The 143,424-nt window shown below is 46.6% G+C and overlaps 2 protein-coding genes, 1 long non-coding RNA gene and 1 pseudogene across 11 annotated transcripts; 2 read left to right on the plus strand and 2 right to left on the minus strand.

The window, feature by feature from the left end:
• The first annotated feature begins 20,425 nt into the window (after positions 1–20,425).
• ARID5A (AT-rich interaction domain 5A) lies at positions 20,426–35,729 on the plus strand. 3 transcript variants are annotated; one of them, XM_012786909.2, is made up of 7 exons: positions 20,426–20,515; positions 30,892–31,007; positions 32,473–32,611; positions 32,918–32,970; positions 33,374–33,471; positions 33,742–33,901; positions 34,186–35,729. In XM_012786909.2, exons 1-7 carry the CDS (start codon positions 20,512–20,514, stop codon positions 35,404–35,406), a joined length of 1,791 nt encoding a protein of 596 aa, XP_012642363.2. In that variant the 5' UTR covers positions 20,426–20,511; the 3' UTR covers positions 35,407–35,729. The 3 variants fall into 3 exon arrangements, with proteins under 3 accessions (XP_012642363.2, XP_075857113.1, XP_075857114.1); XM_076000998.1 differs by lacking the exons at positions 30,892–31,007; positions 32,473–32,611 and having other exon boundaries at positions 20,432–20,515; XM_076000999.1 differs by lacking the exons at positions 20,426–20,515; positions 32,473–32,611.
• A 5,366-nt stretch (positions 35,730–41,095) lies between these two features.
• On the plus strand, positions 41,096–48,144 carry LOC142870065 (uncharacterized). The gene is made up of 2 exons (XR_012918608.1): positions 41,096–41,186; positions 42,044–48,144. It is a non-coding gene; the product is annotated as an uncharacterized LOC142870065 (long non-coding RNA).
• A 10,347-nt stretch (positions 48,145–58,491) lies between these two features.
• Positions 58,492–102,567, minus strand: KANSL3 (KAT8 regulatory NSL complex subunit 3). 7 transcript variants are annotated; one of them, XM_012786925.3, is made up of 22 exons: positions 102,491–102,567; positions 101,174–101,438; positions 98,309–98,479; positions 85,695–85,785; positions 85,382–85,567; positions 80,363–80,494; positions 79,714–79,830; positions 79,394–79,495; positions 79,214–79,285; positions 77,963–78,037; positions 77,624–77,781; positions 75,183–75,246; positions 74,539–74,739; positions 74,182–74,338; positions 72,625–72,702; positions 70,989–71,180; positions 70,445–70,529; positions 70,088–70,218; positions 68,966–69,075; positions 68,324–68,546; positions 67,854–67,987; positions 58,492–60,986 (listed from the first exon to the last, which is right to left on the minus strand). In XM_012786925.3, the coding sequence occupies exons 2-22, from the start codon at positions 101,386–101,388 to the stop codon at positions 60,966–60,968; spliced, it is 2,715 nt and encodes a 904-aa protein (XP_012642379.1). In that variant the 5' UTR covers positions 101,389–101,438; positions 102,491–102,567; the 3' UTR covers positions 58,492–60,965. The 7 variants fall into 7 exon arrangements, with proteins under 7 accessions (XP_012642379.1, XP_012642380.1, XP_075857111.1 ...); XM_012786926.3 differs by lacking the exon at positions 72,625–72,702; XM_012786920.2 differs by lacking the exon at positions 58,492–60,986 and having other exon boundaries at positions 65,589–67,987.
• Positions 102,568–136,440: 33,873 nt separating this feature from the next.
• Positions 136,441–136,529, minus strand: LOC142870316 (uncharacterized; annotated as a pseudogene).
• Positions 136,530–143,424: the final 6,895 nt, after the last annotated feature.

The following is a 143,424-nucleotide window of genomic DNA, read 5'->3' on the forward strand; positions in this document are numbered from 1 at the left end:
AAAATTAGTGTTCTATTATTAAGGAAGAAGGAGAAACTGAATGTGGTCCTTCCGTGTGGGGAGGGGGCAGCAGGGCAACAAAGGCCGGAAGGTTGGACTCTATTCTGTAGAAAACAGGGAGTTGCTGAAGGATTCTGGGCAGTAGCCGAGGGTCAAGCGACCTGGACCCTCTGCTTCGGGGAAAGAGCCATCGGGTAGAGAGTGGAAGCATGCATGGAGAGGAGGAGCAGCGTTAGGAGGTGATGAGAACACGAGGTTGGGGAGGGAACCATAGGAGAGCTGCAGCTAAGCCTGGTGACAGTGGGAGGTGATCACAGGTCCCGGCAGGGGGACACAGACCTGCTGAAGGTAGGCATACAGTGAGTGCTGGGTATTTGTGTCGGATGGCTCGAAGGCAGCTGAGAATCCACGTGGAAGCTTAGACACGAAGACAGGGGTGAGGACATAGATCCAGGAGTGACCAGTCACCCAGGGGTGAGTGAGATCAGCCAGGCAGCGTGTCCAGTTTTTCAGCAATAGAAATCCAAGAACTCTCCAGAGCTACTAGGGAGGACAATGGAGTGATTAAGTGTACAGGTTTTGGGGCCAGACAGAGCTGGGTTTTAATCTGAACTTCACCAATTAATAGCCATAGCCTTTGGGCTGGCTGATGGCACTTTCTGTACCTTGGCTTTCTCACCTGCAAAATGGGAATAGAGAAGCCTACCTTGAGGTCTGGAAGGAGGATCGAATGAGTAATGAGTGTTTAGCACATTTCCACACTGGGAACTGCAATCTGCAGGAAATACCAGCTCTCACCATTGAGGGGGCAGCCCTCCCCTTACCCAATGGGACATCGGTGTTCCCTACTGTCCTCCTACTAGAGCCTTCGTGGCTCCCTCTGGAGTGACTCACGGCATTGTGCCTCTCCGGGCCCTGAGCCAGCAAGGCCTGGGCAGGCCCTGGCTCCTCCGAACCGCCTGGCAGGGCCATCCGCACCCCAAGCCAGGCAGATCAGAGGGGAGTTCCACTCCTGCCAGGGGAGGAAGGGGCTGCAGCAGGGCATGCCGTGCCAGCTCCCTTAAAGGGCAAATCACAGAAGGTCACACATCATCCAAACTTCGGCTCGCATCCCATTGGCCAAAACTTAGTCGCGTAGCCACACCTAGCTGCAGGGAACAGAGAAATGTAGCCTTTATTCTGAGCGGTGATGTGCCCCGCTAGACATTGGAGTGTTCCAGTATTACTAGAGAGAGGAGAGAATGGATGCTGTGGGGTGCAGGGAAAGAGAGGGCTATGGCAGCCCAGGGGCATAAGGGACAGGGAGGTTTTGAGCACCAGAGCACACAGGCACATGGGGGCTCCCGTGGGCACAGTGTGCGCCCCCTGGCACGGAGCCCGAGTGAACTCTGTTGCAGGGGCATTGAGGGAGGGTGGGCACAGGAGCTGTTATTGCTGAGAACTAGCTCTGCCGGCCCGGAGGAACAATTGCCAACCTTCCCAGCAGAATGTTTCAAGATCCCTGGAGGTCCTTCTGGCCCCTGACCAAGTCCAAAATATCGGAGAGTAAGGAAGTATCTTCCTTCCGCCCCTTTGAGTTCTTGCTCATTGTTGAGGTTCATTGTGGCCCTTGTCTCTACTGCCTGGGCCTTGGGAAAGCAGTGATCATTTCCCTGGCCCCCACCTTGGCAGAGCTTCCACCATGGCAGAGCTAGGACACCAAATGTCCCCTGCCAGTGTGGGTTCCAGCCCAACCTGTCTCCTGAGTGGCCTCTCCTGTCTCCCCCTGAGTGGTGACAATGATCCCCCACACTGGAGTGTCTGCCCACGCCGGGTGGCACCTGTTGACTGCCACTGCCTCTGCCTGCTCCTCCTTGTGTGTGAGGATATGTGAGGGAGGGCAGGAAGACGGGGTCCTCAAGTTCTGTCTTAGTGAGTCTAAGTTGTCCTTGGGATGGATGTCGCCGTGGGTCTTCCCCAGCTAGACTCGAGCATGTGCTGCAGGCGCCACACGTGTGTGCACAAATAAACTGCCCTGTGCGTTTCACCCTTTCCGTGTGTGAGTGGACACGTGCCTACATCTTGGCGTGTGCCTTCACGGGGGACTTCAGTAACTCATTCATTCGGTCAGACAGTCTGTGAGTCGCTGAGTGCGGAGCCTGTCCGCGAACTCCTCAAGTCCTCCAGCCCTGTGGAGCTCGCTGTTATTCGAGCTGAAGTAAAAAGACCCGTACCCTCTTTTCCAGTTCAGAGGGAAATCCACAGCCTCCTCTCAAAGGCTACAGGGACCCCAAGAGTGGATGGGGCAGCAAGCCGGCCCCCACATTTCTCCCGTTCCTCCTTGCCCTGTTCTTCCTTCTGCCGAATTCTCCCTCTCCCCGGCTGCTTCCCTGTGGACGGTTTCCTCCCTGCAGCCCAGCGCACCCCAGGCAGCCTCTTTGCCCTTGACGTTGCTCAAGGACCACCGACTCAAACATTTGTAAACAGCAACTTCTACTGAACTTGGGGTCATGTGGTGTGAGAGGAGGGAGGGAGGGTTTACGGCACAGCTCAGCACAGAGAACAAAGTTAAATCTCAGCCGACCACCATTTTCAAGGGCCCTGTGACATTTCTGCCAGCAGGACGCCTCACCGTTCACTCTGTGCAAGCCACAGCCTTCCTCCACCCCATAGACCCTTGCTCTTGCCCTCTCTCGGCTGGCTCCAATCACCTCACCCCCAAATCCCCATTTGTTTTCACACAGAGCGGTTCTGCACCCCTCTGGGCCAATACTATCCCCAAGCCTGATTTCACGGGCCCCCAGACCTGGCTGAGGTGCTCTGCTGAACATCCGGCCGCTGCTTTCAGACCCTGGCAGCACCGTGGACTAAACTAACACCAGTGCCACCTCCACGGCAAACACCGAGAGATTCAGAACAAAATATAACTGAAAAGGCATTAAAACCACAGTGGAACTTGGAAAGGGCTGGAGGAATACCAAGATGCCAGTGCACAGAGGAAACTTAGAGCCAGAGTTGGGCTTTGGCCCAGTGAGGAGCTGAACTTGGAGTCCAGACGACAGGAGCTGAGGATTCAGTACCCACCCAGGATCAAGAGGTGTGGCCTTAAGAAGAGATGGAACTGAGACCCCTGTACAAAGCTAGAATCCCAGAAAGGCTGCCCTTTAGGAATCTACCCACCGAACAAAGGAAGTAACCATCTTTTTTTTTTTTTTTTTTTTTTTTGAGACAGAGTCTTGCTCTGTTGCCCAGGCTAGAGTGCAGTGGTATCATCATAGCTCACTGCAACCTCAAACTCCTGGGCTCAGGCAATCCTCCTGCCTCAGCCTCCCAAGTAGCTGGGATTACAGGCACGTGCCACCATGCTCGGCTAATTTGTCCATTTTTCGAAGAGACAAGGTCTCACTTTGTTGTCCAGGCTGGTCTGGAATTCCTGTCCTCAAGCCATCCTCCTACCTTGGCCTCCCAAAATGCTAGGATTACAGGCATGGGCCACTGTGTCTAGCTTGGAAAATCTGATCAATGTAACAGACACTAGCAAAAGGAGGAAAGAAGCAAAGCAAACACATGGTAAATATAAGATAAATAAAATAGCAGAATTAAATCCAAATATATCAATAATAATAAATGGACTACATTTTTCATTTAAATACCAGAGATTCTCAGATTATATTTTAAAAACTCTAGCCATGTGCTATTTTTTTTTCTTTTTGAGGCAGGATCTTACTCTATTGCCCGGACTAGAGTGCAGTGGCATCATCATGGCTCACTGCAACCTCCAATTCCTGGGTTCAAATGATCCACTTGCCTCAGCCTCCCCAGTAGCTGGGACTACAGGTGTGCACCACCATGCACGGCTAATTTTTCTACTTTTTGTAGAGATGGGGTCTTGCTCTTGCACAGGCTGGTCTCGAACACCTGGCCTCAAGCAATCCGCCTGCTTTGGCCTCCCAGAGTGCCAGGATTACAGGCGTGAGCCACCATGCCCAGCTCTAGCCATATGCTATTTATAAGAGATACACCTAAAATATAATACAGAAATACTGGAAGTATTTTACTAAGCAGATACTAACCCAAATAAAGATGGTGTGGCAATATTAATATAAGACTTCAAGGCAAAAGTCATTACTAGGGAAAAAAATCTCATTGTATAATGATAAAAGGAATAGCTCACCAATAGGCTAATACGATCTTGTGCCTGACTGCACCTAATAACTTCAAAAAATATAAAGTAAATATTTACAGAATTACAAGGAAAAATTGACAAAGTCACAATCGTAGTAGGAGATTTTAGGGCTATTGACTCCAGGCATCCATGTTAGAATCACAGACTTTTTTATGGGTTTTTTTTTGAGATGGGGCCTTGCTGTTGCCCAGGCTAGTTTTGAATTCCTGGGCTCAAGTGATCCTCCTGCCTCAGCCTCCTGAGTAACTGGGATTACAGGTGGGCCACCACACCCAGCTCACAGACACTTTAAGATTACAATTTTCCTTCAATAGGAACTAATTCTAGACATAATTTCTTTACTTGCCAGTCTGTGTAAACTGAAGAAGTTCACCCTCACACTGGTTGAATAATTGCACACCTGTTAGGCAGCATAAATATGCATAGCCAGATGTTTTTTGCCAAAATAGTCATTTCTTTCTGCCACAAATGCATGAGCCTCAAAGGGTGGCGGCTGTCCTAAATGGATTTCCTTTAAACCTACAGGAGCACCTACTTTACATTAAGTGTAGCTGTGCTCCTTAATATACGGGTTGCGATAATCTGAGTTTTTTCAATTAAATCATATTTTCCAAATACTTACAGATGCTTAGATGTGTACTCTATGTTCACATATTATAAATTAGCAAGGGAGGGTGCTTTAAAAAAAAAAAACTTCAAAGTTACCTCATTCAACCTCTGGTTTACAGGTAAAGAAACAGATCCAGAGAGGGTAATGAGCTTGCCAGAGCTCTAAAGCTAGTGTGTGACTGAGAGGCAACAGCACCAGCCCTCTGATTCCACCTCCACCTCTCCCCATCTTCCAAGAACGAAGAAGAAAGGAAATGACAAAGAGGAAGGGGCGGGGCCTATATCAGGAAAGTAAAATTCCCAGAAATCCCCAGCTGACTTCTACTTACATCTCATTGGCCAGTACTGGATCCCAGCCCTGGCTGCAATGGATGCTGGGAAATGTAATTTTTTTTTGCCACCACCAACCCCATCAAAATCAGGGTCTGCCACCTCCTTCATTAACAATAAACTAACCTACATTTGTTAATTGGCTACCATTTTAAGGCACCTGGCTCAAGTCATCACTTCTAGATACATCTAGATAAGGAATATTTTCCCCCATCATACTGTCCTTACTGCATTGTGTCATAGTTATTCAAAACTTTCTCCAGTAACTGCATTATAAGCTTTTTCAAGTCAGGAATTATTGTGGCAAGGATGAAAACAAACTGGTGTAAGAAAGTGCTTGTGAAATTTTCTGTGCCATACATATACAAAGTGGTATTTTATTACTAAGAATGCTTTTTGCACAATGTCCCTTCACCCCAATTGCTATGGTTTGAATCTATCTCCCCGAAAATTCATGTGTTGGAAACTTAATCCTTGTTGTGACAGTAGTAAGAGGTGGGACCTTTAAGAGGTGATTAGGCCACGAGGGATCTGCCCTCACGAATGGCTTAATGCTGTTATCATGGGAGTGGGTTAGTTATCGTGGGTGTGAGCTCCCGATAAAAATGATAAGTTTGGCTTGACTTCCTCTCTCTGTCTCATGTGCTCACTTTCACCTTCTGCCTTTTACCATGGAATGACCCTCCCCAGATGCTAGCACCATGCTCTTGGACTTTCCAGCATCCAGAAGAGTGAGCCAAATACATTTCTAGTTTATATTAACAGAAATATTAATATTAATAGTCTGTGGTATTCTGTTATAGCAGCAGAAAATGGACTAAGATACCAGTGGAACTGTCTTTGCACCTAGTATGTCAGTGCATTATATTCTATTGGTCCATACACCATGTGTGCATCCCACTCCCCCTCTCCCATGGTCCAGCTTCTGCTGGGTATGCAAGATCTCACGCTCAGTGTTGACACTCTTGGTGTCTGGGGATGCCATCTTGAGGTGGAAAAAAGTAAGTCTACGGGGAGTGGGACCACATAACAAGCACTTCCTGAGCCTACTGTAGGCCCCATATGGGCCAGCCTGGCAGGCCTCTGTATGAAGGCTGGGGTCCTGGGGTGGGCTGTCGGGAGACAGGGAGAAAGTGAAGAGGCAAAGATAGACTGATTTGGAGAAGGACTGAATACAGATGAGGACTAGAGAAACCTTTGTCCCCTATCCCAGAAACCAAAGTCTTCAGTGCTCAGCCTAGGTGTGTGCCCCTCTCGACAGCCCTAGAAGAGGGCTGTTGTAAGGAGGCAGGTTGTAAGCCTGGTGACTGCACTAGGCTGATTTTTCCTACACTAATCTCACTGTATCTTCACATTAACACCAAGAGATAAGTATTCTCATTTTACAGATAAGGACAGTGAGGCTTAAAGAGCTAAGTGGATGCCCAAGGCAACCCAGGAAGGGGCAGAGCTGGGAGTTGATCTGACTCTGAACCCTGTGCCCTTTTACGGAAGATGGGGACTGTGTCTCCAACTCAGGGCACTAGCAGGCACCCAGGCCTCATCCCTGAGAAGGCAGTGCTGCACCAGTGGGGGTCAGGCCAGAAGGCAGTGGCCCTGCAGAGTGGGGTGCCTGGTTACCACTCTCCCCATCTATGGCTGCATCCTCCCATCCACAGCCAGCAGAAGCAGCTGCACAGAGCTCAGGGGCCCATGGGCTCCCCACTTCAGCCCCTCAACTCCTTAATCCGGATCAGTCTGGCGGCTCATGAGAAAAACTTTCCTAGAATGTACATGGCCAAGACCAAGAACCTGACCCCTCCCATCCCTCTCAATCTCCCTATAGTTGCTAAGGATCCAGAGCCTGCCCAGCTTTCTTCCTGGCCCAGGGTGCCCTTCCAGCCTTCTCAGTGGCTGGGGTGCCCCCTCCCTTGTCTCTTTCGCAGCTTTGCCCTCTGGCAAGGTGTTGTCCTGGGCTGTGTGCATGAGGCTTGGGGCAGAGTGGGATGGAACTCCAGGAAGGCTGAGCCCACACCCTGCTCTTCATCCACTGACCCTTCCCCGGAGCAGGCGCAGCACACTCAAAGAGAATGGATGAGTTCCAGACCAAAGGTCCTCGGTTCACTGCATGCAGCCCTAGTGACTGCACCTGCTTCTATCAGCAAATCATAAGAAAACATCTCCTTGGCAGGACTTAATTGGGACAGAAACTGCAGACTGATGCTAGTTCTGCCCAATCTTGACATGCACAGAATGAGCAATGGCATCCAAACCATAATCCTAAATCCCTGCAAAGATCCTCACTCCACTCTTCAGTTCCTTTGGCTAGCTAATAACAGTCATAACAACGGCGACAATGGCTCCAGCTCTAAAGCACGCACTATAAGCTGTGCACTGCTTCTATTTGTAGCTCCTTTCATAACCTAGAGAGGTATTGCTATGCACATTTTACAGATAAGGAAACTGAGGTTACTGAGGTTAGGTAACTTGACCAAGGTCACATATTTAGAAAGTGGTGGAACTTTTCAAAATACTAAGTTGGGGAAATGCTCATCATTTGTAGAAAAATTTTCAAGAAGGCATAAGAACACAGATTTCCAGTTAACCCTCAGTTACCCAGAAAAGTGAATTCCCCAGAACACCCTGCACATCACGTACGCCTGTGTGCATGCATGCACTTGAGTATTCTGATTAGCAGAGCTCTCGATAAACAGGCTAGACCACAGGGGGGAAAAGTACAGAAACCAGCAACCATATTCTCCGAACTCATCGCGTGCTTGGAGATCCCCAGCTAAGAGGTTAGCAAAACATACCTCGATCAAAGCCACCAGCCAGGGTATGAAGCATCTGCCACCACTAGGGGCACAAGCATCCATTTGGGTCCCCTTCACAACCCCTCACTCTGAGCCAGGGTTGACAGGCCACCTCCCTCTACTGACTGCAGTGCTGAAGGAAAAGTACAATACCTACTGGCATGTACAAAACAGTGCTCGGCCACCACCCTGCAGGGTGGCCTTGAGCAGGCCACTGTCCCTGTCTGGACTTTGGTTTTCCCATCTGTAAAATCAGGGGAGAGCAAACTGTAAGGGGCCCAGAGGGAAAGCTCATGGATTCAGTGGCAGACTCCAGGACAACTGCCCCTGAGGTGGCTCTTCCCTCCAGAGAGATCTTGGACTGTGGGGATCCCAGGCAGGAGCATTCATGGGAAGCGGGAAGCGATCCCCTGAGAACTTCTCCCTCCACGAGACTTCCTTTGGCTGGGCAGACAGCCTGGCATCATCAGCCACTTCGTTCCCCTGTTTCCCTCTAATGGGGTTAGAGTTAATCTGAAAGACTGACTGCTAAGCAAGAAGGAAGGGTGCTCTGCCACACGGAGGTGCACCCAGACAGCTCATGGGACACCTGTGTGTGCACAAGCCGGAGTGTGCACGAGTACCCTGCCACACCACCAGCATGGCGCTCTAAGGGGGAGCTGAGAGACCCCTAAGCACTAACCCTTCTGGGCCAGGTCTAGGGCTGCCCTTGCCATCCCTCAGTGACAGACCCATGTCTGAGAACCAGGCCAGAGAGGCTTCCCAGAATGTACCCAGTATGGCAGGACCACCTCTGCTCCCTGTCCCGCCTCCAACTTCTCACTTGGCATCTTAAAATGGACTCACTCTCAGCTTTCTCTGGGAATCCAGGGGCTCCCTTCACCCCTTGAGATTGCCAGTCAACTCTGCCTCCTCTAAGCCACTTACTATAATATTGACATACTTTGGTATCAGTATTAGTGGCTGCTCCGAGCCCCAAAGCGGCTCCCACCACAGGCTACCTTGATGCCATCCCTCTCCCCAGACTCCCCAGAAATATAACAACTAATGGGGGAAGATGCTAGGTCTTCTGATAGGGCAGGGGCCATGCTGACCCAGCCCTGCAGGTCCTGCCCCATGTCACTGCCCTGTGGCCTGGGGTGGGGGGCAGGGGGATTTGCAGGCATCCGTGTCCCCCTCACATGCTCAGCTGAACCTGCATGCCCCTGACCTTGGCCGTGTTTGGTGCTTGTCCTTGTGTGTGGTGGGCATCAGTCAGGCCCTCTATGCAGCACTATGTCACAGCTGTCTCACTGTCTGTAAGACTTTTCCCTGTGACAGCAGCTGTGTGCCTGGCCCTGCCTGGGAGTTCATGATGGTCCCGCTTACGGGGCGAATTTTGTGCTGAGACAGCACGCTGGGCTGAGGCGGGAGGAGCACAGCAGGCCAGGCCAGGTGTTCTGGGCAGCCCAGGGAACCGAGCCATCAGCATCTCCTTCCCACACCTGTCCTGAGGTCAGGACGAACTTGAGTCCAGCAGGGTCCCTGAGCCGAGAGTTTCTGTGCCTGCAAAGCTTGGGCCACCCGTCCAGACTCGGGGGTGACCTGTAGCTGAGCTGGGATCTAGAGGGACCCGAATCCACACAGATGACCTCAGACTGGACCATACAGGTGACCTCTGACTGGAGAGGGGAGACCCCTGGATGCCCCTTGGCCCACTCCACCCTGGCAGTTCAACCTGAAAAAAATGATTAACTACTTCATACAGACCACCGTTTCTCTCTGGGTGAATGTCAGTTCAGTAAAACCCTGTTGACGTGGGCCTCGCTGTGACCACTAGGAAGGTGGCCAGAGAGCAGCCTGCAAAGCCAAGGGGCCTGAAGGGAAATTGTGTATGTGGAGGGGTCAGCGTGGGGGTGTTAAACCTACTGGAGTTAACCTACTCATATTAGTTTCTCGTTGGTCTCTACGATGGCAAGCCAGGCACTTCCTAGAGCAGGTTGAGACCCTAACGGGCATCAGTATTAGACTTGCAGAAAAGCTTCCCACTCAGGGAGGTGGGCAGGAACTTAGGCGCTGCTGGGGAGGGAACAGTAGAGGGGCCCGACAGGGGCCCCAGGGGCCTGATGAGTGGCCTGAGAAGGGTGGGGCACAGCAGGGCCGGCTGGGACAGGTAGAGGGAGGCCTCCTTCACCTGGACTAGCGGCCTCCTTCGGGGCCTGGGAGGGGGCAGGGACGACCCGGGCAGCCAGCGGAGCCGGTGGGGCTGCAGGAACAGCCTCCCCTCAGCCGCCCTGCCCTGCCAGCGCCGCAGCCCTTCCAGGCCCTTTTGGGGAAGGGGGTGGTGTGGGGCTCCGGGCTTCCAGCGGGGCGAGGGGCCAGCGATGCTGCGGCCCTGGAGCTCCTTGCCTGGCAGTAATTTGGGCCCCAGACAAATATTGGCTGCCTTGGCTAACCGAATTATTCTTTCGGTTTGAGCCAGCTCCCCTTTTTGACTCAGATCCGGCTGGGCCAGGAAAGCGCTTTCCGAAACCCCCGCCTGGTCCTCCCGGGGGCCGCGGCCGGGGATCTGCTCTGGTGGGTGCGCTAACGGCCCCCTCTCCCACGTCCCGCTTCGCCCCTCCCCGCCTCGCCACAACCCCCCTCAGTCCAGGGTGTCAGGACCCGGATCCACCCGAGCCCCGCACCCCGCCTCGCCCCACCCCATCCCCCACCTTCTTGAACCACCGCACCCCACCCCTCCACCCCCGCGCCCGGGAGCCGGTGCCGGCCAGGCGACTTTTCCGCAGGGCGCCCGCAGGGGTCGTTGAGGACAGGATGGGGGGCTTGGTCGACCCAGCACGTGCTTAAGTCACCAAAATAGAAAAAGAAAAATGCTTGGAAAGAATTTGATATTTCCCAGCGAGCATCGAAATCGCCGTTACGGGAAAAGGCAGAGTCTAAAGGCAGAGTCTTTCGGGACTTCCTCACGCTAATTTAACCGTCCAAAGTTGTTTTTATTTCCAATTATGTGTGTGTGGGGGGGGTGGGCTTCAGGATCTTTTTAAGGGTTTAGTGACCCCCAACGACCCCCCTTAGTGCCTCGCCAGGACACCCTGATATCTTGGAGGCCCCATTTCAAATCCCTGGGGTCCCAGGCCTGCCCAGCTGTTATTTTGCAGAATGTGTCTCACAGAATGTCACTAGCAGTTCTGCTTATTTCTCTTGCCACTGACTCACAAGGGGAGGTGGGGATTTTTGAGCTGTTTCAACACTTACCCAGAATATTAGAAGTTTCATGCAGCCCTTGTTTATTTTAAAAAAAAATTAAAAAGCCCCAAAGCCAACAAAACATGACACATGCATACAGAAGGAGGGATGGTGGAGTTGGCAGGGGCTGTCCAGGACCAAAGAGCAGATCCGCTGTGTTGGAGCCGGATCTGGAACTCAGGTTTCCTGGTCTCCTCCCCACTCCCCTAGCCCTGGCCCACCCCATGCCTTCTGTTTTGCCCAGGGCTGTGGAAAAAAGCTCATATTTAAGGAGCGCTCCTCCCACTGGGCACAGTTCTAAGCACTTAATAAGAAATGGCTCCTCTGATGCCAGTAACTGCACTAGGAGGGCTGAGAGCTGTTTTTATGCCATTCCCACCTTACAGATGAGGACACTGAGCATGGGACTCCGAGCTCCCTAGAATACTGAGGTCTGCCTGCCCTGAGTGGAGTCCAAGCCCAGGTCCTGCTCACCGCTCCCACCTAGCATCCAGCAGCAGCAAGGATGCCCAGCAGAGGGGTTCTGGTCGGGTGTGATGACTCGCGCCTATAATCCCAGCACTTTGGGAGGCTGAGCTGGGAGAATTGCTTGAGGCCAGGAGTTTTAGACCAGCCTGGGCAACACAGTGAGACCCTGTCTCTACATACATACATACATACATAAATAAATGGAAGAAAGACAGAAAGGGGTTCTGACCTGAGCTGCCAGCCTGGGGCCAGAGGGCTGGCATGACCACCAGGCCTGCAGAGTCACCGAACCCTGGGACTCCAAGGAGAAGGGAATGTGTGTGGAGCTCCAAGCCTAAATATTGCAGCATGTCTGCCTTTAACAATCAAGAAGTGCTGCTCATGGGAAAGGGCTGGAGGGGGCGTAGGGAGAGAAGGGGACAGTAGGGGGGTGTGAAAGTGGATATCCTGCCTCTTTTTCCTCCTTCCTCTCCTTACGTGCCCTTCATTCTCTGGCTATGGGTCTTCAGTGAGCACCTACTATGCGCCTGCTCTCTGTGGCCTCTTACTTCCTCTTGTTTCTTCCCAAATCCTTTATTTACCAACTCTAAGATCTTTTGAGGCTATTGCGGGGCCTTGGACAAGTCCCTTCCCACTCAGAACCCGGGCTGCCTCTTCTGGAAAAGCAGTGCCTGGGCGCCGCAGCCCCGCCAGCAGCATGGTGTGGCAGATAGTAAGGGCCACTCCTCACCAGGGAATAGAGGCTCAGTAGCTGCAGGCCAGCCACACGGGGCATGGGACCAACCACAGCAGCACCAGTGTGGCAAATGCCACAGCAGAGGCATGTGCTGGGAGCTCTGGGGGATGTGGGTATCTGCTTCTGGTAGAGTCTTGAAGGATGAGCAGAAGTTCACTAGGTGGATGCAGCAGGAGCCACTGAGCTGGGAAGAGCACTCCAGGCACAGAGGGAACAGCACGTGCACACTCAGCGTCAGCAACAGAGCATGAGGCATGGGGAGGACAGCTCTCCCTGTGTGGCTGTATTGCCAGATTTGCCAGGGAGGGTGCATGCTAAGCTACCACCTTGCCCAGAGCTGTCCTCACCCCAGGCCCAATGCCCAGAGAAGCCCCCTCCATGCAGCCCTCTGCCTTAGCTGTGGCTGGTACCACCCAGGCAGGCCTGGAAGAGCCTGCTGAGGCCAAAGCAGGAGAGAAGGCAGGTTTTTTGCTTGTTTGTTTGTTTGTTTGAGACAGAGTCTCACTCTTGTTGCTGAGACTGGAATGCCATGGTGTCAGCTTTGCTCACAGCCACCTCAAACTCCTGGGCTCAAGCAATCCTCCTGCCTCAGCCTCCCGAGTAGCTGGGACTACAGGCATGTGCCACCATGCCCGGCTAATTTTTTCTATATATGTTTAGTTGGCCAATTAATTTCTTTCTATTTATAGTAGAGATGGGGTCTCGCTCTTGCTCAGGCTGGTCTCTGAACTCCTGAGCTCAAACAATCCACCCACCTCGGCCCCCCAGAGTGCTAGGATTACAGCGGGTGAGCCACCGCGCAGCCGAGAAGGCAGTTTTGACAGAGCAAAGTCCCCTAGGCCAGCCCCATGGCTGAAGACACCATGGCACAAGTGGGCAGCTGGGAAGAGGGTGGCAGGAAGGACTACCATCTGTCCCCTGCAGGGTGTCCAAGGTAGGTCAGGATAGTGGCCCAGATGTGGGGAAGAACACCGCAGGGGCTTGCAGGCTGTCTGGTGAGTCACACTGTGTGCATATGTGTGAGCTGTGGGCCCCTCTGCACGCCAGGCCCACACAGATGCACAGGTGTGTGTACGCAGGTTGCACGCTCGCTCCTGGGCACGAAGCAGCAGAAAGGCTGCATGGTGGGTGTTGGGAGAATGCGAGCTCTCGGTTGGCAGAGTGGGAAGGAAGGTGGGCTTGAGGTGTAAACAGGACCATTTAGACCTGGGTTCGCCTTAGGTTCTCCCTGCCAGGTGCTGAGGAAAGCAAACATCGTTGAGATGTTAGGAAGGAGGGCAGGTCCCACTGGTGGCAGCTGCTGGGTGGAAAATACCAAGATGATCAAAGCAGAGGCCTGGCCTTCAGGTCTGGGATGTGGTATGGGGAGCCGTGGGAAGAGTATGACACTTCTAAGGGATCCTGAGTTCTTGGAGACAACGGACCCCAGACTACTGCAAGCGTGAAAGCTTTAGTTTTCATATCTGCCGAGTCCCATGAGTTCATGTGGAGAGCAGAAATTAGAGCAGTCCCTCCCCCAAAGGTCCAGGCTTCCAGTATTGAAGGGGTTAGTGGGGCCCATCAGGGCGGGGATGAGTCACTTACTACCCCACCCCTGCATTCTGGCATCCTAGCCAGCCCCTAGGACCCACTGGGAATTGTGGCACCTGGAAGCTACTACCTGAAAACATGGAAACCTGATCAGGAGGAGAGACTGAGGGCCCAGCCCCAGGTCACCAAGGCTGGAGGGGGCAGGGGCTGAAGATAACTCAGCCTGAGCCTCCCTTTGGGTGGACACAGGACAGGGCCACGCAGAGGGACCAGCAGTGTGGCCAGGACTTGGAGTCCCGGTGTAGGAAAAAAGCCTTTGTGTTAAGAGATGGCTGGGTCTGTTCGGAGGGGGGTTAAGTATTTACTTCTTTCCTTATTTCTTCTGCAGACTTGGAAGCACATAGACTCTACCCCGTCGAAGTCCTGATACCACTGCTAAAGGGGGCTGTTCTCACATAGGATGAACACAGAACAACCCTCTGTTAAAGGCTTATGCTAGCCATTGCCATTCCCATTTCACACAGGGGAAAACTGAGGATTAGAGATGGTGAATAACTTGTCCAAGGTCACCCCTTGCACATGAGGGTACCAGGATTGGAAAGCAGTCCCGCCTGGGTCCAGAGCCAGGGAGGTTCTGCTTAGTGGACTGGCTGAGAACCTGCTGGGAAGCCGTTCGCCTCTCCAAGCCTGTCGCTGCAAGGGTTAACACGTGTAAGGAGCTTAGAGCTGGGCTTGGCCTGCCTCAAGTGTTCAGTGGCCGCCACCATAAACTCCCGAGTTATTCTATACTGCCTTGGGACTGGCTGGGGAGCCCGTGGGAAGTCTCTGGGCCTGTGTTCTGCTCACAGCTGGGACCCAATCAATACACGTTGTTGGCCCTGGAGGGGTCTAGGAGGGGGGCAGCTTCTTGAGCAGCTTGCACTCTCCAGTTCGTCACAATTCTGCCCTCAGGATGGCGAAAGCAGCACTGGCGGTCACTTCCCTCCCAAAAGTCTAGCGGTCTCCCCAGCCCTGTGTTCCCCTAATACAGCGTAACTAAAGAGAAAAGGGGGAAATGGAAAGTAAGGCCTCCCCCTACCCTGACTTTCCTGGAAGTCTAGAGGGAAGCTGGCACCTGCCCGGAGGTTGAGGACGCCCCTTTCCCTTCCCCGTGTCCCCAGGCCGGTCCCCAGCCTTCCATTCCGACGACGGTGGACCTGAAGCTGACAAGGTATCAACTCTGGAATCTGGGAGGGAGGGGGGACCCTGAAACCCCAACGAAAAGAAAACTTCAGCTGCTCCCTTGAGGGACAACGACTTTCCCGAGAGAAGGCAGTCCCAAGCTTCCCCTGGGCCCTTAACAACCAGGTAAACTGAGGCCTGGCGGGCGGCTCCCCACCCGAGCCCCGGGCCCGCGGGCGGGGCAGCGCCGAGCAGCAGAGCGCGCCAGCCGCGCCCCCCTCCTGGCCGCGCTCCAGCCCGGCCCCTGGAGCCGCCTCTCCCCCTCTGATGTAAGCTGATATTTTAATTCTCTTACAAGGAATGGTGTTTAGAGAAATGACTTAACCGGATTACTCATCGTCTATAATGACTTGGCCGGACTCCGAGGCTATTCCTAGACGTGACGCTTGAGGCTTTGATTCTTTCTCTCTTTCCTTTTGCTCCTTTTTTTTTTCTTAATACCAAGAAATTACAGCCTGCTTACGCGGCGGCCCAGCCCCTACACGCCCCCGTGGCACGGCACCCCGGGAGATGTAGTTCTCCCTGGGCCCTGGCGCGCCCCCCCTCTCGTAGCGCCCCCGCCCGCGCGGGTCCCGCCTCATCTCCGTCCAGTGCGGGAGTGAGGCGGGGTCCGGCGGGGCGGAGATCTTTTAACCTCTACGGGTCTCAGTTTACTCATCTGTCAAATGGGAGGGACAGTCCTACAACATAGGGTTAAAGGGTCAGCTGAGGCCAGGCACGGTGGCTCACGCCTGTAATCCTAGCTCTCTGAGAGGCCGAGGCGGGCGAATGGCTCAAGGTCAGGAGTTCAAAACCAGCCTGAGCAAGAGCGAGACCCCATCTCTACTATAAATAGAAAAAAATTAATTGGCCAACTGATATATAGAGAAAAAATTAGCTGGGCATGGTGGTGCATGCCTGTAGTCCCAGCTACTCGGGAGGCTGAGGCAATAGGATCGCTTGAGCCCAGGAGTTTGAGGTTGCTGTGAGCTAGGCTGACACCACGGCACTCACTCTAGCCTGGACAACAAAGCGAGACTCTGTCTCAAAAAAAAAAAAAAAAGGGTCAGCTGAGATCTTATTTTAAGTGTTATTAAAAAGCCACCCCTACAAGTACATGAATGGGCCAAGAAAAAAAAAATAGAAAAAAATAAAATGAAAAAAAAAAAAGCCACCCAGGCCCCACGTTTTCAAAATTCCTTGTTCAGTGCATTTTGCACTGACCTCCAGTCTAGACTTACAGCAAGCTGTAGTTATCCTGATCCTTGGCACCCAGACAGCCCTTCCTTGCTCCTTACTGTTTGTGGGTGAGCCCATGAACTTGTCTAGCACTCTCTGGTCCTCAGCTGTAAAAGGGGATAAATATAGTGCCCACTTCAACGGCTGGATGATACTAAATGAAACAATCCGTGTGCGATGCTCGGCACAGTGTCTGACGGGGCACACTGGTCAGAGGTGTTTTCACTCCTCCCAGCACCAGGTCTTGGCTGAAGGAGTGAGGGGCTGACCCTCAGAAGCCTTTGAGGCTGGCAGGGGCTGCATCTTCTGCTCCATAAGGTTAGGGACTTTGTTCTGGTCATGGCCGTGTCCCAGTGTCTAGCTCAGTGCTGGCAGGCACATGGTCAGACCACGTAACACATGTTGGAAGAATGGATGAATGAATAAAGGAAGCGTTATCCCCACTTTCCAGATGAGGCACCTGAGGCTCTGGGAGGTTAAGTGACTTGTCCAAGGCCACAGAGCTGGGCTGAGTCTGAGTAGGGATGAAAACTCAAGCTTCCTCTCCTTGGCCTCTGCCCACTTGCTCCCAGGGAAATTTGACTTTCACACTTCAGGCTCAGTAAGTTAAGAATCTTGGGTTTCCTCTCTGCTGGGACCTGGTGGGGAGGGTTACGGTAGGGAGGTGCGCCCAGCCCAGGCCTAGCCCAACAACGGAAGTTGTTCCGGATTCAGCTAGATGTTGGAGGGAACCGACAGCCAGGTGCAGATGTGGCTCCCAGTGTGGACAAAGCTCGGGAAGCTAGCTTTCACATGCCCTGGGGATAGTGACCAAAGCTCTTTCAGGCAAGAGCTGACCCTTGGGGATCTGGACTCTGATCACTATCCCTTCACCCCCAGCAGTTCCCCAAAGGCCAAAAGCTATTCTTGTCTTTGTCTAAAAGAGGCATTTGAAACCATGAGCCAATTTTTTCCATTCCTGAGCTTGGGTATCATCTATTTTGGGCATTTGTTGTTTTCCATGAGTTGCAAATGCCACTGTGAAGCCGGCCTTTCCTGGACAGCTAGCTGGGGGGGAGGAGGGGAGCAAGGCGGGGCCAACGTTAAAAATACTTCCCGCTTCATTTCTCCTTTGAAAACAAAGCCCTGGGGGCCTTTGGCAACTGTTGAGCCTGGGAACTGGGCTTCCCAGGGCAGAAAGCTGGCTGTGCAGTTCTGTTTCCTGAAGGCACTGGATGGGCTTGCAGTTCCCAGAAGAAACAGTGGCACTGACTTTGCTGTGTGACTTTGAGCAATTTGCTTAACCTCTCTGAGCCTCGTGGCCTCCTCTCTAAAATGAGGCCAAATAAACAGATGATCTCGAATGATCCCTATAGCTCTGAGAGCTCCTGGATGGGAAACACCCCAGGGCCATATTTTCTTTCTAAAACTGGGGCAGACAAGAGGTTGCAAAGATATGGAGGTGGGAGTTAGAAGGCAGCTTTTGCCTCAGTCTTTGGGAATACTTTGTAAGCTCCTGAGTCCCGAAAATATTCTAAGAGGGACTAGAATCTAGAATGTTCTCATCAGGATTCATGTCATCACAAAAGATTAAGTACCAGCAAGAGGGGATTAATTGCACTGTAGTAGTTCCACAGGAAGGCACACTGCCCAGCAGTTACAATAGGGAAGCCAATCTGTGTTCTAACAAGGAAAGATCTCCAAGATCTATTGTTGACCAAAAAAGCAAGTTTTGGAATGGAACAATCAGAATTGTATTATTTATTTAAATACACACGTAAAACAAAGCTGCATATTGTTCTACACCCTGGATACATATATTTATAAAAATCCATAGGAGCAGTTCTGGAAGACTTTACCCAATCTGAGAATAGTCCTTACCTCTGGGACAGAAAGGAAACTGGATTCGGGTAGTAGGGGTAGTAGCATCAGAGCACTGATTTATTTGTAACATTTTTACAGGAAGACTGTGTTTACTTATTAGTGAAGGTTTGTTTTTCTGATTGAGACACACAGAGAGACACCAAGACAGTGAGGGGCTGGGTGACCCCTCTCAGGCACCCTGCGCTGGGATCCTGTGGTCAGAAGGGGCAGGAGCAGAGTGGCTGTGGTGGAACAGAAGGTGTGTGAGGCAGAGGCTTGAGCGATGGAAGTGTTTATGCTTTTAGGGAAGCAAATGGAGATGTCTTTCTTGCACAGGATTTATTGGCCATTATAAATTACTTTCTATTGCAAATGGTTGCCTCAGGAGGCAATTAAATTTAGATCATATTGTTCCCAGGTTGGCACAGGCAGGTGCTGACTTGCTGAAGCTTCGAACAACAGCCACTGTCTGTCTGTAAGAGTGTGCCCACTGCCTGGATGGCAGGATAACCCTATCCTGTGGTGGGATGAGCTGCCGCTTTGTTGATGAGTTTCGCATCAGTGGTGTATCAATCCAGGAAGGAGGGGTTGGCCTAGATTTTCACTCTGAGGGCAGGATCCAGGTATCTGCTCCATCCCCGACCTTGGGCATAGTGCCTGGTCCAATCAGTGCATACAACATGAACGAAGGTGTGAGCTTTCCTAATGGCATTCCATCATAGTGTCTCCCACCACAGCCTTGGCTCTCCTGGAGGGGACAGTGGCTCCTGGAGGGGACACTAGGAAGTGGGATGTGTTGTTTTGAACCACTGTTTTGGTTGTTTGGGGCAGTTACTGCATATTGATGATGATGTGTGTATTACCAACGCTACAGGTGCTGGCTCTTACAAACCAACCCATTATGAGGTAGACAGGGATTCATCCTGCAGAGCTCAGTGTTTGCCTTGGGCTCAACTTGTACAGATCTTCCATCCCAAGGTCATAGGGTAAGGGCCAGGGTTTCAAGTTCACCAAACTGCAGCCCTGGTCCATCTGTTTAGTGTGAAGAGGAACACCAATGTGGTGGGTGGGCAGCAATGGGTGCAGACTAGGGAGCAGGGGAGCTGGGTATGAGGGCTCCTCTTCTGGATCCCCAATTCCTGGGTTTAGTTCTGGCTCCACCACGACCAGCTCTCAGACCTGTTTTACCCATAAAATTAAGACAATGATGATGTGAAATGAATGCATAGAGTTGTTATGATTATTTACATTAATGAACAAGACTAGGTATGGTAGTTCATGCCTATAAATCCTAGTACTTTGGGAGGCCAAGGTGGGAGAATCACTTGAGCCCAGGAGTTTAAGACCAGGCTGAGAAACATAGTGAGACTGCATTTCTATAAGAAATAGGAAAATTAGCTGGGTAGGGTGATGCATGCCTGTAGTCCCAGCAACATGAGAGGCTGAGCAGGAGGGTTGTTTGAATCCAGGTGTCTGAGTCCAGTGAGCTATGATGATGCCATTGCACTGCAGCCCAGGTGACAGAGCAAGGCCCTGTGTCAAAAAGACAAAAAAATTAACAAGACTTTCGGTGTACCTACTGTGTGCTAAGAACAAGGTTCAAGTCCTAGCTAGGCATTTGCTGAGGCTAAAACCCCAAGCCTTGCTTTCCCCCTCAATGGCTGCACATGGAGGTCCAAGTTACTGCTCTGGCTGGCTCCGCACCTCCTCCTGCCGCCACTCACCTGAAACCTCACCCTCACCTTCCTCAGCTGGGGGTCATGCCCCCTCTTTGAACTGCTCAACTTGTAGCTGTCTCTGTCTGCCTGTATGTAGGGGCAGGCCTGGGATACCAGGCATTTCTGGGACCCCACAGAGCCTAGGCCAAGGACTTGCTGGTTTGGTTCTTGTTTAGATAACACTCTCTCCTTCCATATGGGGCTGGGTGGGAGCTGGGAAACGCCCAGGGCCACTTTCAAGTCAAAGTCAGAAGCACTTTGCTCACCCCATCCAGCCCTCAGTGTCCTGCTGAGAGCAAAGATTTTTTCGAGGCTCTAGTTTCGCCTCTAGGGAAACTGAGGCACAAGACAGCAATGGGTGTCCTGCTTCAGCCCCTCTAGGTGAGGAACTTATTCCAGGTGTCCGGGTCTCTAAGCCAGGGAAAGGGGTGCGCACTACAACTCCCAGTGATCTCCGGGCTCAGGGGGCGGCTCCAGCCCCTGGCGAAAGAACCAGGCCCACCAATGGGAGCCCAGAGCGGAGTGGGGCGGGGCCGAGCTGCGGGGAGGCGGCCGGCGAGCGCAGCCCGGAGCCAGTAGCGCCGAGAGCGCTGTGTGCGGAGAGTTGCGTGGGCCGACGGGCTCCGGGTGGGCGCCGCGGGACCTCGCCGGGCCATGGGTAAGCGCTCTGCGGCCCGGCCCGGAACGGGGCTCGGCGGCCCCGCTGGGAGGGCTCCGGTGTCGGCGCCGGTCTCTTCCAGCCCTCGCGGCCGCCGGTGCGGCTTTGGGGGGCGGAGGGCGGACTGGGGTGGGCTCGGGGCGAAGGCGCGGGGGAGCGAGCCCGGCCCGAGGTGCCAGCAGCGCCCGGCGCCCGGGGCGGGAGGGCTGAGGCTGGGTGTCTGCGCGCGCTCTTCGCAAAAGGGAAAGATAAAAAGTTTTGGCGGCCAGGGGCTTCCCGGGCATTTATCTCGAAACTCTTTTCGCTGTCTCTCGCCTGAAATTTACCAAGCCCTGTACCGTTCTGTCATCCCACTTCCTGCTGCGGTTTCAATCTCGAGCTGGTCTCAGCTAATTTGTTGTGACAGCTGTCAGCAGCAGTCTCTCCCCCTCCCGGCGCCCTCCCCGCCCCCGTGACAGCCGCGGGTTCTAGGAAGCCGCCGGCGCCGCCGAGAAGAGGCGCCGGGCCGCGCGGGCGCGTTCCACCGCGGCCGCCCTTTCCTGAAACGGACGCGCGGGTTTTGAAGAACTTGCTCAATGCGCTTTGAAGAATCCACGGTTCCTCTTTCAGCCGAGGGCTGTGCCGAGCGTTCGGCGGCTACCAGCTTCTCGCCCGTGCTTTTCTTTTCCCTTTTCTCGTTCCTTCTCTGGTCTCTCCCTTGTTGTCTCCTGCCCACCCTCCCCAGCCCCCGGCAGGAAAGAGGTGGCTTCTCTCTTTACTCTCCTCTTCTTTCTTGTGCCTGTCCTCTGCTTTTCCCCCACCCGGGTGTCCAGCAGGGACAGGGTGGCGGCCGGGGAGCGCGCAGGCTGCGAGTGTGCGAGGAGGCGGCGTTCGCCTTCGCGCTCTGCCCGAGCTGCGGGCGCAACCCCGGCGCCGCGTGTCGGCCCCTCCGCAGTGCCCTGGGGTCGCCGCCGGCTGGGGCCGCGCCACTCTCCACGCCCCGCGGTGCGGTGGGCTTGCCGGGCGCTGCACCCCCGAAGGCTCGGCGGGTCCCGCGGCACTGCGCTGGCCCGGCCCAGCGTCCCTTTGTTTGGGGAGTCTCGGGCCGGCGGGAAGGGGTCCTGCCGGGGCCTAGGGGAGGATAACAGGTGCTTCTTGCCCCCACCAGAGCCTCTCTGTTGGGAGCCGACGCAGCGTCGGGGTCTGAGGCTACAGACGACGCTAAGATAAAGAGGGGGTGGGAGATGGTGGCTCCCAGCCACCAGAGCGGACTTCCAGAGTCCATCCTGAGCCCGGGACCCACCTGGGGCCTGAAACTTGGCATGGCGGCGGTAGAAGGAACCTCGGACAATCTGCCTCTATTGTTGGGTGACATCTTGGACAAGTCTCTTAATATCTCTGAGCCTTGTTCCTCTAGAGGTGGAATGGGAATATAGGAAACAATCACGGAGGGCATTACTGTTATCATCAAATATTACCCAGAGTTGGTAGGGAGTGATGGGCAGGGGGAGGGAGGCTTCAACCCCATCCTGGCATAGGATCATTTAGGGCATCCCAGAGCTGGGTAAAGAGGGACAGAGAGCCCCAGGGTGGCTTGGGAGTTGGTAGTCTCACGTTTGGTGCCCCCTGAAGCCCCCTCCTTTCTGGACCCTTGCAAGGCCCTCATCTTGGCCACAGTTGCCCCAAGACTCAACTCAGCTGATGTGCTGAGGCTGGGCTGTGGTGTGAACTGCACTCTGGACCCAGTGGGAAGAGGGTCCCATGTCCAGCTCCTCTGTCCTCATCGCTGGCTCCAGCGCAGCCCTTGGCAGGTCCCTCCTGCCCAAACAACCCACTGGAGCAAGCTCCATGCAGAGACTCCACCAGGCAGCCAGCTCTGGGCCACGGAGTAGACTGGCTTCTTCAAAGGCTGTCTTTGTTTCTGCTCCAGCTCAAGCTCTGAGAAACTTAAGCCAACAACCTCAGGCGAGGGGGTGGGGCAGTGTCTGCTGGTTGTTATTGAGGCTGCTGTTACCATTATTGTGGTAATTGACGCAGTGTTCCCAGTCAGTAACTTTTCATGAAAGGAAGTGTCACTTCCTTCCCATCCCCGGGAGGGTGAGTGGGGCGGGCCAGAGAAGGGGGGTGTGTGAACCCCAGCAAGCTGGTAAACTCGAGGGCTGTGTGGCCTTGGATTAGTCACAGCCCTTCTCTGAGCATCAGGGGTGTATAAGATCAAGTGTGCTCATCCTGCATCCACTGAACTGATGTTTCCAGAGCACCTGCTGGTGGGGGAGCGAGGTACCCTGTGGAGTGAGCAGAACAGGCAGGCTTGGGATCTCAACAAGCTCAGCTATGGTTTGTTGGGGAAGCCTCATTTTTGGCTTTCTTCTGCTTAGAACATTGCACCCGTGGAGTCTAGAACACTCCTCTGATAGACGGGGAAACTGGTGCAGAAGCAGCGACTGACCTGGTAAAAGATGCACCTATGGGGTGCCAGAGCCCCCTGCCCTATCTCTGCTCCCGCCCCACTCTCATCCGATGTCAGCCCACTGTCTGGCAGGGCAGGTTCCCAGGGGCCCCCTGCCTTCCCACCACCCAAGGCAGGGTGAGACATCTGCAGTTTGTCTTCAGTGACTCTCCTCCGCTGGGCTCCTCACACACAGCGCCTTCACCTTCCCCCTTTGCACTACTCCCCCCTCCCCCCACCTCTGCAGGTAGGCTGTGCCCTGGCTACTCTCTCAGGTCACAGGTGGCAGTTTCTTAAAGAAATTCGAAAGGAGTCAACAGTTTTGATACCTCCTTAGAGTTATAATTTAGGAATTATAATCTCAAGATTATGGAGATACTACTCCTTATTCAAAGATGATGGGCCCTCAAGGCCAGGGAAGTTGATTACTGGTGAGGGCTATAGAAGCCCTGCCTCCCACCCTACCCCCCAGCTGCCCACCTCTGTAAGGGTGCAGCGTTTTGATGGGCCCCTCCCATCTCGGGGCATGGCTGCCTTAGCAGTCAATGCAGACCAGCTCATGTTAGCAGAATAACAGGGGTGATGTGCTGGGAGCCTGCAGATTCACTCAGGGAAAGCAAACAAGTTTGCACCCTTTGAGCACAGATAAGGAACTTGGGGTGTTCCTATTCCCACTTAAAAAACAAAACGAAACCTCTAAGCTGGGTGCAGTGGTGTGAGCCTGTGGTCCCATCTATTTGGGAGGCTGAGGTGGGAGGATGGCTTGAGCCCAGGAGTTTGAGTCAAGCCTGGGTAACATAGCAAGACCTCTTCTCTAAACAAACAAGCAAACAAACGAAAAACACAAAGAATAAAACTCTAGATCTCAGGGTTAAGGGTTTTAGAGCAGTCAGACTGCTGTGGTTCTGAATCTTATCTCTGCCACTAGTAAGCTGTGTGACCTCAGGTGAGTTACTGAACCTCTCTGAGCCTCAGGTATTACATCTGTTAAAAGGGAGAATAATACCCTTGGGTGACTGGGAAGGTTTTAATAAGGCAGTATACAAGATGCCTCATCCTAGGCCGGCCAGAGCACCGATTGGAGTTGGTGAAGAGAACCGCGTAGAGAGGGAAGTAGGGAATGACTTGAGAACGGGTAGACCTGCTGGAACATCCTCTGTTGGAATGAGGGACTGAAACTAACCTCTTTACTGCTGTAGTTTTAGGATCTGGGAGTTGAGCTTGACTCAACAAGCATGGAGTTGAGCAGATATCAGACTCATACATACGCAGGAAGGGCCTTCAGGAAGCTTCTGGCCCTGAACCCTGCCATACCCACTTGTGCCTAGTAAGACACTGGTCACTAAGGGCCCAGGCTCATCTTCTGGTATAGACATCTAGCCTCCCTTGGTTGTCTTCCCAGCAGTGAAATGAGTAAATCAGAGGGGGCTCATGAAGTCTTACTGTTATTAGGGCTTCTCTGACACTATTATCTGGCTGCACAAAACTCGAGAAACAGACGAGAAATAACCTCAACAGGAAAGGCACGGAGCTTTAAGAAGGAACTTCTGAGGACTGCGTAGGGGAACCTGAGTCATAGGAGGCACGTGGTCCTGAAAGAAAGATGCAATATCATAAAGGTGTTATTTCTCCTCAAAGTAGTTTCTAAACCTAAGTGCAATCAAAACCCTAGAGGTTTTTTTGTTTTGTTTTGTTTTTTAAGAGAATGTGACAAAAATATCCTAAAGTTCAGATGGAATATTTTTAAAAGAAGGGTACTATTGGGTGGCTTGCCCCCTGGATAGTAACTTGTTTTACAGAGCTACAAAAATTAAAACAGTGTGCACAGGTCCCAGCATCCCACAGTGGATGAAACAGAATAGAAAGTCCAGAAATAGTCCCAGATGTGTTCCTTGTAAGCACTGGGATTGTGGGGAAAGTAACGTTTCAAGTCATTGGGGGATGGAGTTGCTCAGTCAATACGGGGACCACCTAACCAATGGTGGAGAAAGGTGGATAAGATCCCTATCTCATACCTTATACCAGAATAGATTCCAGATGTGTAAAAAGTAAACAGTGGAACAGTCATCACCATTATCATCATTATTGTTTCCTGGATGGAAAAAGTCATGTCTGAATGACATTCTTGTGGAGAGCAGTTTTCTTTCTTTCATTGGATCCACCTCCCTGATTACACATGGGACGTCCAGGGCGCTGTGCAGGGAGGGACCTACACATGCAAGCTTGGAGCAAGACAGGAGCTCAGTGCTGCCGCTGCAGCAGTCACGCAGAGGCGAGCGGGGTTCTCCTGCCTCTGAGCTGGGGGAGCCAGTAGACACCTCTCGCTTGATAAACCCCTTCCCTGCACTGCACTGGGAGGGGGCCTGCCCTGCTGTGCATTGGGAGGTGCCAGAGCTGGGAGCTGGCAGACAGGAGGATGTACCCACTGCCTATGGTAGCGGGTTTCAAACTTACTTTTCGTAGCAGAACCTTTTTTATAAGTGAAGATTTACTAGAACCCTGATCTATAAATGGTTGTGGGAAGGGAGTGATTAGGGCAGCCAGGGACAGGACAGAAGGCCCCAGAGAAAGAGGGGAGGACTCTCCCTCTCACCCAGCTAAGGCTGCAGAAGCAGGAGCCCAAGGGCCTGCAGCCCAGAAGGCCCCACCAGGACAGAGAGCTAGCCCTGGCTGGGTGAGGATGAAGGCCAAGTTCATTTGGGGACTCAGCTGGACACAGAGATAGAGTGAGTCCCTTTGTGGCTTAAGGTGACAGCTCTAATCCCTTTCCCATCTGGGGTTAAACAGCTTGGATTGTTGACCTCCTTTCCTGGTAACCCAAGTGCCTGGCTCCAGGAGATTTTCCTGAGTGTGGCCCAGGCAGAGCTCACAAACTCAGAACCAAGCAGAAGGAAATAGGGATCCTCTGGACCCATGGTTCTCTGCCTGGCTGCCCTCTGGCCACCCCCTGGGGAGCTTTAAACTCTGATGTCCCATGCAGGACCTTAAATCAGACTCTGGGTGGGGCCCAGGCATCAGTGTCTTTAAAATGCTTCTCCAGGTGATGCTAATGGGCCTTGCTCCAATCACCTTGCTTTTCTGAAGCCCAAGGGGAGGGACTTGCCCAGGTCACATAGCAAGTTTGCAGGAGGGCTCCAGTGAGAAGCCCTGGTCACACTCAGACAAATGCAGAGTCTATGCCAAGGTCCTGAGCAGCAGGAGTTAAGGGAGGGAAGGAAGAAGACTAGCTGACTTCTTTGGACTCTTCACGGAGGCTTTGCAAATGTGGATAATAAGCACAGCAGCCGCTGGTCAGGCAGACTGTTTTGAATCCTGGTTGCCCAGGGAAGCAAGCAACTTTCTGGCTTCAGTTTCCTCCCCTTTAAAACGGGATTCCTTGGCCAGTCATGGTGGATCACACCTGTAATCCTAGCACTCTGGGAGGCCGAGGCTGGTGGATTGCTCGAGGTCAGGAGTTCGAAACCAGCCTGAGCAAGAGGGAGACCCCGTCTCTACTATAAATTGAAAGAAATTAATTGGCCAACTAATATATATAGAAAAAAAAATTAGCCAGGCATGGTGGTGCGTGCCTATAGTCCCAGCTACTTGGGAAGCTGAGGCAGCAGGATTGCTTGAGCCCAGGAGTTTGAGGTTGCTGTGAGCTAGGCTGATGCCACGGCACTCACTCTAGCCTGGGCAACAAAGCGAGACTCTGTCTCAAAACACACACACACAAAAAAAAAAAAAACACCCAAAAAACAAACAAAAAAACCCAGGATCCCTCCTGGGACTAAATGAGAGGACATATAGGCATATCTCACTTTATTGTGCTTTGCTTTTTTGCACATTGAAGGTTTGTGTTGAGCGAGTCTGCGCCATTTTCCCAACAGCCCGTGCTCATTTCATGTCTGTGTCATATTTTGGTAATTCTTGAAATATTTCACATTTTTCCGTTATTATTATATCTGTTATGGTGATCTGTGATCAGTGACCTTTGATGATACTAATGTAATTGGTTTGGGGTGCCACGGAGCACACCCACATAAGCCGGCAGCTCGATTGATCGACATCCTGTGTGCTCACGGCTCCGCTGGCCGGCCGTTCCCGTCTCTCAGGCCTCCTGTTCCCTGACACACAGCAGTACTGAATCAGGCCATTTAATAGCCCTACAGTGGCCTCTAAAGGTTTAGTGAAAGGTAGAGTCGCACATCTCTCACTTTAAACCAAAAGTGAAAAGTGACAAAGCGTAGTGGAAGGAATGTTGAAAGCCAAGATGGGCTGAAAGCTGGGCCTCTTGGCCAGTTTGCCAAGTTGTGAATGCATAAAAAAGCACTTTAAGGAAATAAGAAAGTGCTACTTTAGTGAACACATGAGTGAAAAGAAAGCTAGATAGCCTTATTGCTGATAATGGAGAACGTTGTAGTGGTCTGGTTAGATCAAACCCGCCACAACATTCCCTTAAGCCAAAACCTAATCCAGAGCAAGTTGCTAACTGTCTTCAGTTCTGTGAAGGCTGAGAGAGGCGAGGAAGCTACAGAAGAAAGGTTGGAAGCTAGCAGACGTTGGTTATGAGGTTTAAGGAAGGAAAGAACTTTATACCTCTGTACTTTAATGTAAAAGTATGAGGCGACGGCTGGGGGCAGTGACTTGCGCCTATGATTCTAGCCCTCTTGGAGGCTGAGGCAGGAGGATCGTTTGAGCCCAGGAGTTTGAGGTTGCAGTGAGCTATGGTGATGCCACTGTACTGTACCCAGGTGACAGAGTGAGACTCTGTCTCAAAAAACAAACAAACAAAAAACCAAGGTGAAGCAACAAGTGCTGACATAGAAGCTGCAGCAAGTTATCCAGGAAATTTAGCAAAGATCAGTGATGAATGTGGCTACACTGAACAACAGATTTTCAATGTAGACAAAGCAGCTTTATATTGGAAGAAGATGCCATCTAGGACATCTTCTAGATGCCATCTAGTTAAAGAGAAGTCAATGCTCGGCTTCAAAGATAGGCTGACTCTCTTGTTAGGGGCCAGTGCAGCTGGTGACTTTAAGTTGAAGCCAGTGCTCATTTACCATACCAGAAATCCTAGATCCCTTAAGAATTATGGGATGGGGCCGGGCGCGGTGGCTCACGCCTGTAATCCTAGCTCTCTGGGAGGCCGAGGCGGGCGGATTGCTCAAGGTCAGGAGTTCAAAACCAGCCTGAGCAAGGGCGAGACCCCGTCTCTACTATAAATAGAAAGAAACTAATTGGCCAACTGATATATATATAAAAAAAAAAAATTAGCCGGGCATGGTGGCACATGCCTGTAGTCCCAGCTACTCGGGAGGCTGAGACAGAATGATCGCTCGAGCCCAGGAGTTTGAGGTTGCTGTGAGCTAGGCTGACGCCACGGCACTCACACTAGCCTGGGCAACAAAGCGAGACTCTGTCTCAAAAAAAAAAAAAAAAAAAGAATTATGGGATAATAGAATAATTCTATTCTACTTGTGCTCTATAAATGGAAAAACAAAGCCTGGATGGCAGCACTTCTGCTTATAGCGTGGTTTACTGAATATTTTAAGCCCACTTTTGAGACCTAATCAGAAAAAATTCATTTCAAAACATTACTTCTTGTTGACAACGTACCTGGCCACCCAAGAGCTCTGGTGGAGATGTACAAAGAGATTGATGTTGTTTTCATGCCTCCTAACACAGCATCCATTCTGAAGCCTGTGGATCAAGGAGTAATTTCTACTTTCAAGCCTTACTATTTAAGAAATATATTTTGTAAGGCTATAGTTGCCATAGATAGTGATTCCTCTAATGGAGCTGAGCAAAGTCAGCTGAAAACCTTCAGGAAAGGATTCATCATTCTAGATGTCATTAAGAACATTCGTGATTCATGGGAGGAGGTCTAAATATCAATATTAAAAGGAGTTTGGGAGAAGTTGATTCTAATCCTCATGAGTGACTTTGAGGGGTGCCAGATTTCAGTGGAGGAAGGCACTGCAGATGAGGTAGAATCAGCAAGAGAACTGGAATTAGAAGTGGAGCCTGAATTGCTGTCATCTCATGAGAAAACTTGAAAGGATGAGGAGTCACTTCTTACGCATGAGCAAACAAAAGTGGTTTCTTGAGATGGAATCTACTCCTGGTGAAGATGTTGGAATGACAACAAAGGGTTAAGAATATTACATAAACTTAGTTGATAAAGCAGCAGCGGGGTTTGAGAGGATTGGCTCCAATTTTGGAAGAAGTTGTACTGTGGGTAAAAGGCTATCAAACAGCATCCTGTGTTTCAGAGAAATTTTTCGTGAAAGGAAGAGTCGATCAATGCAGCAAACTTCATTTTTGTCTTATTTTTTAAGAAATTGTCACAGCCACCCCAACCTTCAGCAGTCCCTACCTGGATGAGTCAGCAGCCATCAACATGGACATTAGACCCTCCATCAGCAATAAGATTACAACTTGAAGGCTCAGATGATTGTTAGCATTTTTTAGCAATAAAGTATTTTTAAATTAAGATATTAATGCTGTTCATGTAGACATGCTGTTGTACACTTAATAGACCACAGTACAGTGTAAACATAGCTTTTACGTGCACTGGGAAGCCAAAAAATTTGTGAGACTAGCTTTATTGTGATATTTGCTTTATCTTGGTTGTCTGGAACTGAGCCCACAGTATCTCCAAGGTATGTGAAAGAGCCAGGGACCCAGAGCCGAGGACACACACAACACGAGAGAGTAGTTGCAGGCTTAGCAGCACTTACCTGAACAACCATCAAAGGAGAGACCATTCAGTGGCCAAAGATCTAACACTACATGCCTCTGGGTCATGTTGAGGTGGGTTTGTTCCCAAGGACATTCTCTTTCTGTCCCGGGTAGAGGGGAAATCTCACAGGTTCCCAGCAATAACAGTTTCCTGAGCTGGAGTGAACCAGGAGTATGATGCAGTCCATATTAGATTAAGAAGAAAACATAAAAGAAAGGAAAGTTGTCAAAAGAGGTGGGTTCCCGGTGTGGGATCCGCTGCCAACCTGCCACGTGGCCTGAGGCAGTTTCCAACGGTTGTGTTTTTGGCAATGGCAGAGGTGTTGCGTTTTTGCAGACATCAGCACATGGTGGCCTTTAGTAAAATAGAGCCCATGGTTCCTCCTGCCTCCATGTAGGTCTGTCATGAGCCTCACTCATCTCATTCTAGCTTACTGGCACCTACTGTGGGTACCGGGAGGCCTCACTGATCTATCAGAGGGCCAGATGGGCGACAGGCCATTGAGTCAGATAGCTGTGAATAGCCAAGGGTGGCGAGAATGGCAGAGGCCACCCAGAGGAAGGGACTTATCAGCAGAGACCTGAAAGGTGACTAGGACCCTTGCAGGTGAGCAGAGCCTGTGGCCTAATTAGGGGCAGTCAGAATTCTGTAGCTGCTCAGGGAAAAGTCAGACGTGTCACAAACAGGCACTTATTGTCTTCTCGGTCATTCCTGGAGAAAATCCTGTCCAAGCACCGCAGCGGTGCTTTGGGGGACCACAGACGGGAGCCTCAGCCACTGCCCGGTGAGGCTGAGCTGCTGTGAGACTTTGCCTGACGTGGGGCGGGCTCTGGAGAGGGGTTGGCCCCTGGAGATGGGGTTGCCCCGAGCACCACAGCCCAACCCTGCCGCCTGTGACCTGCCCCAAGGCGGTTTAGGGTTTCCTTCAAAGACACGGGGAGATGGCTGGAGTAGAGGAGAGAAGACAGGCTGGTGTGGAGCAGGCGGGGTTGGGTTGGGGTGAGGAGAGAGGACGGTCAGCAGGGGCGGCCATGGGACCCCCTGTGTGTGTGTGTTGGGGGGGACAGCCTGCGTGCAGACAGGGACACACCTCTTCCTCCTGGCCAATTCCAGTTGAGGGGGGGCACCTCTCCTTGGTCACCTGTTCCTCCCTACCTGTATCTCATGTGCTCTTTCTCCCTCCCCTCCCCCTCTCTCCTCTTTCTTCCCTTTCTCCTTCAGCACCCCCTGTCAAAGGGAAAAGGAAACAGGCAGAGGACGGTGACCCCCTAGACCCACCCTTGTCCCCTAAACCCGATGGTGAGCAGAGCAGGAGCCAGAGCCCCATCCAGCTGGAGGTGAGTTGGTGACTCCCTCGGGGGCTCTTCCCTGCCACCCTCACCTGTGCTCAGACTCCAGGTGAACCTGGAGACTCCCCAAACTCTCAGGAGGGAAACCGTCCCTATAACCCACCCTGCCAGGCAGGTGGGGGGACTCACCCGTCACCTACGGTTTTTGTAGCAGAGCCCTTTTTTCAGACAAACATGACCTGGCCCCCTGATCCATAAAACAGACAAAAGCATCATTCTATGATGTAAAATTACATGTACATCTGTCCCTCCACATTTATAATGTGGACACACAGAGTTGCTCGGTGAGCTCAACAAGGCTATTTTGATGAACACAGAATCTGAAACGGGGGCTGCAGGCGCCATTTTTGGAGCACAGTCAGGCTCAGCTTCCATTCATTTTGGCCATTTGCTTTGGTGGCGCAGTCTGGAGAAAACACCCTGATTCACGTAGAAAAGTGGTCGCAAATGGTAACAGTCTTTGACAACTTGCCTGGAACTCAGAGGAAAGGACTAGAAGGGCAGACTCTGAGAGCAGCCATGAGAGCCTGCCTTCTGAGGTCCACACACAGCAGCCCCCGGGTCTCTGGCATGTTACGACTTCATGGGTAACATGGGTTTGTGTGTCGTTTATTATCAGAGGGCTTTAGTACCTTAAAAACAGTGAAATAAACTTGAGTCAAATATTTTTGGAACACATGGCTCTCTGCACTGTTCTAGGCCCAGATGGTCCATGTCCTTCTGGGAGCTGGGCATTCTCCAAGCAGGAGCCTACCTTGGGCCAGGACATGGGCCTTGGGCCCTCAGCCCAGCCCAACCATACTCCCCTGTCCCGAGCCACCTGCCTGATGAAGCTTCAGCAGGAATTGCCCCTCTGGGACCGGCAACCAAAAGTCCTGCGTACCTGACAGCAATGTGCCAGCAGACACCCGGAGTTTCTGCTCCCTAAATTTAGTACGGCAGGCTGGTGGATCAGAGAGGCAGCCGCCAGGGCAGAGGCTCAGTGGACGCAGGCCAGGCGGTGTGGCCCTGCAGCGCTAGACACCTTCGTTCCTTCAGCTTTCATCCCAGGGGTCCTGGGGACACACAGCCTGCCCTGCAGAGAAGTACACGGTGTGGCAGAGGAGCTAAGACACAGGTGTAACAAAATTAAGAGCAAGATGAAGAAGTGATCCTGGCCTGGCGAAGGCTGGGGACTGTTCCTGTGGCCGTCTCTGGTGCCGGCTGCTCTGGGCTGCCAGGCCTCTGGGGAGGTCCTGGACTCCTGCCCTGTCTGGGCTTGGGCATCAAGAACTGACACCTGTGCCCTGTGGGACCCAGGAAGTCACTCCAGCCCAGAGCAGTGGGCTCGGTGCTCTTGGGGAGCCTGGGGTTGGAGCAGGCACCTTTTTCCTCCCCACAGCCGGTGGTTTCTGCTTGTCTCCAGCCACCCACCGACTGGGGCCCATCCCAATGCCTCCCGTTCTTTCCCCAGGACTCCCCCGAGGCAGGCGGGGAGCGGGAGGAGGAGCAGGAGCGGGAGGAGGAGCAGGCCTTCCTGGTCAGCCTCTACAAGTTCATGAAGGAGCGACACACGCCCATCGAGAGGGTGCCCCATCTCGGCTTCAAGCAGAGTGCGTCCCTGGGGTGCAGGCAGGGAGGGGGGCCCAACAGGGGACCCCACCAGGCAGGGCATTGGGCAGGCACCTCCCCTCTGGGCTACCCTGGATGCTGCCAGCCTAGCAGGGTTGCAAATAGGATGCCCCCCCCCCATGCTGGGGGACGGGTGGACCTGGATTCCATCCTCACCAGCCACTGGGCCACCGGTGCACCAGGCCTGGCCTGCCCATCAGTTGCAGTGGCCCTGTGTGGGTGTGTGCTGTCTGTGCCTGCCGGCCAGAGCCATAGACTGACAGCAGGCCTGCCCCTCTCTCCTCCAGTTAACCTGTGGAAGATCTACAAGGCGGTGGAGAAGCTGGGGGCCTATGAGCTGGTAAGGAAGGCCCCCCTCCCTGCAGCACACTAGGGCCAGCCCACCGAGCCATCCTTGCTTCCAGACAGAAGGGAGAGGCAGATCCCCCATCCTGCCCCTGCCTGCTACAGGGAGCAGGAGGGGCCTGCCTCGCTGGTGCTGTGCTGCTCAAAGCAAGTTTTCCTCCCTTCCCATCTGTTCTGCCCGCCCCATGCTCGGAAAGCTGCTTGGGCTAGCAGTTGGGTGGCCCCGGGGAGAGGAGAACTGGCTGGCTGCCCGGCAGCCCCCTCCAACCTCCCGGCCCAGAGAGGCAGTTGCAAAACCGGGATTCTTGCCTGGTCCCTTCGAGCGGGACCCAGAGCTGTGAGGACCTCGGCCGACAGTGAGCGCCCGCCTGCCGTGCCCTCACGTGGTGCCCTTGCAGGTGACCGGTCGCCGTCTCTGGAAGAACGTGTATGACGAGCTCGGGGGCAGCCCAGGCAGCACCAGCGCGGCCACCTGCACGCGCCGCCACTACGAGAGGTACAGTGGGGTGGCCACTGCAGGCCCAGGGTGCAGGACACCTGGGCCCTCCGTTTGGGCCTTGGCCCAATGTGGGGATGCAGAGGACAGGGCAGAATGTGTCTCCCCCAGCCTGGGGCAGCGGGGCTGTGCTGTGCTCCATCCCCATCACGGCTTGGGGCTGCTGGGTGGGCTGTATGTAGCCGGGGAGAGAGGGGGACCCAGGGGGACATAGAGGCAGTGGGGGTAGGCCTGGCCTCCTAGTGACCTGCCTGCCCTGCTCCTCCCCAGGCTGGTCCTCCCATATGTGCGGCACCTGAAGGGGGAGGATGACAAGCCGCTGCCGCCCTCCAAGCCCAGGAAACAATACAAGATGGCCAAGGAGCAGCGGGCAGATGACGGGGCCACTGAGAGGCCGAAGAAGGCCAAGGAGGAGCGGCAGGTGGACCAGGTGAGCGCCTGCCCTCGATATGGCTGCAGGGGCTCCAGGTTCTCTGCAAACGGTTATGCGAGTGGGGTCTGAGCTCTAGCGCACACCCCATCCACTAGGCCCTCTGTCCTGATGCCAGACAGTGTCCACTCAGAGGACAGGGCACCTTCTGAAGATTATGCACAGGAGCACTACAAGGGCTAGCAGGGGCCCTGGGCACTCCCAAGACCCTGCTGTCTCCAGGTGCCCCGGTCAGGATGCATGGCTTACACCCAGCCCTGAGGCATGGCCTTTTCTCATTCTAGATGATGCCAGGAAAGACCAAAACAGATGTCATGGACCCAGCACTGCTTCCCAGCCAGGAGTCCCCCAGGGAGAGCTCAGATCAGCTGGGCCCAGCCTCTGGGCCGTCTCTGTCCTTCGTGAGTGCCAGCAGCTGCCCTGAGGCCTATAAGCGGCTCCTGTCCAGCTTCTACTGTAAAGGGACACATGGCATCATGTCACCACTGGCCAAAAAGAAGCTCCTGGCCCAGGTGAGCAAGGCAGAGGCCTTGCAGTGCCAGGAGGGCTGTCGCCACGGGGCGGGTGGCCCCAACAGGGAGCCCCAGGCATCACCAGCTGTTCATCCCCCAGAGAGTCCCCACAGCCCAGGAGGGCTGGCTGAGAATTCCAGGCACCGGCTGACCCCTCAAGAGGGGTTGCAGGCCCCTGGCAGCAGCCTCAGGGAGGAGGCTCAGGTGGGCCCCTGCCCCTCAGCCCCCATCTTCACGGGCTGTTTCCACACCTATCCCACTGAGGTGCTGAAGCCCATCAGCCAGCACCCCCGGGACTTCTTCTCCAGCTTTAAAGATGGGGTGTTCTCGGGGCCTCCCAGCAAAGAGGAGGGACTGTCTATCAAAGAGCCCCCGCTGGTGTGGGGCGGGGATGCCAACCGCCCCTCAGCATTCCACAAAGGCGGCTCCAGGAAGGGCAGCCTCTACCCCAAGCCCAAAGCCTGCTGGGTGTCCCCCATGGCCAAAGTCCCGGCCGAGAGCCCCGTGCCCTCGCCCGCCTTCCCCAGCAGCACGGGCCTCAGCAGCAAGCGCAGCTTGGAGGAAGAGGGCTTTGCCCATGGTGGCAAAAAACTGCGGGCAGTGTCTCCCTTTCTTAAGGAGGTGGATGCCAAGGAGTGTGGGGCCAAACCTGCAGGGCCTGGCCTGGCGGTCTCCTGCTTGCTGGGCCCAGCACCCCCGGGGGCCTACAGGGGCACCATGCTGCGCTGCCCACTGAACTTTGCCAGCACCCCGGACCCCCTAAAGGGCCAGGCCACGCTCCCTTTCAGCCCCCTGGTCATCCCAGCCTTCCCGGCCCACTTCCTGGCCACTACGGGCCCCTCCCCCATGGCCACGGGGCTGATGCACTTGCCCCCTGCATCCTTCGACAGTGCCCTCCGCCACAGACTTTGCCCGGCTGCGTCTGCCTGGCACGCACCACCGGTCACAACCTACGCAGCGCCCCACTTCTTCCATCTCAACACCAAGCTGTAGGCAGATGGCGCAGCGCTGTGCCGCGCTGTGGAGGGTCTGCCATGGCCTGGGATGAGCAGGTGCTGCCAGGGCTCTGGGCAGCAGCCCACTAACTGGGACACCTGGGCTGTGTCCCAGCTGGGCAGCCAGGCATAAACAGAGGAAGGCAGTGGGAACACTGGGTTTGTCTCAAGGAAGCAGCCCAAACTGCTTGGGAAAAGACAGTGCAGGGTGGCAGTGCCCAGCCAGAGTCCCCAGAGCAGAGGCCACGAGCTGGGCAGGGCCACTCAAGGCATCCAGGCCGCCCATGGAAAATCCAATAAAAAGACACTGATGTGAATCTACCACTGGAGGTGTGCATGGCGTGGACCTTTGCAAGGACAGGCGAGATGGAGGCAAGCTCGTGGGTGGGGCTACAAGTGGAGGAGTGCAGGAGATGGACCTGGAGCCACCAACGCACCGAAGAGTGGGTACAGAACAAACCTCGGCCTCCTGCTCACATGTTGGCAGCTCTTGACGCCTGTTCTGTGGCTTCAACCTGCGTTCCTACTTGTGCCTCCAGGCACTGCCTGTTGCCTTCCTCCTTGTACACACGGGGGGGGGGGGGGGGCAAGGCTTAGGGAGGGTAGGCAACTTCCCCAGGTTCCCTCAGCAGGCGAGGAGCAGGGCAGTGTGACTCATGTCCTGAACTGAGCTGCAGGACCCCAGCTTGTCAACGTGAGCCCTGTGGCTGTTACTTGTGCTCCAGGGGGTCAAGGGTGCAACCAGGAAGCCTGAGTTGGGTCTACCCTGGTGGTGGATGCCGACTTGTGGGTGGGAATAGCTGGGGGAAAGGGCAGTGAAGGGTCCATCTCAGCCTGGGCATCTGCATTGGAAGAAACTCCAGCAGGTCCGGTTGTGGCTGCTCCAGGAGGCACACACAGAAACCCCGCAGCCTAATGCCTCCTTCCTGAGGGCTGTGGATGGGAGCAGGGGCCTTCCAGAATGTCCCTCTTCCTCCACAGGCAGCCTGTTCTCAGAGTAACTTCACACCCATCCCTGGGAAAGCAGGGCCACCACTGGCCAAGCGGATGCTGGATGCCGGGGCTGCGGGCAGCCTTTGACCATGCCACTGCAACCAGCCCTGCCCTCTGGGGCCATGGCTGCAGGGATGCTCTTGATCTTAGGTCACGGCAGGAGTAATCTAGTGGGACCTCCTTAGTTCATGGATGGGGAAGCCAATGCCAGGGGTGGGAGGGGTCTTGCTTGCCCAGGGCCACCTAGGATACAGAACCCAGGTCAGAGAACATGCAACATGCCTGGCACCAGGGAGTGGGTGGCCAGGGCAGGAAGGCCACCCTGTCCAGCCTCTGCCTCCCCAGGAGCTGCCTGTGGAGGGAGGGGTCAGGCACAGGTGCCCTCCAAGTGAGACCACTGATGGGGTGGCCAGGAGTTGGTGATCCCCACTGTCCAGATGAGCACTCTCAGCTCTGCAGGGGTGTCTCCAATACCCTGCCTCCCTTCTGCGAGACACCAAGATGCCAGCTTGGGAATCTGTGTGACCAGCCCTGAGCTCCTGATTCCCACATGCGGCCCATCTCTCTGAGCCTCTGGAGGCCCTGTAGTTGACGAAGAATGGAGAGGGGGCCAAGTTCTGCCCACTCTCCAGGCAAATGCCCTGGGTGCTGGGCTGCAGGTTAGTGAGTCACATAGCCTGGATAGAGGAGAGGTGAGAGCTACCTGTTGTGTGCAGGGACCTACCTGAGACGGGGCAGAGCCGCTGGTCCTCTTGATCTGCAAAGTAACATTGGCCTGGCCCTAGCACAAAGTTGGGCGGGCGCCTGGCTCTAGGACTTGGGTGCAAAAGGCTTTAGCGCTGTGGTGGTGGCGCCCTCTGGAGGCTCATCTGGAGAATGCACCTTCCCTGTGGGTGTCTGCGTCCTGGGCAGGTGGACTCCCGGGGCAAGAGGCCGCAGAAGATGCCAGAGCTGAATGCAGGTCACGCTTCCTGGAAAACCTCGCCCCGCAGCTCCCATGTGCCAGCTTTACATGATTCTCTCTTTCATCCGCATGATTCCCGGGGAAGGCCCTGTCCCCATTTACAGCACAGAACAGAGGAGTCCAGCAAATGCTTCTGTTTCCTCAGTGAGCAGAAAGTGAGGATGGGGACCAGGGTTGGAGGTCTGGGATGAGGAGAGGAGGGGAACAAGTGAGCTCACAAGAGTGGAGCAAGGCCACAGCGGGGCAGTGCCCTGGGGGCCATGGAAAGCCAGAGGCTGCACTCCAGGTCAGCGGCCCTGGTGTCATGAGCCCAGGCAGCCAGCTGGGTGCGGACCCGAGTGGGAGCTGGGCCGAGAGTCTGGTGCAGCAGAGAGGCACAGCGATCTGAGGTGGGTGCAGGGAGCCATGGCAACATAGGGCTGTGGAATCAAAGCTGGGGGGCAGAGGAGTCAAGGACAGGCAGTGGGGACCAAGGGACTGCTGGGGAGATCAGAGAGCTGGCTGAAGTTGTCGCAGGTATTGGGCACATTCACAGGACTGAGTGGAGGAGAGGGGTCCAGGACGTGGTGAGCCAGGGGATCGCCACACATGAGGACAGCAGTCATGCAGGGCAAGTGGGTGGGCCAGGGCCAGGGTGGCAGGGAGGAGGGGTGCGGGGTAGAGGGGCACGGGGTGCACAGCAAGGACATGATGCAGGGGCAGCAACAGGCTCTGGCAGCAAGGGGGGCCCCACCTGCCTCCCTCGGGGCAGTGGAGAAGTGGCCACACTGGAGGGGGCTGCAGGGACACAGTCTGGGATGGGCACAGCCAAGGGCTGGCAGGGGAAGTGCCAGAGGGGCAGCCAGGAGCCTAGACAGGTGAGAGATTCCTGTGGCTCAGCAAAGACATACACTCAAAACCAGAGGCTACCAACAGTGGCCTGAGATGTTTAAATGTTTTTTAATGTAGTTGCTGGCATTTAAAAATCAGGTTTCACATTTAAAAATTTGAACATCAGGCTTCTCTTTAAAAACCAGAATTTCTGGTCACCTGGGATCACTTCCTGGAGCTGAGCAGTGGCTGCTGCCCTTGAACAGGGTGACCTGCAAGTTCACCGCAGTCTCCCCAGCCCTCCTCCCCAAGCCTGTGGGACCTGGCCATCCACTGCCTTGCCATTGCTCAGATTCTAGGCTGCGGTTTCCAGGTTCTGAGGCTCCTTCCCATCTTGGGGCTTCTTGGCTTCGTGCCTGGTATTCCCACCACCGGCAGGGTCTTACCACCCGGCCCTTGAGGGGGCAGCGGGTATAGAGGAAAGATCAAGAAGCCGGAAGCCAGAACACAGGCCCTGAGCCTGGCTGCCCCATGGGGTCACTGTGTCAGAGATGGTTCTCAGGACTTTCACTTGTAAGCAACAGAAACAAACCCGGCCCAGGCAGGGGAGCCTGAGCGACTCAGAACTGCAAGGAGAGCTGAACACCCAGACCATGGGGCTGGGGGGACAGAAGTGGCTCTCTGGGGCACTGCCATTGGTGAGCCGGAGCTGGCTCCTCCGGGCCCAGAGAGTGGACTGTAGGCATCTCTTCCCAGCTCCATATTCAATGACGCCTGCCAGGAGCTTGAAGCCAAGGCAGGACTATTTACGCCCTCTCAGAAATCAGCAAGGACTGTAAACCACGGCTACTCCCACCTCAAGCCGGTGATTAATCACCTGCCACACACACCGCCAACTGCCTTCTGGCCGTGAGTCCAGCTTAAGGATGCACTTTGAGGAGAGAAGCTGATCCAAGGCCTGTGCTCACCTGTGTTCCCAAGGCCTGTTACCTAGAGGAAGTGTGTCTGCCAGGTGACCAAAACAGCAGCTGCCACACTGATGACAACAGGCACATACACTTCTCTGGGCTTCTGTTTCCTCATCGTGTGTGATATGGAAGTTGAGTCACTTCTACCTCAAGAGTCACAGGCATTTAGTGAAAGTGCTCTGTAAACTGAAGTTCTGATGCACGCGAGTTATCACCTACTTCCTGTCTGGAGTTCTGCTCAACCAGCCTGACCACCTCTGCCCTGCCTTTGCCTTACTGCCGTTAAAACCCCTGCCCTCCTGCCTGGCTCTGACTCAGAGTCATTCTGACTTTTGGATCCTATCTGCATCTGGGTCAAGAATGGCAAGCCAGTTCCCCACAGGTAGCAACTCTGACCAACTGATAGTGGTTGTCTGCAGCTTTGGGTTGACTCAGTGTGAAAGTGATGCAGTTGATTAGTAATGTCTGCCAAGGCCCGGGGAAGGGAAGTGGAGGCTCGCCTGCCACATAGTTTTTGTCTCCGTCTGTATGCATGATGATCTAACCATGTCTGATGATGGTCTGTCTACCGTGGGGCTGACCTCACTGCCACATCTCAGCCGCAGCTCCTGCACAGAGCTGTCGGGCTGCCCTCCAGCATGAGCAAGGGTGTGGAGGAGCAGGGCTTGGGCTAGGGAGTCAAATCCTAGAAGCCTGGGTTGGACATCGCTTGCCTGAGAGCTACAGAGTGGGTGCCTGGGGAGTAATCAGGGAGGCAGCCTCTTGGGAGAATCAAGTACGCTGTCCAATAAAAAAGAAAAGTAAAAGGTCTTTCCACAGTGGCTGGAAAAGAGGGATAGTCTAGGGTCCAAACCAACAGAAGGGAGTGGAAGTAGAACAAGTCTGGTGTCATTTCAAGGGTGACTGCTGTTTCCGAGATGCAGCCCGAATTGCTGGTGGCCTAAAGAGGAGCAGTTCTTTGCACCAGTGACCTTGGCCAATTCTCCACTTGACTTTGGAGAAGGGTAGAACCCACCCTTGATTCCTCCTTCAGAAACAAGGGCCATGGCCCATCCATTCCCCACCTATACACACACACACACACCCCATTGAGACCAGGCAGGGAAAGTTAACGAGGTTTTATCAAAGTTTCTGGGAAGCAGAAAGGATGCACAACACAGACATGATCCACAGTGCTTCTCGAAGCTGCCTCTCAACCCCACCAACCCAGCAGATGCGGTTCCTTGGCACGGCCCAGACCTCCAGCCACCACCGGCAGCTCCGGGTGGCCCCACACCTTGCAGTTTGAGCCCAACTCAACTCACTGCCTCGGGGAAACGGGAAGGATTCACAGAGGAAGACCAAGCTTCGGAAGACAGGCCAGATTTGTGCACGAGACCTAGGAACAGAGACTGGGGACAAGTCTCCTTGTATGGGGGGTGGGGGTGGTAGTTAGAATGAATTGGCTCCCCTGTCTCTGCCCTGTGTCACTAGGCTCATAGAGTGTCACTACACCCTTGGCTACAGCATCCCCCGGGCAGTGTGACAGACCAGACCATGTCAACTAACATCCATTCCTCACTTTGTCCTTGCTAACAGGATCCTGGCTTGGCTCAGAGTGTCATCCTAGGTAAGAGGACATGACTGGTGGTGGTCAGTTATAACAATTCTCTTCCCCAACTCCCCGGCCTCCTTGGCAGCCAGAAGCCACATGACCCAGTTCTAGCCATTGACAACTATCGTGGACTGAATTGTGTCCCCCACAACTTATTCATATGTTGAAGCCCTAACCTCCAATATGACCATATTTGGGGATAGGGCCTTTAACAAAGTAATTAAGATTAAATGAAGTCTCAACAGTCCTTTATGTTTCAGGGAATAAGAGAAAAATAAAACAAAAAAATACACAAAAATGAAAGAAAAGAAAAAGAAAAAATAATTATTTTTGTTTTTTTAGAGACAAGGTCTTGTTCTGTCACCAAGGCTGGAGTGTAGTGGTGTCATCATAGCTCACTGCAACCTCAAACTCCTGAGATCAGTGACCCTCCCAGTTCAGCCTCCCAAGTAGCTGGGACTACAGGTGCATGCCACCAGATTAGCAAGGGAGACACCAGAGGAAGTGGCCAGGTGGTTTTAATGGTTTATAGAGGTCACATCCCTGTTAGGTGGATGACAACAGAGCATCAACAGACTATAATAGAGTTTGCTATTCTTTTCTGTTTGTCTGTTTTGAGCTCAAACCAATATAGAATTTGTACCCACTGGGAAGAGAAAAGCTCACTGATATGAAATGTTCAAAACCTGTGAGTTTTGTTTCTCTATGTTTATTTTATATTCTTAGAGATGGAGTCTTGCTATATTGCCCAGGCTGAAGTGAAATGGCGATTCACAGGTGCACACTTGGATAGTTTCCAAGACCCTTAGGTAACTTAAAACCTTGGACTCATTCTAAGTTCAGTTAATTAATGGATATTCATTCAATTCCCAAATCACTTGTAAGTCGGATAAAATACTAAAACATTAATTACAAGCAAGTATTATGTATTTTTGCCTCTTTATATGATACGGAAAGGCCATATGTATCTTTGGGTCTATTACTGAACATATTCATTTCTGCCACTTTGAGAGGTTGTACTATAAGGGATGTATATGGATATAGAAAGGAATTTAATTTGGGTGGTCAAAGCTAAGATTTGATGGGTTTATTTAAAAGATTTTCAGGGCCGGGCATGGTGGCTCATGCCTATAATCCTAGCACTCTGGGAGGCCGAGGTGGGCGGATTGCTCCAGGTCAGGAGTTCAAAACCAGCCTGAGCAAGAGTGAGACCCCGTCTCTACTATAAATAGACACAAATTAATTGGCCAACTAATATATATAGAAAAAATTAGCCAGGCATGGTGGTGCATGCCTGTAGTCCCAGCTATTCGGGAGGCTGAGGCAGGAGGACTGCTACAACCCAGGAGTTTGAGGTTGCTGTGAGCTAGGCTGATGCCACGGCACTCACTCTAGCCTGGGCAACGAAGTGAGACTCTGTCTCAAAAATAAATAAATAAGTAAATAAAAGATGTAATAACTACTTTTCTTGGAAAATAGAGTTAATCAGTGTATTTATAGCTATTTTGTCTAAAAATTTTTTGATTGATTTTATCTTATTTTGCATGCCCCAGAAACAACCAAATGTTCTTGTAAGTTGCATTATCTTTGTAATAAACTCTCATCAGATCTTTCACTTTTGATAATTATAAGCAGTAATGTTAACCACAGCCATTTTAAGTTTTTTGTCATCTACAGACAGTGTTTTGTTTTACTCTGATGCTTCTCTGAAAGTACTTGAAATCAGCTATGGGCCATAGTGCATCATCTTCAATAAGGACGGGCTCTATCTCAGAGCCCTGTGGAAAAGGACCATGCAGGGTATCTTTGGGTTCTGATGGCATTGCTTAAACAAATAGGAGACCACATGACTGAACTGAGTCAGGATTTCCAGAACTTTGAGAAACAGATGGATTCATGAGACTGCTAACCCAAGATTGAGCAGAACAAGGATCAATGATGTAGGACTGAATGAAATGATGGAGGATGGTTGTGGGTTTTGCTTGGAATCTTGCTGATGGTTTATTTCTCTGTTTTCTGGATACATAACAAGCCCCTGCTTTTGTTTTTAATATGGGGAAGATGTAAACATTTTTCTAGTCCAAGGGAAGAGACAACCAATAAAGGGGGGTAAAGTGGAGAAGTATAGGTAAGAGAACAGAATGGGATCATTTAACACTCAACAAATTTTGGGGCTGGGCGCGGTGGCTCACGCCTGTAATCCTAGCACTCTGGGAGGCCGAGGCAAGTGGATTGCTCGAGGTCAGGAGTTCGAAACCAGCCTGAGCAAGAGCGAGACCCCATCTCTACTATAAATAGAAAGAAATTAATTGGCCAACTAATATATATAGAAAAAAAATAAGCCGGGCATGGTTTATTTCCCAGCCTACTGTAGTCCCGGCTACTCGGGAGGCTGAGGCAGGAGGATCGTTTGAGCCCAGGAGTTTGAGGTTGCTGTGAGCTAGGCTGATGCCACAGCACTCACTCTAGCCTGGGCAACAAAGTGAGACTCTTATCTCAAAAACAAAAAAACAAAAAAAACAAATTTTGGGTGCCATGCCAGCTACCAAGATCAATAAGAATGTAAATAATACATAATCCCTTCCCTTAAAGAGCCTACAGCCAAGGGAGGCAATGTGACATGAACGTGAACAACTACAATAAAAGCCATATGTGCATTAACTATATTGCCATCTTCCAAACTGAAAAAGCAGCACTGTGGAGTTTCAGTTTGGGCGAGGGGGACAACATAAAGAATAGGAAAGGGAAGCAGATAGACTGGCACAGAAGAAATTTAAGATGGTTAAGAACTCAGTAAACAAATGCATGAAAGCAGAAAGCCATGGGAGGCACTCAGGAAAGAATCAGTAGTACAGTTTAGTAGGAATACAGGGTAGGCATAGGGGTTCAGGCCCAGTCATGAAAGGCCAAGCCTAGACTTGATCTTGTAACCATTGGTGGAAAAAATAAGAGTCAATCAAGATTCTGGGGTAAATTGCACAGTTGGAGCCACACAATGGGACTACTAAACTAACTGCTAGGTGGAAGATGGACTGTAGGCTCCTTGGCATCGAAAATTTTCCTTTAAAAAGTGCCATTTGCTGGGCGCGGTGGCTCACGCCTGTAATCCTAGCACTCTGGGAGGCCGAGGCGGGCGGATTGCTCAAGGTCAGGAGTTTGAAACCACCCTGAGCAAGAGCGAGACCCCGTCTCTACTATAAATAGAAACAAATTAATTGGCCAACTAATATATATAGAAAAAATTAGCCGGGCATGGTGGCGCATGCCTGTAGTCCCAGCTACTCGGGAGGCTGAGGCAGGAGGATTGCTGGAGCCCAGGAGTTTGAGGTTGCTGTGAGCCAGGCTGACGCCACGGCACTCACTCTAGCCTGGGCAACAGAGTGAGATTCTGTCTCAAAAAAAAAAAAGTGCCATTTGCTACAATCTCTATGGAAAACTGTTTTTCAGTATCCACTGAAGTTGGACATAAGCACATCCTGTGATCCAGCAATTCCATTCCTCCAAAAGAAATGTGTGCATGTAGTCACCACAAGGCATGTATGTATTAGTAGTATTTATAATAATTCCCAACTGGAAACTATCCCATGGTGATATATTCATACAATGAAATACTATACAGCATTAAGAATGATGTGCTGTTTTTTTTTTGTTTTTTTTTTGAGACAGAGTCTCACTTTGTTGCCCAGGCTAGAGTGAGTGAGTGCCATGGCGTCAGCCTAGCTCACAGCAACCTCAATCTCCTGGGCTCAAGCAATCCTGCTGCCCCAGCCTCCCCAGTAGCTGGGACTACACGCATGTGCCACCATGACCGGCTAATTTTTTCTATATATATATTCGTTGGCCAATTAATTTGTTTCTATTTATAGTAGAGATGGGGTCTCGCTCTTGCTCAGACTGGTTTTGAACTCCCGACCTCGAGCAATCCGCCCGCCCTGGCCTCCCAGAGTGTTAGGATTACAGGCGTGAGCCACGGCGCCCGGCCAAGAATGATGTGCTGTTATATGCAACATGGGTGAACCTCACATACATAATGTTGAAAGAAGCCAGATACACAAAAAAGTACATGATTCCATCTCATCACCCAGATAGGAAAGGCAATAAAATTAAAAAAAAAAAATTTTTAAGTACATGATTCCATCTTTATAAAGTTTTAAAGCAGGCAAAAACTATCTATGGTGATAGAATTCATGAAAGAGGTTGCCCTGGGGCAGAAGCAAGGTAGTGTGGTAGTGTTCTAATTTCTTAATCTGTATGTTGGTTAAACAGGTGTGTGCTGGAGCCAGGTGTGGTGGTTCACACTTACAGTCTCAGCTACTCAGGAGGCTGAGGCAAGAGGGTTTGAACTCAGGAGTTCGAGGCTGCAGTGAACTGTGATCACACCACTGCACTCCAGCCTGGGAAACAGAGCAAGACCCTGTCTCAAAAAAAAAAAAAAAGTACATGTTGTGAAAACTTATCATACTGTACACTTTCTATTGGTGTACTTTTTTGCACATACATTACATTTGAATAAAAAGTTTGTACTGCATTTTAAAAAGTGCATTGTGTGGAATCCCTGCATGCTGGAGACATAATTGATCCCCAAATTCTATGCTTCCTGTGCCTAAAGTGGGCTTCACAGGAAGTAGAAAACTTTTGTCTCTGCCCTCCAGTGTCCAGCATTCCAGCCCATGAGACAAACAGCACTCCGAGAGTGAGATGCAGTAGCTAGAACTCAGAACCAGCTCTGCCACCTGCTGCTAGGCCAGGGCAGCGAGACACAATGTGCCTTCTAAGAAGACACCTGAGTCTTTCTCAGCCCTCAACCACCAGCTATGTGGCCCTGGCAAACTGCCCTGTTCTCTCTAAGTCACAAGTCCCTCCTCTTGGAACTGACGAGGGTACCTGGCACTAGAAGAGTCTCAAAGCCCACTGTTTTGGTTTTCCCCTTTTTAGAATCACCTAAGGCTCTTATTAAAATGTAGATTCCAGGCCCCTTGCCAGACCTGAATCACAAACTATGATGGTAGGACTTGGTCATATTTTAAATCTAAGATAACTCTCTGTGAGCCAGGTGTGTGGAAAACATGGCAAGGTGTCATCTCTAAGGACCTTCTCAGCTTTTATTTACTTGGCATTTTGCCCCCTTGTTCTTAGGGCCCAGGGGCCTGGATCAGAAAGGTTGAGAGAAAACAGCCCCAGTTCAATGCAAGTTACCCTGGCATCCAGTATTTCTTTCTTAAGAATCTGGTAGACTTTTAAGAATATTGGTAAATTTAATCCATTTATATTTACTATAATTACTGTTGGCATAGGACTCATTCCACATTTATTATTTAGGAGATTTTTTTCATTTCTTCTTTCTTGCTTTCCAATAGACTTATCAAGTCTTCTTTTGCTGGTTTAAAAGGTGTACATTGTATTTTTGTTCTTAAGGTGTTTACCATTACCTTACTATCCATTCTTAAGTTCACACACCCATATCAGCTTCTTAAATTTACCAACATCTTCCCACAAGTGCTTCAGTATGCTGTTTCTTTTTATCTTTTGCTCCCTGCCCCACCCCTAATCATATTATCTATAAATTCTAGTTCTAGATGAATACAGATATTTTCTTTGAGCTTGACTTGTTTTTTTTTAAAGAGAACTTTATAAAAACATTTAATCATCTCCACTTCCTGTATCTCAAGAGCTACTTCATCTCGATTTATTTCTGAGTACTCCTAAATACTTCCCTCAATATGAATCTTTTAACATATCATGAAAAACTTTTCAAACAGAAAAACTGAAAGACTTGTACAGTGAACATCCATATCCTATCACCTAGATTCAAGGTTGGCTAAGAATCTCAAATCTACAAATTTTGCCTTTCACCAACTATGAAAACATTTCAGCCATTATTTCTTCACATATTGGGGTGGGGTTTCATTCTCTTTCCTCTTTCCTCTTGAACTCCAAAATGTCTGTGTATGTTAGATCTTTTGATATTGCCCCACAGGTCCCTAAGGCCCTATCCATTATTTTCAATCTTATTTTTCTCTCTCTTCTTCAAATTGGATAATTTCTGTTTCTGTCTTAAATCAAGAACTCTTTTATAATTTCCAATCTGCTATTAAGCCCATCCATTGAATTTATTTTTTGGCTTTCTTTGCAGCTAGACCTGTTCTATATATTGATTTTTTTTATTTCAAGTATTTTTCAGTTTTAGAATTTTCATTTGCTTTTTTCTAGTTTTGATTTCTGTATTTATCTTTTTCTTTGTTATGAGCACTTTACTTGACACCCTGTTGCATAGTTGTAATCGTTGCTTTTGTTAATTCCAGTATCTCCATCATCTCAGGGTCAGTCTCCATTTATGGCCTTTTCCTTTTTTAAATTTGTTTTTTATTTGTTAGAGATGGAAGTCACCTTCTGTTGCCCAGGCTGGAGTGCAGAGGCCTGATCATGGTTCACTGTAACCTCAAACTCTTGGGCTCAAGTGATCGTCCTGCCTCAGTTTCCCAAGTAGCTGGGACTACAGGTGTACACCACCATGCCCAGCTAATTAAAAAATTGTTTTTGTAGAGATAAGGTCTCACTATGTTGCCTAGGCTGGTCTGAACTCCTAGCCTCAAGTGATCCTCCCACCTCGGCCTCCCAAAGTGCTGGATTACAGGTGTGAACCACTGTGCCTAGACTGATAGATTGTCTTTTCTCAAATGTGGGTAATATTTTCCTTGTTCTTTATTGAATAATTTTGTTTTTGTTTTGAGACAGAGTCTTGCTCTGCCACCCAGGCTGGAGTGCAGTAGCCGGATCACTGTAACCTCAAACTCCTGGGCTCAAGCAATCCTCCTGCCTCAACTACCCCCATAGCTAAGACTACAGGCGCAAGCCACCATGCCCAGCTAATTTTTTATTTTTTAAATTTTTGTAGAAACAGGGTCTCACTATGTTGCTCAAGCTAGTCTCAAACTCCTGACCTCAAGTGATCCTCACCCTCAGCCTTCCAAAGTGCTAGAATTACTCGTAAGAGCTACTGTGCCCAATATTTATTGAATTATTTTGGATTCTAGACAAATGATATGTTACAGATATTAGATTCTATAATGTTGTTGAAAAAATACTGATTTTTCATGCTAGCAAGTAGATAACTTGACTAGATTCAAACTGCAAACTGTCTGCCCTGCAGTCAGAGGCAGCTGTTATTTCAGTTCAGTCCTTTTAGCCTTAGCTGGACTGCTAGAAGTCTGCCCCATGCATGTGTAGTTTAGGAGCTACGGAAAGGTTTGGGCAGAGTATATATATAGTATTTGAGGCACATTCTTTTTTTTTTTTTTTTTTTGAGACAGAGTCTCGCTTTGTTGCCCAGGCTAGAGTGAGTGCCGTGGCGACAGCCTAGCTCACAGCAACCTCAAACTCCTGGGCTCGAGTGATCCTTCTGCCTCAGCCTCCCGGGTAGCTGGGACTACAGGCATGCGCCACCATGCCCAGCTAATTTTTTATATATATATCAGTTGGCCAATTAATTTCTTTCTATTTATAGTAGAGACGGGGTCTCGCTCTTGCTCAGGCTGGTTTTGAACTCCTGACCTTGAGCAATCCGCCCGCCTCGGCCTCCCAAGAGCTAGGATTACAGGCGTGAGCCACAGCGCCCGGCCTCAGGCTGGTTTTGAACTCCTAACCTTGAGTGATCCACCCTCCTTGGCATCCGAGAGTGCTAGGATTACAGGCATGAGCCACCGTGCCCAGACAACTTTTTTTATTCTTAAGGTTAGTTTAAATGTGCCGAGGCACATTCTTTTTTCTGGAATTATTCCCTCACTTTCCAGCTGCTGTGGTGCACCCAACCTCTGCTACCCTGTTCTTTGAGCTACGAAGGCAGCACATTTCCAAGCTTTACCTGCTCTGCCTGGTATAAACTATGGCTTGCCCTCAGGTGAAAAGCCATACGGACATGAAATTCACTTTTATTTTCTCTATCCAAGTGTCACCTGCTTTCCTGTAACACTTCCAGTCAGTCTCCCCTCAACCACTAACTGATTTCTATAACCAGAGATTAGCTTTGTCTGAATTTGGATTAGGTATAAGTGGAGTCACACCATAGTCTTTTGTGCCCTGCTTCTTCCATTCAGCACGATGCTGTTGAGATAGATCCAGGTCATTCACTGCATATCAGTGATTCTCTTCATTACTGAATAGCTTTCCATTATGTAAAAATGCCACAGTGTGTATGTGCATCCATTTTCTTGTTAAAGGACACTGGGTCTATTTTTAGTTTTGGGCTATTATAAATAAAGCCGCTATGAATGTACTTACATAAGTCAATATTTTTGTGAACATATGTTATCACTTTTCTCTTGTAAATACACAGGAGAGGCATTGCTGGAAGCCAAACAGTTCTCCAAGGCTGGTTTAGCATATTACACTACTACCAACAATGTATGAGAATTCCAGATGCTCCTTGCTAACACTTGGTGTTGTCGCTGCCCTTCTCTTGGATGTAAAGTGGTATTTTATTGGTTTTAAATTACATTTTATTGATAACTAATGATGTTGAAAACTCTCATGTGGACTGGATTTTGCCAATATTTATTGCATTTTTTTTAAATTAGTGAAGTAATTCTTTATGCTGGATGTGTCTTTGGTCAAATATGTATTACAAACACTTAATCTGAGTCTGTGGTGTCTATTCATTTTTTTGTTTTTATTATTTTTTAAATTGACACATAATTGTACATATTTATGGGATACAGTGTGATATTTCAATACTTGTATACAATGCACAATGATCAAATCAGGGTAATTAGCATACCTATCACCTCAAATATTTATCATTTATGTTGGAGACATTCAAAATCCACTCTTCTAGGAATTTGAAAATCTACAATAAAGTGATGTCAATTATGGTCACCCTATAGTGCTTACAGAACTGCTGAGCTCTGCCTCCACTTCCCCTCTCCCCATCTGTGGAAAAATTATCTTCCATGAAACCAGCCCCTGGAGCCAAAACTGGTCCCTGGGAACTGCTGGTATAGAACACTAGAACTTACTCCTACCTAGCTGTACTTTTGTATCCATTAACCAACCTTTGCCATCCCCTGTCCCCACTTCCCTTCCCTACCTCTAGTAACCACTATTCTACTCCCTACTTCAATGAAATCCAACTTTTTTTTAACTTCCACATAGGTAAGAATGGGAAGTATTTATCTTTCTGTGCCTGACTTATTAATATTTCACTTAACATGCCCTCCAAGCTCCTCCATGTTGCTGCAAATGACAGAATTTCATTTTATTAATAAATAGTATTCCATTGTATACACATATCCTATCCTCTTTATTCCTCTGTTGATGGACACTTACATTGACTCCCCACCTAGCCTGTTGTGAACAGTGCTGCAATAAACACAGGAACGCACCAATGAGTCTTTGTGTGGCAGATCTTCTGAAGCTTTGTATGCCTGAGAACATTCTTATCATACCCTAACATTTAAATTCTATGCTCTTTCCCTCCAATACACAGACAACATTAATGTTGTAATGTCTCAGATCAGTCTGATTCTGGTTCAAACACTGGTGGGCACACGTCTCTATGGAAGCTTTTAGGATTTTCTGTCTTTAGATGTGGGTTTTCCTTATTGCTCCCATTTGAGACTCCATGTGAACCCTTTCAAACTGTGGCCTTTCAATGGTCTCTTAATTCTTAGAAACTGATCCTCCATTATTTTAAAATTTCCTTGTTTTTGTTTCCATTTTTCTCTCCATGACTTTTTTTTTTTTTTTGAGACAGAGTCTCACTTTGTTGCCCAGGCTAGAGTGAGTGCCGTGGCGTCAGCCTGGCTCACAGCAACCTCAAACTCCTGGGCTCAAGTGATCCTCCTGCCTCAGCCTCCCGAGTAGCTGGGACTACAGGCATGCGCCACCATGCCCAGCTAATTTTTTCTATATATATATTAGTTGGCCAATTAATTTCTTTCTATTTATAGTAGAGACAGGGTCTCGCTCTTGCTCAGGCTGGTTTCGAACTCCTGAGCTCAAAGGATCCGCCCGCCTCAGCCTCCCAGAGAGCTAGGATTACAGGCGTGAGCCACCGCGCCCGGCTTATCCATGACTTTTTTTTAACACACTGACTGCCACACTACAAAAAGAAAGGTTTTTTTCCTTGGGGCCGTGGTGTTTTATTACAAAAATAGAATAAAAACATCAAGAACAAAATGATCCTAATTTAATGAAAAAATTATTTTTTTATTGTTTTCTGTGCATGAGTTAATGCAATTACATTGTCAATATTAATTATAACAATATCAACAAGTAAGGTTTTCACAAACTAACTGCAGGGTTTTGCACGGGGGGTGGGGGGGCACCCATCACGTAAAATGTGTGCTACAGCATGGCAGTGAGTTGCCTGCACACCACACGGCTCACAAGGTAGAGAAACATGTGAAATTACATATGCTTCACGAGGCCCCAGGCCCAAAAAACTAGCTTGAGTTAAATACAACTCACATGGTAGTTAATGTGTTGAGATGGGGTCTTACTATGTTGCCCAGTCTGGAGTGCAGTGGCTACTCGTGGGCACAATCATAAGCTCAATGCAGCCTCAAACTCCTGGCCTCAAGTGACTCTCCTACCTCTGCCTCCTGAGTGACTAGGACTATAGCCGCATGCCACTACGTCTGGTTTTCTCTCCATGACTCTGTATTCTACTGTTTCTACTTCTGTCCTCTATACTTCCTGGCTTTTTGATGTCTTCTGGAATTCCTAATTCTAGTCTTCCAACTCACTAATTCATTTATTGGTCATATTCCTTCTACTTTTTATCTCATTGTTACCTTGCTTTAGCGATTATATCTTCTATAGCTAATACTTCTCTCTGGGTTTTTAAAAATGGTTTTGGTATTGTTGTTTCATATCAATAATATCTACCCATAACTCCTTTAGTGTATTCATGATACATTATCCATCTCTTCCAATAATTTTGCTTCAAAAGGTATACATACTGTTGTTCACTGCTGCCTTTTTAACCACTTCGGTACGGTGCTCACTGGCCACGAAACCTTGCCCACAACCGGCACTCATAGTCTGCACGATAGTTTGTGCTGTGCATTGACAACGAATCCATTTTGCTCTGTGTGATGAGGAAAGCTTTAAAGCACTGAAAGCTTGTTTTACTTTACAGGCAGCTTTACTTGTAATGTAAATATCAGAATAGGTAACATATACATACATGTTTTCATTATGTTATTTTTAAATGTTCACAATTTTATTGATAAATGAAAAATTAGAAAAGTCATATCATGGCTGTCGGCTAAAGTCGCTGTGTGCGTTCATCTGTGGCTATCAACTATAGCAGATGCTGGTACCAAAGTGGTTAAAGGTGACTGTCTCTTCAAATGTCTAGTTATTTAGGGGGTGGTGGGTGTTAAAGGCAGCCAAGTGGGAAATCAGAATTTTCATTCCAATGAATGGTAATGAAGCCTCAAACCCCCATCCTTGCCATGCCATCAGAGACCATGTATTAGCCTGGACATCCATCTCCATCCCCATCCAGCAACATGGGTGAGCCAGGAGGACATGTTAAGCAAAGTCAGTCAGGCACAGGAGCAACAGGGCACACCCTCACCCCAGCTAGGATGCTGTCAGCAAAGGCCTAGTGGAGAGTTGGGACATTTACCACTGCCTATAAGAAATGAGGCCACACAATCCCCAGTGTTAGCTGAGGCCCCATGAGGACTAACAGGGTACCTCTTCCCATTCTAGCCGGGCTTGCATCCACGGAGGATCCCTACTGGGAAGCTTAAACTCCCATCTCCACCTAGCAGTAAAGAGCACGTCTGCTCCACACCGTCAATGAAAGCCAAGTGGGGATCCTATACTTCCACTGCCCCAGGCAAGAACGAAGCAGCTCCCCCTTTACCCTACCAGAGCAGCGTCAGACAAGGCCTGCTACAGCAGACTTAAATAAGATCCAGAGTTTCACAGATAACACTACAAATGTCCAAGTTTCACCTAAAACCACTCAAATAACATATCAAGAACCAAGAAAATCTCAACTCAATTGAGGAGAGACACATCGGGATGGCACAGATATTAGAACTGTCTGACAAGAATTTTCAAGCAGCTATCATAAAAAATGCTTCAATAGCAATTATAAACACACTTAAGACAAATGAGAAATAAAATTCTCCAGAAGGAAAGATGGGATATAAAGAACAAACATTTTGGAACTGAAAAATAGAATAACCTAAATAAAAACCCCACTGGATGGGCTCAACAGGAAAATAGAGGAGGAAGAGGAAAGAATGTGAACTTGGAGATAGAACAGAAATTATACAATCTGAACAGAGTAAACCAACTGAAAAAAAAAAAAAATGAACAGAACATCAGAGCATTGTAGGACTATACCCAAAGATCTAACAGTCATGTCATTAGAGTCATGGAGGAGAGGAAAAAGAAGGTAGGGCTGAAAAAATATGGCTGAAAATTTCCCTAAATATGGTAAAAAGGCATGCGTAAAGATTCAAGAAGCTAAATGAATCCTAAACAGGATAACCCCCCCCCCAAATCCATGCCAAGACATATCAGTAAATTCTGAAAACTCAAGACAAAGAAAAAATATTGAGGAGCCAGGTAAAAGGGCTCAGGCCTATACTCCCAGCAACTTGAGAGGCCAAGGTAAGAGGGCTGCTTGAGTCCATGAGTTCAAGACCAGCTTGGGCAACATAGTAAAACCTTGTCTCCAAAAAAAAATTTTTTTTAAACCCTCCAAAACAGGAAAAACACTTAGCTGGGTGTGGTGACACATCTGTAGTCCTAGCTACTCAAGAGACTGGGTGGGAAAATAGCTTGAGCTCCAGAATTCTAGGCTGCAGTGAGCTATGATTGTACCACTGCACTCCAGCCTGGGCCTGTGGTCCCCAAGCCACTAGCCGCAGATAGTACAGTACCGGTTCATAGCCTGTTAAGAACCAGGCGGCACAGGAGGTGAACTGCAGGTAAGCAATGGAAACGTCATCTGTATTTGTAGCCCCTCCCCATCGCTCACATCACACCATGAGCTCTGCCTCCTGTCAGATCAGCGGTGGCGTTAGATTCTCACAGGAGCGTGAGCCCTACTGTAAGCTGCCCACTTGAGGGATCTAGGTTGCACGTTCCTTATGAGAATCTAATGCCTAATGATCTATCTGAGGTGGAGCTGAGGCAGTGGTGCTAGTGCTAGGGAGAGGCTGCAAATACAGATTTTATCATTAGCAGAGAGGTCTGACTGCACAATAAATGTAATGTGCTTGAATCATCCTGAAACCATCTCCCCACTAGTCTGTGGAAAAACTGTCTTCCATGAAACTGGTCCCTGGGGCCAAAAGGTTGGGGACTGCTATCCTGGGTGATAGAGGTAGACAAGACAAGACAAGAGAGAAAAAAAAATATATTAAAAGCACAAAGAGAAATGATATCTTACCTATAAGTGGAAAATAATTCAAATTACAGTGAATTTTTTCATCAGAAAATAAGGAATGGCACAATATTTTTCAAATGCTGAAAGAAAAGAATGGGCAACCCAGATTTTTATATCTAGCAAAAATATCCTTCATTAGTTAAGGAAAAATTAAGATATTCTTAGATAAAGAAAAACTAAAAGAATGCATTGCCAGCTGATAACTGAAGAAAAATGGCTCACAGGAATTCTCTAAACAGAAAGGAAACAATAAAAGAAGGAATCTTGGAATATCAGGAAGGGAGAAAGAACAATGGAAAGGGTAAAAATATAGATAAATACAATAGACTTTCCCTCTCGAGTTTTCTAAATTATGTTTGAAGCAAAACTTACAACACTGCCTAAAGTGGTTCTCAAAGTATATAGACAAGTATATTGGAAATGGGAGAGGGTAATGTGGATACCAGGAGACTGTGATAAGGTAACACTTTAGAGCAACCACTAAAAAAACTATGCAAGGACACATACCCAAAAACACTTTGGACAAATCAAAACTGTATTCTAACAAATATACTCAAGTATATTTACTTGAGTATATACTCAAGTAAAAATATACTCACTTGAAGGCAGGAAAAAGAAAACATAGAAACAAAAAACAGAGTAATCCTAGCATTCTGGGAGGTTGAAGCAGGTGGATCGCTCAAGATCAGGAGTTCGAAACCAGCCTGAGCAAGGGCGAGACCCCGTCTCTATTAAAAATAGAAAGAAATTAATTGGCCAACTAAAAATACATAGAAAAAATTAGCCAGGCATGGTGGCGCATGCCTGTAGTCCCAGCGACTCAGGAGACTGAGGCAGAAGGATTGCTTGAGCCCAGGAGTTGGAGGTCGGTGTGAGCTAGGCTGATGCCACGGCACTCTAGCCGGGGCAACAGAGTGAGACTCTGCCTCAAAAAACAAACAACCAAACAGAAAACAAGAACTATAATGGCTGACCTTATAAGCCCTAATATATCTATTATCACATATAATTAGGAAACAGTCTAAAGATACCAATTAAAAGACAGAGATTGGCAGAGAAAAAATCATATGCATATATAGTCTACAAGAAACTCACTTCAAATATAATGATAAAGGTAAGCTGAAAGCAAAGAATAAAAAATATATCACACAAATATTAATCAAAAGAAAGCAGGGGCTGAGTGTGGTGGCTCATAGCTGCAATACCAATACTTCGGGAGGCCAAGGTGGGAGGATCACTTGAGGCCAGGAGTTTGAGGCCAACCTAGGCAATATAGCAAGATGCTGTCTCTACATAAAAATTTTAAAAAATTAGCCAGGTGTGGTGGTGTGTACCTGTAGTCCCAACTACTGGGAAGGCCAAGGTGAGAGGATTGCTTGAGCCCAGGAGTTCAAAGTTGCAGCCAGCTGCAATTGAGCCACTGTACTCCAGCCTGGGCAACACAGCAAAACCCCATTTCTTAAGAATAAATAAATAAATAAAGCAAGCAAGCAGGCATGGCTACATTAATGTCAGATAAAGTAGACTCTGGGGCAAAGAAAATTATTAGGGACAAAAAGGGAACATTACATAATGATAAAAAGGACAATCCACCAAAAAGACAGCATCATTAATGTATATATACAATAGAACTGTAAAGTATTTGAAGCAAGAACTTATAGAACTAAAGGGAGATGTAGACAATTCCACAAATACAGCTCGAGATTTCAACACCACTCTTTCAACAATCAACAGAATAACCTGACAGAAAGTCAGCAAGGATATGTAAGAACTCAGCACCATCAAGCATCAGAATTTTATCGACATTTATAGACCACTCCATCCAACAGCAGAATACACATTCATTTCAAGTACCTACAAAGCATATACCAAGTTAGACTACCACATCCTGGACCATAAACAAACCTCAACACATTTAAAAGATCATAATGAGATACCACTGCATACCTATTAGAATGGCTAAAACAAAAAATAAGAGATCATATTAAATACTGGTGAGGATGCAAAGAAACTAAATCTCTCATAGATTCGCGATAGGAATGTAAAATGATACAACCACTCTGGCAAACAGTCTGTTTGTTTCTTAAAAAACTAAAACATACCATAAAACCCAATAATCGCATTCCTGGGCAATTTATCCTAGAGAAATGAAACTCACGTTCCCACAAAAACCTGCATACAATTGCTCACAGCAGCAGCTTTATTTGTAATAGCACCAAACTGGAAACAAGACGTTCCTCAATAGGTGAATGGTTACACAGTGGTAGAACAATATCATGGAATACTACTCAGCAATAAAAGGAATGAACTATTGACACACACAACTTGGATGGATATTAAGAGAATTACATTGAGCGAAAACAAGACAATCTCAAAAAGGTCATGTACTATAAAATTCTATTTATATTAATATATAATATACCATTCGATGTAGAAGAGGTTAGTGGTTGCTAGGGGTTAGGAATGGTGGGGAAGAAGAGGGTAGGTGTGACAATAAAGCAGTAGCATAAGGGAGATCTTTGTGCTGATGGGACAGTTCTGTGTCTCGATTATGTTAGGGATAAAATGATATAGAACTATGCACGTAGATCCTACCAGTGTCATTTTACTGGTTTTGATTTTGAACTATTAGTTATATGAGATGTAAGCATTGGGGGAAACTAGTGAAGGGGACATGGACCTCCCTATACTATCATTGCAAGTTAAAAACATACATATATCTAGCCGGGCATGGTGGCTCATGCCTGTAATCCTAGCTCTCTGGGAGGCCAAGGTGGGAGGATCGCTCAAGGTCAGGAGTTCAAAACCAGACCGAGCAAGAGTGAGACTCCATCTCTACTAAAAATACAAAGAAATTAATTAGCCAACTAAAAATATATATATATGTAAAAAAAATTAGCTGGGCATGGTGGCACATGCTTTTAGTCCCAGCTATTCGGGAGGCTGACGCAGAAGGATCATCTGATCCCAGGAGCTTGAGGTTGCTGTGAGGCAGGCTGACGCCACGGCACTCTAGCCTGGGCAACAGAGACTGTCTCAAACACACGCACACACGCACACACACACACATCTAAATGGCCCAAGTCTGTGTGGTTTTTAATCCCTCTTCTTCCTGTTAGAAAGGTAATAATATGAACCACATGACTTCATCCTCTGGACACTATTACTGGACCAAGAGGGAAGGGATAAGAAGAACCGACCTATGTGTGGGACTGAGCCAATTAGGCTGTCTTTAGAATCTGAACTGAAAGACAGAGACTGGCCTTCCATGAAGGGCTCCACAGCTGAAAAGTCCTGTGGTGATGGGATCAAAACTGGTCCCCAGCAAGTCCAAGACAGCTGAAGTCACGAGGCAAGCACCAAAAAGCGTGATGCCCCTTGTCTATAAGAATGCCCATTGAGAGACTATTCCCCTTTAGAGTTACTTTGGTGAATGGATGGGTTTCTGCTACTTGCAAGCATCAATCTTGACTAAAACATATGCTTGAAATGAAGATATAGTAAGAAAGACTTATCCGCATTATCATTACTATGGCCCTGTCCCTATACTCCTGAAATTTAAGACAGCTGTCATTTAAGCAATCTAATCCTCATCTTACTTCATTTGGCTCACCCGAGTCAGTGAGACCAGAGGTGAGAGGGAGGGAAAGAGTGCAAGAGGTCTCTACTAAGGGACAGTAACGAAATGTGCTTAGGTGTACCAGACACTCAAAGCAGTCTACCAGAAGTATGGCTCCACCCAGAGGGTTCCAATGCCCAGAATTTACGGGTTGGAAGGAAGGTCTTCTTAGAGACAAGTTCACAGATCTGGAGGTTGGACTTCATTCATTCATCTCTAAGTCTTTATTAATTTATTAGGGGGTGGTGGTGGAGGTATTGGATGTGCAAAAGGATACTGATCTCTCAGTATCAAGGGTAAGGGACGCCACCTCCTGACTCAGGCCCAGCCAAGAGCCCCACCTTAGCAGCATCATTCACTCTTGGCCTGGTGGGAAGTAAACTGAAAGGGGTCATATGTAGGCCAAGCCACCCTCTCCTCACCTCCTGGGCTAATCTCCACTTACGGTCTCTCATCTCAGAACCCCAGAACAGTGCAGAGTAGAACAGACTCTGATATCAGGCTGCCTGGGTTCCAGTCCTGCTTCTGCCTCTTCCAGCTGTGTGACTTCTCTGTGCCTCAGTTTCCTCACCTGTAAAAAGGGAATTACAGTACCCACCTCATACTACCTGGCATCAGTGAGATGATCACTAGCATATCTCAGGTATATTTTCTGTGCCCACTTCATTGCCCCAGAATACACATGAGAAGTCAACTGAAAACAAGGTAAGCAATCCAAAGGTGGTTTTTTGGCTTTTTTTAATTGTTTTTGCTAACGGTAAGAACAGAACTGCCGTAAGGGCTCAGCTCTATAACCCCATCCATCCCAAGATTGTTCTAGCGCTGGGACCAAGAGCAGAAAGATCTTCCTCAGTAACCTCTTCTCAAAGCCCAGGGATATCTTCCATAAGGCATCAACATGCATCTGTCATCCAAGAATGTATGGCCTTCTTGATACTTCTACATTTTCACCAATAAAATCACCTTCTGAGGTTATAGATTCCAGTTCTGCTATGAGATAGGTAAAGCTTCCTTTTTCATTTCAAGAAGTGTGGTTTGAGAAGGGAATTGGGGAACATGACTTGATAAACTTCAACCACTTCCCCTGTTCGCCTGTCCCTCAAGGTGCAGAACCACCAATGTTCTCGCAGCTCCCTTCTCCACAGTTCTGGAGTTCTTCAAGGTGTATAGCCCAAGCCTTAGGAAGTCATTCACAGGAGGTGCACTAGGATTTACCACAAAGCCTGGTCAATTTCTTAGTTTCTTTTTGGCCCCAGCATACACCTGACCAGCATCTTTCAGGAGCAGCCCCTCCAGTGTTGTCTAGGCTGCTTTCCTAAGTCAGGAATGGGTTGTTTAGGACCTTCTGTCTGTCCTAAATGATTCCTAAAAGCTCCACATAGCTTCATACAGCCTTACTGTCCTCTGATCTTTTGGTGTGTTATGATCCTATCTGTAAAGCTATCAAACTCTTAAATCCTGGATGCCTCTTTCAAATTTCATACCTTCCTCAAATTTATGAAATACCTCCTGAATTTCAGAAAGTTACTTACCAGCTAATGCAAAAATGTAGCCTAATTCTGTGTGAATTACTGCTGAGACCAGCTCTTCAGGTCAGGGAGGGAAGGTTTGGTATAGGATCTCCCTCTACTCCTACCACACAGCCTCCTCCTGACCGACTGCAACTGAAATTCCTGCACACTGTGCGCTTCCTCCTGGCTACCTCTGACTGGACTGAACACAAGGGGTCTGGTGTAGATACACACAGCAACATGGGTCAGGACCATGGACCACAATTTGAGCCATGTTGTGGGCCCTCCCTGCCTATAGAAAAGGACACTAAGCAGATCACACTTGGGTTGCCCTGTGTATCACCTTGACTGGAAACATTATAGAAGGGAAGGAAGCCTGCTCTGGAGGATAAGTTCCAAGATAAATCTAAAACTACCTTTGCACCAAGTGTTGTGAAGAGGTAATGAGAAAGCTCAGAGCTCCATCTTTGGTGACCACTTCTCCAGAGATTACCACCTACAGGGCTCAGGCTAGTAGCAATAGCCCTGGCATAGTACAGTCACTGCCAATAATCTTCCCACCTCTAAGTCAAAAGACAAAAATTCTCAGAAACAAAAACAGTGAACCAAGAACTTTGTCATTCTGATGCCCTAAGTTTCCTGTGAAGACCAAGACACTATGTAGCTTGTTTTCCCAACTTCACCTCCAGATACTGGAGACAGGACTTTCAGGTGTTGAGCTTTCTTCCCTCTGACTTGGCAAATTCTTCTCATCTCCAGCAGAATCACCAGTTCCTGAGGTGCCAGATGCAGAGACCCAAACCCAAACTGTTTTCACCACAGGGCTTACTGGCACATCCTTTAAACCACTTCTGTTGCTGTTCCATGCCTCTTCTTCAGCCTACCTGGACCTGAAAACTCTCTGGATGTAGGAATTGCCCAAAGCATGCTAAAACAAAGAAAGGGACCAGCTTTCACCTCCTGGCAACCATGGCTTCCCACATCTACAGTAAGCCGAAGGGGCTGAAAGATGACAGCCCGTTCTCTTTGCCTTCATCATAAAACACAAAAATCGCTAAGTTCCCAAGTCTCAGCAGGCTACTCAGTATCTGATGTGGTTTCTGATGGGGAGTTGCATGGGGAATACTCTCCTATGGCTGCTCAGTGAAGCCAACAGTGATATCTAAAACAATCCCTTTTGGCTCTGAGCCACCAGCCAGCAAGCCAGGACAAGCTCAGTCCTTAGCAAAGGCTCTCAATCCTAACTCCTGCAGCCCCAGGCCATGTGGACGTCTCTTCTCAACTGGACACGGAGTAGCACAGACTTGCAAAAGGAAACTCCTTCAATAAATGTAGCACTCAGTCCAACCCTGACACTAGCGTTAAACCTCAGCTTGAGCAGGGGAGGAAGTGCACTCCGATCCGTGCACAGCTAGGTCTGCTGGGGAGGCTGGGGATTCTGGAGCCGGACTTGCAGGTCCTTGAGGACGGTGCTTCCTTTGCTGGCGCTGTATCACCTAACCTCATGGTTTCTCTGAAGACCCAAAGGCCTAACCCCTGAAGAAAGTTGGCAGAGAGGCAAAAATGACTGTCTTAAAGAGGTCTTCAGACACATGGACAGCTCAGCAGGACCACGCATGTGTCCAGGGCCCACCGTGAGGCAGGCATCACCAACCTGGTAAGGAGGACATATCACACGGCATCTTCAGGGTGCTGGGGGCAGGCGCTGTGGCAGGAGAGGTAGTGAACAAGGGTCAAAGCTTTGCCAAGTTACCATATCCAGACCCTCTAATCCCATCATCCCACTCCTGAGAATTTATTCCAAAGAGGTAAATCTCAATAGGGAAAAAACTGGATACAAAAGGACATGTGCTCTAGCTGTCAAGTGGTTAACAAAAACATCAACTCTAGGGTCAGAGACTCATCTTACCACTTTAGGGCAAGGCTTATGCTCTCTGAGCCTCCTGTAAGATGCAGATGACAGCACCTACTTCCCAGGGTCGTTGTGAGGATTAAATGACATAATAATCCACATAAACCACCTCAGTATAATATATGTTTAACTATAAGGGCCAGCTTTTATTACATACAAGGACATGAAGGGAATGCAGAGAAAAGAAAACAGTGAGTTATTAAGTGCTACAGAACTGAAGATTTCCACAATTGTTCTGACAATATAATTTTTTAGGTCTTAGACACATGGGGTGTGGAGCATGCCATCAATTGTTGAGGCCCGCAGCTTAGGAAGGAGGCACAGTAGAGAGGGTGTGCCTTTTTTCTCCAAGGCTTTCCCCCCTTTTCTAGATTTCACCCTTGGGAAACTCCTAAGAGGTCTCTGAGAATGCAGTAAAGGAGGGAAGACGGAAGGCACACAAGGGAAGAAATGAGGAAGGGTTTGACAATCAGAACCTCATGGGCTCTCCCGGCCCATCTGTACACAGATGATCACCCTGTTCTGATTATGACTGCATCTGAGAGTGAGCCTGCTCACTCAGGGACAACTGGAGGTGCTACCTGCCAGCATGACAAGAGAAGAAGAGATCTTGTCACCACAGGCAAGGAGTCCATTTTCTGGACTCTGATGCAGGACACAGCACGATCCCTCCCCTCCCCTTCTTCCTTGAAGCTTCTTGGCTGTAAGGAGCACACAATAGTCCATTCCCATAAAGGAAACATGTAGTAAATGATAATCAGCATCAGAAACAAAACAATTAATGGCTTGCACAGACCTTAAAGAAGTCTAATTGGTGTATACAATATTTTTTCTTTTTAAATTCATTCCATCCTTGCCAAGCATGGTGGCTCATACCTATAATCCCAGCACTTTGGGAGGCCAAGGCGGGAGATCACTTGAGCCCAGGAGCTCAAGACCAGCCTGGGCAATAATGAGACCCTGTCTCTACAAAAAATTTAAAAATTAGGCCGGGCATGGTGGCTCACACCTATAATCCTAGCACTCTGGGAGGCCAAAGTGGGTGGATTGTTTGAGCTCAGGAGCTTGAGACCAGCCTGAGCAAGAGCGAGACCCCATCTCTACTAAAAAATAGAAAGAAATTAGCTGGATGACTAAAAATATATAGAAAAAAAATTTAGCTGGAGTTCAAAACCAGCCTGAGCAAGGGCAAGACCCCATCTCTACTATAAATAGAAAGAAATTAATTGGCCAACTAATATATAGAGAAAAAATTAGCCGGGCATGGTGACACATGCCTGTAGTCTCAGCTACTCAGGAGGCTGAGGCAGAAGGATTGCTTGAGCCCAGGAGTTTGAGGTTGCTATGAGCTAGGCTGATGCCACAGTACTCACTCTAGCCTGGGCAACAAACGGAGACTCTGTCTCAAAAAAAAAAAAAAATTCTAAATGTAATACCATTATCACAAGTAATAAGGTTAAAATTTCTTAATATCAACAACTATCCAGTGTTCAAACTTCCAATTGCCTCAAAAATGTTGAAAAATGGGTAGTTTGTTTCTCAGCATTTAAAAATTCATGTTCCCAAAGCCTGAGAAGATTCTGAGCCCCCACTAATCCCCACCACAACAGTCACTAACTTAAGCTAACTTCCTCACTAGACTAGATGAGAAAACCAAAGCCCAGAGAGGTTAGGTGATTTGCCCAGGATTACGCAGCTGGCTGAAAACAGATGGCCTGACCCACACAGTCCAGCGATTTTCCTCAATATACACTGTCTGGTGGTCTCAACACTGAGGTAACCATTAGAAGCTTTCTTTTTCTTTTGAGACAGAGTCTTGCTTTGTTGCCCAGGCTAGAGTGAGTGCTGTGGCATCAGCCTAGCTCACAGCAACCTCAAACTCCTGGGCTCAAGCAATCCTGCTGCCTCAGCCTCCCGAGTAGCTGGGACTACAGGCATGCGCCACCATGCCCGGCTAATTTTTTTTTTTCTATATATTAGTTGGCCAATTATTTTCTTTCTATTTATAGTAAAGACGGGGTCTTGCTCTTGTTCAGGCTGGTTTCGAACTCGTGACCTTGAGCAATCCGCCCGCCTTAGCCTCCCAGAATGCTAGGATTACAGGCATGAGCCACCACGCTTGGCCCCATTAGAAGCTTTCTAGTCAGCAAGCTTTAATCTGGTAACATCTCCTTGCCTGTTAGAAAAGAATCACCACTAGATCCCTTCTAGTAATTACTCACCCATTTTCTAACATGAAAACTAATCTCATGTTAACCACATCAGGTATAAAGAAGGCCAGACCTTGGTCTTTACTATGTGCTTCAAGTTAGCCATGGAAAGGGAGGATTCTCAATTAATTCTACTATCTCTTCAACACTAACCAGCTCCCCAGGCCACAGCAAGACCAGGAAGACCACCTGACATAGGAGGAAGTTATCCTGTGGCAGGGATCTGTGTTCTAGTTGTGCATCAATATGACATCAGCAAAAGTGAAGACAGCTAAAAACAGGCCCAAATGGTTTTGCAGTCACTTCCACCAAACCATCAATGAACCGATCATTTCTGTATTATATAATTGTTTTAGAGTATGAGAAAAAAAATAAAACACTTCCCATCTCATTCTACAAGGATTGAATCACCACTTTTATACACCTGAGCAAGTAAAGCACAGACAAAAATTGGAAGTTGAAGAAGAAAACTAAAGGCCAATCTTACTAATAAACATAGAGACCAAAGAGCAAATATTAATAGAAGAAATAGACAAGCTTTTCCTTCAAAACACTTGGCTTCTTTTTTTCATTTTGCTTTCTTTTAGTAGAGTCTTGTTTCCTTTGTATGCACAATAAAAATAAATTAAGGGATGTGTAAAAAAGAATAGGACACATTGAAAAAGCCATTGAACCTGTAATTCAGACAGTTATTCAGACAGATATTAGAAAACCTATGAAAGTAACTGATCATTTTAACCAAAAGAAAATATTTATGCTTGTTCATCTTGTCTGATTTTAGAAGGGCAATGGACAAAATTCTAAACCCATTATTTTTATCAAGAGAAAGGAAAAAAATAAAGACGATCTTAGCAAACTACAAGAACTGACACTTCCTTGAGGATGTGCATTATCAAATAATAACATAAGGCATAGGAATAGACAGATGCAGGCTACAGAATGGGCCCAGGTGGGCACAGTAATTTAGGATGTGAGAGCAGTGGATTTCAATGGACTCATCCCTACATCACTTACTTAGTATGCAAAAGTAAGTTACAAGAGGACTAAGGAACTAAAAGAAACCCAAAAAAAAGCATTATAAGAAAACACAGAGTTTCAGTATAGGATGACAGAAAAATTCTGGAGATAGACAGTGGGGATGGTTGTACAACGACATGAATGTGCTCAATGTTCTGAACTGTGTACTTGGACATGGTTAAAATGGTAAATTGTATGTTATGCATATTTTACCACAATTAATTTTTTTTTTTTTTGAAGACAGTCTTGCTCTGTCGCCCTGAATAGAGTGTGTTGGCGTCATTGTAGCTCACTGCAACCTCAAACTCCTGAGCTCAAGTAATCCTCCTGCCTCAGCCTCCTGAGTAGCTGTGTCTACAGGCATGTGCCACCACGCCCAGCTAATTTTTCTATATTTAGTAGAAACAAGGTCTCACTCTTGCTCAGGCTGGTCTTGAACTGAGCTCAAGCAATCCTCCCGCCTCAGCCTCCCAGAGTGTTAGGACTGTAAGTGTGAACCACCATGCCCGGTCCATAATTAAAATTATAGAGAAAAGATTATATTCTTGTGGTAGGACTAGCTTTCTTAAGACATAAATCCCTGGAGCCATAAAGGGAAATATTTGAAGATTTTACTACATAAAAATTTTATTCTTTTTTTTTTTTTTTGAGACAGATTCTCACTCTGTTGCACGGGCTAGAGTGCTGTGGCGTCAGCCTAGCTCACAGCAACCTCAAACTCCTGGGCTCAAACAATCCTTCTGCCTCAGCCTCCCAAGTAGCTGGGACTACAGGCACACTCCGCCATGCCCAGCTAATTTTTTCCACATCTCCAGAGTGGTAGGATTACAGGCTATATAAAAATTTTAGGCCAGGCATGGTGGCTCACACCTGTAATCCTAGCACTCTGGGAGGCCGAGGTAGGAGGATCACTCGAGCTCAGGAGTTTGATATCCCGTCTCTACTAAAAAAATAGAAATAAGTTAGCTGGACAACTAAAAATATATGGAAAAAATTAGCTGGGCATGGTGGCGTGTGCCTGTAGTCCCAGCTACTCAGGAGGCTGAGGCAGAAGGATCACTTCAGCCCAGGAGTTTGAGGTTGCTGTGAGCTAGGCTGACGCCACAGCACTCTAGCCCAGGCAACAGAGTGAGACTCTCGTTTCAAAAAAAAAATTTTTTTAAATGTCTGTATGAAAAAGATCCAGAAATAAAAGTTAAAAGACATCTACTTTTGTAACTTCATCAAAATAAAATATATTGAAAGCAAAAACAACAAAAAAGTTAAAGGCACTCAATGCTTCAATAACAAGAAAAAAAAGACAAGTCACTGACTACAATAAAGTATATGCAACTTGTATAACAGATAAAGGATTAACACCTGAATATATAAAGCTGCTATAAATCAAATAAAGAATAAGACAAGCAATTCATAAAAGACTTAATCTCATAAGTAATCAGAAAAATATACATTTAAAACACACTTTCACTTTTGGGGGGTGGGGGGGAAATGGGCATTTATTGAAACCTTAAAATCTGTACCCCCATAATATGCCGAAATAAAAAAAAAAAAAGATCTTTAAAAAAATAAATAAATAAAACACACTTTCATTTTTCACCCATCAAATTGACAAAATTAAAAAATCTGATTTCTACAACAAAGATAGGAAAACAGATATTCTCATCACTGTGGCTAGACTTGTAAATTAGCAAACTTTTTGAAGGGCAATTAACAGCTAGCCAGCTATTAGATGCACATATCCTCCACTTATTGGTCTTTAGCCAAAAGAAATGCTCCCAGAGGTACAAAAAATCAACAACAAGGGTGTTCACCACAGCATTATTTACAACATCAAAAAACAAAACATAACTGTCTACCTAACAGTAAGTGTTAGTGAAATACACGTTCCCACATCCACCCAGTGAAAGACTAGCCAGCCTCTCAAGCAAAAGATAGGGTCTCTACATAACTGACAGGGAAATATGCCACAACATGGCTTATAAACAAAGGCTAGCTACAATGCAGTTCATATTCTGTGATACCATTTTTTGCCCAAAATAAATAAAATAATGTACTTTGTATAGAAACACAAATCTGGAAGAATCCATATCAAGCTATTGCTATTAACAGCGAATATCATCTGTGGGAGTAGCATCATGGGAAAATTTCACTTTCTAAATTATATTATTTCTATGTTTGAATTATTTAAAATAAGCATAATTGCTTTTATAAAGGACTAAAATAAGGACTAAAATAAAAAAATAATAACACTTCCACCCCTCTGTAAAAAGGATTAGCTATGATCCCAATGAATGTCAGGAGCCGATCTCTGTGCAGTATTTTCCCCTAAGAGGAAAGATGAAGAGACAGAAGAGCTTCTGGAATGGCTCAGAAACTGTCACCTGCCAGTAGTACCTAGCACCCCAGTTCCCAGGTGGGCTGGTGTGGTGATAAAGACAGGGCTGGGCCAGGTCTTCAGTCATGCAGCCTGCACAGCACCCTGCCAACACACACAAAGGTCTTGGCTGAACAGTGGATATTGAAGGAAAGTACACTCAAGGCTGGGCACAGTGTCTCATGCCTTATAATCCTAGCACTCTGGGAGGCTGAGACGGGAGGATCACTTGAGGTCAGGAGTTCAAGAGCAGCCTGAGCAAGAGCGAGACCCCGTCTCTACCAAAAATAGAAAAAATTTGCAGGGCACAGTGGTGCACGTCTATAGTCCCAGCTACTTGGGAGGATGAGGCAAGAGGATGACTTTAACCCAGAAATTTGAGGTTGCAGTGAGCTATGATGATGCCACTGTACTCTAGCCAGGGTGGCAGAGTGAGAATGTCTCAAAAAATAAAAATTAAAAATACCTGGACTCAAACTTATTTTATTTTTTTGCTTAACTCCTGATCTTTGGGTGGCTCCTCAGAGAATTAGTTTAAGATTAGAAACATTTTACTTAAAAAGGTCACAATGGAAATCAGATTCAGCTCAGAGGAACTAATGGTGACTTTCTGGGTAAGAGCTATAAAAACCTAGCTGTGCCCTAAAAAGACAGCAACGAACACTAAGATCTGGGAAGGCACAGTGCTAGAAAGCCTTTAGTCAAAGAAAAAGAATATTAGCCACCTAGCCTCTACTCACAGCCTCTAAATGATGAAACCAAAAATGGGAGGGAAAAAGGATAGGAGAGGGAAGGTAAACAAAAACATTAAATACCAGGCACTGTTACACACGTAAACATATTTAATCCTCACAACATCCAGGGACTATTAAAGAAGAGGAGACTCAGAGAGGTCTGTGATTTGCTCAAAGTTAAAAAGCTACAAACCCCAGAGTCCAGATTTGAATCTGTTTTGCCTACAAGGCCAGTGCATTGGTAGCTCCTCCAGTTAGCTGGTCGCTTGGCCCCAAACTTCTCATTATTGGAGCCAGTGTTCTTGATCTTTCCAGGCAGACTCACCTGTGAGCTGGAGGGCAGCACCTGGGAGGTGGGCTCCTCAGACGGGGCTGCTCCTGAGCCCATGGGGCTCAGTGTGGTGATTCTGCTCGGCTGGCCACGGAGTGTCAGAGTAATAGTGGTGGGGACCTTCAAGCCTGAGAGAGACAGAGAAGGAGTGTTTTGGGGTTACAGCCTCTACTTTCTGCTGAGGCTTTCCTTTCCTGGAGAGTTTCTTCCCCACATAACACACTCCCTCGGCCTCCTCCCCAGCTGGGCCATCTATGCCCTATCAGTCAATCTGAAAGGCAATAGGAAACAGCCTGTGTTCTCTCGACCTCTCTGGGGCATGGGGTCCACATAGCTGAATCCAGGGTCAATGTCAGGACCCTGTGTGGTTGGGTTCAACATCATACCTTGCCCATGTGAGATGGGAAGGTCCTAGGGGATGATCCCAGATTTGGGAGTCCCCACAGTTCTCATGAGAGACTCACCTGATGCTTGGTTAGAGATCTGAGCCAGGCCAGGGAGGCTGCTTGCCAACTTAGCGAGGCCCCCATTGGTCAGCAGCTGGTGGATGGCTGTGGGCTTCCCACCAGGAGTGGCACCCAAGGAGGAGAGAGTGGTGGCCACAGGAATGGTACGGACAATGGTGCTGGTGCCCGTGGTGATGGCACCCAGGCTCTGCATGGGGGTGGGCAACTTCACACTGGTGGCCTGTGGGACACACAAGCCCAGGTGATCAGAAGCTGTCGCCCAACAGCAACATTCGAGTTTGGAGGGCCCACAGCATAATATTAAAGGCTAACATGTTTTGAGTGCCTACTACATGCAAGGTACTTTTCCAGGCATTTTGTATACATTATCTTATTTAATCCATAAGACAAATCTATGAGGGAAATCCTATTATTACTTCATTTTACAGACAAGGAAACAGAGAGGTCAAGAAACTTGCCCACGGTCACAAAGTAAGTGATGGACCTTAACCTTTCGCAGCTCCTGGCTATGTATTAATAGTTAGAAGGTTGTGTGTCCTTGACCCACTTACTCCAGACCCAGTATCCCTGCCAAAACCAACTAAACTGAGAAGGCCTTGTCCCCACACCTGCCCAGCCCAGTGGATATCAGATGTGCACCTGTGGGACTGGCCCTGGGGAAGAATTTGCTGGGAGGCCAGAGCTCTTGCTGCTGATATCCTGCAAGCTGAAGCTGAGGCCTTGGAGGAGGCTGCTGGCTGATGTGGCCCCTAGGAGAGGACATAATAGGCATTGGCACAGGCTCAATCACTTGCAAGTATCCCAAGAACAGCCACACTCACCCACCTTCACTACCAACTAAAACACCAATGCTTTTGCTCTTGGACATTCCCCTGCCCTCAGAAAGATGCCAGGAAGGTCTCCGGAGGCAGGAGTGCGCATGCTGGATGCCACATGAAGAGAGGTACTATGCCAGACACTGCCTTGGATTCACTCTGCACATTCCAACCTGCTCCAAACCACCACAGTTTTGAGAAATCTAAATTCCCTTTCTTTCCAGGGAGGAAGGACTTTTTAAGCCAGAAGAATTCCAAATATCTAACTTAGGCTTCACCTTACACAGTCTGATGGCTCAAAGCAAAGAGGAAGGCCCTCTAGACGGAGAGGTGTGTCTGCAATGCCTCAGCCCTACTGGGCTCAGGCAAGTAGCCTTTCAATGTAGAGTGGGGGGTTGGATAAAATATAGGCAGGAAAATGTCTCGTGCTGCTAATGCCCAGGATAGCACCATTTTCAGTTTTATTCAGTTATATATGTGTTTAAACATCAAAATGGAACACAATACAGTTGGCCCTCTGATATCTGTGGGCTTCATATCCACAGATTCAACCCACCACACACAGAAACCTGCAGCTATGGAAACAGTAGATACAGAGGGCCAACTACACGATGCCATTTTATATAAGAGACTTGAGCATCTGTGTATTTTGGTATTGGTGGGCGGTCCTAGAACCAATCCCCTGTGGATACAGAGGAAAGACTGTACCCACATCTCCTATCAGCTATTTCCCCTTCCCTTCCCTGCAGACTGGGAGGTTTGTTCACTATAAAGTCCAAGGAATGCCCCCATTCAAGCTAGTTCCAGCTTCACATCAAGCCTCTATGACCACTCTAAGACCCAGAGGCACAGCCTTTAGCTCCAAGGATGCTTTCCTAGGATTCCCCCTCTAGCACAAGAACAAAAAGACTCTGTTGGGAGGGAAGAAAGCTGGGCCACAAGATACCTGGGAGGGAGTTACCAGGAGAGGTGGCCACCAAGCGGCTCTGGATGGTGTGCAAAGCACTGGGCGCAGTGCTGCTTGCCACCACTGAAGGGGCTGGGCTGGCTGAGACTCCACCTTCAGAAGCACTCGACCTAGAGACATAGAAAAGAGCACCATCATCCAAAGGCCAGAGGGCAGCAATACAGGGAAGGTCAAGAGTGGGGCCCAGCAAGGCTTTCAGCAGTGGACACAAGGCTAGAACCTTCAGTTTCTTTGCCCTGCCTTCCGAACCTGGCCTCTAGTCCTTCTACAAGTCAGGCCTAAAGTAAAGATCTCAGGCCTTAGAGTAAGAGCCAGGAAACACTTAAACAGACTCACCTGGCTGTGGTAAGAAGTCCTGTGAGCTCCTTGGCCGCTGCAGAAGCCTGCCCCAGTGTCATGGTGATGGGTTTCCCACCTGCCGCTGCAAGAGAGAAAACCCCAAGGCCACTGGTTAGTCCTCTCTGGCCCCTACCTTTCCAGGTTCCACAACTCAGGCTAAATGTAAGAGATTATGGACAAAAATTGGAGGATGAAAAAAGAACCACGTTAGAGTAGGGCTGGGGTTATTTTTTCTCTTCTATTTTCTAAACTTTCTGGAATATTTTATTAGCTTTAACTAAACCCCTCCCCCAAAAAAAGAACAAAATATATGATGCTTTGAATGACTCAACAGTTTCCTCTCATATTTTGCCTCACTGGTCCTCATTCAGGTGAGGGCACTGGCCACCTTGCCCATGTATGTGACCTTGTGCCTTCTTTGCTTTGGGCACCTCTCACAGGCAGAGGCTGAGCCGTGGGCTGGTAGCCACCAAGGGGGCAATGCTGTGTACCCCAGGAGAGCTCGGTCGGTCCTTATCTAAACATGCCAAGAGAAACTCACCTTCTGGAGCTCCTCCTTGGGAAGGAGCACAAGGCCCTCCAGCTGTTTCCCCTTGGGAGATAAGGGACACCTTGATCTTCGGTCGCTTGGAGGTCTTACTGCCAGGAAGAGGACTTGAGGGATGATGCCGCTTCAGCTGGACCCTAAGATCCTCTTTCTCTGCTTCCTCTGTTGGTTCCGATGAAATGGGAACTAAGAGATGAAGCTGAGGTGAGATCCTCCATGATCCAAAACAGCCCAATAGATACTGCCAGACACCAGCATGTGCACAGCCATGTGTGAGAACACATGGCAAAAACACCCCAAGTACAGGGCCACACTTCAAAGAGACCACCCATGCTTTAAGCCCACCCCCCTCAGGCCCTGCCCACAGTGAACCTAACTGTGCCTTCTCAGAACACAGCTCTATGCCCATCCCTCACCCTGCCCTGGAGTCAGAAGGGAAGGGGCCCTGAGTTGGTAGGAATAAAAAGACAAAAGTCACCCTGACCCTGCCTAGCAAAGGTTAACAACAATAACAAAAACAGAGGACTCACCACAGTAGATCTAAACAGTCCTTCTCAGACTCAAAGAATGTGATCATTTTCCTGTTTTAAGTCTTACACACATCACCACAAAGCTGAGGGCATTAAACATTCTATGAAAAACCCATGGAGGAGCAGCTCATCTAGTCCTCTCTAAAACAGAGAGTTTTTCACGAGGTTCAGAGAGTTTTTCACGAGGTTCTCCAAAGTCCCACATTGCCCTTTGTTGAAGGTCCACTTGCCAAATGGAGGCAATGACAAGGACTACCACCAGGAGTGAAAGCAGGCTTTTAGTAATTACCAGGTGAGGGAGCATCTTAGCCCAGGTAACAGGGCAACAGTGGCCCATGTCACAACCTAGTCCCCAGGTTGTTTGTACCAACACAGAGAAAAGCCATCTGTTCACATGTGGGCTTCCCCCTCTACTGAATCAAACAGACTCATCGTGCATACAGCCAAGCCTTTGGGACTCTTAAGTTATCCTTCAGGCTCCCTCATAGATTCCCCCCTCTTTAAGTCCACAAGTCCAGCCCAGCCCCTCTTTGTAGTACAGGCAAGCAGGAGCAGGGATGGGGAGGAAGGCAGCAGCCACATGAGGGTGGAGGAGCGGTCCTGACATGGGGCCACAGTCAGGGCATAGCTGGCTGGATGGACTGCTTAGGGGAGAAATGTACAGGCTAAAATCAGAGTAGGAAGATGGTGGAAGGGAAAGGAGTTACAGGATTTATGCTGATAAGCGGCTGGTGGGCTTGCAGCTGCCAGGATGAAAAACAAAAACAGACAGGGAGAAAAACACAAAAGGAAATGCAGGCTCACAGGCAATAAGCCACAGACACACAAAGGAGAAGCAGAGCCAAGAACCACACTAAGACAAAACAAGAAAAACATCATGAAAAGCAAACAGAAAGAACAGAGAAGAAGCAAAGACTACAGAGTAAGCCAAAAGAGACAGAAAAAAAAAAAGAATCAGAAGATAGAAAAAGGCAGAAAGAAAAGAAGAGGAGGAAACCAAACTGTGACAGATGAGAAGCAGATATGGGACAGAAATAAGAGGGAGGTGGAGAAAAGCAGAATGCAGAGGACAAAGAGGCGAGAGAAAGAACAATACTCACCAAAGAGACAGGAGGAGGTGCCAGGAGGAAGAGCTTTCCTCACCAGCATATTTTGTTTCAGAAAAGCAGCAAACTGTGCTGGAATGAATCAGAAAGAATTACAGAATCATAGCCAGCCAGAGAAAGGAGAAAAGCAGAGGTATTAAGAAAAAGATGAAAAAGGTATAGAAAATGGTCAACGGAGGCTCTGTCTAAAGTTATTGCATGGGAACCTGACTCTGCCATGCAGGAGCTCTGCAGAATCACCTATAGATTGAAGATGATAATCTGGACCTGCCTCACGGGGCTGTGGCCAAGATTCAACAAACTACAGCAAGTCAGGTGCCAAGAAGAGGGCGTGGCACGTAGCAAGGCTTTATTTATGTTAGTTGCTATTGTTCCCTGCTTGCCCATCAGCTCTGCTCAAGCCAGGGTTCTAAGGCAGCTCTCACCCACTAGGTCCTGTTTCAAACGCAGTTCACCAATCAGCCTTCTAGAACTCCTTAGATTCTCAACTAACTACCCCCTACAGAAGCAGAGCAGACCACCAGCTCTGTCTTCATCAGCAGCCTAAGGGCACATTGTTCACACAGAACATGGCACTGGCCACAATTCAAGAAGATCCATGACCACAGAATCCATGCAAGCCCTAGGTGCCTGGCCTCTTTTTTTTTTTTTTTTTTTTTTACCTTCATCCATTCACTCACACTTCTGCTCACAAGGGGCCTAGGTTTAAGTTCTGATCCTTTGGCTCCACTAAAACAAACACAAGGGAAGTGAGCCGATCAGCTTCCTATCCCCTCTTGCATCTCTCTGGTCAATAGCCAACTATAGCTGCTGGTTCTTCCCAGGCACTCCTATGCCCCTCAGAACCTCAGATGACACATGCTCCTAGATGCATCATCAAACACTGATGCCCAAGAGGCCATACCTCAAGCCCACCTAAGTGGATCAAAGTGGAGGCAGAGCTACTGTTCCTTCTTCCCCTATCCACTGAAACCTCCCTTTTCTGTAGCTCCTTACACAGAACTCACAGCTCTCCAAACTTTAATTTCAATCATAAAAATAATTCCCAGCCTTATCTAAAACCTATCTGCAGAGAACCCTGATAAACTTTGCTGAAGGTCTCAGTGTGCGAATCTTACCTCTTTAAGGACAAAACAAAGAAAGGGCACGATGCCAGTTGAGTTGCCCTAGAATTTGATGAGTAAAACCAACCACCCAGCATACATGATTAGTTAACTCCATACTGCAGGACTGGCTAGTGAGGCTTGGAACAAAAGACGACGTAGCTTCTCCAATTATTAGGTAGAAAAAAGTTTAGGCCAATATACATGTTCACAAAGCCTAACTTCCCCAGAACACCAAGGCAAAGCTCTAACTAGTGCCCACAAAACCCCACTAATATATAGCTCTTAGAATTCATTTTAACCTAATTTTGCCTAGACAGAAATGTAGGAAAGGGGTGCCTCTCATATTCCCCTGGAAAAATATGCAGATGCTAACACTTTTCAACCGTCACATGACATTAACTTCAGAAGACAGAACCCAAGAGGGATCACTACCAGGTGCCTATACCTTGGGCTTGTTTGTGGGTCAGCACAGCTTCTGTCCGCTGTACATGTCTCTTTAGCAGCTGAGAGCTCCCAATCTGACTGGACTTCTGGGCAGAGGTCACTGTGGTCACTTTAGTCTTGGGACTCGAGGTAGGGCTGCTGGACACACTGGAGAGATCCTGAGTAGGATGACAAAGCCAAGAGACAGCCAATGCCATAAGGATCTGACTCAGTCAGCCTGCCCTCCTGGAACTCCCCTCATAGGAACTCACAGGCCTACAGCACTGACAGGGCAGACAGACACCCCCAGGAAGCTACAGAACCAACTCTGCTGTCCTGACTCCTCAGCAAAAGTGCTCCCTCTCCCTGCTTGCTCTACCTCCGAGCCCGAGGGTGAGGCAGGCAGCTTGGCAGCTGGGGAGGCAGGTCGACTGCCCCGCTCAGGGACTTCAAAGGCCAGGTCTCTGCGGGCTGCATCACGGGGCTTCTTCTTCTTCTCAGCATCCTGGTCCCGAGGCTCCGAGCCCACGTGACCCTCAGTGCGAGTGAGCACTCCAGTGAGGAAGTCCACAATCTCATCCTAGTGTAGGGAGAGCCAAGGCCAATTAGTCCTTGTTTGGAGACCAGGAACTTCTCAGAGAGTTTCACACTACAGTCGATTCTTCCTTGGCTCTGTCATCCAGATGTGCCAGTCCTTCCCCACTCACACCAGGCCTGGCATCTGAGTAGCTATGGTTTGAGAAGACCAGAAGGTGCCTAGCTGAGGGGCGCTCTGAGGTGGGCACACTCCACCACTATTCGAATAGACCCTTCTCTCCTGATACTTCACTCATATGTTCATTCACCACTCTCCTTTTCTCCCTCTTTTCCCTTTTCTTTGCTTATGATGGAGGCCTATCAGAGGCCCCAGCGGATATGCCCTCACCCTTCAGAGCCCAAGAGGCTCCTGCCAACAAGACCAAACCTAAAAAGCTATAAGAAAGGAAAACTTAGCTGAGAAAAACATACAAAACAACTGTTTACCTGAATACATCTGTCCACCATGCTCTGAGTCAACCCTTCTGATTTCTTCTTTGCTTTGCTTATTCTAAAAGATGAAAAAGAGGAAATGGTTACTTCTTAAACATTCCATGGCATCTTATGGAAATAAGGATAAATTTATTTTCTGTGTTGGTTATTTTCTAGGCCGAGAAAGGAAAACTATGTTAGCCCTCAGGCAGGTAAGATAACCTCTCTGAACCTGTTCCCACATTTGCAAAATGTGGAATAATAACACCTCATTCATGAGTTTGTAGAGATTAAGCAAAATAACATGTAAAGAAACCAAGCACGGTGCCCTGGACTGCCACTCCAGAAGTCCTATACCTATGGCTTAATAGATTAATTCTATCCAGATTGCTAAACCTCATCTAGAGGTCCCTCAACATGGTCCCAAACTCTGAGATTACTGGGTGCTGCTGAACTGAGTCAGTAGGAGAGGAGGAAAGGTGGTCATAGGTTGGTTCTAAAGGGATAAGAGAAAGTGACCAGCTGCATTCCTGTCTCTGAAATGTAGCATTAAAACCCCTGGCTTCCAAGTGGGGGTCCTGGCAAAGAAAGAACCAGGGGACCATGTGACAGGACAGAGAACAGCATTCATTATGAGCTTCCAGATTCTGACATCCCAATTTACTGATGGTTGGTTTCTGATCTTGTGTACCACCGTCATTTTATAAATGAGGACAGTGAGTCACAGAAGTTAAGCAATTTAGCCAAGCTTCTTAGCAAGGCGGTTAAGAATAACTGAGGTCTCCCAATTCTCAGTCCAGTGCTCTTCCACCATGCAAACATGTCTCAGCAGCCTTACAATCTAACTCTCAGTAACTGCATTCTAACAGCTTCCCACTCCCTCATAACTACTCAGCACACACGGTCCATTCTCCTGCAGACAGAGTGTTTGAATTACCAAGAAAAACAATGTATTTACATGAAAACATTACCTTGGGTTATCAAAAGACTGGAAACTAAACTCCTAAGAAGCTGACTCTTCTAAAACATTTCTGAGTAGGAAACTGAAAGACAGCTGGGAGCAGGTACATGCTCTAAGCTCTGTAGTTAAAACATGTAACTGAAATTAATCTCTAAGACTGAGAGTATTTAGGCCGGGCGTGGTGGCTCACGCCTGTAATCCTAGTACTCTGGGAGGCTGAGGCAGGCAGATTGTTTGAGTTCAGGAGTTCGAAACCAACCTGAGCAAGAGCGAGACCCCCTCTCTACTATAAATAGAAAGAAATTAATTGGCCAACTAATATATATAGAAAAAATTAGCTGGGCATGGTGGCGCATGCCTGCAGTCCCAGCTACTCGGAAAGCTGACGCAGCAGGATTACTTGAGCCCAGGAGTTTGAGGTTGCTGTGAGCTAGGCTGATACCACGGTACTCACTCTAGCCTGGGCAACAACGTGAGACTCTGTCTCAAAAAAAAAAAAAAAAAAAAAAAAGATTGAGAGTATTTAAAAATGAGGACAAATAAATGACACAACCTCTTTTTCAGTACATTTCATGCAAATGTAACTAAAGGCCCTGTAAGCCCTAACCTTAAGAGTGGTCATCTCAATGACCCAGATTACCTTCCTAAAAATCTTTCCAAACTTTGGCTGTGTTTATCTCCAAAATACATCAAAGGATGCTTAATATAAATATCATCCATGTTCACATTGATCCTCAGTAAGGAATACAATTTTCAAAAATGGCTACCCCAGAGAAAGTATAATAAAAAGGAGTATATTTACAAAATCTCAAACTATCTTCTCCTCTCAAAATAACAATTAATTAGAAAAGGAAAAATAGTCACTTGACATGGAGAACCTGGCAGAACCTACCGTAACCATGTGATCAAGGTTATCAGCAGCAATGATAAAACAAATCTACATCGTGTATCCTCTGACAGGATACACTGAGAAGGGCACATGCCCTCCATGGCATTCCTGCCAAAAATGCATATTCTCAATGTAATCATAAGAAAATGTCAGAAACCTAAACTGAGGGGCAGTCTACAAAATAACTGGCCAACAGTCTTCAAAAATGTCAAGGTCATGAAAGATAAAGACAGACTAAGGAACTCTATCAAATTAAAGGAGACTGAGAGGACATGGCCACTAAATGCAACATGATCCTGGACCAGAAAAAAGACATTATAGACAAATCATCAAATTTGAGTCTGTAGATAATAGTATCGTATCAACATTAATTTCCTGATTTTGAGAATTTTACTTGTTATACAAGATATTATTAATAACATTTGGAAAATTCAGATGAAGGGTATATGGGAATATTTTTGTACTAGTCCTGTAACTTTTTATAAATCTGAAATTAAAGAAGCAAAAAAAAAAAAAAATTTTTTTTAAATGTCCACTTTTAACCGAACCAGATTCATCTACTTACATTGCTAACATGGTTCTCGCAGCTCTATGGAACCTACCTACCTGAGATTATCGTCAGCTCCCCCAACCACCACCAAGCTGTTCTCAGCCCGAATCTTCTCCCGGAAGTCCTCCATGGCTTCAGGGTGACACTGCAGGGAATTCTGACCAATGACAAAGAGGACTGGAGTCTTCATATCCAAGAGGGGATCATCCACATCCTAAAAGATGTACAGGTTTCAGAATCAGCTAGTTCATACTCATGAAGCACTGACCTGGAAACTGCACTCAGGAGAGTCAGCTGTGCAGCTGCAGTCTACCTCAACACCAGCTTGGAGGACGCACGCACACCCTCACTCCCGCTGCCAATGACCCAAGCAATCAGCTTCGCCTCATTCTTACCCCTCTGGGGCCATCCACGGTAAGCAGAGGAAACCCAAGGCAGACAATTGCAGTGACGTACTCCATCACTGACACCTGTAAATAACAGCACAGTTTGTCTCAAAGTCAAATGACCTCACTGCACATCAGCCTACCTAGAATCCAGAAGTGGTCCAGGCCCATCAGCCAGTCCCACCTCCTCCTCCCTTATCCTAACCTCCAGATGCATCAATCAGCCACAGAGGCAATAGTAAAAGCATGAAACCCAAAGTGGCAACTACCTAGAGAACTGGGGCCCAAGAGGACCCTAGCAGGTAGCTGAACTGTAAAATGGTAGGTTCAATACTCCTGCCCTGTCAATCTCCTCCACTAGAGCCCTCTCACTCTGTTTTTCTCCATGAATAATATAATTGAGAGAACACAAATTTTGCCATTATTGGTTAAGTGAAGAAAATTTTTCTCTACTGAATATACAGCTCCCAGACATCCCGGATTTTTACAATAGTCGCTGACTAAGTTCCGCCATCCTGGGAGCAGGGACTATGGGGGAAATGGCTTTCTTCTTCTCATGGCTCTAGATATCACACTTGACTAGACTGCATGAAAAAGAAGAATTGGGACTTTGGATATGTCAGGAATACTTACACAAACTGACAAACATACAAATGTATACAAATAAGGAAGAAAAGGTTCCTTGATGTTTTGGAAGGGAACTGATCATGAATACAACATTAAAGTCAAGAGTTATTAATTTTTGCCTGCTAGAATTACTGTTAATTTTTTAGATGGGAGAATGGTATGGTACTTGTGTTTGGAGGAAAAAAATGAATCTTTTTTTTTTTTTAAGAAATAAATGCTCTCTAAATGAATCATGTATCATTTATATAGATACATGTTCTATAAAGGAAATGCTATGACATTTGAGACTTTCTTGAAAATAATCTGGGGGATTGAAAAGTGAGCAGGGGTAAGATGAAACCAGCCCAGGTGAGAGTTGATTACTGGTAAAGCTGGGTGAGGGGCCCATGGTGTTTATTATGCTAGTTTATTACACTATACCTGTTTTTGTTTTGCTTAATATTTTCCACAATAAAGTTTAAAAAAATAAAGTTTGTCTTCTACAATTTAAAATGCAATTATATAGGTAAAGCATCTAGCACAGTGCCTGAAACACAGTAAAGGACTCAACAGCTGCTATCATTAGTAGTATTATTCTACCCCAGGACAACCTCCAGTTCCTCATGACCTCCAAATAAGACAGAAATTACTTACATGACAGGCCACCAAAGCTCCTGTGTTCCAGCCAATCAAGATTATGGGCTTGTGTGGGAAATGGCTGTGAATCTTTGTGGGAAGAGAAAGAAGACAGTAAGGTAAAAGGCCACAGATGGGCATGGAACAAGCCCAGAATGCTGGGTGTGCCACAGTGAACTGAAATAGGAGCATTCTCACCTCCAGCACTTTGCTTCTCACTGTCCCGATCATGTGCTCGAGACACTGCAGAACTCCTACCCCACTGCCATTGTTCAGCAGATGGGTGGCTACAGGGATGACCTGAAAGAAAGAAGTGGCACCCATGCCAGAAGAAGTAAGTTTCAAATCTTCTCTCAATTCTGCTTAACCTACTCTAAATAAAATCCAAATAAAAGAAGGATTAGGGGATGCTCCGCATTTAAGTCATCCATTCTGAACCCTTTCTGCAAGTTCTTCTCTTCAATCCTCCAAGACTATATTCCTGCCCAGAAGAGAGTTCCTCTTGTTCCCACACATACCTTGCCTAAGCAGGAGAGTTGAGATTGCCAAAAGCGGTGGCGGCGTGAGGTGGGAAACACGGAGCTGGAGGGGCCAGAGGAAGCGATGAGAATCAGAGGAGAGCCAGGGAGTTTGCTCTAAGGAGAAAGAATCCCACCCAAAAAACAGTGAGTAAGGCTGGACATCGTGGCTCACACCTATAATCCTAGCACTCTGGGGTTGCTTGAATCCAAGGAGTTCAAGACCAGCCTGAGCAAGAATAAGACCCCCGTCTCTACAAAAAGTAGAAAAAATTAGCCAGGCATATAGTGGCACATGCCTATAATTCCAGCTACCTGGGAGGCTAAGGCAGGAGAATCGCCTGAGCCTAAGAGTTTGAGGTTGCAGTGAGCTGTGATGATGCCACTGCACTTTAGCCACAGCAAGACTACTGTAAACAAAACAAAACAAAAAACAGTGATTGAGAGGTGTTCTTCCATGAAATCCCAAGTATTCCAACACCTTTCTCATTCCAACCAATGCTCCTTTGCTTACAAAACCATGGTGAGCACAAAACAAGTTATTAATGAAAAAGTTAAAGAAGTCATTTATCATTCTCTTGCCAAGGTTCTATGGCTTGAGTCTAAAAATTTCATGTGCCATAGTTAAGTCCTGAGCCACCCAACTTACTGGTTTATTATGAGAAAGCACACCGACAGCAGGGTCCCAGGGCCTCTTCAATAGGAGAGACAAGGCCTCAGCTCCTGCAGCCCCTGTTTTTGTGTTGGATGACACAAGCATCCGGTCAATCAAGGTCGGGATCTAGAAAGGAAAAAGAGCAGAGATGTTTCCACTGTGAACCCAAGACCTTCCCACCACCACATTCAGCCAGGAGGTCAGAGCCCCATTATGAGCCATATAGATAAACTTCAACTAAGCCTATCAAACCTTCCTCAGGAGTAAAAATACAAATAAACGGATAGCTGGAAAGCATGCTCTCACCATGAGGGAAATGGGTACAGTCCTTGGGAAAGCACTCTGGTTAGTGCTTCAATCCCTCTGGATCAAGGGATTGAATTTATTCCTATCCCTTTCCCAAACAATTCTACTTCTGAAAACCTCTAAGAAAATATATCAGACACACACACCCACATACACACAGGTGGGGAGAGTTATGCAGAGACAAATTCAGTGTCGATAATAATCAAAAAGTGAAAACTTAAATATATATATACACATACATATTTAAGTTTTCACTTTTAAGCCAGTTATCCACCTACTTGGATATTAAGCATTACTTTCAAATATTTACAAGAATGTGTAGTAATATATGGAAATAATTTTGCAAAACTGTTATAAGTAAAACAGAAAATATAAAAATTATCTCTATTAAGGAAAAAAAACTATAATATGCCAAAATGTTAATAACGATCTCTATGGAGTTATAAGTGACTTTTTCCTTTACAGATTTCTGTTTTCTCTAAATTTCCTCAATGAGCATCAGTTGATTCTAAAATTTCTTTAAAAATCTTCATTTTCTTCTAAAGTACTGCCTTCAAGCTGCGGCATGTTAAAGAAACCTGTTATTGTGTCCAAAGAAATATACTCTACTCTATCTGTATATTGTTCTATTTACTATATCCTGTTTTTTTACTATCCACCAAAAATATGACCTCACAGATGTGCAAATATAGGTTTCAGACATGCTGATGCTTACACTGAGAAGAAATATCTGTGTGAATTCCACGCTACCCACAAAAGGTCAAAGTGACCTAGGGGAAAGGAAAGATTTTTAAATGTTAGAGGTAGTTTTCAGAAAAACAAAAAGGTTTTCAGAAATTGGAGAATAAAAAGTACTATGGTTTGATGCAGGTTGTAAAACTTCAAAGATGCCAGGAGAAGATAAGCTGCTCTTAATTTAAAAAGATAGAGAATAAAAAATTTCTGCCTGAGAAATTAGAGTATTATAATTATTAGATTTTCTCAGTATAACTTGGGAAACCAATGTCTGTGCAACAATTGCTGTTACAAGGCACCAAGCTAGTAGTTCTGCAGGGGAATTTAATCCACAAGAGGTAATGAAGACAAACACACAAATAACAAAGCAGGGGAACTGATAACTGCCATGAAAGAAACAGAAACCCCATATTACTATGATTCAAACCATTCAACAGAAGAGGAGAAGTTTAGGCAATTTTCATCTAAAAATATAGCATGTGAAGTGAGACAGGCTCTTCAGAACAGGTAGGACTCCAACAGAACATGAGAGAAGAGCTTTCCAATCAGAGACACCAGCAAAAGGCAAGAATGTGTGGAGCTTATTCCAGGTACAGGTGGACTGAAGTTGAGGATTCAAGTAAGGAAGTTGGAGAACATAAAGCTAGTAACAAAGGATAAAACCAAACTGCAAGGATCTTCACCCCAACTGGCCATTCTCTGTAATTCACTATAATTCACTTGTAATTCACTATAATTATGAGCCACTCAACACTGTGAGGCAGAGTATCTCATCTGCGTTAACTTAAAAAGCTTTACCTGGCAGTAGAGTATGCCCATGAAACCAAAAAGCCTTGAAACTCGCTGTCAACACAGAATAAGTAATCAATAACTGACTTCTCTGCTTAGAGCTGGGAAGACCCATCTTCCCTCACCTGCATTCTGCATTCACTCTCAACAGCCAAGTAAGAGGCTGGGTTTACACCTTCTCTGCCCTCTTTATAATGGACATAATGGTGAAAGTAGCTGGCATAGAAGCACGATCCCATCCACCTGCACTTTTAACATTCAGTAAGCACTTTAAAACAATCCTATAATCATTTATATGCTTTGGGAAACAGCCAAAGTATTTGTTGTAAATCTAGTCCTGGGAAAATAAGAGTTTGATGGCAGAACCACTGTGGAGAGCACGGCCCAGTTTGGACAGCAGCTCGAGTCTGAGGTTCTTGCTGATTGGTGTACTTGCGAGCCTTCCACCATTCTGACTAACCTGCACTATGACCCAGCAGCATGGCCAGGCAGCAACCAACTGCACACACTTGTGGAGTCTCCCAGTGTTCTGCCACGCTCATATCTGAATGCCACCTCATTCACATGGGACACGTCCAGCCAGTAACTTAAATAGGGAAGCAGTACAAACTCTTCCTTACTAGGGAAATTACCAAGTCATGCTGGCCATGTTGAGTGAGGCAGAGCCACAAGAGAACTGGAACCCTGGTCACTACCAACACTCATACCCCTAGAGTTTTTTCACCATTGTACTTTTGCCACAGGTAGAATACTGTGGAGAACACTGTTGAAAATGCTTACAATACTCACAGGCCACCACACTCTGCCAGGGTCTTGTCTTGGTTCCCACACCCCACATGTCCACCATTTACCTCCCGGGCCCAGTGTTTCTACTGTAGAGGAGCAGTACAGAAGTCTGGGACTCTCTTCATTTACCTCTTTCTTCACTAGAAAATAAGCTCCACCAGAGCACGGAGCAGTTCAGTTCTGCTCATCCCAGTGCCTGGCACATGGTAGGCATAAAATATTAATGAATTATTACTCGAAAAAGATGTCAAGTTTCCTACCATTAATGTATTTAGTACTGAGTTTTATTTCAGCACTGTACCGGTCTTCTTTCTATCAAACTCAGCATCTTTTAACCTTAAAAACAGGTTAAAGGCCGGGCTCAGTGGCTCACGCCTGTAATCCTAGTACTCTAGGAGGCCGAGGTGGGAGGATCACTCAAGGTCAGGAGTTCGAAACCAGCCTGAGCAAGAGGGAGACCCTGTGTCTACTAAAAATAGAAAGAAATTAATTGGCCAATTAAAAAATATATAAAAAAAATTAGCCGGGCATAGTGGCGCATGCCTGTAGTCCCAGCCACTCAAGAGGCTGAAGCAGAAGGATTATTGCTTGAGCCCAGGAGTTTGAGGTTGCTATGAGCTAGGCTGACGCCATGGCACTCTAGCCCAGACAATAGAGTGAGACTCTGTCTCAAAAAAAATAAAAAATAAAAAACAGGTTAGAAACAATGAGTCTGAAAGCTGTATCTGGGAATATAGCTGGGGAAAGCTGTTGGCCAGGCAACTTATAGCAGCAAGATGGGCCTGCTTCCTGCAAACAAGAAAATAAAAACTATTAAAAAAAAAAAATCAAGAATGGAATCAATCCAAGTAGTCTGAGGCCATTTTGCACAGCAAAACACCCCAAATATTTCAAGAACCTATATAATCTTTTTTTTTTGAGACAGAGTCTTGCTTTGTTGCCCAGGCTAGAGTGAGTGGCATGGCGTCAGCCTAGCTCACAGCAACCTCAAACTCCTGGGCTCAAGCAATCCTACTGCCTCAGCCTCCTGAGTGGCTGGGACTACAGGCATGTGCCACCATGCCCGGATAATTTTTTCTATATATACTAGGCCAATTAATTTCTTTCTATTTATAGTAGAGACGGGGTCTTGCTCTTGCTTAGGCTGGTTTCAAACTCCTGACCTGGAGCAATCCACCCGCCTCGGCCTCCCAGAGTGCTAAGATTACAGGCGTTGAGCCACCGTGCCCGGCCAAGAACCTATATAATCTTTTTTTTTTTTTTTTGAGACAGAGTCTCGCTTTGTAGCACAGGCTAGAGTGAGTGCCGTGGCGTCAGCCTAGCTCACAGCAACCTCAAACTCCCAGGCTCAAGCAATCCTTCTGCCACAGCCTCCCGAGTAGCTGGGACTACAGGCATGAGCCACCATGCCCGGCTAATTTTTTCTATATATATTAGTTGGCCAATTAATTTCTTTCTATTTTATAGTAGAGACAGGGTCTCGCTCTTGCTCAGGCTGGTTTCGAACTCCTGACCTCGAGCAATCCGCCCGCCTCAGCCTCCCAGAGTGCTAGGATTACAGGCCTGAGCCACTGAGCCCAGCCAAGAACTTATATAATCTTTAACGGTTACTGTGGGCTTACTATGTGCTCAATTTTGTGCCAAACATTCTACATAAATTAACGAATTTAATTTTCACAAAATTGTAGATAGGTATTATTGGCCACATTTTAGAGAGGAGGAAACAGAGAAAGTAGTCCAAGTTGACACAGTTAATCAGTGACAGAGCTGAAATCAGCCAGGCAGTCTGCCTCCACAATCCATACTCCACCACACTGAGTATGGCCTGATGCAATCACTAAAGGAATGATAAACCGGAATCACCAACAAAAGTATTTTAACTTTGTGCCATACTATGTAAGTATGGAAGCAGGGAACTGTCATGACATGTTTGTAATGAATTATCAAAGTCCAAGTGTTGCTACTGAAGGCTCATCCCATGACGAGGAGAAACCGAGGCATGGCATTGCCCTGTTCTACAATTCCCCAGCACCCTGAGCTCCACAGTCTGCCTCTCACATCCTTCTCAACAAACTCCTTTCCTAGTAAACCCTTCATCTCCCCCATGGCAATCCAATTCAGTGATGACTCAAACCACAAGATGCAATGCTACAGAAGCTAAATGTGTACTCTGGTTTTTAGGCCCCATACCTCATCCTGGAGACAGCAGAGCTAAAAACATTTACCCCAGATGCAAGCATGAAATGTTACCTCATCTCCTATTTTTAACAGCACACACTTTAGCTTCGGCCATGCCCTCCAAGCTGACCAGATAATGACTTGCCCCACCGCACATCCTGAACCCACAGCAGAAGCTGGCTACTCCTAGGACAGGACAGACACAAATCACAGCCTTACCTTCCCTTTCAGCGTCTGCAAAGCATCCAGGTAGGCTGCCAGCATGGGCAGACTCAATGTCTCCACAAGGGTGGTGTGCAGCCACTGGATCAGCTTGGTGTCCCAGCTCACGCTTGCCAGAGCCTGCCGCACTCTCCTCGCACACTTGTCCACGGCAACACGGCGAAGCACTGGCTCATTACAAGCCTGAAGGATGTAAGTGGAAGTGATAAAACATGAGGACCACCTGGTTAGCAAATAGGGGGACAAGTCAGTCAGCCAGTGAGGCCTCAACTAGGAAGAGCCCACCATGGGCAGATTTCTGGTGTCTTACCCCTTCATTGGCCAAGCGGGCAAGCCGGTCAGACTGCAGGGCTTTGAGGATCTTGTTGAATAGCTTGTTCTGGGCCATTGTCCAGCCAGTCCTATAAGGGAAACTCTGAGGAATTATAGTCAAACCCTGGGGATGCTCCCCATGTATGTACACCATATAAAGAAGATTATGCCATGTTTTTTGTTCCCACTATGAAAGAGTATAACTGAAAGTAACTTAGTCTAAAGACCACTGAGCTAAAACACAAGACCTAGATTCTGGTGCCAACCCTGCCAATCAATCACCTCAGCACACATTTGTATTAATATGCAAACTATAAGCCTAGACCAGTCATGAATGAAGTCTTTTAGGCTAGCAAAGCTAATTATTTACTTAGTGGCTAAAATAATCCCATTAGTAAATAAAAAGCACAGTACCATTGCACAGACATATTTAAATTTCTTAAGTTTTTATTTCACATAAAAAGGCACATGGGGCCGGGCGCGGTGGCTCAAGCCTGTAATCCTAGCACTCTGGGAGGCCGAGACGGGCGGATTGCTCGAGGTCAGGAGTTCGAAACCACCCTGAGCAAGAGCAAGACCCCGTCTCTACTATAAATAGAAAGAAATTAATTGGCCAACTAATATATATATATAAAATTAGCCGGGCGTGGTGGCGCATGCCTGTAGTCCCAGCTACTCGGGAGGCTGAGGCAGAAGGATTGCTTGAGCCCAGGAGTTTGAGGTTGCTGTGAGCTAGGCTGACGCCACGGCACTCACTCTAGCCTGTGCTACAAAGCGAGACTCTGTCTCAAAAAAAAAAAAAAAAAAAAAAAAGGCACATGGGATCAGCAAGCACTTTAATGTTTAATGTACTAAAAATCTCAGACTCAGGTAAGAGGTCTAGGCCAGGCACAGTGCCTCACGCCTGTAATCCTAGCACTTTGGCACTTTGGGAGGCCGAGGCAGGAGGATCACTCAAGCCCAGGAGTTTGAGGGTTGTAGTGAGCTATGATGGCGTCACTATACTGTATCCTGGAAGACAGAGTGAGACTCGGTCTCAAAAAAAAAAAAGGTCTATTTAAACTAACCTTAAGAATAAAAAAAGTTGTCTGGGCACGGTGGCTCATGCCTGTAATCCTAGCACTCTCGGATGCCAAGGAGGGTGGATCACTCAAGGTTAGGAGTTCAAAACCAGCCTGAGGCCGGGCGCTGTGGCTCACGCCTGTAATCCTAGCTCTTGGGAGGCCGAGGTGGGCGGATTGCTCAAGGTCAGGAGTTCAAAACCAGCCTGAGCAAGAGCGAGACCCCGTCTCTACTATAAATAGAAAGAAATTAATTGGCCAACTGATATATATAAAAAAAATTAGCCGGGCATGGTGGCACATGCCTGTAGTCCCAGCTACTCGGGAGGCTGAGGCAGAAGGATCGCTCGAGCCCAGGAGTTTGAGGTTGCTGTGAGCTAGGCTGACGCCACGGCACTCACTCTAGCCTGGACAACAAAGTGAGACTCTGTCGCAAAAAAAAAAAAAAAAAAACCAGCCTGAGCAAGAGTGAGATCCCGTTTCTACTAAAAATAGAAAGAAATTAATTGGCCAACTAAAAATATATAGAAAAAATTAGCCAGCATGGTGGCATGTGTTTGTAGTCCCAACTACTTGGGAGGCAGAGGCAGTAGGATTGCCTGAGCCCAGGAGTTTGAGGTTGCTGCGAGCTAAGGTGACGCCACAGCACTCTAGCCCGGGCAACAAAGTGAGACTCTGTCTCAAAAAAATAAGAATAAAAAAAAAGCAAAAATAACCAATAGTGGCTATTCTCCTACTCCTCAATATTCCAAACTAATCTCTCTCTTTTCCATATATATTTTTGCATTTTTTTCTATATGTCACATAATTAGCAAATTTATTTTTGAACTGCCTGTTCCCTATACACTAACATGTTATGATCCCAACGTGTAACACTGGCAGTCACACATCTACCTTGCTTATAGATGGCTTTGTGTGTCCTTCTCCAACTCAGCTGTACACTCCTTGCACTTAGAAACCTATCTTACTGTTCTCATCCCTACCTCATGACACCCAGCACTGTGATATGGAGCTTACTAATGTCCCCCTCATCCCACTCCCAGCGATCTTAATTACAGTGATATTCTAAATCTGGCTAGTAGCCTTCCTAAAGATACTAAGAGAAAGGCAACAGAAGATGCTCAATTAATATTTGTTTACCTACTCTCCTTGCTATAAAAAGCTGGCGATTAAATTACTTTTTTAAGATTTAAGTGGGTGCTAGACCTAGAGACTCTACAATGAGTTCAAGATAGCATTTCACTCTGGGAGGCCGAGGCGGGCGGATTGCTCGAGGTCAGGAGTTTGAAACCAGCCTGAGCAAGAGCGAGACCCCGTCTCTACTATAAATAGAAAGAAATTAATTGGCCAACTAATATATATATATACAAAAAATTAGCCGGGCATGGTGGCGAATGCCTGTAGTCCCAGCTACTTGGGAGGCTGAGGCAGGAGGATTGCTTGAGCCAGGAGATTGAGGTTGCTGTGAGCTAGGCTGACGCCATGGCACTCACTCTAGCCTGGGCAACAAAGCGAGACTCTGTCTCAAAAAAAAAAAAAAAAAAAAAAAAAAAAAAAAAAAGATAGCATTTCATATCAGTCAGGATAAGGGCACTAAGTAGAGCTGAGACAATGACTAGCCAACTGGAACAAGAAAATCTGATCCTTATGTATCACTCTTTACATCAAAATAAATTTCAGATGGAAGAAAAAGTTAAATAAAAATTAAACCATCAAAGATATAGGAAAATATAGTGATTTCTTAAAAAATTTCTAAAAATAGTGATATCTTAGAATGAGTAAGGCCTTTCTAAGGATGACTCAAAACCTAGAAGACATAAAAGGAAGAGAAATGTAACTGCATAAAAATTTAAAACTTCAGTGAAGAAAAAAAATGTATCATAAAGTCAAAACATGATGGGACAGTTAACTGTCATCTCATTAGAAGAGAAAAAGGTTCTAAAAATTAATAGGAAAAAGATGAAATACTCAGTGGGAAAGAAAGATGAAAAGGTAGGTCACAAAAATAGTATAGTCCACTCTACTTCACAACTAAATGCAAATTAAAATCATAAATTATTTTTACCTATCAAATGGTAAAAATTTAAGAATTGTTAATAATAACTATGTTGCTGTGAAGGTACAAGAAAATAAATCAGGCCGGGCGCGGTGGCTCACGCCTGTAATCCTAGCACTTTGGGAGGCCGAGGCGGGCGGATTGCTCAAGGTCAGGAGTTCGAAACCAGCCTGAGCGAGACCCCATCTCTACCAAAAATAGAAATAAATTAATTGACCAACTAAAAATATATATACAAAAAATTAGCCGGGCATGGTGGCGCATGCCTGTAGTCCCAGCTACTCGGGAGGCTGAGGCAGTAGGATCGCTGAGCCCCGGAGATTGAGGTTGCTGTGAGCCAGGCTGACGCCACGGCACTCACTCTAGCCTGGGCAACAAAGTGAGACTCTGTCTCAAAAAAAAAAAAAAAAAAAAGGAAATAAATCACTCTGTATTCTGTTGATGGAAGTATAAATTAGTATAACCTTTTGGAAAAGTCAATTTGGTAAATTAGTCAAAAAACCTAAGTCAGATCACAACACTCCTCTGCACAAAATCCTTCAGTGGCCTCATTTTTTAATCAGTTAAAAGCAGAAGTCCTTGCTGTGGCTGTGTAGACTCCACTTCCTCTCCAACCTCACCATCCATGACTGCCCCCCACTTACTTGCTTCAACCACATTGCCCATACCCCTCCCTCCCTTATACACCTCCCACCCTCATCACAGACTGGGTCCCTGCTATTTATTGCCCTGACTTGAAACAATGGCTCCCTGTCCCACCTCCTTCAGGTTGCTGCTCAATTGTCACCTACTACTGAGGCTTCCCCTGACTCACTCCCATGTAAAAGTACAACACCCCAGTCCTACCCTCAGATTCCCTAATCTGCTACTTATTTTAGTTTATTTCTCTCTGCTAGAATGTAATAGAATGTAAAGGCCAAGATAGCCAGGATTTTTGTGGGTTTTATTTAAATGCTTTATTTCCAGCACACAAAACAGAGCCTAACACACACTGGGAAGTTAAACATCTACTGAATAAATAAATAGATGAATTGTGTGCATAATACATCCTAAGTTCTATAAACAGCTGGGTCCATATTCAAGCCCTCACACTCCACAGCAGACAAAGCACATGGGTACTATGCAGCAAAGAGAAACACAGAAACATGATTTATGCTCAATGGTAAATTCCAAGACAGTCAAACTGCAGGGAAGCTGCTTGAAACACTATCAACAATCTCAATTTCTCTTACTACATAATAGAATAGCATCCTTTCTATCATAACCCACCACACAAGATACCCTAATTTCTACTAGATAATCTGTAAGTTCCTTCTAACAATAAACAAAAAATTCAGGTTAGCTATGATTACAGCAATGATTGATTATGATTACAGCTATGATTGACTGCTTATGAAAGCAGTCAAATCACTAAGAGAAACAAGATGACTATCTTCTTGAGAAGCACCCTCTATCCTCAGACACTTTCCTTGCTAAATCTTTTTGGTTTTTTGAGACAGAGTTTCATTCTGTTACCCCAGATAGAGTGCAGTGGTGTCATCATAGCTTACTGCAACCTCAAACTCCTGGGCTCAAGGATCCTCCTGCCTCAGCCTCCCTAGTAACTGGGAATATAGGTGTATGCCACCATACCTAGCTGATTTTTCTATTTTTAGTAAGATATAGGGTTTGTTTCACTTATGCTCAAGCTGGTCTCTAACTCCTGATCTCAAGCTATCCTCCTGCCTCAGCCTCCCAGAGTGCTAGCTAGGATTACAGGTGTGAGCCACCACGCTGACCGCTAAATCCTTTCTTAACTGCCAAAGCCTCCCACCCTTTTGTAGCTTCCTTGTGGAGGTACTAGAAGCAGTCTTAGGTTTCTTGGGATTGTCCTGTTTCTTTCCTAGTTCTCTTGGCTTAATTACTGTTGCTTCATCAGGATCCAGTTTTTGATGTGGTTTGATATTCAGAGATTCTAGACTCAGGAAGAGGGAGGGGGACTCAGCATACCTTGGGACCAGGAAGGCTTGCTGGGACCAGTAGCTCCAGCCCATTGGTTCATAATCTTGTTTTCCATCTATTCATTCATTCATGAGACAGAGTCTCGCTTTGTTGCCCAGGCTAGAGTGAGTGCCATGGCATCAGCCTAGCTCTCCCGAGTAGCTGGGACTACAGGCATGTGCCACCATGCCTGGCTAATTTTTTCTATATATATTAGTTGGCCAATTAATTTATTTCTATTTATAGTAGAGACAGGGTCTCACTCTTGCTCAGGCTGGTTTCCAACTCCTGACCTCGAGCAATCCGCCCATCTCAGCCTCCCAGAGTGCTAGGATTACAGACGTGAGCCACTGCACCCGGCCTCCTTTACATTATTTAAATGCACAGCATACTTACATGAGTAGCATTTTTCATATATAGTGATTCTCACCTGGGCTTGAGGATTTGGTTGTGGCAGGAGGAGACAAAGGATGCTCACAAGCAGTTTTAAAAAGCTCTCTAGAGCCGGGCGTGGTGGCTCACGCCTGTAATCCTAGCACTTTGGGAGGCCGAGGCGGGCGGATTGCTCAAGGTCAGGAGTTCGAAACCAGCCTGAGCAAGACCCCGTCTCTACCAAAAATAGAAATAAATTAATTGACCAACTAAAAATATATATACAAAAAATTAGCTGGGCATGGTGGCGCATGCCTGTAGTCCCAGCTACTCGGGAGGCTGAGGCGGTAGGATCACTGAGCCCCGGAGATTGAGGTTGCTGTGAGCCAGGCTGACGCCACGGCACTCACTCTAGCCTGGGCAACAAAGTGAGACTCTGTCTCAAAAAAAAAAAAAAGCTCTCTAGAGATACCTGGGTATATCTCCATATTAATACAACTTTTTGTTTTTAACAGCTGGTTAGGTTCTACTCTATTTGTGGACATTTATGTTGTGCATCTTTTATCACTATGTATAAACAGTTACAGACCATCCTTCCCTTTCCCCCCAATACATACACACACACATCTCTCTATCTATCTAAATTTATACACTTATGCAAATATCTCTGTAGGATAAATTTCTTGAAGTGGAAATGAAAGATCAAAGGCTATCTGTGTTAAAATTTCTGAATTTCCAGTTCTGCGAAAATAACAGGTACGAAGAACCTGTAGTATTTTGAAAGTGGTATTATATTACAAACTTACCTCCAGCAATAATGCTAATTTACAATCAACCAGGTTAAGCAACAAATACTATTTCTTCACATTCAACAATCTCTGGAGTTTTCTCAAAGCCTACCGATCAAGTTGCAAACTTTAATTCCAAGAAAAGAACGAGGTATAATTTATTTATGAGACACCAACAGCATTTCCAAAATTATCTTTTTCTTTATTATATAACAGGATGTTTTCCCTATTTGTTTTCCTTACTCTATATTTATTCCGAAACCCAAAACGATGGGAGCAAGAAAAATGATGTGAACAAAAGGGGAGGAGGGTTAGAAAGCTATTTAGAAATTACTACCACACATCAATGACAGCTGAAATTTAAATTTAAAAACCACAATGTTGAGAGTCTAAAATCCCAGAAAGTTCTTAGGACTGCTGCTGGATATATAACAAGGTGATTCCAAGAACGGAAACATGTTCTCTATATTCTGTCAGCTTTGTGGGAGGCTGGAAAATTAAGTGGGCAGAAGAAAATGATCTAACCCAAGATTAAGATAAAGAGCATGCAAAAGATATAATTAAGGAAAAATTTAAAAAGAGGAGACATGATTTTAAATACAAGTCTAAATAGTCAAATGAGCTGTCAGGAACTATGGTGAGTCTCCCCATCTAAACCTATTCAATTTTTATTGAATTTTAAATACAAGTCTAAACAAGTCTAAAATACAAGTCTAAAGAATTTTAAATACAAGTCTACACAGTCAAATGAGCTGATGGGAACTGTGGTGGCTCCCCTGTCCCATCTAAACCTATTCAGTTTTTATTTTATAAGTGCAAAAATGCCTTTTCATTTCTTAGATGAGATCAGATAATCTTTTGTTCTCCATGCTCTAACTGAATGTACCTGAACAATATGCTGTCCTCTGCTCATCTTATTCAAAGAGGCCAAAATATCACACTGATCCTAGAAAAATCTGTTATTTTCAAAGGTAATCATTTTACTGATGTTTCAAAGAAGACTAATTCAACATTAAAATATCGAAAGGATTTTTTTCTTTTAACCAAAAGACAAACAGGGAGAGACAAAGAAAATCAGAGAAATTTACTAAGTCACCCTTTTCTTTTTCAGATTATAAAATTATTTGCTTAAACACTAGGGAAAAGAAAGTAGCTAACGTGCAGGGAGGAAGGGAAAATAAACAACTCAAAGATAGACTTAAAATTTCAAACATCCAACCTAAGATTTATACATAGATACATACAATGTGGACATATATAACTAGAGACAGTTCAGAAAAGGAAAATGAGGTTTTTTTTCGGCTAGAATTCAGAAGTTCTGATTTCTAAGATAAGACAGCCTGCTTTGGACAGTACATTCTTTCACTGAAATGCTGGAAATGTCCTCAAGTTCACTTGAGCAATGCTGAGAAGTGTCATGTATCTGGAGTATTTTGTTAAATGTCTTTCAAAAACTGTGCATCTAATGAAATTTGGCATTTGACAAATATCTGGAGGAGAAAAAAAAGGTGGCCAAACATCTCCTGGACTATATTATACTATGCCTACAAATACAAAACATTTTCAAAGTCCTCTAAGTCACACAGCCATGGCATGCAGACACAAGAACATGATCCAGACCTGGTCAACTAACTTCTATAAGGGGCTATACAGTAAATATTTTAGGGTTTGTGTGCCATACGGTCTCAGCCACAACATGGGCATGAGTGTATTCCAATAAAACCTTATTTATGGACACTAATATCTGAATTTCACATGTCATGAAATATTTTTCTTCTTTTTTTTTTTTTTTTTTGAGACAGAGTCTCACTTTGTTGTCCAGGCTAGAGTGAGTGCCGTGGCGTCAGCCTAGCTCACAGCAACCTCAAACTCCTGGGCTCGAGCGATCCTTCTGCCTCAGCCTCCCGAGTAGCTGGGACTACAGGCATGAGCCACCATGCCCGGCTAATTTTTTTTATATATATATCAGTTGGCCAATTAATTTCTTTCTATTTATAGTAGAGACGGGGTCTCGCTCTTGCTCAGGCTGGTTTTGAACTCCTGACCTTGAGCAATCCGCCCGCCTCGGCCTCCCAAGAGCTAGGATTACAGGCGTGAGCCACCGCGCCCGGCCTATTTTTCTTCTTTTGAGTTTTTTCCAACCACTTAAAAACATAAAAACCAGTCCACACAAAAACAAGCAATAGTCCAGATTTGCCCCACAGGTCAGTTAGACAACCACTGATCTAGACAATTAAACCAGGCAGAGATATTTATTTAAACCATTTCACAAAATATTAGCCATTACTAGAGAAAGCTACAGTCAGGTGCAGGCAGAGGGCTTCATTTTATACACAGATGAAGTAATCTGAAGGCAGTTGCTACTGAAAATAATTCAAGAGGGGAGAAAAAGCCCAAACAAGGAAATTGAGTTTCTGACACCATAGTTAAAAAGCAATCAGTAAGCCCTCCAGGGAAAAAATCCAGAGTTCTAAAGAGTTGTTCTATAGTCCATGGAGTTCTCAAAGTAAGAAACTAATTTTACAAGACTTTATACAGGAAGAAAGAAAGCAACAATTTAACAATCAAGCCAAGGGAAAGAATGGCAATGAGATGATTATAATCAGAGCAGAGGGAACTGCAAGCTTCAAACAGGCTATAGATCTAGGGACAGGGTCATAAAATGATGACCTCTGAAACTGAAGCTAAGTATGATCAAATAATGAAATTAGCCATATGTAAAAGTTACCTACCAAAAGAGGTGATTTGTAAGCCTATTGCTAATGAGAGGATGCCTCCAAAATCTCATCAGATACTAAAACAACAAATAACCTGAGATAAACTGAGCTCTAATGAATCATACCAATCTGTAGCAGTATCACAACAGAAGGATGGAGGTCTACATGGAGACTGGAGAAAGATAGCCAAAGATGTGTGTTTCTCTAAAGGAGTTTGACTCCACAGTTAAAGAGAAGGGGCACTCTGGCCTACTCTGTGGGCTCAACTTGCCTAGAGAAAAGATATGCACATGCACTTATTCTGCTGTGCTTCCTGTGCAGACTCTCCACTTACCTTTCCATTTCTGGAATAGAATGGCTTCCAAGACTTTCCTACTGAGTATGGATACTCTCGCCAGGCCACCCCCAGTATCTCTTATGCTTTGCAGCTATAGCTCTTCTTATAAATTAAGAAACTGGTATTTGAATGTATTATTAAGTCTCTAATCACCTTTGATATAAGCATGAATCATCTACAAAGACCTCTTTTCATAGCTATAGGTGAACTGACAAAAAGCATCATGCAATTCTCTCATGTACTTCCTGAAATTGGAAACTGAGGACCAGGCAAAGACCTCTTTTCATAGCTATGGGTGAACTGACAAAAAGCATCATGCAATTCTCCCATGTACTTCCTGAAATTAGAAACTGAGGACCAGTCAATAGACAATACTGAAAAGGGACACATAACCATATGAGGCCACCTTGCTCAGCTACCATTAACTGGTTTTTCTTTCTACTGTCCTTAAGGCAGAGGGTACGGTAGTCCAGAACACTGAGCTCCAGAGTCAGACTGCTTGGTTTGAACAAAACTTTGTTCCATCACTTCCTAACTAAGCTTTCTTAAACTTCCTGAGTTCAGTTTCTTCATCCTATAAAACAGAGATGAAGGAGGGATATATCTCCAAGAGTTACTGGGAGGATTAAAAGAGAGAATGCATTTGAGGTGCTTAGCACAATGTCTGGCACCTAGAAAGCACCCAACGAATAGTAGTTCTTTTTTGTTACTACCATTGTCATTATTTTTTATTATTAACTGTAACAACAGTGATACTCTTTTGCTGAATATACTGACTCCAGCAATATTCTAGTAATTGAACTTCAATCTTAGCAGTTTTCCTCTTTATTTGATGCTCTAAAGAACTTCTTAAGACACTGCATTAATTCTAATTCAAGACCCCAACCAACTTCTTCACAAGTTTGTTTGTTTATTGACTGACTGACTGAGATGGGGTCTATGTTGCCCAGGCTGGCCCTGAACTCCTGGGCTGAAGGGATCCTCCCACCTCAGCCTCCCAAGTAGCTGTAACTATATAGGCACATGCCACTCTGTTCAGCCAAATTCTTCAACCAAGGTACAGAACTGTTCCTCTTTCAACAGCTACTGTCTTGATCACAGAAGCACACCTACTCCATCTCGTTTCCAACCTCCAGCCAGCATCATAAGTCATGCCAATCATCTCAAATTTCCCTACCTCTCTTCCAATCTCTCTTATTAAAAAATAAGAGTTATTGGCTGGGCGCAGTGGCTCATGCCTATAATCTTAGCACTTTGGGAGGCTGAGGCAGGAAGACACTTGAAGCCAAGAATTCAAGACCAACGTGGGCAAAAGCAAGATCCCATCTCTACAAAAACTAAAAAAATTAGCCAGGCACAGTGGCATATGCCTGTAGTCCCAGCTACCTGGGAGGCTGAGGGAGGAGGATTGATTGAGCCCAGGAGTTTTGATTTGCAGTGAGCACGAAGATGCCACTATACTTACCCTGTCTCCAAAATTAAAAAAAGAGTTCTCCAACATTATGCATTATGGCATGTTTACCACCTACCAACTTGGAATAATATTCCCTTACGTACTATAGATATAATATATAAATAGACAAACAGCCATCAACAAAATACCAATTAAAACCAGTAGAATGGTTATAATTTAAAAATAAGAAAGAAAATTAGTAAGTGTTGGTAAGGATGTAGAGAAACTGGAAATCTTATACACTGCTGGTAAGAATATAAAAGGATATAGCCACTTTGGAAAACAGTCTGGCAATCCTCAAAGTTAAATAAAGTTAACATATGATCCAGCAACTGGTATATAGGTATATAGGTAAAAGACTTGAAAACACAGATCCACATAAAAACTTGTATGCAGGGCTGGGCGCAGTGGCTCACACCTGTAATCCTAGCACTCTGGGAGGCTGAGGCAGGAGGATCATTTGAGCTCAGGACTTTGAGACCAGCCTGAGCAAGAGCAAGATCCCGTCTCTACTAAAAAAAATAGAAAGAAATTAGCTGTACAACTAAAAATATATAGAAAAAATTAGCCAGGCAAGGTGGTGCATGTCTGTAGTCCCAGCTACTTGGGAGGATGAGGCAGGAGGAACACTTGAGCCCAAGAGTTTGAGGTTGCTGTGAGCTAGGCTAATGCCACGGCACTCTAGCCTGGGCAACAGAATGAGACTCTGTCTAAAAAAAAAAAAAAAAAAAACAACTTGTATGTAAATATTCACAGTAGGATTACTCATAATAGCCAAAAAGTAGAAACAATCTAAATGTCCTAAATGATTTAATAAAATGTGGGCTATCCATATAATAGAATATCAATTGGCAATAAAAAGGAATGAAGTACTGATACATGCTACAGCATGGATGAACCTTGAAAACATCATGCTAAGTGAAAGAAGCCAGTCATGAAAGACTACACATTATTAATGCATGATTCTACTTACACAAAATATCCAGAATAGGCAAATCCATAGAGACAGAAGGTAGATTGGTGGTTCCCAAAGAATGGGGGGAAACAGGAGATGTCTGTTAAATGGGTACGGGATTTCTTTTTGCAGTGATAAAAATGTTCATCAAATTGATAGTAATGATACATCTAGAACTCTAAATACACTAAAAGCCACTGAGTGTATACATTAAATAGGTGAATTATACGCCATGTAAACATCTCCACAAAGCTCTTATGTGATTAGATAAATAAATTTTTCCCAAATGAACAGGAACAAATGACTTGGAGAGGAATGCTGAGTTCTCTGGGGATAGCAGGAAGCATGGGAACAAAACTAGCCAGCAAACTCATGAAAACAAGCTTAAGTGTGCCCTCAAAACCTCAGATTACAAATCTTGTTTTAAAACCCAAACATCTGCTAGCTTTTCATATGACTCCAAAACATTTTAATTATCCTAGTTATAGACCATACAAACACATTATCCTACAAATGTACATTTAATTTTTATAGTCTGGGTGATCCCTATAACATAACTTGTATTATATAAGCTACAGAACTAGAAATATCTCTCAAATTTAATTCATTTATTTATTCAACAAACATTTATTATATGCCTACTGTGTACTAATCAATGTATTAGGGTCAGGAATGCAAAGATGGCTGAAATGCAAGCCCTGTTCTCAAGGAGCTCAGAACATTGTGAGCTAAGAGTTATAATGTGAGAGTTAGGAGAACATTGAGACTTGTGTGGCTGCAAATGAAATAAGCTCCCAATAAATGTGTTCCCATGAAGATGATGATACAAAAAATAATTACAGGATGGTGATCACTAACCCTACAGTGACCCATCCTCTCAAGGAGTGGCCTACCTGTTAACATGCTCCTCCCAGTCCTCTGGTGGGGGAGGGGCATCGGCATCTGTCCTGGCGAAGATGACATGTCTTTCACATTCATTCATCACGCTGCGTGCCTTCTGATTGTCATACAGCGGCACAGGGGTTGATGTGACCGTCTCCACATCAATTGGGACATCTGATTCACTGTAAACAGGTGAGGAAATAGGACCAGGCCACACATACTTCACACAACACAGGTGTTTAATAATCATCTGGTTGCAAAACATGTCTCTTTAATATACTCAGCTTTAAATTATGCACAAGCACATTATATTCACAAGAAGATTCTGATACAATGTCATCTTTCCTACACTTGTCTAGATCTCTGCCCTCTCTGACATACTGGTAGGTGCATAATACCTACTAACATAAAGTCATTTTAAAATGAGTCTACACAAAAAATGATAAACAGCTAATTTTTTAAAGACAAATATATTCCATTGATTGCCTACACATGAGGTCCAATATAGTAGCTGCAAGTCACATGTGACTATTTAACTAAATTTAAATTAATAAAAGTAATAGAATTAAACATTCAGTTCCTCAGTTACACTAGCCACATTTCAACTGCTCAACAGATACACGTAGCTACTGGCTATCATAGTAGACATCCCATGTACAGAACATTTCTATTACTGCAGAGAGTTCCATTGAACAGCACTGGTCTAGAGTTTTAAATTATTCATACAAACTTTCCCTTTTGTTAGCAAAGTCAACTGGTAGTTAATTATATTCTTGTAAAAGCCTGTGATTATCTAGGACAGATCACCTAGAAGGCAGACTTCTTAGCTATTTACCTCAGTTTGTACAGAGCCTAAAACAGAAAACAAATTTAAATGAACATCTGAAGGTTCTTTCTTGTTTTAGGATGATTAATAAAATCCTAGTGCTCTGAAGGTCCTTCCCCACTTCATGGTACATTGCACCAACTTTGTCACCTAAAATACTACGCTAAACAAACTGTTCTACTGGCTACCTACCAATACTACACCAAACAAACTGGTCTACTGGTTATCTACCAAATATCACGTTACCTTTATGACCTCGATGATCTTACTACATCCATTCCCAATGACTACACCAGACACTGGGCTAGGCACTTGGATACCCATGCCTAAAAGAGAACTCAATTCCATCACCCCACACCTAGCCTCCCTGTGTGCCCTAACACATGGCACAACCTAGCTGTTCAAGCCAGAAATCTAAGAGGCATCCTAATTTTACCTTTCCATTTAACCCTGGCTCCCCTTTCCAATTCACCAGCACAGGTCCTACTGGCTCTACTTAGGAAATGCATCTCCATTTGTACTATTCCCATCCCTATCCAAGCTATCATAATTTATGGCCCATCTCAGTCAACTGCAATGGCTGCCTAGCTGGTCTTCTAAATTCTACACCTGCACTATAATCTATCCAATAAAAATCCAAAGTGATCTTTTTAATATATAAATTGGATCTCCAGATTAAAATCCTTCAATGACTTCTTACCACTCTTAGAATCAAAGTCCTACATGAGATAGCCTCTGCCAACTTCTCTCTACCTCTCACTTACATCCCTACTGCCACCATCTTCCAGACACACTGGCCCAAAAAAAGCTCTTAGAACATGCCAAATTCTCATGTGCAGGGCCTATATACATAGAGACAAGGTTTATAAAAGGAAATAATTTTCTAAGTACCAAACGAAGTCCACAGAATCTCACTTTAAGAAAATGTCATGACATATGCACACAGGAGTTTCAAAGTCAGCAAGAGGCTATTACATAGCAAAGAGGAAAAAATTTCCAATACCATTTAAAGGAGTTTTTCAGTTATGCCCTAGGCCACAGGCATCAAGCTTATGCTACATTATTCCCTAAAGTCACAGATCCAGCCCCCTGTAAAACCAAAAAAGCCAAAAAAAGGCCAATATCATTGGGAAATGAAATAAAAATCACTATTCCACATGTGTTTAAAACACACTGTGGTACCTCTAACACATTAAGGCTACGGGGGGATCTATAGAAGCAAAATACAAGATCTCTAACCTCCAACAAAACTAGATCCTGCACTTGAGACAGTAAAACATTGGATCAGAGTAAAAACAAACCAAAAAACCCCTCTCCAAAAGTTTATAAAATTAGTAAGGGCATGATTTGATCATCAGAATAAAATGTATCAACAAATCTTAAAAGGTTAGAAATTAGAGGCCAGGAGCAGTGGCTCATGCCTGTAATCCTAGCACTTCTGGAAGGCCAAGACGGCAAGATGGATTGAGGTCAGGAGTTTGAGACCAGCCAGAGCCAAAGCAAGACCCCATGTCTACTAAAAATAGACAAAATTAGCCAGGCGTGGTGATGCCCACCTGTAGTCCCAGCTACTCAGGAGGCTGAGGCAGGAGGATCGCTTCAGCCCAGGAGTTTGAGGTTGCTGTGAGCTAGGCTGATGCCACCACACTCTAGCCTAGGCAACAGAGTGAGACTTTGTCTCCAAAAAAAAAAAAGAAAAGTTATCCTGTATGGCAGTTTTTAAAAATCAACTTTTCAGTTTCTTTCTTCACCAGTTACAATAGTCCTCTTCAATTTCCTCTTTCCACACAAGTCCTATTATCTATGTGGAATAGGTTGTCTGCTTTCCTTTGTACATCTTGCTTTCCTAACTCTTGTTAGACGATGTCTCATGTGCAGATGTCCACATTCAGGACAGATATCCTCATGCTGCTTGAAAGAGATGCCTAATAAAATATTCAAGCTCCTCCTACAATCTCCCCCAATCTCCCCCAAGAAAATCCTCTCTAATCCCCATCTGATCACTGTCCAGTTAGGGCAACAGCAGCCCTTAGGAGAAGCCCAAACTCACATGGTACTTTCATGCTGCCTCCGAGGAGTGACAAAGAGCATGCGGGTGGGGCGAGCACTACTGGCATCTGGGTGGGCACTCCAAGGCTTGGCATAGCTATGATCCAGAAACACCAGGTCCAGCTCCCGTTCGTGCACTGACAGCTGGAATAGCAGCGAGGTGCCCATGCGCCGAGCTGAAGTCTGGAAGTCCCTCTCCCCACCCCGGTGGGCCATGTCAGTGGAGGGGCAGCAAGTCAGAGGATGGGCATATGCATGCTAGTCACCTGCAGTGAAAAAAAATTTCAATGTAAGTCAATTCCAGTATTTTAAATTTCTTCCCATCTAGACCACCCAATCTGCTTACTTTTATGACCTACTATCATTCACATCAGGTATTCATTATACAGCAGATTTTTGCCAATGGTGGGCAGGGTCCTGAGATCCCACATTACCATCAAAAAAGGCTATGGCGCCATGAGCTGCTCCATGTTCAATCTCTAAAAAATTCCCTAACTGGGAATCTGACTAAATGGTTTATGAACACCTCACATGGACAGACACTAAACTTGCTCGGCCAGCACAATTTCCTAGGTGGGTGGGAAGGGTTTTGGCAAACAATAGGAATTGTCAATATGAATTCTTCAAAAGTGAAGGGCGTCCTGCTCCACACCATTCTCTGAAGACAACGGGAGCAGAGCCCCATCGGTAGCTGGAGTGTGAGCACTTCTCAAGGAGCAAGGCAGCATGGCATCAGGGAAGCTAACCATGGTAAGGGCTCCATTTCTTTCAAGTTTCCCGTTAAACAAAGTTTTGCAACTACTTCAAAATATTCTGTCGTTTTTAAGACATTAAAAAGGAAAGCTTCCCCCCAGCAAAGCCCGTGACAAAATGATACCCCAGGAAGCCCTTTCTCCCTCACCCTAAGTGGAGGAGTCCCCGGCAAACTGCCCACTCCAGCGGTCTTCGGGGGTTCCCGCCACTGTAACCTCAAAACGGCCCATCTAGGAGGCAGGGCTTATGATTCGCATTTTACTGAAAAAGGCGCTGGCTCAGGGGATTGAAGTGACTCGGCCAAGGTCACCGAGAGTTCGCGACTAGGTGGAGCGGCCTGGCACCCGCCTCCCGCTCCCCCGGGCCGGGCTCGGCACCCGCGTCACGGCGGCCCAGGCGCGGCCCCCGGCCCAACGCTCCCGGCTGGCTCTGGCCGCCGGCTCCAGTCCCCGGTCCTCGCATGCCCCGGGAGACCTGAGGCCTTCGCCGAGGCCCCCGCCCGCTCCAACCGCGGCCTAGACCCCGACGGCCCGCCACCCCCACCCGAGGCCGACCCTTCCCTCACCGCAGTAGTCGGGCCGCGCGCTCGGCCCGGGCCAGACTCCTGCGCGCGTGCGCGCTACCGCCTCCACGCCCCGGTGCTTTGGGCATCGAGTAAAACGCGGAAGCGGATCACTGGCGGGGAAGGGAAGGGAAGGGCGGTGAGCGGCAAAGCCCGGAAAGGGCGAAGCTCCAACAATTTAATGGGGAAGAGGAGTGCACGTCAGTCTCCGAGGCTGAAAATCAGCGCGGAGGTCGGGAGTTTTCGTGTTTTTCATTTTCAGCAGGGAAAACGAGGATAAAGGACGAAGCCGGTTCTTCCAGCCCCAGTGTTTGCAGCCCCCACCCTGTTGGTTTTTTGTCCCGTCTGGAAGGTCGCTCGCCACACCTTCCACCTCCGCCAGAGCAGCTCCCATGAATTTATTCATTAAGAATGTACTTTCCACATCACTGAAAATTTTTTTTATTTTTTAAAAAGAGTTTATACGTTAGAAATTTACTTTTCTTTCTTTCTTTTTTTAGAGATAAGTTCTCGCTCTGTAGTCCAGGCTGGAGTGCAGTGGTGAGTTCATAGCTCACTGCAGTCTCAATCTCCTGGGCTCCAGCAATCCTCCCGCCTCAGCCTCCTGCATAGCCAGGACTACTGGCGCGCGCCACCACGCCAGGCTAATTCTTTGTAGTGATGAAGTCTTGATACGTTGCCTAGGCTGGTCTTGAACTCCCGGCCTCAAGCGATCCCGCCTACCTTGGCCTCCCAAAGTGGTGGGATTATAGGCGTGAGCAACCATGCCCAGCCAAAAATTCACTCTTAAAGAGAAGAAACAGCCACAATAAAAGTAAAAATAAACTTAAAAATAAAGTTGCGACTATAATCCCAGCTACTTGGGAGGCTGAGGCAAGAGGATCACTTGAGCCCAGGAGTTTGAGGTTAAAATGAGATATAATTGTGCCACTGTACCCCAGCCTGGGCAAAGAATGAGACCCTGTTTCTAAAAAAAAAAAAAAAAAGTTGCTATGAACCTAAAACTGTTCTGAAAATTAAAGTCGAAAGGAAGGAAGGGAGGGAGGGAAAAAAAAAAGAAAAGAAACATTTATCCAGAGCTTTGCTGAGTGTCATTGGATCCTACAGAGAAGGAGTTTAAGGAATAAAGGAAAGGCACTCCAAGGTAGAGATCAGACTTGTGGAGTTGAACTCCTTGGCTGTACCACTCCAGCAAGTGTGACCTCAGTGTCCCCGCATCTCTAAATGTGCAAATACCTACCCCATTGGGTTGCTGGAAGATTGCAATGGGGTACTGCACAGTTACCTGGCAAGTACATAAATAGTTTTCAAGATGGTCATTAGCATGAGGGATCCCAGAGTGCTCTAGAAGAAGAAAGATTTCCTGCTGAAGGGATTGTGGTGGTGTCATGAAGAAGTCAGTTGAGGCTGGGGGCTCTGAAGGACCAGGCATTGCAGACAGATGGATTGGTAAGGTGGTACAGGCCCATGTAGAAGGTAGCAAATGGACCAAATACAACCCAACAGCATTTTCTTTCTCTCTCTTTTTTTTTTTTTTTGAGACAGGGCCTCACTCTGACGCCCAGGCTGGAGTACAGTGGCACAATCATAGCTTACTCTGTGAGCTCCTGGGCTCCCACCTCAGCCTCCCAAAGTTCTGAGATTACAGGTGTGTGCCACCATGCCTGGCCTCCAACACCATTTTCTTTGACTGGCAACTTACTTTCTTATAATTTTATTTAGTCATTACAAACATTTTACGTTGGGAGATTTCATATAAAAATCCAGATTTCCAAATCTCTGAAAAATTGGAGGCTGTGGCAGCACTGGACTCATTGTCCCATGTGGCAGACATAGTGTCTGCATGTGCCCTCACTCTGGCCAGCTTTACTCTATCTACCTCTTTGTCCCATATGGCATTTGATTCATCACCCAACCCCTACATACCAAACCCACACTCTCACATATTTCCCAAAACTTAAATGCAGCATCCCTGAGATGAAAGATACAATCAGAGATCAAGTCCTACTATTCTTGGGTGATTAACAGATTGGTTCATTTGGGTTGTCCTATCAGGTGGGAGTGAGACAACTGACTGATGCTCATGGAAATAGGGCGCAGAGACCAGCCCACAAAAAGACACTCAGTGCTCCAGTAAGACCTGTGCAACACCACATGAGGCCCTGAGTACCCAGAGGGAAGTGGGAGGAGGTGGGTGGTAGAGAGAAAGGAGGCAAATAGTGGTCATTTCACAGTTCTGGACTGTGTCCAGCACTACAGTGAACCTTCTTCTCTGCAATAGGGATGGTAAACCCTTAGTGCTTGTGCTGCATTATTTTCCCCTCTGTGCCCATGACAGACATGATTAATCGATCACAGTTCACTCTACTTCGGAACCCAGACACAACTTCAAAATCATTTTCTCCACATGTACTACAGGCTGTCACTATCAATCGATTACAATTGGCCATCTCTTCTCCATAATGCCTATCCTATAGCACATACTTCGCCTTCATTCATTCATTCACTCACAAATATTTCTTAAATTCCTACTATGTGATAAGCAATGTACTAGGTGCTGAGGATACAGCACTGATAAGACATACTTTTAATGTATACAAGTAATTGTTTAATTTATAATTGTGATAATAAGGGTTAGCATTTAGAGAATGTCAAACAAGTCTAAATGACATAAATGACTTACTTCATTTAATCCTCTCAAAGACTCTATGTGCTAGGTTCTATTATAGTCATATCCAGAGAGGTAAAGTGTTTTGCCCAAGGCCACACAGCCAGTAAGTAGCAAAGGCAGAACTACTGCCCAGGCAGGGGAGTGGAGAGAGACAAAGTTCGAGAAATAGGCAGAGGCCAGAGCCTGCTAGGCTTTAGATATCTCCCATTAAGAATTTTGGTACTGACCATAGATTGTTTTGTGTGGTCAACTTTCCTATGTGTTTTGTGTAGAGAGAGTAGATCCTTAAAGTCAGAGACATGAACCTTCTTTGTATACTCCAGAGAACATAGCCCGAGATATAGGTAATTGTTCAAGTGTTGACTGATGGATGATTGATTATTTGGTTGACTGACTGGCAGCAGGACACCAGGAGACATGAGACAAGAGAGAAAGGGACATGGTTCAAGATGAAAAATAAATCTCTACCACTTCACATCCACTAGGATAGCTAAAAAGCCAACAATGACAACAAAAAAGCAAATGCTAAAAAGTGTTAGCAAGTATGTGGAGAAATAAAAACCCTCAGACATTGTAGTGAGATTGTAAAATGGTGCAGCCACTTTGGAAAACAGTCTGGCAATTCCTTGGAAAGGTAAACATGGAGTTAGCATTTGACCCAGCAATTCTACTCTTAAGTTTATACCCAAGAGAACTGAAACACACACACATATATACATGTATACACCCACACAAACAAGTAAACAAATGTTCAGAGCATCATTATTCATAATAGCCAAAATATGGAAACACCTCAAATGTCCATTAACTGATGGATAAACAAAATGTAGTTTATCTATACAGTAGATTTATTCATTAATAAAAAGGAATGAAGGCCAGGTGCAGTGGCTCATATCTATTATCCTGGCACTCTGCAAGGCTGAGGCAGGAGGATCGTCTGAGGTCAGGAGTTCGAGACCAGCCTGAGCAAAAGCAAGACCCCATCTCTACCAAAAATAGAAAAATTAGGCAGGTCTGGTGACACATGCCTGTAGTCCCAGATACTCAGGAGGTGAAGGCAGGAGGATCACTCAAGCCCAGGAGTTTGAGGTTCCAGTGAGTGAGGATGATGCCATGGCACTCTAGCCTGGGTGACAGAACAAGACTCTGTCTCAAAAAATAAATAGGCCGTGTGTGGTGACTCATGCCCGTAATCTTAGCATTCTGGGAGGCCAAGGCAGGAGGATTGCTTGAGGTCAGGAGTTCGAGACCAGCCTCACTCTTGAGTGAGACCCTGTCTCTACAAAAAAAAAAAAAAAAATAGAAAAAAATAAGCCAGGTATGGTGGCACACGCCTGTAGTCCCAGCTACTCGGAAGCTGAGGCAGAAGGATCGCTTGGGCCCAGGAGTTTGAGGTTGCTGTGAGCCAGGCTGATGCCACAGCACTCTAACCCGGGCAACAGAGCGAGACTCTATCTCTAAATAAATAAATAAATAAATAAAACCCAGAAGGAATGAAGTACTGATACATGTTACAACATGGATAAACCTTGAACACATTATGCTAAGTTAAAGAAGCCAGTCACAAAAGGCCACATACTATATAGATTCCATTCTATGAAATAGCCAGAATAGGCAAATCTACAAAATAAAAAAGTAGATTTGTGGATTCCAAGGGCTATGGGAAGGGGAAAATGGGGAGTGACTACTAATAGATATGAGTTTTCTTTTTTTAGGGTGATGAAATTTTTCTGAAATTAGTTAGTGGTGATAGTCACACAACCTTGTGAATATACTAAAAACCTGAATCATATCATTTAAAAGTCTGAATTTATGGTTTGTGAATGATATGTCAGTAAAGCTGCTATTTTCAAAAAAGCTTTACTGGCCAGGTGTGGTGGGTCACACCTGTAATCCTAGCACTTTGGGAGGCTAAAGCAGGAGGATTACCTGAGGCTAAGATTTTGAGACCAGCTTGAGCAAGAATAAAAAGGCATCTCTACAAAAAAATAGAAAAATTAGGTGTGGTGGTCCTGTAGTCCCAGCTACTCAGGAGGCTGAGGCAGGAGGATCACTTAAGCCCAGGAGTTCAAGGTTGCAGTGACTTATGATGACACCACTGCACTCCAGCCTAGGTGACAAAGCAAGACCCCGTTTAATAAAAAAACAAAAAACAAAAAAACCCCCCAAAGCTTTAGTGCTTTGAGCCACTGAGATTTTGGAGTCGTTTGTTACTCAGCATAACGTAGCCCATCCTGACTGATACCTAGCCAGACTATCAATCAACTGTAAGGGCAGAATACAGACATGCAAATGCTCAAAAAATTCAGAAAGTTACTGAAAACTGTGTTCCACCAAGATGAGAGAGTAAATTGTAAATTGAGAGGTAGGAAGACATAGGATATGAGAAGCAGGGGCCAATACAGGAGACAGACAAGGAAGATTCTGAAGGTGACGGTGAAGGGTAGTGCCAGGACAATAGCTGTTCTCTGGGGCTGGGGAACTACCAGGCTGGCCCAGAGGAGAAGAGAAGGTCAGGAGGAATATCCCAGGGAAAACAATAAAACTAGGAAAATACCTGATGCGTTTGAAAAATTCAGGAATACTGGTTAAATATGCTATTTAGAAATATTGAGGTTAATATCATTAGAAACAGCAAAAAAAAGCAGTTGCTGCCCAGCTCTCTCTACCCTTAACTTTCTTCCAGGCACTTGTCTTGGGCTGGAGTTCTGCTGTTTTTCTGCTTATATTCCCATTAGCACTGTGTATATTAATAGATTTGTACCTTTTCTCTACCCCCTCCCTTCCTCAGTACGCTTGCATTTATTATTATTATTATTTTTTTTTTTTTTTTTGAGACAGAGTCTCACTTTGTTGCCCAGGCTAGAGTGAGTGCCGTGGCGTCAGCCTGGCTCACAGCAACCTCAATCTCTGGGGCTCAGCGATCCTACTGCCTCAGCCTCCCGAGTAGCTGGGACTACAGGCATGTGCCACCATGCCCGGCTAATTTTTTGTATATATATTTTTAGTTGGTCAATCAATTTATTTCTATTTTTGGTTGAGACGGGGGTCTCACTCAGGCTGGTTTCGAACTCCTGACCTTGAGCAATCCGCCCGCCTCGGCCTCCCAAAGTGCTAGGATTACAGGCGTGAGCCACCACGCCTGGCCTATTATTTTTTTTTTGAGACGGAGTTTAGCTCTGTTGCCTCAGCTAGAGTGCCATGGCGTCAGCCTAGCTCACAGCAACCTCAAACTCCTGGGCTCAAGCAATCCTGCTGCCTCAGCCTCCGAGTAGCTGGGACTACAGGCATGCGCCACCATGCCAGGCTAATTTTTTTACATATATATTTTTTAGTTGTCCAGCTAATTTCTTTCTATTTTTTTAGTAGAGACAGGGTCTTGCTTTTGCTCAGGCTGGTCTTGGAACTCCTGAGCTCAAATGATCTTCCTGCCTCTGCCTCCCAGAGTTCTAGGATTACAGGTGTGAGCCACCACAAGTGGCCCATTTATTATTTTTTTAATTCTTTGCCAATTTGGGAAGTGATAAATGGTATCTTGTATCTCCTTGCATTTCCTTGATTATTAGAAAGATTGAACTTTTTTTTATATCTTTTTCGGTCCAGTTGGGCAATCATCTGATATAAACTTTGCCCCTGTTTTCCTTTGGGGTCATCATCTTTTTCTTACTGAATTATAAGAGCTTGCTCTATAAAAGTTTATTAAATAATTTTGGGGCATTAAATATGTTGCAAGTCTTTTCTGTACTTTGACATTTGTCTTTTAACATTAAGGTGTACTTTCTATATAGGAATTAAAAATTTTTTAATCAGTTTAATGGAATAGTAAGGAACTTTTGATTTTATGCAGTCCAATCTGTCAGCCTTTTCTTTATGGGGTCTTTTGTGTCATGCTTAGTTTGGAAAACCATTGACAAACCAAAAAGCATTGTGTTGTGTTTAGATTTCAAGAAAAAATGTCACAGAAGTACTTTACTTTTTCTTTTTAAATCTGTTGCACTAGAAAGCAATCTTAGCACCACACTCACACATCCAGCATTTTTTTTTAATTATTTTTTTTATTTTGGCATATTATGGGGGTACAGATTTTAAGGTTTCAACAAATGCCCATTTCCCCCCCTCCCCCCAAAAGTCCGAGTCTCCATCATGACCATCCCCCAGATGGTGCACATCTCACTCACCATGTATGTATATACCCGCCCCCCTCCCCACATCCAGCATTTTAGTGTTTGAATGCCACGCATCTTTTAGAATGCATAGTTTGCTTACTGCTAATTAGTTGTTTCATCAACTAATATACATTTTTTAAACATTCATTAATTTTCACTTTAACCATTGGATGTGATGTAATTTATACAATATTCAACCCTAAAGCAAAAAGGCCTTACTGTGGACAACAGGAGTAAATGATCCACCTCCGTCTTCATAGATGAGAGCAATAAAGACAACCACCCAAAACTATATTGGCTTTGAGGTTTTTCTTTAACCTTACAAACCTAGCCAGCATAAGAGCTCATTAATTGAAAAGCTAAATTTAGGTAAATGTTTTGCTTCCACATTAAGAAGGACTTCCTCCTGAGACCTCATTGAAACAGTTCTTGATTTCCCTAAATCTTTTCTCAGATTGCCTCACTTCTCTTATTTTCTCATCTAAATTGTATGACTTTGGCAATGATTCACTCCAGACAATTTGCTTGTATGAAGAGAAAACAGCCTATGCCTAATCTTGAAATCACAGGACAGCAAGAATAGAAGAAAAGAAAGAGGAAAAGAAGAAAAGAAATAGAAAAAAGAAAGAGGAAGTGCAAAGCAGCTGGTTGCTTTGTTTCTACAGACCCAGACACATATATTGTTACTTCTCCCTCCTCTCATTCCTCTGGGTTCCTCTCCAGAACCAAGAACCACCCACCTTTGTGACATCCCCTCTGTTGCTAAGCAACAGGCACCAGAAGGGGGGATTCCGCTCACCCCCATGAGCCCTTGGGGGAAGCCTTGGACTAAGGAGCTCCAAGAAGGAAGCTGTAGCGCTGCAGAGGGAAGGAGGGGATAAAGTAGGTCTCCGAGATGCTGCGGCTTGTCGTGGAGTCGGCCAAAATTGACCCGCCCCTAACCCCCCCACCCAGAACCTGCGTGTACGTCAACTTCAGAGGTGAGAGCAGGGTCCAAATGGAAGAGAGAAGCCTCAAGAGGCAAGACACATTCAGTGCAGAAATAGGTTGACAGCCCCCTACCATGTAAAAAATGTCCTGTGTGACACAAGATGAAGTAGACTCTGTCTGGTTCTTTCAAAACTTATTTTTGTTATTTCTATTATGAGTAAAAAGTGAAATTCCTTTCATTTTTTTCTGCTTGTTGAACATGACAGCACTCAGAGATTGGACATTTGAGACTCTAGGCTCACAAGGTGATATATACTTGTGTCCCCTGGAAGGTTTAAAGAGTGTAGTAGGAGTTCAGTGTGTGTCTGCCCTGATTGACTGATTTTACGGTTAGCCAGGCAGGAGACTGGCAGATGCTCCCCTGACTCTGAGCCATCTTCTCCATCACCTCAGGGGTGCCATGTTTCTCCTTCTAGAAATATCTCTTACAAAGATGCCTAAAACCCAGGACTCTGGGTTTGCCCACAAATTCTTATGATTACATGTTTATGTTTGATATTTTTTATTCCTTTTGTTCCTATTCTTCCCAGCCTCTTCTTCCATACACCATCCACTGACCTGTACCCCTTCTTACCACCCACAAGCGTACACACACACACACACACACACACACACACTCACATTCTTTCTCTGGGAAGAAGCTCAAAGTAATTTAACAATTGAGAGATGCTTTTGAAGAGCTATAGACTGTCATCTGCTAAAAATATTTCTAGGGGAGAGGGGATTTAGTGAATGGAGAGCTTTCAACCTGTTGTATGTTTTAGGATGGCTAATGTACACTAAGGCTTAGCTCTGGTAATAAATAAACCCCAAATTTAGGCCGGGGAAGGGTGGCTCATGCCTGTAATCCCAGCACTCTGGGAGACTAAAGTGGATGGATTGTTTGAGCTCAGGAGTTTGAGACCAGCCTGAGCAAGAGCAAGACCTGTCTCTAATAAAAGTAGAAAAAATTAGCCGGGCTTGGTGGCACATGCCTGCAGTCCCAACTACACAGGAAGCTGAGGCAGTAGGATTGCTTGAGCCCAGGTGTTTGAGGTTGCCATGAGCTAGGCTGTCTCAAAAAGAAAAAAAAATTTCAGTGGCTTAACAATAAAAGTTTACCTCTTACTCATACCAAGTCCTGTGTGGATGGTGCTAGTCAGCTCACTTGAGCGACTCCTCCAAATAGTAGTGTAGGATCCATCTTCTTGCCCCTTGTGGCTGTAGAGTCACCCTGGCACCACCCTGCCAGCAGGTCATGAGGCTGATGTCTATGGGGAGAAGAAAGAAGGAAGTTGGAGAGTCTCACAGAGATTTTAGGAGCCAAACCTGGAAGTGGCAAATATCACTCCCATACCCCATTGGCCAAAATGGGTCACACAGCCCCACTTGGCTGCAAGATCCTGGGAATATGTAGCTAGGAAGAAATTGAAATGAACACATAGCATTATCTGTTACACAGGGTAACAAAATGTAAGAAATACTGAAACTCCTTGAGAAAGAAAGAAACAATTGAAGCCAGGAGCAGTGGCTTGAATCTATAATCCACTTACTGGGGAGGCTGAGGTGGGAGGATTGTTTGAGGCCAAGAGTTCAAGACCACCCTAGGCAACAGAGCAAGACCTTGTCTCTTAAATAAGAAATTAATGCCACATCATACCTGTTAATGTAGAGTTCAGGTTTTTCTTAGAGTGTTCTACCTCTCTTTATTCTATTCAAACCCAGACATTAAAATATTTCCTGCCACCAATGCCAGCCCCTTGGTTTCTTTGCAGATACCGAGAAGAGAACTCATGTGGTGGAAGGGAATAACCCCGTATGGAATGAGGTAGGCACCAGGGCAAGCCAGAGGAGGAGATGACAGCTCCAATAGCAAGGGGGCAGAGGTGGAATTCAGGCAGGTGCTAATAAGTCTAGGGAACAGACAGGGAGCCTCACAAGCTTTCCTCGAGGCTTGGGAGTAGCATCTTAGCATGGGAGTAGTAGCATCCAATCCAACAAGACTACAAAGGCCCCATCTGGGCCAGGCACAGTGGCTCACACCTGTAATCCTAGCACTCTAGGAGGCTGAGGCAGGAGGATTGCTCAAGGTCAGGAGTTCAAAACCAGCCTGAGCAAGACCCTGTCTCTACTAAAAATAGAAAGAAATTAATTGGCCAACTAAAAAATATATATATATAGAAAAAATTAGCTGGGCATGGTGGCACATGCCTGTAGTCCCAGCTACTTGGGAGGCTGAGGCAGAAGGATCGATTGAGCCTAGGAGTTTGAGGTTGCTGTGAGCTAGGCCGATACCACGGCACTCTAGCTCAGGCAACACAGTGAGACTCTGTCTCAAAATTTTTAACAAAGCCCCATCCGCTCATAGCTGTTCTTGGCCCTTCTCTCCCTCCAGGGACAGACCAATGCATGGCCCAGCAACTAGTCCAGTTGGGCCATCCTGATATTCCCAGAAACTCAAAGTAGAGACAAGTTTCCCTTTGCAGAATCCTCTCTCCTCTTCCATCCATCCATGCTGCCCTACCCCTACTTCCAGTCACCAAACCCCTTAACTCCTAACATGCCCATGAGACTGCAGTTTAAGACACAGAAGTTTAAGGTAGGATGCCCCACACCTTAGTGAAAGGTAGCAAATGCGATCTCCTTAGGAAACAAAACATGAGGGAGGTTCCTCTGTTTTAGAGAAACAAGGCGCCAGCCCATTACTCACATCTTTATCATTTCCTAGAAGGATGGGATGAAAAGGACAGAGGAAGGATACTGACCTCTCTGTGCCCCCCACAGACCCTAATCTGGTACCTCTGGAAACGCCCCCTGGAAAATAAATCCTTCCTGCAAGTCACCCTTCAGGACCTGGGCTCAGAAAATAAAGAAAGGTGAGGCAGAAAGAGGCAGGAGGAGCCTAACTCCCTGTGACCAAAGCAACAGCAGGTGATGTAATTCTTGTCTCTAACCCTTAACTCATTCAGATGCAAGGACCAGAATTCACTCCAGTCAGTTGAAGGGGAAAAACAGGGGCAGATATTGGAAGGGTAACCAGGCTCAGAATACAAATTAGCTAGGGTTATGAACTTGGGAACCCAGCAGCACAGATGTCGAATCTCTGCTTCTCTGCCCAAGTCTGCCTTCTCATCACAGCCTCATTCTAGTGCCCAAGTGAGACCAACACCTGGCTAAGACTGAAACTGTGGCGTGACGGGTCAAAATTCCTAGAACAGAGAAGATGATTGGCTCAGCTGCGGCCAGGTGTACACCAGCTGGTCCAATCAGCTGTTACTTGAGCTGGGAGCCCCAAGCCAATTCCCAGAGTCAAGAGCCCTGCGCCCTCTGGTGGATGCTCCACTCACTGTGTTCTTCTCCAAACTGCGTGGACAGCATGGCCTCTGAGAGAAACACCCTCTAGCTGGGACAGAGGAGGACATCCTTTCCCCTGGCTCAGGATCTCACACCTGCTCCTCCTCTCTGCAGGTTCATTGGCCTGGCCACAGTAGTGCTCAAGCCGTTGGTGAAGCGTCCGCGTAAGGTCCATTTTGTGAAGAACTTGACCCTGCTCAACCATTCCTTGACTCAAACAGACGTGAGTCAGGCTCGGGAAGGCCCAGGCAGCGCAGCTGGAAGAATGGGGACAGGTGGTGATGTGCTCCACCTTGGGGGGCCCCATCAGAATGTCATCATCTCCTTATTTTCCCTCCTGCCATCCATCTGCCCATCCCCACTTCCACCCATCTATTTAGATGGATTAACTGGCCTTCCACTGGGAATCAGCCATTGTACTAGGCACTGGGAGACAGAACTGATTGAAGCCCACAGTCTGTTAGAGTAGGTGCCACTCACAGTGACAACCACTGCAGCACACATTGGGCAAGGTTCAGTAAAGCTAGGCTGCCAAGGTCAAGAGAGAGTCAAGGGTTCTGTTTGGGAGGAAATGGACAGCTTTACAGAGGGAGTGATGTTTAAGATGTATGGAAATGTATGAAGACCAACCAAACGAGAACAAGCAATGGCTATGTATTCGGAGCTTGCCTTAGCTAAGGGCTTGGCCACCAGCACTTGTGCTTTGGCAGAGACACAGATACAGGCAGGGAACTAGGAAAGCCTCATAGTGGACAGAAGAGAAGTTGGCCTGGGGAAGCCAAAGGTGGGCTACTAGAAACAGGGCCTCTCAGGGAATGTTTGGTTCTGTCTGGTTGGTCCTAAGTTGGAAGTGGAGACAAAAACCATGGCAGCTGCCAATTATTAATCAAGTCCTTGCCACTTGGGGAAGATTGTTATGATTTGGCTTCCTGGATCTTGCTAGAGATAGAAGTCTGACTTCCTACAAGAGGAAGGGTGGACTACCTGCACTCCTGGCCCACTGTAGAGGGTATAGGCAGGGGTGGGACAGCTGAGGATAGGCAGCCGGCCAGGGCAGAAGTGAAGGGCTTTGTGGTCAATGCTGGTGAGTTGTGACTTTACTCTGATCATTTAGGACATGCAGGGGTTGTTTAAGGGGGCAAGCCTGGTGATGTCTGGAGGCCGGATAGAAAGCAGGAGAGCTTGAAGGGAGGAGGTCAGTGAGGAGATCTGTGCAGGAGAGCCCACATGAGCTATGAGATGTTGGGCTAGGGAAAAGCTGTTAGCATCCATGGTTCTGAACTTGTCCCAAGTCACCTCTCCCTTTCTTCCCCACTCTTCTGCATCCTCTTCTGCCACCATCACCACCATGTGGCTCCTTATCCTCCAAATCCCCTCCACTGTCACCCATTGCTCTCACCTCACCAGTGTATAACCTCCCTCCATCCAGACTGCACAGGTGCCTGTGGTGTGGCCCCCTACCATGGCCAGTGTCACTCACCCCAGGAAGACTCAGCATAAACCCAACCAGCCTGCACAGGGTTTGGGTGCTGTGACTTGGCTGAGGATCACAGGGTCTGGCTTACAGCTCCCCCACCTTTGCCTTGCAGTGTACTATCACCTTACAGGTAGCCCACATGACCACCCGAGACATTGAGAAAACAGGTATGTCCTTCCCTGGGGCTTACCCCTTCCCTCCTCCAAGCAGAGCTGGATGGGCTCTTTGGGATCTTTGAGACCCTGTCCTTGAGGCCTACAGAAGGAATGTGACCAGGTTAGGGTCCCTGGAAGCTACAGGGGGCTGGAGACCAGATCTGCAGACGTCTGGCTGAGGCCACCCCAACATGTCCACTCATCATCTCTAGACATAAGACCCATAAGATATAAGACATAAGCCTTGCCAGGCATGGTGGCTCACGCCTGTAATCCTAGCACTCTGGGAGGCTGAGGTGGGCGGATCGTTTGAGCTCAGGAGTTGGAGACCAGCCTGAGCAAGAGTGAGACCCCATCTCTACTAAAAAATAGAAAGAAATTGGCTGGACAGCTAAAAATATGTATATAAAAAATTAGCTGTGCATGGTGGTGCATGCCTGTAGTCCCAACTACTCTCGAGGCTGAGGCAGAAGGATTGCTTGAGCCCAGGAGTTTGAGGTTGCTGTGAGTTAGGCTGACGCCACGGCACTCTAGCCCGGGCAACAGAGAGACTCAAAAAAAAAAAAAAAAAAAAAAGACGTAAGCCTCTGATGGGCTGCAGAGGGAGACAAGGATGGTCATTTCTAAGAGCCCTAGTGTGTAGAGAGTGGGGTCCAGGGGTCTATAGTTACTGAAGGTGGGAGGAGCCCATAGAGATGTACTGAGGAGGACATGTGCCGCTATCGGGGCCTCTTGGGGTGCTTTTAGCCAGGAGCTGGGCATTGGGGAAAGAACGATGAAGTGGGGGAAATGCCCCCAAACCTCCTGAGCCCCGGGGCTCTGAGCTCACCCAGACTGTGTTTCCCCAGGGGATGATGACCGCCTGGGCATAACGACAAGGGAAGCAGCCAAGCAGAAAATGCCGCTTCCCACCTCTGCCGTGCAGAGGGCTCTGTGCACAAAGCCTCAGCACTTCCAGGTGAGGACTCTTCAGGCTGAAAGTCATGCGACCCACCTGACACCCTTGCTGTGTTCCCAGGCCGTCTCCTCCTCTCCGCAGGTCCTGGTAGAAGAGCAGAGCTTCAGACCCAGCTTCAGGTCCTCAGACCCTCACCACATCCCCTGCTCCTCCAGGGGCCATTCTGGGGAACTTCTGCCTGTGTCTGAAGCTAGAAGCAGCTCCAGCGAGGCAGTAGGGGGGGCTGGCTCTGCACCACAGGCCCTGGTAAATGCGCAGGAGACAGTGCAGAAGGCAGGGATCCTGCCCTTTCAGAGTCCTCAGATTGTTGGCAAAACAAGGCGAGGCACATGCAAAGTTAAACTAACCATATAGGAGAGGCCAAGAAATATATGGGGGACCTGTGGGAAGGTCCACAGTTCGGTGTGAACTTGGGAACCCCCATCCCATGGCTTACCAACTTCTCTCTGCTCTCTATCTCGGTCCTGACATTTCGGCCATGGTTTTGCCTGCTTCCCAGCCTGCTGCTTGCCCACAAGGCTGGGGGTCTCCTTGACTGCCCTATTCCTGTATCTTAGCTGGATGCCAAGTCCTAGCTCTTAATGTCACCAACTGCCCCCACCTCTCCCTTGCCACTTCCGTTCCCTGGCCCAAGCCACCACCATTGCTTCCCTGGACCACATCAATAGCCTCCTCCTGAACTCCTGGCCTCCAGCTCTCTTTCCATTCTTCAGCCAAAGAGGTCATTCTCATCATGCCATGCGCTTGCCTAAAAAGCCCCAGTGTCCTCACGACACGACCCAGCTCCTTACAACAGCTGCCAGGGTCCTTGACAACCCAAACCTCCCTCTCCAAGTCCACCTCTTCCATGCCTTCTCCTGTGTGTTTTCTCTCTTTCCACAGTGGCTAGAATGTTTCTTATCAGACATTTGTTTCTGAGGGAAGAGTCCCTGCTGGAGAAGTGGGGCCAAGGTGTTCTCCTCTGCAGGTTCGAGTGAGGGTGTTTGAAGGGCGCCAGCTCATGGGCAACAACATCAAGCCACTGGTGAAGCTGTCCATCGGAGGCCAGCAGCAGCAGACCCGGATCAAGATGGGAAACAACCCTTTCTTCAATGAGGTGGGTGGAATGGGCACAGCAGGCAAGCAGGCCCACCAGGGGCTGGGCATCTCATAGCAGCAGCCAGCAAGCTTGCATCTTCACTCGCATGTCTTCACTTGTGTGCTCCACAAGCACTTATTGAGCACCTACTGAGGGCCAAGCACTGTGCCTGCCACGGGGAATGCAGATGGGATCATTCAGAGCCCTGCATTTGAGGAGCTGGTGGTTTGGTAGGGGCACAGCACGTGAACACATAAACAACTACAATAGGGCAGACTGGGATAGACAGAGGTCTGGGAGCACTGTTAATGGAGTCATGAAAGCTGGCCCAGACCACCTACAGCCCATCATTGCTAGAGCCCCAAACTGTAGCATTGTGTCTGGAACACAGTAGGTGCTCCAAATATTTATTGAATTAATTGGTACATAAATGAACAAATAAAAGATGAGCACAGTGGCAGCTGGGAGGAGTAAGTAATGAGACTGGGGGCAGGGGAGAAGACTCAGAAAAGACTCCAGAAACCTTGAAGGAAGAGCTTACCAGGGAAAGACAGCAGAATGGGAAAAAATAATTCAGGAAAAAGGAACAGTCTTTTCAAAGTAAGAAGTTATATGACTGGATGGCAGGACTATAAATATGGGGTGGCTGGAGGGGACTGGGTGGAGGTGAGCCTACAATATGGGCTGGGGTCTCATCATGAATGGCACTTGGGAGCCATGGAGGATTTCAGCAGGAAAGTGACAGGACTAGGTTTGCATTTGGGAAAGGAGGTTCTGGCTGCCACAGGAAGTAGGTGTGGAATGGCCTGGTAGAGTAATCTAGAAGAAGGTGCATACTCAAATCTCCATCCTGGGCAGCTAGCTGTGCCTTGGACTTCTAGGTTCTCCAGGGATTCCTTACCCCTGCCCTTTCTGGACAAAAAACTCTCCAGGAACCTTGGAGGCCCCTGAGAGTGATAGTATAAGTTGAGTATCCCTTATCCAAAATGCTTGGGACCACAAGTGTTTCAGATTTTGGATTTTTTCAGATTTTGGAGTATTTGCATTATATCGATTCAGCAACCCTAATCTAAAAGTCTGAAATCTAAAATGCTCCAATGAGCATTTCCTTTGAGCATCATGTCAGCACTCAATGACTTTCAGATTTTGGAGCATTTTGGATTTCAGATTTTCAGATTAGGGATTCTCAACCCATACTCATAAAGTCATTGAAATGGGCAAAGAAGCACATTATTCTGAGTCTTCAGGTCTACTGAGTCCCTGGGTGAAGTAGTAGAAGAAATATCATCTCCCCCTACTCCAATTTTCTCTGCCTCAGCTCTTCTTCCAGAATTTTTATGAGATTCCTATGAAGTTCTTCGATGAGACCATCTTAATCCAGGTGAGGGTGCAACCTGGTCCCCAGCATGATGGGCCCACTGTCTTGTCCCACCTCAATACTGAGAAGCACTTCAGCCCCCAGTCCTCAGCCTTAGAGTCAGGATCACCCCAGATTATCTTTACAAAGCCAAAGCAGCATCTCTACTTCTTTCTTCACCCCTAGTACCCCAGATTCTTCATTCATTCATTCATTCATTCATTCATTCAACAAACATTATGGATTGAAAACTGCCAGGCCCTAAGCAAGGCACTGAAGTGAGCATGGCAGCCCTTCCTACATGCCAGCATTCTCCTGCCACCAAAGGCCCCTAAGAGTGAATACTCCATTCCCTGGCCAGACGGAGCCCAGTAACAATGGTGAACATGTGTTTATCAGGTGCCTGCTATGTGCCTAGCACAGGGCTAAGGAGAACAAGGAAGACTCTTCCTTTGAAGAATTTACATGTTCTTGGGAACATAGGCACAGAGGAAACCACCAGGACATGTAATGGATAAAGTTGAGTGCAACACCTTGCTTTGTGTTGACTCCAGAGAGGGACAAGTGAATTGGCCTCTCTGATCAATTTCCTCACCAGTAAAATGGAACTAAAAATCTAAACCTCACAGGGTTCCTCTCAGAATTAAATAAGAAAACCTATGTGCAAATGTCAGCCATTAGGAAGCATTCGAGAAATTCTGGAGGATCCTGGACATGTCCTTACTAGTCATCCTGTGGGGGGGTGAGGGAAATCAGGATTGTGAATAATTAAGATGTTTCTGGAAACTCCCTTCTAGGTGGTGAACTCCGAAGTGATGAGATACAAAGCAGAGATTGGGAGATTCCAAGTGAGCACTGTTTAAGGGAGCAGGTTTGGTGAAACAGTTATAGAGACCCACGCTGGGCTCTATGCCCAAGTCTAGGGGAAAGGCTTGGATTTTCACAGATCTAGACTTGGATCCACCTACCAACTGAGTGATTTAAACAAGTTACACTGAGCCTCTACTTCCTCATCTGTAAAATGGGCGTAATAATATACACAACCCACAGGGTCGTCGTGAGAATTAAAGTACATAACATTTATGAAAGTGCTGGGTGCCCTGTTGAATTCCCCACATCCATAATATTGTGGACATGGTTCAAATCTTTGCGTCCAGGAAATGGAAGCAGAGCATCCAAAAAGGCCAACCTAAGTATTAGAGAAACCCAGAGAAAGAGTGTTGCCTGTGAAGAAAGAGTGAAAAGATGTGATTTGGAAAGACACAGGCTGAGAGATGAGAGTTTACACAGTCATCATGGGCTAAACTAAGATTCTCCAAATCCAGGAAGATCAGAAAAGGTAGTTTGCTAGATTAAATACAGGATTCCCAGTTACACTTAAAACTTAGATAAAAAATACTTTAATATATAAGCATGTCCCAAATAGTGCATGGCTCTTCACAAAATATTGCAGGGACATAAGTATACTAACAAAAGTAGTTGTTTGTCAAAAATTCAAATTTAAGTGGGCATCCTGGTGTTTTTATCTGCTAAATCTAGCAACCTTGGGAAAGGCAAAGTTAGAACAAACTGAAGTAAGGTTTTTTTTTCTCACTACTTATTGTAATCACATGAAGAGTTATGTGCCCTTACCCCATTTCACCCACAGAAGGGTTCACTTTGCCTGCCTGCAGTGGAAAGCCAAACACCGAAGCACCCAGTACTTGCAGAGAGTCGGACTCAAATCTGTCTCCTGGAGTTGGGGGTTGGGGCTGGTTTTATAGTCAGAGGGTAATGAGGTATTATCTGATTGGATCTTTTGTTGGGGTGATGCCAAGGTTGAATCTGATTGGATCCTGGATCCTGCCATGCAGTGTCCGGTTCTTAATTCAGTCCCTGCTCCTCAGTCTGAGCACTTAGGTTCCGCCCATGATTGCACACTTGGTTCATCTGGGCAAGCTGAGAAGGTTAGAGGGACCCTCAACCTGGGGGTGTCTGTTGGCAACTAGAAAACAACTCACAACTTTGTTACATAAAAGTTGAATCAGATTGGTCTGATGTGGTTACAGAAGTAGTCCAGGTTTATAAATTAAGATCTAGAGAGGTTAAGTGGACATTATGGCACATGCCTATAGTTCTGGCTACTAGGGGAGGCTAAGAAGGGAGGATCACTTGAGCCAGGAGTTTGAGTCCAGCCTGGGCAACATAGCCAGACCCTGTCTCTAGAAAAGAAAAGAAAAAATTCTAGAGAGGTTAGATGACAGGAGGTAAAAAAAAATGTTGTGCTTTTGACAAAGGCCACAGCACAATTTCCAGACAATGACCAAAAACATAAACTGTTAAATAAGTTGTAGAGGTCAGAGAAAACCTGAGCTTTGCTTAGTTAATTTTTAAAATATTAGGGATAATATTATTTTTTATTTTGGAAAATTCTAAACATACACAAAATTGGAGAAAATAGTATCATGAGCTCCCACATCTCCATCACTCAGTTTCATCCATTTATAGTGAATCGCGTTTTACCTACACTCAACCTCCTTCCCCCTCTCCACTGGATTATTTTGCATCAAATCTCAGCCATCATATCTTTTTTTTTTTTTTTTTTGAGACAGAGTCTCGCTTGTTGCCCAGGCTAGAGTGAGTGCCACAGCGTCAGCCTAGCTCACAGCAACCTCAAACTCCTGGGCTCAAGCAATCCTTCTGCCTCAGCCTCCCGAGTAGCTGGGACTACAGGCATGTGCCACCATGCCTGGCTAATTTTACATATATATATTAGTTGGCCAATTAATTTCTTTCTATTTATAGTAGAGACGGGGTCTTGCTCTTGCTCAGGCTGGTTTCGAACTCCTGACCTCGAGCAATTCGCCCGCCTCGGCCTCCCAGAGTGCTAGGATTACAGGCTTGAGCCACCGCGCCTGGCCCATATCATTTTATCTTTAAATATTTCAGTACATATCTCTAAAATGTAAAGATTTTTATTACGCATAACCACAATACAATGATCACATCTAAAAACCTTTAGGATTCCTGGATAGCATTGACTAGTCAGTGTTCAAATTGCCCTAATTGTCTTACAAATTTCTTTTAGTTTGTTCAAATGAGGATCCAAACCAGATTCATTCATTGCAGTTGGTTAATATGCATTTTAAGTCTTTTTTATTCTGTTGATCCTCTCTGCCTTTTTTTTTTTTTTAACTTGCAGTTTATTTGTTAGGGAAACTGGTTGTTGGACCTGTATAGCGTTTTCCCCAGTCCGGATCTTGCTGATTCATTTCCAAGGGATCATCTTTCTATGTAGAGCCTAGATCAGACTTGGGTCAATTATTTGGCAAAGGGACTTTTCAGCAGGAGTCACAGAATGTATGTTGGGCTCTCTTTTTATGTTGTTAATGGCTATTGATGGCCACTGGCTAGATCTGTTGTTTCCTTAGAGGTGTCTGAGATTTTATTCTGCGTTGTTTTTTTACAGCTTTATTGATGTACAATTGACGTAAAATGAATTGGACATATTTAAAATATACAGTTTGATACATTTAAAAATAAGTACACACTCATGAAACAAACATCACAATCAAAATAATGAATATGTCTATCACATCTGTCACTCCCAAATGTTGCCTTGTGCCCTTGGTAATCCCTCCCTCACATTCCCATCCAGCTCCCTCCCAGGCACCCACCTATCGGTTTTCTTTTTCTATACATCAGTTTGCATTTCCTAGAGTTTCATATAAGTGAAATCATTCAGTATGTGCCCTTTTTTATCTGGCTTCTTTCACTCAGCATAATTATTATAAGATTTATCCATGTTGCTGTGTGTATAGTAGTTCATTCCCTTTTATTGCTGAGTGCTCTTCCATTGATTGCATAAATGCGCACAGTTGGCTTCTCCATCCCTTGCCAATGGACATTTAGATGGTGTCCACGTTTTGGCTGTTACAATGGAGCTGTTTAGACATTTATGTCCAAATCTTAGTGTGGACATAAGCTTTCATTTTTCTTGGGTAAATATGTAAAAATAGAATGACTAAATTGTGTGGTAGGTCTATGTTTAACTTTTTAAAGAAAATTCCTAATAGTTTTTCCCAAAAAAATTCCAAACAGTTACCATTTTTATATGCCCACCAGCAGTGTACTAGAGTTCCAATTGCTCCACAGTCTCAGCAACACTTGACATAATCCTTGTTTTTTATTTTAGCCATTCTAAAGGTGTGTGGTGGTATCTCGTTATGATTTTAAGTTACACTTCCCTGATGACTGATGATGTTGAGTATCTTTTCACGTGCTTGTCATCTATGTCTTCTTCGGTGAAGTGTCTGTTCAAAACTTTTGCTCATTTTCATTGGGTTGTTTTTTTAACTATTGGTCTATGATTTGCAAATATTTTCTCCCGGTATATGATTGCCCTTTCATTTTCTTAACAGTGTCTTTCAAAGAGCAGACGTTTTTCATTTTGATGAAGTGCAATTTATCGAGCTTTTCTATTTAGGACTGTGCTTTTGTTGTTGTATCTAAGAAGTCTTTGCCTACGTAACCTAAAGGGGTGACTGAGGTTTAGAGGAGGCATACATACAGAATGTTGGGATTGATGTATGGAGCCTTAAGATGTGTGTTACAAGGGTCACCAGAATGCTCTGTGTTGCCTTGCCCTGCACTTACCACCTCCAATCCTGCACCACATCCCTCAGGCTTTCATCAGAAACCATCTCCCAGGGGAAAGGGAAAACCGTGCTCTTTTTGCCAACTCCTGCCTTGGCCATGCTCTTCCCCCAGGATGGGCGATGCCCTCCCCCTAGCAAGGGATAGGGAAGAGTCAAGGCTGTGTTAGCCAAGCAGGTGGTGCAGCATAGCCTTAGGGGTCTTTTCCACGCAGGCTTTCTCACATCCTAGCTGTAAGATTTTGGGCACTTCTCTCAAACTCAGTATCCTCCTCTGCAGAGTGGAGGTGATAATGGACCTACCTTCCAGGTTGCTGTAAAGATTAAAGGGAGTTAGAGCAGAGAACAGTGTTGTCATTGAGTTAGCTGGTATTACAAATCTTGGCTGGAGTCCCTAACTAATCCTCACCCAACTCTTGTCTTTTCAGACAGATATTGGATTTGTCTACTATTCTCCAGGTAGGTAACATTGTTGCAAACATATATGTTCTCTGAGAAAAATCTGGCCAAAGGTCAAAACACCTCAAAATCCCCATATGTTCAACATATTGGTGGGGGGAGCAGTAGTGGGTACAGATTATTTTCTGTACTCGATAATATTTTACTGTATTTTATAGTATTTTATCTTACTTTATAACAATAGCCTCTTTCTCTGAAAAACTCAGGGTATCCCTTTGGGTCAAATGCTAACCTTTTATTGCAAGCCTAGGTTGGATTTCTATTTTTTTTTGAGGCTAGTACTGGGAGACTGAAGTTTCAGTGGAGATTTCCACCACCATCTGGCCATAGCATACATACAAGGTTGAGACTTGGATTCGGGTTGGGAAAAATGCTTGCCTCTATAGTGCCTGGTTCCAGATCAGGCCAATAACAATAGTAGGTTCCCAGAGCGGAAAGGGGGTCCCTCTTTCCTAGAGGCCATAGTTGGCAGCCTTGAGGGTACATTCTCATTGCTTTGTGGTCGGAGTGACTCCCAGTTTCCTCTGCCACTGGGTGGGAATTGGAATACATTAGATAGGTTTCCATTCTCCTCTCTTCCTGAAAGACTAGTGGGCTCTTCTCCCACCGCTCCTCTGCCTCTCTAGATCACTCGCTCCTGAGGAAATGGTTAGGCCTCTGCCAGCCAGATAAACCGGAGAGTGGCGTGACAGGCTACCTGAAAGTCACCATCTCTGTTCTTGGTGTAGGAGACCAGGTCCCGGTGAGGCTGCCCCTCCCCCACACCCTACTAACATTTCCTACCCTGGCTACTTCCTGGGGTCATCCCCCGGCTCTCAAACTGGCCATTGACCTTCACATCCTTCCTTTGTCTGCTGTGTCCCTGAAGGGTTGTCCCACTCCCCCTGCACCAAGTGGGAGCTTGGGAAAGCAAGATCTGGTAGCCTTGTGGGAGGGCTACCAGATCACAGCCCATGGGAGGCTGTGACCTCCCATGGCCCTGACTTTATCAGCTCTCTGGTCTCTCCAGGTAGATCAAAAGCTGCCCTATAGGGTCGATGACACCGAAGTTCAGATCTTCAAGTCAACGGCAGTTCCGATCCACATGGCTTATTTACAGTTCTTCATCTACTGCGCAGAGGACCTTCACTTCAGTTAGAGTCAGGGTGGCAGGGGAGGGAGTGGCCCACAGGTTCCCTACACAGTGGCACCCTGCATTCTCAGGAAGCTTCCCCATTCCTTTTGACAGTAACTTAAGATTTGGAGTGGGGTGGCAGGCTGAGACCAAAATCCAGCAAGAATTGTTTTATGAGGGTCCCGTGGACACCCTTTGAAATGGACCCTAGGCCCCTGACCTGTCTTTGATGCCTTCTGCTGCCCAGATGCAAACTCAGGGTTCCCTATGGCCCCCACCCCCACCCCATGCTTTTATGTGGATGGAGAAGGAACAGAGTGGTAACTTCAGACAGGTCTGCCCAGGCTGCACCAAACTAAATTATGGGGGAAGGCTTTTAAGTTCTGTCACCTCCCCACTTCCTCCTTCTGAAAAGAAAAAAAAAATGCTGCTGTCTCAGAAGTCTTTTAACTTCTTGCTCACAGAAAAACACCAGTCAGTGAATCCTATGTTGGAGGTGGAACTAATTGGGGAAAAGGTAAGTGTAGAAAGGGTCTGAAACCTAGAGAAATTGGCCCCTAGGAAAACTAGTGTGGGGGAAGGCAGTGGGCTTACAGGCGGGCCCCCAGGAACTGTATCCCAGCTTATCCACTAAGGGGCAGTGTGACCTGGATCTGGAACTCTGTGGAGGTGGTGGCCATGTCTCCCCTCTGCCTGCCAGAGCTGTGCCAGGGCCTTGTATGGAGAAGGTGCCCACTAAAAACCAAATACACATGGAGGAATGAATGGGCGAACAAAACAACATGTCAACAAACAAACAACATCAAAACTGTCACCACCCCTCTGGGACCTAGTTTCTTCATCTGTAAATTGAAAGTTCTGGGCAAGAGAGTTGCTGACATTCCATGAACCTCTATGAATACAAATCAGAATTTTCTAAAGTGTGCTGATGGGTGTAATGCATAAAAAATGGTCCCAATTTGGTGAATGCTAGGTTAAAGTTAAATATATTTTCTCAGAATTCACAAAGCATCATTTCTACCACACTCTACCTGTTACTAGCCAGTCATTAAATCCAGCCTATACATAAGGGGAGGGAAATTAATGTCCACCTTTTTTTTTTTGAGACGGAGTCTCACTTCTGTAGTCTGGGCTAGAGTGCCATGGCGTCAGCCTAGCTCACAGCAACCTCAGACTTCATGGGCTCAAGCGATCCTCCTGCCTCAGCCTCTCAAGTAGCTGGGACTACAGGCATGTGCCACTGTGCCCAGCTAATTTTTTCTATTTTTAGTTGTTTGGCTAATTTTCTTTCTATTTATAGTAGAAATGGGGTAGTAGGAACTCACTGTTGCTCAGGCTGGTCTCGAACTCCTGAGCTCAAGCGATCCTCCCGCCTCGACCTCCCGGAGTGCTAGGATTACAAGTGTGAGCTACCGCACCTGGCCTAATGTCCAACTTTTGAAGGGAGGCATTCCAAAGAACTTACGGGCATATTTAAAACTACCACATTGACTATTGTTTTCCCAGTGGGTGGTTTGGGTACCCCTGGAGCCAGGTGAGATATTCTTGGGTGGTAAGTGATACAGATTTTTTCAAAAATTTTGATATTTCTGTGTTTGTCTTAGTGTACCTTGAAAAGTTTAACAAGGCCAACTAATACTTGATTTTACAGATATCATTGCTTAGAATAAGGCTAGGCTTAAAAATTAAATCAATTGGTGGTTTTAAAAGGTGTAAGCCACTGTCATTGGCTGTATTTTTGCCTATTTTTCTGTTGGGATATTGGAATTTATCTAATAAAATCTATGTGTATGTTACTCTTTGACCCTTGCCTGAAAAAAAAAAAAATCTATGTGTATGCACTCATATAATCAAATTAGTAACCCTATACTGATTTAAAAATTAAGTCAGTTGAAAGTTGATTTAAGGAAAAATATTGAATAATCTGGATCTGGCAAACTCTTTGAGATAAGTACACAATGGACCAAAGTTGTAGCTGATGAGAAATTGTCCAAGTGTCTTTAGACCAGGAATTATCCTGTTCACCTCTGTGGTGCACACCGGAAGGGCTGGAAGGTAAGGCCAGTAGAGCGATGAGGGGACAGGCTGGCACTAACAATGCTTTGGGACATTCCCAGCTCAAGACGCACGTACCGGCCCCAACCGACAACCCAATATGGAACCAGATCCTGACCTTCCAGATCCAGGTATGGCTGCCCCGTCATGCTGCCCATCCCCACTGCCCCGCACACAGAAGGGAAGTTCAGGTGTTTCTGTGGGGGTGTGGATGAAAGGGAGCACCAACAAGCACAGCAAGGGGGGTTCTGGCTGAAAGGGAGCATGAGGAAGCCCAGGATATGTTATGGAAAGCTTTACTTTTACAGCTTTATCGAGGTAAAATAGACATACAGCGAGTTGTACATATTTTAACACGTATCAAATTGTACATTTAAATATGTGAACACCCATGAAACCATCACAATCAAAATAATGAATTTAGCTCTCACATCTACCAGCCCAAGAGTTGCTCGTGCTCCTTGGTAATCCTTCCTCCCATCCCCAAGTACCCAGGTCTGCTTTATCGTACTACAGATCAGCTTGCATTTCCCAGAGTTTCATTTAAATGGAATCATACAGTATGTGCCCTTTCCCATGTGAAAATGGGAACTAATAGCACCTGGTTCATGAAGCTGTTGGGAGAATTCACTCAGCTGGTCTGTGGAGTTGGTTCAGCATAGGCAAGGGACAAGAGAAATCCTCCTGGAGTGGCAGCTATTATCATCTACTCTTTGAGGAGATAGATGTCCTATTTAAAAAGTTAACTACTAGACTTGAATACGACATTTTTGGCCACAGCCAGGAGATGGTTTGGTGAATGTGCATTCAGACTATGAAGGGCCGTGTGAGTCCACAGCCAAGGCAGACCCACTTCTCAAGGGTCCTGAAGCTTATGTAATTAGGGGGGCATTTAAGAAGGAGAATACAAAAGTGATCCTATGACAAGTCCCAGGCCCCCTGCAAGTGGGGGACCCTAAAGCCAAATCTCCATAAGCTCTGTGCTAAATCTAGCTTGTCTTTGAATAGTAAGTGAACTAGGCCTTGGATCCAGACTCAGGACTTCCCAACTGCTCTCAAAATCTCCATGAGGACCAGACCATCTGAGTGTGCACCCACTGCTGCTCTCTCTTCCCCTCACAGGTGCCCTGCCTCTCCAGCTACATCAAGTTCAGAGTCTTGGACTGGTGAGCAACTGGGCAGAGGCTGAAGCACACACAAGGAAGAAATGAGAGCCAGGCAACGGCTCAGCTTGCACAGTGTGTTTCTCCCCAGCTCCAGGAATGATTGCCGGGATGAGATTGGTTCTGCCAGCCTGTTCCTCAACCAGATCTCGTCTGCTGGAGAACAGATACCAGGCAAGCAAAGCCCTGGACCCTACCTCCCGCGCCTCTCCTACCTGCGCCCTGCTCCCTCTCACCCTTTCTTCTTCCAGGAGTGTCCTCTGGCTTCCTACCCTGCTTTGGCCCCAGCTTCCTGACTCTCCACGGGGGGAAAAAGGCCCCTTTCAGGATCGCGGAAGAAGGCGCTGTAAGCTTCTCATGCCAACTAGGGAAGAGTGGAGGTAAAACCGACCACGTTTGAAGCACTGGGGCCTGGGAAATGCCCAGGAGGCCCCGGCCCTGGTTTCCATTCACCACACTCTGGCAGAGGCCATGAAGCCTGGGGCACAAGAAAGGAACAGATGGAATGCTCTAGGCGTTCCCTGAGGAAGGAGCTTTGAGATAGAACTTGGGTAAGATTTTCAGCTTGTGTAAAGGACATGCAAGACAAAGGACACAGCACAGGTAATGAGGGAAAGCACACAGGCTATTCAAGCCTGGTGGTAAATGCCAGAAACCTGACTCTTGATGAGTTAAACAAAAAAAGGATTCTGAGTGAGGAGGAGCCGCAGGTACCATAGCCTGGATGCCATTAAGGAGACTCTCACTCTCCCACTCTTTTTTTTTTTTTTAAGTTTATTTTATTTTAGCGTATTATGGGGGTACAAGTGTTAAGGTTACATATATTGCCCATGCCCCCTCTCCCCCCTCGAGTAAGAACTTCAAGCGTGTCCATCCCCCAAACGTTGCACCTCTTACTCCTTGTGGTTGTATATACCCATCACTCTCGCACTCTTAACCTCCCCCCTCGCCTTACCCCCACTACCACAGCCAGGCTGGCAACCTGGTCACCAGCCTCTAATAGGGAAGCCCGGGAAGCATTCGAATTGGCCTCCTGGAGTCATGTGTGCTCGCCTTGAACCAATCACTGTTGCGAAGGAGGCAGTGTATGCCCTGATTGGTCAGACCAGAGGCGCAAACTCAGTGGTTATGGCAGTTCCCGCCCAGCCTGGAACGTTGTGGGGAGCAGGGTCCTTGGAATTGTCGGTCAAGTAGGGTGGGTGAACCGGAGTGGTGGGCGCTCAGGCCGCGCCTCAGGGCCTGGAGGTTTCCTGACATGGGTGTGCCGGGCTATCGGGAGTTCTTCCCTGGGATTGTGGTTGGAGCTAGCCCCAGGCAAGCAGCTACCAGACGACTTTGTCTTTGCCACAGGGGCTTTCGGGAAAGATTTGCCTGCTTTTTTTCTCTCATCCCTTTTCTCCGTTTTCCTCCCTGTTGTCCTAGTGTATTTCTGAGTCTGTTAAGGATGGGTTAGCTTATCGAGGCCGAGTCTTCCTAGAGTTAATCACCCAAATCAAGTCCAAACAAGACAACTGGATAAAGGATCTCTCCCATGAAGTGACCATGATAGAGGTAACTACGGGAAACAGGTAACCCAGGGAAAAACAGAGCTCCTTTGCTTGCCCCACATCTACTGTGAGCCCCAGTTTATGACCTTGGTAGAAGTCCTGGCCACAAGCTATTGGGTTTTAAGAATGCTTGTTCACTCTAGGAGGCCGAGGTGGGTGGATCGCTTAAGGTCAGGAGTTCCAAACCAGCCTGAGCAAGAGCGAGGCCCCGTCTCTACTAAAAATAGGAAGAAATTAATTGGCCAACTAAAAATATATAGAAAAAATCAGCCGGGCATGGTGGCGCATGCCTGTAGTCCCAGCTACTTGGGAGGCTGAGGCAGAAGGATTGCTTGAGCCCAGGAGTTGGAGGTTGCTGTGAGCTAGGCTGATGCCATGGCACTCTAGCCCGGGCAACAAAGCAGGACTCTGTCTCAAAAAAAAAAAAAAAATGCTTATTCAATCTGCCTATTTATTAAACCTCTGCTGGGGACTTCATGCTGTGCCAAGTCCCAGATGGTCAGAGGATCTAGTAAAGACAAAATAAGATTTCAGTTTAAGAAATATCTAATCTAGTCCGGGCGTGGTGGCTCACGCCTGTAATCCTAGCACTCTGGGAGGCCAGGGTGGGCGGATCGTTGGAGCTCAGGAGTTCAAGATCAGCTTGAGCAAGAGTGAGACCCGTCTCTACTAAAAAAATAGAAAGAATTTAGCTGGATAACTAAAAATGTATATAGAAAAAGTTAGCCGGGCATGGTGGCGCATGCCTGTAGTCCCATCTACAGGGAGGCTGATGCATAAGGATTGCTTGAGCCCAGGAGTCTGGGGTTGCTGTGAGCTATACTGACGCCACAGCACTCCTGCCCGGGCAACAGAGTGAGACTCTGTCTCAAATAAATAAATAAATAATAAAGTTGAAGGAGATGAGATCAGGTGATAGCTAAATAGGGGCTCAGATGGGAGGAGGAGAGTTATTTTTTAAGATAGAGGAGACTTGAACTAGTCAACAAACTGGGGGAATGCAAGAATAGGCTGGAGGTTGGCAGCAGAAACAAGAGAAGGGCCTGAGCACATGGGAGTCATGCTGGGAACAGATGAAGTTGGGAGGATAGTAGGCAGCTGAGGCAGGAAATGGAAAGGTTCACCTTTTCCGGAAGGAGGAAGGCTCTTGAGAAGAGCCACGAAGAGCAGGTATGTGTGTGTGTGCGTGTGTATTTAATCTCAGCTGTACACCCCTGCTCATCATGTCTCTTCTGAGGGAGGGGGTTTAGGCAAAAAGGGAGAGGGACCTCTACTTGAAATGAGGATGAGGTGGCTCAACTCAGAGCCTAGCCTGACTAGGGAGACTCTTCCCACCTGCCTGATTTCAGAAGGGGAAGGAACCAGGGCTGGCTCAGTAGAGTGGGCCAGGTGATGAGAGGGATTTCAATTACGGTCTAGCTCACCCTGAAGAGAAGCAAAGATCCTTGCTTCCTTGCCTGTCTGTATATCCTTGTTCATCCCTTGGCTCATGTACTGGGGATGGGGTGGGGCGGGTATCATTTTAGAAACACCAGAACCGCCACAAGTATGGACTGTGTGTCATCTTCCTCTCCTGTACCATGATGCCCAACTTCAACGACCTGATCCAGTTCGAGGTCAGCATTGGCCACTATGGAAACAAGTTGGACCTGAATTACAAGCCTCTAGTCTCAACCACACAGTACAGCCCTGTGATATATGATGGTAATAGTCAGATTTAAGCAAAGAGTAGAGAGCAGCCACTGCATGCCAGGCTCTGTACTAGGCTTTTCCAAGGGTCCTAGCTCATGGAAGATTCATATGTATTATTGATCCACACTTCACACATGAGAAAAAAAATGAGGTTCAAGAAGGTGAAGTCTCTTGCCAAATATTGCATAGCTAGTAGGTGGTGAACCCAGTGGAAACCAGGTCTTGACTTCAAGTCCTTCTTTACACTACTTTCCACATTACACTTTCCTCAGCCTTGTCTTCTGCCCTGCTACTCTGAGGCACCTCCTATTTATCCATCCATTTATCCATCCAACCATTCAGCTCTCACTGACCCAAACATCCAGCCAACCACCCATCCATCTATTCATCTACTCATCTAATGTGTATTTATTGGACACCATAGAGTAGCAGTTCTCAAAGTGTAGTCCCTGGGCCAGCAGCATCAGCATTACCCAGGAACTTATTAGAAATGTAGATTCTTAATAGTCATTGGAGACTCAGAAGGGTGGGAGATGAGGGATGACAAATTACTTACTGGGTACAATGTACACTATTGAGGTGATGGATACACTAAAAGCCCAGACTTCACCACTGAGCAATATATCCATGTGACAAAACTGCACTGTACCCCTTAAATTCATACAAATAAAAAGGAAAAATTGCAGATTCTCGACCCCACCCCAGACCTACAGAATCAAATAATATGGGGATAAGGCTCCGCAATCTGTGTTTTAATAAGCTCTCCAGGTAATTTGGGTGCATGCTAAAATTTGAGAACTACTGCTACAGAGTAATACTGTCTCACTGTCATCTCGGTCAGCTTCACCATCTCATCACCCATGCAGAGCCTTTTTGTACATCCCACTTCTCTACCTGCTTTTTTTTTTTTTCTTTTTTTTGTGACAAGAGTCTTACTCTGTTGCCCAGGCTAGAGTGCCATGGTCTCAGCCTAGCTCACAGCAACCTCAAACTCCTGGGCTTGAGCAATCCTTCTGCCTCAGCCTCCCGAGTAGTTGGGACTACAGGCATGTGCCACCATGCCCGGCTAACTTTTTCTATATATTTTCAGTTGGCCAATTAATTTCTTTCTATTTTTAGTAGAGACGGGGTCTCGCTCTTGCTCAAGCTGGTTTCTAACTCCTGACCTTGAGCGATCCTCCCGCCTCGCCTCGGACTCCCAGAATGCTAGGATTACAGGCATGAGCCACCACGCCCGCCCTTTACCTGCTTCTTTTAAATAAAAGCTTTATTGAGATATAATTCACATACCATACAAGTCACTCATATAAAGTGTATAATTCAATAGTTTTTTAGTATATTCAGAGAGTTGTACAACCATCACCACAATCAATTTTAGAATATTTTCCCCACCCCAAAAAGAAACAACATACCCATTATCGGTCACTCCCCATTTCTCTCCCACCTCCCAAGCCCTATACAGCCAGCAGACTACTCTTTGTGTCTATAGATTTTCTTATTCTGGACATTTCATATGCATAGAATCATACAATAGGTGATCCTTTGTGACTGGCTTATGTCACTTAGCACAATGTTCTGCTTGTTTTTTTATATTACAGAATATATATACAAAAAGTATATAAAATGTGTATGTACAATTTAAAGGAGAAGAATAAAATGAGTACCCATGAACTCACCACCCAGCTTAAAATATAGAAAATAGTCAGCATCTTAGAAGGTCCCTGTTTGTTCTTTGCAGATCCATTCACCCAAAAAATGACCATGATCTGACTCTTGTGTTCATTATCTGCTTGCGTTTCTTCTTAATTCTTTACCTATGTTGAAGACCCTAAACAGTATACTGTTTATTTTATATAAATGGATACTTTCAGTCTGTATTTATCTGTCTTACATCTTTTGCTCAACATTAAAATTTTTTATACTGGTATGTGTAGCTGCAGTTCATTTTCATTTCTGTGTATATTCCACTATATGATTATACTACCAATTATGTGATATATGTAGACATTTAGGTTATATCGGTTTTTTTTCTGGTATAATTTTGTTGTTAACATTCTTGTACATGTCTCTTGGGCACAAGTGCAAGGCTTCCTCTAAATTATATACCTAGGAGTGGAAGAGAAACTCAAAGCAAAGTGATTATACCAAATTACACTCTCATCAGCATGGTATGAGAATTCCTGTTACTCTGCAGTCTCACTAGAACTTGTTATTGCCCAGTCTTTTAATTTTTACCAATCTGGCTGATGTGAAATGGTATCTCATATGGCCTTAATTTTCATTTTCCTGATTTAAAATGAGGATTGAGCATCTTTTCATATGTATACAAACATTTGTTTTTCCTTATCTGTAAAAAATATCCATATTTTTATCTATTATTCCATTTGGTTGTATTTTTTTTTATTGATTTTTACTTTCTTTTTTTTCCTGGGGAACAATCTTTTGTCAGATGTGTGTGTTGTAAATATCTTCTTCAAGTTTGTGGCTTGACTTTTCATTCTTTTAATGGTGACTTTCTTTTTGAAGTCTTGTTTACAAATAAGAAAATGCACAGATTTAAAGTAACATAGTTTGATGAGTTTTGACAAATGTAACTGTGTACCCACCATGGGTAGAGATTTTCATTACCCGGGAAAGCTGCCGTGTACTTCTTTTCCTTAAATCTTCCCAACCCCTAGGGGGCAATCTCTGTGATATGTACCACCATAGATTTGATTTGCTTGTTCTACAACTTCACAAAAATGATATCATACTATGGTACTTTTACTTTTTCTGTAGCTTATTTTGCTCAGCTTAGTGTTTTAGAGATTCATTCATGTTGTTGCATAGAGCACTACTTCTTCCTTTTTATTTCTGTTAGTATTCCATTATATCAATATGGGAATTTATTTATCTATTTACCTGTTTGTGGATATTTGGATTGATTCAAGTTTTGGAGTACTATGAGTAAAGCTGCTATGAACATTCTTGTAAAAGTCTTTTTTGTGAAAAATGCTTGCATTTCCCTTGGGTAAATAGTTAGGGGATGAATGCTGGGTTTTTCAAAGTAGTTGTACTATTTTATACCCCCACACAATGTTGCTCCACACCCTTACCAACTTTTGGTATTGCCAATCTTTTTCATTGGAGTCCTTCTAGTGGGTGTGAAATTGTACCTAATGGTAATTTCTTGCTTGCATTTCTCTAATCATTAATGATGCGGAGTATCTTTTCGTGTGCTTATTGGCCATTCACATAGCTTTCTTTTTCTTTTTCTTCTTTTTTTGAGACAGGGTCTCACTCTGTTGCCTGGGCTAGAGTTCAGTGCCATCCTCATAGCTCATTGCATCCTCAAACTCTTGGGCTCAAGTGATCCTCCTGCCTCAGCCTCCTGAGTAGCTAGGACTGTAGGCATGTGCCACCACACTGGCTAATTTTTTTGTTTTTTGTAGAGACAGGATCTCAAGATGTTGCCCAGGCTGGTCTCAAACTCCTGGTCTCAAGAGATCCTCCCACCTCGGCCTCCCAAAGTGCTGGGCTTGCAGGCATGAACCACTGAGTGCCAGGCCCTTGACTTGATCTTTGCATATGGTGTGAGGGATGGATTGAGATTCTTTTTTTATATACAGATATGTAATTCACCATTTGCTGAAAAAACTATTCATATTTCCACATTGAATTACTTTGGCCTCTTTGTTAAAAGGCAATTAATTGTGTATTGTGGTCTCTTTCTAGAATGTCTATTCTGTTCCATTGATCTATTTGTGTGTCTTTATGCCACTATCAAACTGTATTGATTACTGTAGCTCTAATACAAGTTTTGCAATCAGGTAGTGTATGTCCTCCGACTTTGTTGTTCTTTTACAGAATAATTTTGGCTATTCTGGTTCCTTTCCATTTCATATAAATGTTAGCATAAGGTTGGCCATTTCTACAAAAAAGCCCACTGGAATTTTCCTGTGTTCTTTTGTTTTAATCAAGTGTTTTTTGTTTGTTTTGGTTTGGTTTTAGTATCATATTCTATCTCTTCTGTTGACTTACTGGCTATATACCTTTAAATTATTTTTATTGTTTGCTCAAGAGATTACAATATTGATCTTTAACCTATTATAGTCTACCTTGAGTTACTATTATGTCACTTCACATAAACAATATAATTATATTTTATTATATAATATACAATGCAATTATAACAGTATAATTACATGTACACCTTATCTTTTTTATACATTCTGGAATTAGTTTGCTAATATTTTGTTTAGATTTTTTACATCTGTATTTATGAGTAAAATCTTTTATTTTGTTAGTAATTTATTTAGTGGTATAATTTACATACCATAAAATTCACTTGTTTTATATAATTCAATAGTTTTTAGTAAATTTACAGCATTGAGCAACCATCCTCATGCTCAGTTTTAGAACATTTCTATCACCCCAAGAGATTCTTCATGCCTATTTGTAGTCACTCCCTTGTTCCCATCCCCAGGTCCACACAGCTACTAATCTACTCCTGTCTCTATATAGTTTTCCTGGCTATTTCATACAAATGAAATTATTTAATATGTGATCTTTTGCATCTAGCTTCTTTTACTTGGCATAATGTTTTTAAGGATTATCCATGGTGGAGCATGTATCAGGACTTCATTCCTTTTTGTTGCCAAATAGTGTTCCATCATTTCTTAATCCATTCATCAGTTGATGGACATTGTTCCTACTTCCTGGCTATTATGAAGAAAGCTGCTATGAACAATTGTGCACTAGTCTCTGTGTGGACATCTGACTTCATTTCTCTTGGGTAGATACTTAGAAGTGAATGGCTTTTTAAGAAACTACCAAACTTTTCTATGGTGACTGCACATTCTCCCAGATACTTAAGACGAGTCTAGTTTCTCTATATCCTCACTAATGTTTGTTACTACCTGTCCTTTTTATTATATTTATTATTATAGGCACATAGTGCTATCTCGTTGTTTTAATTTGCACTTCTCTAATATTTAATGATGCTGAGCATGTTTTCATGTGCTCATTAATCATTCACACATCTTTGGTGATATGTCTATTCACATTTATTTTGCCCATTTTTTGATTGAGTTTTTCTTATTATTATTGAGTTATAATATATGTTTTTTTAATGGAATGCTTCACAAATATTGTGTGTCATCCTTGCACAGGGGCCATGCTAATTTCCTCTATATCGTTCCAATTTTATTTTTATTTTTTTTTTATTTTTTTTTTTTTATTTTTATTTTTATTTTTTTTTTGAGACAGAGTCTCACTTTGTTGCCCGGGCTAGAGTGAGTGCCGTGGCGTCAGCCTAGCTCACAGCAACCTCAATCTCCTGGGCTCGAGTGATCCTTCTGCCTCAGCCTCCCGGGTAGCTGGGACTACAGGCATGCGCCACCATGCCCGGCTAATTTTTTTATATATATATCAGTTGGCCAATTAATTCCTTTCTGTTTATAGTAGAGACGGGGTCTCGCTCAGGCTGGTTTTGAACTCCTGACCTTGAGCAATCCGCCCGCCTCGGCCTCCCAAGAGCTAGGATTACAGGCGTGAGCCACAGCGCCCGGCCTCGTTCCAATTTTAGAATATTAAATGTACTGCCAAAGTGAGCACTATTATTGAGTTATAATAGTTCATTATATATTCTAGATACAAGTCCTTTATCAGATACATGATTTACAAATAGTCTGTAGCTTGTCTTTTCATTTTCTTAATGGTGTCTTTTGAAGTGCAGACATTTTTAATTTGGATAAAATCCAATTTATTTTTTATTTTATGGGGTCACATCTAAGAACTCTTTGCCTAACCCAAGGTCATGAAGATTTTCAAGTTTTATAGTTTTAGTTCTTACATTTAGCTCTATGATTCCTTTTGAATTAATTTGCATATGGACATCCAATTGTTTAAGCACCATTTGTTAAAAAGGATATCCTTGGCCAGGCATGGTGGCTCATGCCTATCTATAATCCTAGAACTCTGGGAGGCTGAGGCAGGAGGATTGCTTGAGTTTGAGAATTTGAGACCAGCCTGAGCAAGAGGGAGACCCTTATCTCTACTAAAAAAAAAAAAAAAAACCAGAAAAATTAGTCGGGTGTGGAGATGCATACCTGTAGTCCCAGCTACTTGGGAGGCTGAGGCAGGAGGATTGCTTAAGCCCAAGACGTTGAGGTTGCAGTGAGCTATTATCTGGCCACTGCACTCTACCCAGAGTGGCAAAGCCTATCCTTTCCCTATGGGGGTTTTCATAAGTCCTATGTTAAAATACTCATTCTGTTCTATTGTTTAATTTTCTATTTCAGGGGCTCCATTTATAGGTTTAATAGTTCTTCCTGGTTTTCTCTATGTCTGTCCCTCTGATCCTTTTTTGACTCTTTCCAATTCATTTTGGTCACTTTTCTTATTTCTATGCCCCTCATTCATTGTCTGCAGGGACTAATCTCCTGTGGGCTTCTTCTGTTGTCTTCCTTTTTCTGATGTTTTTGTTTTTTCTTCTACCTGTTTTCTGAGTTCTGCTGGCTCACATTTCCTCATCTGTTTCCCAGCTCCTTCAGGGAGTGTGTTTTTGCTGGCATTTTCTGCTATCTGCTGCCCTCAAGCTGTGCTTGTCACTATCAGTCTTGCTGTTCGCTTTTCCCCAGGCGGCTTCTGCTGCACTTTACCCTTCAGGGCTTCTGTGGTGATCACAGTTGCTTTTGGCAGTCCTTGTGTGTATTCTGGGTCTGCAGATTATATCTGTCTCTTTGTTTTGATGAAAATGGAGTTATTTTCCTTCTCCTTGTTGCTTTTGTAAGCCATCCAACAGCAGAAGAGGAAAATTGCCATCTTGTATCCTATGCTCACACTGAGAACCCCAGTCACAGATCTGTTTATTTATCGTCCTAATGATTCACTCAGTGCCAGGTGTCTTCCAACAATTCTGGAAAATTGTATGATATTGTCTCCCTGAAAATGACCTCCTCTTCTCTCTTATATCTCTTTTTGGAACTCACCGTATCCTCTGGGGACCTTCTCATTCTGTCCTTTATATTTAAAAAAATCTCTGTTCCATATTTTTCATCTTGTCATCCATCCGGGCTGTATCCTGGATAATTTCTTCTAGGTGATCTTTGCCGAAAGGCCTTACGTGACCATTCTACCTAAAATTGCTTGGCACCTCCCTTTCCCCTTTCCCCATTTATTCTGCTCCATAGCATTTTCCACCATTTGACACACACTGTATTTTACACATATATTTTGTCCTTTTTTGCCCCCACTATTTTTTAATTTTTTAAGTAAACTTTTGATGCAAGTATAATATACCTGTGGAAAAGTACACGAACCAAAGTGTCAAGTTCAAATGAATCATGAGGCCAACATGTACCCATGTGGTAGCGCTCAGCTCGTGGAGTAGAGTGGCCGCAGCCCAGAGGCCCCAAGGGCAGCCACTCTCCTCACCTCCATTTTGTTTGTTCTGTGTTTTTAAACTTTATATAAAAGAAATAATATAGCATGTATTCTTTTGTATCTGGCTTCTTTTGCTCAAATTTTATTCATGAAACACGTTCACAAATCTAAATGACGTTGGGTATATAGCTGTAGATCATTTGCTCTTGTTGCTGTGGGGGCGTTCCACTGTATGAATTTACTGTCGTTTATTTATCCCTTCTACTATTAAGGGATGTTTTGGCTGTTTCCAATTTTTGGCTATTATGATTGGAGCTGTTTTGAACATTTTTTTGTATGTCTCTTGATAATGTTGTGTGTGACTTTCCATGGGTTATGGAAGAGCATACACATTGGTTCTAGCTAAAGTTGCATTCTCCAGAGAGGATTTGCCTTTACCTCCTCTAGTTACCTGGGGCACTGCTAAGCAGAGACCACATTTTTTTTTTTTTTTTAGAGACAGAATCTTATTCTGTTGCCTAGGCTGGAGTGCAGTGTTCCCATCACAGCTCTCTATAACGTCAAATTCCTGGGCTCAAGTGATCTCCCGCCTCAGCCTCCAGAGTAGCTGGGACTACAGGCACAGTCACCATGCCCAGCTAATTTTGTTTTTGTTTTTGTAGAGACAGGGAAGTTCTTGCTGTTTGTCCAGGCTGGTCTTGAACTCCTGGCCTCAAGTGACCCTTATGCCTTGGTGTCCCAAAGTGCTGGGATTACAGGTGTGAGCCCCCATGCCCAGCCTAGGGACCACTTTATGTTAAATTTTTTGTTTGATATTCTTCAGACTATACAGATAGCATCAACTCAGAATGCCAACCTGTGTGAAGCCCCACTTGTTACAAATTTGGGAGAAATTTTTCTTCCCCGCCACCCATGGCCACACTGGAGAGAAGCAAGCTTCCTCACTGTCTCCATCTGAATGACGGCTTATTTCTCATTCACTTCAGCCCTGAGGCTTTGGGTTTCAGGGTGCCAGCTTCGCATGGTGTGTTAGCTTTCTAGGGCTGCCACAGCAAAGTACCAGAGACTGGCGGGCTTAGAACAACAGAACCGATTCTCTCACAGGCCTGGGGGATAGAAGTTGGAAATCAGGGTGTCAGCACTGATTCCTTCTGAGATTTCCAAGGGAGAATGTGTTCCACGCCTCTCTTACAGCTTTTGGTGGTTGCTGGCAATCCTTGGTGTTCCTTATCTTGTGTACTCGTCACTCCAGCCTCTGCCGCTGTCTTCACATGGGGTTCTCCCTGTGCCTCTGTGTCTTCACATGGCTGTCATCTGTCTAACTGCCGTCTTATAAGGATGCCAGTCATGTTGGATTAAGGGCCCTCCCTACTCCGGGATGACTTCATTGTAACTAATTACCTCTGCAGAGACCCCCATCTCTCAGCAAGGTCACATTCTGAGCTACTGGGGTTCCAGACTTGAACACTTCTTCCTGGGGGAAGGACACAGTTCAGCCCAGAACACACGGGACCTTCTGTGGACTGCCCACTGTGGGCAACCCCGGGCTGTCCTTCCTGCCCCCAGTGCCCCTGCAGTTGCCAAGTGGAACACAAGTTCTCCAAGAACTTGCCAGAATCTCAGAGGACAAAAGTCAGCTTTGTTTCTCACAGACTTTCTTTTTAATTTTTTATTTCTGTGGATTTCTTCCTTTGAGGCCAACTCAGCAGTGCAGTTGAGAAAAAGAATCCACTGTGTCTCACCTAACTTCCCCCTTGTTTCAATAGGGAACATTGCCCGGGAACCCAGGCTGCCATGTCGTGACCCCAGGCCTACCTTGAGGCATGCCACTCACCTTGGCATCTCGCCTAGGGGTCAGAATATGACCACCAGAGGGATGTGCCGCTTCAGGCACACTGCTTCCCTTGGCTAGCCTGGACGTTCCCACTGTAAACCGGGGACTCTGACAGGCCGTGTGACATGACACACTGCGCACAATGAGTGCTCCACAGGAGCCTGCTCTGGGCGCCAAAGCGCACACATTCTCAGTTGGCACCAGCCCAGCCTCTGTGTGGAGAGCTCCAGTTAGCACTGTTAGCAGATGGCATCTCTGAGCGTGAAGTGGCCCAGGGGAAGTCCTCTGAGGGGACACAGTGAGAGGAGACCTCCCACAGTCCCTCAGTCACCCCTACCCCATGTGTCTCTGTGTCTCAGGGAACATCTACCATTATGTGCCCTGGTACAACACCAAGCCCGTCGTGGCTGTGACCTCCAACTGGGAGGATGTCAGCTTCCGAGTGAACTGCCTCAACCTCCTCCACTTCACGCGGGACCGCCTGGTGAGTGGCGCGGAAGCGGGTGCAGGGCAGGATTCAGATCACGGTGGGAGACTTAGGGAGCCGCATCACAGTCACAGGAAGCCAGTCACATAGCTCACTCACACATTCCACACCACTGAGACGAATGTGCCAGACGCAGGGCTAGGCACTGAGGCACTAAGATGAATAAACACAGCCCCGTCCTCACCACCTGGGGAAGTCGCGTATGCAGACAGTTACTGAGCAGCACAACCAGGGCTGCAGTGGGAATACAGGTACCCAGAGCTACAGGGTCAGAGGCACTGGGGGTGCGGGAGGGGAGAGGGAGAGAGGATAGCCGGTGGTGTTTGCAAAGGAGGTAACATTTCAGCAGGGTTTTGAAGAATACATAGGAGTTTGTGGGCGGGTGGGTAGAAGGAAATAATACACAAAGCCATGGCAATGTGCCAGTTTTTGAAGTTCCTGGGGTAGGAGGGAAGGCATGGAGGTGACATGAAGATAAGGCCAGAGAAGCTAGAAGGGATCAGATCATAAAGGGTGTTAGGTGCCTGTCAAGGAGGGTAGATCTCCAGGGAGCCCCCTGGTGCCTCCACCTCAGATATGACTTTCTCGCATCTACTGGGGGGGGGGTGTCAGGATGCTACACTGTTTCCCAGTCCCACCCCATCCTGGCTCCTCTCTGCCACTCATTTCTTCTGTTGGGAAGTGGGAAGAGTGGCAGGGGGGTTGGTCCTAGCCTTGCAAGGGCATGTGACAACCTTGGACTGACATTACCAGGTTGCCCCCCCAAAGGTCCCAAGGTCCTTGAAAACAGCTTGGGCCAGTCAGCTCCACTCTGAGGCCAGCTCTCTCACTGTTTCTCTCCTGCTGGGCAGAAAGCCAATCTGGACACCCTGAAATCCATGCGGAATCCGAAGGACCCAGCGCTGCTCCACCAGTGGGAGAAGCTGCTGCGGGAGCTGGTAGAGGACTGCAAGTAGGACTGGGGCGCCCGGGGGGGGGGGGGGCGGCCTGGGCTGCGCTAGATCAGGCTTACAAAGGGGGCTGGTGGCACAGAGCAGTACCTACAGAACACCCCCCGTGACCACCTCCTCAGGACGTAGGAGGGCTGCTCAGATCTCTCCCCGTCTTCAATCCAGGGAGTCAAACAACAGAGTAACTTCTCCCTTTCCATTTGGGCTCCTCCAGAAAAAGGCCCTGACCTCCCCATCAGCATGGTCCCTGCTGTCCCACACCCGTGCTTGAGGCTCCCACCAAATTAACCAGCCTCTCCCTTTCTGCAGACAAGCCTGCACAGACCCACCTCTGCACATTTTCCCCCCACCCCCGGCTAATTCTATCCCAAATGCCCTCCTCAGGCGTCTGCCTGTTCTGGAAGACTTGCTGTAGGGTTTCTTCAAGCCTCCACCATGTCTCTCAGTGCACACACATCCCCAAAGGAGGTCCTTGGGCACAGGCCTGGTGCACTGCAGGGGCCGGGAGGATGGGAGAGGAGGCGCCAGGCCAGAGCCACAGGGAGCAGGCTTCCTGAGGAGGTGTGGAAAGGGCTCCCAGGCCAGGCCAGCCATGAATGGAGCAGGATCTTGAGGCCAGCAAGGGCCAGAAATGGTGACATTGGGGGGCAGTAGAGAGGTCCAGCCCCTGCTACCCTGTCCTGGCCACAGGCGCCCTCTGCCCTGCATGACTGATCAACCCGCAGCCACCAACCTGGACAGGAAGAGGTGGCAGCTCCGCAGCCTCCTCCTGCAGGAACTGGCCCAAAAGGCCAAGCATGCCAAGCCCAGGGACATGGTGGCCACCGTGGAGGGCTGGCTGTACCATCTCAACGCTGTGCTCCCTGAGGTGGGCACTGGACACCCTGGCCGGGTGGGAGCAGGGCTGGGAGCTGGCCACCTAGGGCTTGACGTCCTCCCACCCCAACAGCCCCAGATCAGCCTCCCAGACGTGATGATCTGGCTGATGGCCAAGGAGCAGCGAGTGGCCTACGCGCGGGTGCCCGCCCACTCTGTCCTGTTCTCCCAGGCAGGGGCGCGGTACTCCGGCAGGTTCTGTGGGAAGATACAGACACTCCTCCTCCAGGTGGGGAGTGGGAGGTCCTCACAGGGTGGGGGTGGACAGGGCTCAGAAACACCCCCGGGGGAGCCCCTGACCTCGCAGGACAGTCCCCATGGGGCTTCTCCCAGGGCATCATGGTCCACTTCCTCTCTCTCTGGCCCTTTATCAGGTTCAGTGGGGTTTAAACAGTCCCCAGAGGAAGGGAGTGAGCCTGTGGCTGTCAGCATGTGGGCTGACACCAAGTCCATGTCCCTCATAAATGTCAAATCTGTCTCTTCTGTCATCCACATGGCCACCACTTGGTCCAGCTTTTATCATCTCTTTCCTAGACCATGATTGGGTGATCCCCCAAACATGTAACACTTGTAAGG

This window comes from Microcebus murinus, chromosome 3 (assembly GCF_040939455.1).
Source record: "Microcebus murinus isolate Inina chromosome 3, M.murinus_Inina_mat1.0, whole genome shotgun sequence".
Classification (NCBI taxonomy): Eukaryota; Metazoa; Chordata; class Mammalia; order Primates; family Cheirogaleidae; genus Microcebus; species Microcebus murinus.

Coding starts and splice junctions, on each gene's coding strand:
- ARID5A (XM_012786909.2), top strand. Junction 32,971..33,373: donor AGCTGGGGGCCTATGAGCTG/GTAAGGAAGGCC, acceptor GTGCCCTTGCAG/GTGACCGGTCGCCGTCTCTG. Junction 33,472..33,741: donor ACGCGCCGCCACTACGAGAG/GTACAGTGGGGT, acceptor GCTCCTCCCCAG/GCTGGTCCTCCCATATGTGC.
- KANSL3 (XM_012786920.2), bottom strand. CDS start 101,388: ATGGCCCACCGGGGTGGGGAGAGGGACTTCCAGACTTCAGCTCGGCGC. Junction 77,782..77,962: donor CCGTGGATGGCCCCAGAGGG/GTAAGAATGAGG, acceptor TACATCTTTTAG/GATGTGGATGATCCCCTCTT. Junction 70,530..70,988: donor CCAAGGAGGAGCTCCAGAAG/GTGAGTTTCTCT, acceptor TCTCTCTTGCAG/CGGCAGGTGGGAAACCCATC.